Source organism: Ochotona curzoniae, unplaced genomic scaffold (genome assembly GCF_017591425.1).
Source record: "Ochotona curzoniae isolate NIBS_2020 unplaced genomic scaffold, NIBS_Ocur_1.0 scaffold_2683, whole genome shotgun sequence".
NCBI classification, from domain to species: Eukaryota; Metazoa; Chordata; class Mammalia; order Lagomorpha; family Ochotonidae; genus Ochotona; species Ochotona curzoniae.
The window spans coordinates 400,459-543,446 of NW_024467100.1; the positions used below are offsets into that span (position 1 = coordinate 400,459).

A 142,988-nucleotide genomic window follows, 5' to 3' on the forward strand; every position below is an offset into this window, starting at 1 on the left:
TTAGTGTGGAAACAGTGATATTACCCACTTTTACCCTGTAGCCCTTGACCCGTTGTACCCTAATAAACTAACATTAAAAAAAAAAAAGAAAAAAATGAATAAATATTGCTTTGTCGTCCCATCAAGCGGAGGTGCATCCCTTCCTTCAAAAATTATCTGTAAGAAGAGGGAGGGAGCAGCAAACCAGAGTAAATAGACAGAAGGAACTCCAAACCAAGGTAACCAAGAAGGAGCTGCAAGCCAGAAATAGAATATAGAAGAAATATCAAAACAGCATAAGTAGACAGAAGGAACTCCAAACCAGGACAAATAAGGAAAAGAAATCGCAGAACAGACAAAGTCTAGTGCAATTCTGCTCATTTAGGGAACAGCAGAGAAGATGACCATTCAGCCTTTCCTTTCGTATTTACCAGCGGCACTGGTTTTGGGGCATAGTGGGTTAATCCACTACCCAGATGGGCACCAGTTCAAGTTCTGACCATCTTTCTGCTAACGTGTGGGAGAGTAGTGGAAGATGGCTCAAATTCTTGGGTCCCTGTCGCTCATCTGGGAGACGCAAATGGAGTTCTAAGCTTATGATTTCAGTTTGGATCAGTCCAATGATTTTAGACTGGAGCAACCCCAGCCATCGTTGCCATCTAGGGCATGGACCAGTGGATGGAAGCTCTCTGTCTCAACTCCCCTGTTCTTTATTTCCTTTTCTCTCTTTGATTCTTCCTCTATAATCAATCTTTAAAAAACATTTACCCAGAGACAGCCCCCCAAATACCACATCTGTCAGTGCCTTCATTTTGAATATGTAGCTTCCAAAACTGTGACAAATACATGTTTGTCATTTAAACCACACAGTCTGTGATAATTTTTTTAGTTGTAGCCCTGCTGAACTCTATCCAGCATTCCATGCAGGATGGAGGGGGAGTCCCTTTTCTGGGGTAGCATCAGCTCAGATGCCTCCACTCCCACCAAAGGCTGAAGGCTTGTGAAAAGGAAAATTTAGGATAGAGGAATTTAATTTGCTTTTTTTGCCTTCTGTACTTTGCTTGCTCTTGCCTTCTGTACTTTGCTCGCTGAAAAGGACAATGGATAGCCAAACAAACATCTCATGATTTAGTTTAGAAAGAGCCTGGGAACCAGAGAGAGATAAGGGGCACCTGTGGCTGCATCCGGATTAGGTCATAAAAAAGTCTTGAGACAAGCATCTCAGGGAAGAAGTATGATAAGGAATTGAGGGCGCAGTGGAAAAGACCCTAATTGCATGGCAAGGCAAAGGTCTTTTATGGCTCCCTCCTGAGTGTGGTTTTAAGCCTTTAAAAAGAATGCTGAACAAAGGCTTGGGGTTGGTGTGTCTACCCTCCTGCGCCGCATGAGGTACTGGCCATAGCCCCAGTGCCCTGGTGATGGAATAAAGCCTCCTGCTTTTGCATCAAGTCTCGTCTTCATTGGTCATTGGGGAGACTCACTCTCTCGGAGAAGGACGGTAAGGTCGTCCCATTTGGGGGTGCCTTACAGCTTCAAGGCCACACCCGAGGAGATATCTCCTGAGGTCTTACTACCAGGAGGTAAGATACATCACAGCTTTCATTATCTAACCTGCCTGCTAGCTTTGCCCTTCAGACAACACCAACAACCCGTCACAGCAGGAGGCCATTGGGCTAGGAGGGCAGCATGTATACTCCAGAGCTAGAGCTCCTAGGGCCCCTCCTTGGCACCACCTCTAACTCACTGGTGTCCTTGGGCACAGTCAATTCTCCGTGCCACAACTCCTGCACCTCTAGAGTGAGGGTTGTCGTGAATGCCTACCTCACAGAATGGAGGGGAGAGCTGATGTAATGACAACTTGTCCTTGACACTTAGATGCTACTGCATCAGGTGCTAGCTTGTGTAGTGCTCCACTGTGTTTATTTACTTCCCAAACAGTGCGATGAGAGCCTGAGATCAATCAGTCTCCATTGCCAACTCAATGTAGTCTTCTTGTCTTCAGACAATACTGTGCTACTGAGCCATGACTGAGCCCAGGCGTCAGCCAATGCTCCCTCTTCGTATTGTGGCTATTCCCTGGGCTTAGCTGCCTCTGCTTGCCACACGCCGCATGCTTCGGCCTCAGCTCACCACTAGGTCACCAGCGCTTCTGGCCTGTAAGGATTGGGTTTTTGTTTATCTTGTTCTCACCTGAGAATGCTTGGACAAATCAAAACATGCCTAAACACATGCTGTTAAAGGTATGGTTCCTGAAATAAAGAAATTAATGAAAAGGATTATTGAAATGGAGGCCCTACCTGCTTTCTTCTTGCAAATAGTGTCTCATATGCAGTCTGTTTTTTGTAGCAGTGTCCCTTGGTATCCATGGGGGATTGGTTCCAGGACCTCCCACGGCCCTCAAACTCAGCGGATGCTCTAGCACTTTATGTAAAATGATGTTGGATTTGCATCTAATTGTGGTCGGTTGACTCCATGTACGTGAATGCCAACCTGTGGATGTGCAAGCCTGACCATGCGGTTGAGTTATTTACATTTATTACAGAAAAGTTATCTGCATACACACAATCACAGGGTCTAGTAGGTTATTTTATGTGGCCCTTCTGTAAGATTCACCAACCACTAGGGAAAGAATACTTCAGCCGAATATATAAAAAGGATTTAGATAGCCTTTATTCCAGGGAACCATGGTCATGGGTTTCCCTTCCCTGTGTAGCAGAAAGACAGACATGAAGGAAAGGGCTACAGAGGAAGAAGAACAAGGAAGCGAGGTGCAAGGGACTTTTAAACTCTCCCTGACATGGAAGTTGAAGTGGGGTCCACTTCGGCTCTTCATTGGTGGAGCCGGTGATTCCACTGCCTCAGGGGCCGGCCAGAATTCTGTCCTTCTGGGCTGCAGCCAGAGGTTGGTGTTGAAGCAAACTCCGCCCTCCTTCAGTTACAGGTCAACCATCACCTTCTAGAGAAAATGTCCTCATCTTGGAGTCCATACTGTGAGTGATTCTGGTTTTAAAATGAAGTTTCATTTTAGGACAGTTTCAGATTTGCAGGCAATTACAGAGATAAGCCAGAGAATTCTCATATACAACCCAGCCCAGTTTATTCCATCCGTGACTTCAGATGCTGGTGCGGCCATCACTGGTGAACCTGGTTTTATATGCTGTTACCACCAGGAGTCACATGCTAGTCAATGTTCTACTGAGTTGCCGCCAGTGTCTTTCTCTGTCACTACTCCCCTCCAGGACACTGTATGTTCTGCCTTGTCACTTCTCCCTCAATGTCTCTTGCCTCTGAGAGTGTCTCTATTTTATAAGAACTGAGGAGCTCTCAGTGGGCTGCTCAGGCCAAGCCATACTGCCCCTTGTGGCTGCAACTGTGCAGGGCTTGCTGCAAAGCATTTTTACAAGCTTCTGGAAGTGAAGGGAGAAATCACAAGAAACCAAATTAAGCCCCATGTCTCCCATGTCCCTGGTGGTGAGAGTGAACAGCCAGGAAGGGTAGGCAGATACTGCAGGCCGGGTACACACTGCGAAGCTTCCTGGTTTATACAGCAATGTCTTGCAAGCTGATGAGGCCAGATTTGGAGCATTTTCTTCTCCCTGTTCTTGCATGAGCCTTTCTTAAACCCTGAGAGGTACCTTCTTCCCACTGGCCCCTGCTTTCTTCTACAATTAGACGCTTGCCTTCCCATTTCTTGTTTTCTAGCCACTGCCTCACAACCTTGTATGTTCATGGCAGTCACAAATTTGGAGGGATGAAAATGAATACTCCGTCTTGCCCAGGGGCCAACGTCAACTGCTTTAGCCACACTCTCTGCTGGGCTCCTCTTCTCTCCTTCTTCAAAAAAATCTCTTTCTGTTCCTAATTTCCTCTCTCAATCTCAGTCTCTCTCTCTCTCTCTCTCTCTCTCTCTCTCCCCTTCATCCTGTAACTCTAGACTAGCAGACATTGGGGACAAAGGCTGTTGGAGGGGTGGAGGGGGAGGTCACTTTTAAGTCTGTCACCTCTGGTCTATTTTTTTTCATTTCCTAAATTACATTCCAAATGGGTAATTGCATTAGTCATCCCCAAATCCGGCTTGCCCTGTAAGGCCAGCCCTTGAGCCCAAACTCCCTCTCCCTCCCTTTTCCTGGAGCCAGAGTTTAGAACTCCTCCAGTATTCTAAGCTCCTCCAGTGTTCTAATCTGCACTCTTGGCTCAAGGTTGCCCCTTCTCACGGAGCAGGCATCCTGATTGGCCCTGAGGCTGCAAAGGCTTCTAAGATACAACCTTTCCCCTGCCACACCTTCTACCTTGTAGCCAGTTCAAGGCAGAGAGTTAACTGCTGCTGCTTTTGCCACCGCTGCTACTCAGAAGAATGAATCAGAGAAAGCTGATGGGAGGCCCTGCTGAGAGCGCAGCCAGGGCCCTGGGCTAAGAGGGGTTGGAATGTGCAACAGGATTTGTGAAAGCTAGTCTGCGTGTGAAATTGTGCACCAGTGACCTGAGCTGCAGCTCTGGTGATTAAAAAGCAACAACAGTGCTTGCCAACTTGGTCTACAAAGTTGGCATTTTCTCCAGAGCAGCTGTGCCCCCCCCCCCCGCCCCGTGTCCATTGCACAAGGTATGGGCAGTTTCCCTAGGGCTGTAGGCTGTATCTTCTTTATTGAGATACATGCTGTAGCCACCAGCTGCCCCTGCGGAGTTTCAGCCTCACTGAACCCTATTTCTGCGTTTTATCCTACAAACCCATAGCTGCCTCCCTCCCCATGACCCACAAACACTTCATTATGATTTTTAATTTTTCGAGAGACTGACAGGGAGAGGGAGGCAGAAACAGAGCAACTGTGCATCCTGCAAGTGCCTCCAATTGCCTATAATTGCAGGTGTTGAAACCAGGACCCTGGAACTCAATCCAGGTTTCCCACGTAGGCGCCAGGGACCTATGTAAGCCGTTACACGCCTCCCAGGTTCCACACTCACAGGAAACTACATTCAGGAGCTGGAATTAGGAATTGAACCCAGGCATTGCACTATAGGCTGTGGGTATCTAACTGTGCAACTCAGTCTTTCCACAAATCCCTAAGAAGGGTGTGTTTTTTGTCCATGGAGTTTGTTGTGGGATCCAAACAAATCTAGGATATATTAAGCAATCTTTATCAACCAAGTTTGGTAATGGCAGAGTCCACTAGAAAGTAGCAAATGACAAGTCCATGCGGAAATTCAGTCTGAATTGAAATCCTGAGAGGAACAAATATTCATTGTCATGAAATCCATCTGTAAAACTGAAGACGTACGTTTCAGCTTCCCCAGCAGTATAAATTATCCCAAGAGATGTGCCGTGAACAGCCGGGTCACACTTACAAAGTGGTAAACATTCACTTTGATCTGGCTTCTCTGTCCACATCCCATTATTGCTAGGCCTGCCCTCTCCTGGAACTGCTGAAAGTGCACAAAGCAGAAATACAGCAGGTCTTAGCATTCACTCTTCACTGCTAATCCAAGCAGTGAACAGCTGTTTGGATTCCTCACAGACAGATGTGAGCCATGTTTAGGGGCTACCTGTCCTCGGAGTCTGTCCACAGGAAACCACAGAGCAGGTGGGTACTGGGGAGACCAAGAGTTGAAGCATACGACTAGGAGAGCGAGCCCCTCTCTATGATGGCTCTTTATGGGGCTTTGCTATGGGAGTGGTTACATAGCAGTGCAATACCTCCCCCTCTCGGGTTCCCGGTGAGCCCCAGTTGACCATCAGGTGGGCAGAAAGGATTATGTAGGTGGGAGAGGTGTGGCTTCCAAGCTTGTGACGCTGAACTAGCTGCCTATGAACACAAAATATTTTTTTATGTTTAATATTTTAAGAAATCATGTGTTACATGTTTAAAAACAAACAAGAAGGGGCCCGGTGGCGTGACCTAGCAGCTAAAGTCCTCGCCTTGAACGAGCTGGGATCCCATATGGGAGCCGGTTCTAATCCTGGCAGCCCCACTTCCCATCCAGCTCCCTGCTTGTGGCCTGGGAAAGCAGTAGAGGACCCTGCACCCGTGTGGGAGACCTGGAAGAAGTTCCTGGATCCTGGCTTCGGATCGGCATAGCATTGGCCGTTGCGCTCACTTGGGGAGTGAATCTTTGGATGGAAGATCTTCCTCTCTGTCTCTCCTCCTCTCTGTATATCTGACTTTCCAATAAATAAATAAATCTTTTTAAAAAAAACAAACAAGAAGATAAATAGATGATTGACAGAAATAATTTTTTAAAAGTTACAGGAAACCTACCATTGTCAACTACCCACTGTGATCTAACAGCCTCAGAAATGTCTTTGAACGGTTCATTTGCTCTTCTGACACTGAGTGTCCCCTGTGTGCCAGGTGTGATGTCAGGTGCCGGGACAGTTGGGGGACAGGACACAATCCTGCTGTCAGGGATCCGTGTGGTAGAGGGAGATCGTTCTTTGAACAATCACAGGTGTGCAAAGCTACGGTGTGTATGTAACTGCAGTGTTAACAAACCCCTATGCAAGGACACAGAGGGACCAACGCTTTCAAAGTACCCTCCGCCACGGAGTTGACGTTTGTGCTAAACTGAGCAAATGGTGCATGCTGACATCTGCCAGGTACTGTGATTAAATTCCAGCACTAACCACTTGGAGACCGTGCAACCCACAAATTAAGGGCATCGTCCTTGAAAGACCACTCCAACTCCAGTTACAAGTCAGGTGGGCCAGACCATGTGCAACTTTTGAGTGACTCACTGCAATTTCAGGAGTTCTCGGGACTTCTTCTCGTGCTATGATTCGCTAGGATGGCTCAGAGAACTCGGAAAGTGTTCTATTTAAGATCACAGTTTTATAGAAAGGTCACAGATGGGGATCAGTCAAATGAAGTGCACACACACACACACACACACACACACACACACACACACAGGGCAAGATGGAAAGGAGTCCTGTGCACAGAGCCTCGGTGTGCTGTCCTTGTAGGCAGGCCACATCAGCCTCCCAGCTCGAGAAGCCAGGGAGCCCCACTGAGCTTCAGTATCTGGAGTTCTAACCGGGGCATAGCGGACAAAGGTGCTGGCCCCGTGATCAAACTCAGCCTCCATCTGCGACTCCTCCCCAGAAATGGAACTGCTCAAAGCCCCAGGCTTCAAATTACGCGGCTGGCCTTTCTGGTGACACACTCTGCTCCCATCCTAAAGTTAACCAGGGGCCTAGCAGGGGTCACCTCATAAGCACACTGATAGCAACAGCATCGTGATCCAAGGGGCTCATGAAGAACAAGAACACTTCTACTGCTGAGGAAGTCTCAAGGGTGTTGGAAGCTCTAGGTTAGTGACGTGGGAGGAAAAACCACTGCCTCCGACCAGGCTCTCTGGGACCACAGGGAACCACTGGCAGAAATCTTGAATACACCTAGGCGCCCTTAGAAAGTCAGTGTTATTAGCCCATCTTTTGAAAAACTCTTTGTTTCTCCATTTACTTCATTCACTTTCTCCTCCCTTTTCCCAAATGTTTCCCTTCATCTTTTCCTCAGTCGTCTTTTAGTTTCCTTCCAACTTATTATCAGCCTTCCTAAGCACCATGTTGGAATAAACTCTACCTTGTCCAGAAAATGGAAATTTTATTTTTAAAAGATGGGCGAGAGAAGTAGAAAGAGGAAATGTGTCTTAGGGAGAGACATAAGGTCTATCAGAGCCATTGTGTGACCACGACATAGGATGTGCTACTGGGAAGCCCGTTGTGGGCTCTGGGCCACCTGCAGAGCAACCCTCAACTCTGCAAACTGTGGGTGTGTCGCCCTGTCGCAGCCTCCCGCCGCTGGGGAGAATGGGGGGGCTGGACACAGGCTGGAGGGGCAGGGACCGTAGAAAGCTCATTCGGCTGTCAGCAGCCAAACTGAAAACTCCCCAGGATCTGCCAGAAAGATTTCCCGGTTCAGGAATTAGAAATCAGAATGCTTAGGCCCATGCGGCTACTTCTGTGCGTGAGGAAATGAAAGCTGCTTAGCTCATACACAGTTTCAGAAAACGCGTTCCATTTTACTGAACAAAATGAAAAGTCTCCCAACAACGGCGTGATTTCCACACCTGCTGCTTTTTTGCTTTATGTCAGAAGATACACAATGATTAAGCCTTTGGCCCGTGAAGAAATCAGGACTATGCCAACGTTCAGGTGTGAAGATTAGCACAACCAACTACACCGTGTTGTCCTATCTTTGGGCTCCCCTTCCAATCTTGCCTCCGTGAAGCAAAAACTGATGACGGTGCTAAAGGAGATCAAAGGAATTCACCAGAGGAGCAACCTGCTAAACACTGCAAGGAGGTGACAGGTGGACAAGTCAAAGCAGGCGCCCCCAACCATCACGTGGCTCTGTAGTCTGACTGGTATACCTAGAGCAGCAGTCCCGTTTTAGTTAGGATGACGGTACCATATCCTTGTAAAGGAGCCGAGGGCATGGCAGCCAGAGCTGTCAGTGAAGATCCACACTGCACTCACAGATACGCACAATCACACAGCGTGAGTTCCCTGTGGTCCACAAGGTAACCCCTAGTAGGTGATTCGCATCTTTGGGCAGAGCTGAGCAGCCTCTAATTCTCTTTTGTCTTAAGGGACTTTTTTTTGCCTAACACCCCTGGTCCCGGTCTGCAGTCTCCTGCTCCATGCAATTCCTCTCTATGCAATGAGGACTCAATGTCCCTCCCACAGGGCCTGTCCCCACCCCTTCCCCTACCCGCGCCCCCGCAGAGTCTTTCCCGACACCTGTCCATTTACATGTCAGCGGTAGTTCTCACTATGTTGCAACTTTTTATCATGTCACTTTCCCATCAGTTTCCCCCACCAGCTGTGGGCTCCCCCGGGTCAGCCTCTGCTCTCATTCATCTTTGTGATCTGGTCCACTTTGCGGGCGCTGAGTTGTTCAATGAATGGCTGAGCAGGGGCTGATTTTGGAAGAGGCTGTGTAGCCCTGCCTGGGTTTTGCTTCTGAACATCTCCCCATGCTTGCAGAGGCTTTTCCTCGAGGCAATGAATTCAACCTCGAAGACTCTCCTTGGTGCCAAGATTCATCCCACTCCCGACTCCATCACTATCTTCTCAGCTTTGTGCTTTCTCTGATGCAGCTAGCAGGTCCCAGCTTTGCACCTGTAGAGACGGCAGCCCCATCTCTGAATTTACTTAGCTGCAAATTGGTGGCTCCTACCCGGCGCGTGTAGAACTGGCTGTTAGAGTCGGAATGGTGCCTTGAAAGTCTGCATGTCACGCAGAAGGAAGAAAGAAGATGAAAGCATGAAGATTATGTAAAAAGGAAGTACCTGATCCATTCAGACATCAATTCATTGAGAAAATTGATTGTATAAATGCATGAAATACTAGCAGAGTCCCCATTATGCTGGCCAGTGTGGTGGCTGTAAAGGGTGTCACAGGGAATGTGGCACATGTGGTTGTAGGCCTCACAGTGTTTATGGTCTAGTGCCCCTTAGGAGGCTGGGTAACAGGCATGACCCTAGATGCGTAGCTGGAATGCCTAGCAGCATTCTCCCTGTTGCCATAGAGACCTCAGAGCGGTCTTTCAACAGCAAAGTTGTTTCTGCTTAGCCTGGAGTGTGGCCTTTTTGCAGTTGCAAACTGGTAGGCCCTGGGCCACTGGGGGTGGGGGGTGGGGAGGGAGAGAAACTGCTGACCCCTGGGGGCTTCAGGAGGAGGGTGGGGTGGTGGAGGAGGAGGAGGAGGAGGAGGAGGAAGCTGGCTTTGCCTGGGGCTGTGTAGCAGAGCTGCCATGAGGAAAATTATGAGGCAAATTAAACTTTAATTTGATTTTTATTTGGTTTCAGCCACCAGTAAAGGCACAGCAATTTTCCAAGGCCTGTCACTGGTTGGAGGAATGCTTTGAAAACATCTGGTTTATTAACAACAGCCAGACAAGAAAGCCCAGCATCTATTTGCTGAGAGGCCGCCTTCCAAGGCCCTGCAGGCACTTCCCTGCTTTTACCTGCCTTTCTCCCAACCCCACAGCTCCAGGGAGACCAGGCTACCTGCTTCACACCTGGCCCCTCCTGCCTTCTCAACCCTGGCACCCGAGAGGGAGACCAGCAAGATGGGCGTGGGACCAGAGCCAGAGCCAGAGAGAGAGAGGCCAGGCCAGGCCAGAGATATGCATGCCCCCTCATTCCACACTGTCTGGGGTGGTGTGGTCTTTTCTGGGTGCTCATGGCTAAGCAAGGTGTACAGAGACGGCTGGGCCCAGGAAAGAGATAGGAAAACATTTCTAGGTTGCACAGAACTCTGTTTTTCTGAAAGAATAGGAAAACTACAGACATTTTCTTATTCTTCCCAATTCGCTTCCCTTTTCCTGCTTAGCTTGAGACGTCGGTATTGTTTAGGAAGTAAAGTCAAAATGTTATCTTGATTTCCTAACAGAACTATCACATGATTTCCAAATTGGCTGCAGTTTAGGTACTAAAAAAATGCTGGTTTAAACTCTTTAAGACCCATCAGGGGTTACAAAATACTGTAGAGCCATGCAGTGGAGTACTCTTTGGCCAATAGGAGGATCCGGGTACATGGTTCACTGTGGGGTGAATCTTGCTCGCTCAGTGAAGAAAGCCAGTGCTAAAGGGACACTTCCTGTGTGCTTCCACTGAGGGGGGTTGTGCAAAACAAGCAAGCTCGCAGAGAGTAGGTGTTAAATGATGGCCACCGCCTGCCCACCCGCTGGTGGAATAATTTCGGCAAGTTGTTCAGAGTTGAGATGGAAGTTTCATTGGAAAATCCGCTCCTGGGCCCCCTTCGAGCAGAGGGGAAGGAAGAGAGAAGCAAAAAGGGTGTCTGAGATACGTGTGGAGGAGTTTTATACCTCTCTAGACACGTGGAAGGGCAAAGGGGCTGTGTCCCAACTATGTAAGGAATGTCCATTCAGGTGTGCCATTGGTCAACTGGAATCCCGCCAGGTCAGTGACGTAGCTGGCTCCTGTGGCCCCTCCTCCTGTTCCAGGCTGGAGCCTAGGAGATAGGTCCGGGCGGGGCAGATCAGCCCCGAGTCTCCAGTGCCCTGGGCAGCCATCAGTAGGTTATTTGTTGGTAGGGGCCGGGGAGAGAGAGGAATACTTGCTCTCAGCTTCAGGGGAGGAAGAGTTGATGAGAATGGGTCCTGGAATCAGCTGATGCTGATCATTACACAACCTTGGGAGTAGATGAAAAATAGTGAATGGTATACTTTCAATAGGCATATTTTGGACTGTGTGAGATATTTCAATAGCCCAATAACAAGAAAAAAAAAAAAAGAAAAGAAAAAAAAACTAACTAGGCCACCCCTGCAACTGAGTGTGATCCCAGGGTTTGGATCACATGGGGACTGAGTTCCAGACCCTCGGCAGCTGTGAAAGGGGTCTCAGATGTCTCCTCGTCCTCTGGGACAGGAAACATGAGTTTGACTCTGGATAAGTCTCGGTGACCCTGCACCGGATGCCTTAGAGAAGCAAATGAGTGTGCTGTGCCTTTCCTGCAGCCGTGAGCCATGTACACATGGACCAGCGCCGGTGCGGAGGGGGCGACTCACAGGTGTCCCTAGACACACGGCCGATGAGCTGTAAGGCCGCGCAAAGTGAGGACAGCCTTACCGACTCTCGAGAAAGTGAGTCTCCCCAATGATCAGCGAAGACGAGGCTTGATGCAAAAGCATGAGGTTTTATTAGGGTACCAGCACGCTGGGACGGAGGCCAGTTCCTCACGCAGGAGGGTGGCACATCCGTACCAAGTCGCTACATCACCTGTCTTTTGTAGGCCAAAATCACTTACACAGCATTTTGAAAAATAGCTTACGAATAGGTACAAATAGAATCATAAAACAATAAAGTTAGGGGTTGTTTTTTTCCTGACCATTACATCATAAGACTGCTGTTTCTTTTAGTTCTTTGTCACAATTTTCCTTGAGTTTGTTTTTTTTCAGACCGAGTTTACTTTTCTCAGACGTTTGGAGCCTCCTCCAAGAAGTCGGGGACTTTTCGGCTCCTCACTATTTTACCTTGATTCCTCCTGAGATACTTATCTCAGGGCCACTGTTGAATTTTGTATCCTGAATCCCAATTGAACCTAATCATTTACCAAAGACATCCTATTCAGCTATTCTCAGCAAGTAAGACAAGAAAAGTACAGAAGGCAAAGAAGAAAGTTAAATTTCTCTATTCTAAATCTTCCTTTTCAGAGCGTAGCAGGGGCTAGGGTGAGGGGAGGAGGTCTGAAGTAGGTCAGTTATAATCATGCGTCACAAGTGAGGGGTTAAATTGCCTCCTAAGATCATTAGCATACTGCAGAAAAGATCTTGGAAAAGAAATTGGGGAAACAAACCATTTAAATATCAATGTGAGATAAAATAATGAAAAGAGGGTGCTGCTCCAACCAGAGGTCAATTGGGAAAGGCAGTCTTTTTTTTTTTAAGGTTTATTTTATTTTTTATTGCAAAGTCAGATATATATAGAGGAGAAAAAACAGAGAGGAAGATCTTCTGCCGATTCACTCCCCAAGAGGCTGCAATGACTGGAGCCTCGCCGATCTGAAGCCAGGAGCCTCTTCCGGGTCTCCCACATGGGTGCAGGGTCCCAAGGCTTTGGGCCATCCTGCTTTCCCAGGCCACAAGCAGGGAGCTGGATGGGAAATGGGGTTGCTGGGATTAGAACTAGTGCACATATAGGATCCTGGCACATTCAAAGCGAGGACTTTAGCCGCTAGGCTACCGTGTTGGGCCCCAAGGCAGTGATTCTTTAAAAAGCTGAAAATGCTTTTCTCTGAAAGAGCATTGTGTAAATAAACATTTCAATCAATTTTTTCCTACTATTTTTCCCCCAAGCCTGTTTCTGTTTGTAATTATTTTTAGGGTTACATTCATGCTATAACTCAACATTATAACCCATTTCTTCAACTCGTGTTGTAAAGAATGTTTGTCCATGCCATTACACATTGACGTGATGTTAATAAGCAACATATCAATCCAGTAACTTGATTATGTGTGTTGTTAAAGGGGAGCAAGTCTGCATCAACAGTCATACAGAGTCACCACAGCTAGCAAAGATTCATTCATCGGGATGCTTAGATAATGAATTCTTGTTCGTAGAATAAACCCCTCCCTTAAAGCCATACAACTTTCTAGCCAGGAAGATAGGAAATACAATTAAAAGCTAAATATTGAAGAGGTAGAACTATCCCCTTCTTCTCACCAGTCTCTCAGTGACGATTTTCCTGAAAGGCCTCTCAGGATAAGGGCAGATCCAGGCGGGGTGGAAGGGGGCAGTTGAATTGTTGAAAGGGGTTGCTTTAAACATCTCATTGAAACAACAGTCTTGAAAGACAAGGTACCAGAGTGGAAAGGTTTTTCAAATTCCCAAAGCTGGCTTTGAACATCAAAACCAAAGCGGAAGGAAACTGGGCATAAAATTTATCCACTGAACATAGAATAGGCAGGAATGTGGGACAAAAGCGGCTGCCTCCGGAGACCTGTTCATTACCGAGATAAGGAGCTTACACCAACGTGTAAATCACTGTTACCGCAGTGCGCACTGTGCAGGTCTGTGCTCACTGGTGTGTGTGTGTGTGTGTGTGTGCGTGCTGTCACCATGCACGCTATGGGCACTGGGGGGGTGCATGTGTACGTGTGTGCGTATGTGTGTGTGTGTGCTGTCACCGTGCGCATTGTGCAGGTGTGTGGGCACTGGGGTGTGTGTGTGTGTGTGTGAAGACTAGGAAGCAACACATGTATGTATATCTGGCACAAATCAGCACTTACCTTGTTACAATCCAGCATGGATCTAAGTGATGATTTTTCATCTCAAAGTGGGAGGGAAAAGATTACTGGGAAGGGAGAAGCAATAGAGTAAGATAATGACTGAGCTTCCCTGCGGGGAGGTTGAGTCCTGAACCACTCTCCCCCCCCCCCCCCATTCTCAGCCCGGGTCTTCATCCTGTTGTCAGGTACAGGAAATATGGGATAGACACTTCTCTCTCTTTCTTATTTAAAGAGCCAAGAGCTTCTTCCAGTTGCTAACCTGGGTGTAGGGATTTAGAAAAGCACTTGGGCTACATTCTGTTGCTTTCCCAGGCATTTATCAGGGAGCTGGATCAGATGTGGAACAGCTAGGACTTGAACCAGCGCTCACACAGGATGCTGCCTTTGCCGTTGGTAGCTTTACCTGCTGTACCATCATGCCAGTCCCTGTTTAGAAACTTCAGATAGATTAAAGGGGAAGGCGTCTGAGATGAAGGTTGTGCTTTACTCTCCCTGGCCTTCCAGGGAGAGAACTGGACTTGTTCTGCAGCACCCCGCCCCCAGTCTTCTTCAGTACCCCAGTAATGGCGGCTGCAGCTGAACACATCACTTACAGACCACCACACAGGCTCCCAGCAGCTTTGAGTTAATGGTGCTTTGGTGGGGTTGAAGGAGAAATGCAAGTGGGCCCTGGAGGCCTTGGGTTGGGATGAAGGCACGGCAGAGTGATGGCCTGGTGTTTGGGGCCTTGGCAGCGCTGTGCACATGCACAAAGGTCACAAGGAGTCACGTGGTTGTGGGTTCCTGCAGATGGGAAGACAGCCACGGGGTCAAGGTAGCCATGTGTGCCTCTCTTTGTTATGGGCACTTAACTCCTCTGCTTACCACTCCTGCTCTGCCACCCCATCTTGTTAGGCACAGAATTTGAAACTGACCTGGCCATTCTGTTCACGGAATGGCACTAGAAGGAGTTGAAAGGGCAGAAATCAATATTCTACTACTGACAGACTGGTGGAAGTGAAAGTTCAGCTCTGGGAGAATAAAGACACAGTCCAGCACCCTCTAGGTTGTGATCCCATCAGTCAGACTGGGCTAGAATACGCTGCAGTATCAGATGTCTTGGATTATAATCCAGGCCCACACCTTATTTCCCCCGCTTCCTTGCTTCAGCATAGATGCCAATGCTGAGAGAGCTATGGGGGGGGTCTTCCCGCAGTGCCGAAAGGCTCCAGTGCAGAAGCAAACACATCTAACTTCTGCTTAGCTCATTGGCCTGAACCAGCCACGCTGCCTCATCAGGAAGCAGCCCAGGACACTGCTTTGCTCTGTGTCCAAAGGGATGACCTGGAAATATGTGAGGAACAGTACTGACAATTATCCAGGTGGCTGTACAATCCTTGCCCTTGGAGTGATTTGGGGATTAAGGGCAAAAATAAAACAAGACCAAGGCAACAAATCAAGGTAAATAGAGCATAGCCATTTACAGTAGAGTGCGCCTGGGGTTGGATTTTGACTCTGGCATTTGCAAAGGGTGGTATGAAGTTGGCTAGGTAGGAAACTTAAGCTCTTGGGCTTAGGGGTTCCCTAGAGTGGTACAAACATTACACAAACTTTCTGACACATGAAAGCGACACAGTGAAGAGCTATAGTTTTGCTCTCATCCTCATTTCCTTCTTCCTACTCCCCCCCCCCTTTTTTTTCCTTTTTTCTCCTCTCTTCCGATCACGTTCCTTTCTCTCCCTGGTTGGAGAATCCCCCCCCCACCCGAGAGGTGGGGACACCTTGAGTCCCCAACTCAGAGACGTGTTCAGATCCCTGTCCAATTACACCCTTTTCTCCTCAGGGGATGATGGGTTCAGGCCTGGGCAGCAAGAAGGCCTTCTGGAAGGCCTGCACTCTGCTCTGGGTGTATCCCCTGAGTGCAAGGGGTGGGATAGACTGGGAGTCTATCCTGGTGACCAGTGTTGAGAACCAGAACCTCAACACGAGGTTAGGTTTGATTAGGACACGAGGCTTCCGTTGTTACAGCTCAATGTTGTTACTTAGAGCCGGGCCCTAATGTTGTTACTTTTTTTTTTAAAGAAAGATTTATTTATTTTTATTGGAAAGGAAGATTTACAGAGAGAAGGAAATACAGAGAGGAAGATCTTCTGTCCACTGTTTCAGTCCCCAGCAGTTCTCTGAGCTGATCCAAAGCTAGGAGTCAGGAGCTTCTTCCAGGTCTCCCATGCGGATGCAATGTTCCAAGGCTTTGGGCCGTCCTTGACTGCTCTCCAGGTTACAAGCAGGGAGCTGGGAGGGAAGTGGGGCAGCCGTGATATAATCCGACACCTGTATGGGATTCTAGGTGTATAACATGAGGATTTAGCTACTGAGCCATTGGACTGGGCCCTGATTTAAAAATTTTTTTTTTAAGATTATTTATTTGAAAGGCAGAGTCCCAGGGGGAAGGGGAGATATAGAGGAAGAAAAAAAAGAGATCTTTCAACTATTGGTTCACTCTCCAAATGGCCACAACAGCCTGGACTGAGCCAGGTCCAAGGCAGGAGCTTGGAAGGAGTTCAAGCACTTGAGCCAACCTCCACTGCTTTTCCCAGGCACATTAACAGGGAGCTGCATCAGAAGTAGAGCAATCAGGACTCTAGCTGGTGCTTATATGGCATGGTGGTGGTATGGCAGACAGCATGTTAACCCACCACACCACAACGCCAACCCCAAGTGTGCGGATTTATTATAATGAAAACAGGCCTGTTATAGGAATCAGTTGGACCCTCTCTTGCTCTCTTTCCCCCCATTTGATGCCTTCCTTTTGAGTCTGATGAACCAAGGAGGCCGCCCTTCAACCTTGAACTTGCAGTCTTTAAAACCGTGGTTGTGTCAACTAAACTTCTTTTTTTGGAAGTTAGTGCTGCATCTTTTTGCTTTGTTTTTGTTTTTTGAGGGAGGTGGGCAAGTGGACTTATTTATCTATACACATGCCAGCTGTGACCTTATGTTTATAAACCGCCCAGTTTGTCCTAGCAGAATACTGCAGGACAAGAGGAACTCGCCCTCTTCCAGAGCCTCTGTGTGTGTGTATGTGTGTGTGTGAGAGAGAAACAAACTCCTGGTGACGAAGCACTTTGGTTTGAGCAACATGCCAGCCACTGTCTAAAAGTGGCCATCAAAGGTGACTACATTTGGCCGGAGGCAGAACCACGCTTCGTATAGTTGTGTAGGGAGGTTGCCTCGGCTTCAGGATGTTCGCTGCTCATCCCTCCTGCCCTGTGAAAGGAACTCGGCAAAGGGAGCTGTGACTCGCAGTGGGTTGCCCAGGTCACCCGTCCCCCAGGCGATCCCAGGAATAAAACAAAACAGAGACACGGAAAGTTTTCTTTTTTTTTCTTCTGTAGACCAATCCCTAGGACACATTCGACACAAGGAATAAAAAAGCGTCCTTCAAGGAAGGACAGCCTCAGAAATTGCATTCACTTTGAAAATTTAATTTTAAAACCTAGTGGCAGGATGGGGAAAAAAATCCTTTTGCTTACCTTAAAAAGCAGGAGGCGAGCTCAGCCATAAATAGATCTTCTCTTCGCTTAGTTTGAAGGCAGGGTGAGACAGAAAGGCACGTGGACTGACACATCGGGCAGGGAGAGTGCCGCAGGTGCTGAAATTAATGAGAGGCACCTGCAGAATGGGAATTTAGTCCCTCCTGTAGGATGCAGGCGCTCCAGAACGCTGTCTGAAAACGGCGTTGGAAAGGTGAGATCGTGGCCTGCTCTGAGCAACTCTGCATCTTGAAGCTGCCGCGTGGAGCCACGGTTTACTGCGATGAGTAACTATCAGGAGAGCAACACCAGGCCTGATCAGCAGCCTTGGGAATTGCCTGGGGCTGAGGGCAGAAAATGTGTGAGTGCCTGTGTGAATGTGTATACGTGTGTGTGGTGGTGGTGGGGGGTAGGGGTGCATGCATGCCATCGCTTACAGAAACATGACAAGATAGGAGAGAGGTTGAAAAGTCCTTGATACCTGAAACGGAACCTGGGACAGGCTGCACGCCACTGAGGTCTCATTGGAGGCACAGAAAAGTGAGTGGCATCTGGGAAGCTGTTTTCACTGAAGCTAAGCACAAGGTTGAGTATGACTGTCCTGGCTCCAATTAGGTCTGACAGCTTTGCTTACACCACCCAAAAGGTTTTGTTCACCTGTGACTTTATGGAGACAGCAGAACAACTTTAAAAAAAATTATCTATTTTTATTGCAAAGTCAGATATACAGAGTAAAGGACAGACAGAAAGGAAGATCTTCCATCTGCTGATTCACTCCCCAAGCAGCCACAATGGCTGAAGCTGAACCAATCTGAAGCTGGGAGTATGGAGCCTCTTCCAGGTCTCACATGCAGGTGCAGGGTCCCAAAGCTGTGGGCCGTCCTCCACTGCTTTCTCAGGCCACAAGCAGGAAGTTGGATGGGAAGAGGGACCACCAGAATTAGAACCTGTGCCCATATGAGTTCCTGGTGTGCTCAAGGGGAGGACCCTAGCCGCTAGGCAATGGCACTGGGCCCTGCAGAACAACTCATTTAAAGTGGCTGTAGCCATTTACTCGGACATGTGATGCTGTGGTAGTTTCGGGTGAGCCTAAGCCTCAAAGCAAACAAATGAGTGAGTTCATGTATCATAATGATGATTTAAAATCCCACCTGTGTGTGTGTGTGTGTCTACACACGTCTGTGTGTGATCGCGAAAGTCTCCATGCTCTTCAGAGGGGCTGGATGGCAGTTCTCACTCTCCCAGGGGCAGGACAGCACAGGGTAGCCAGGGGCCTGGCATCACCCTGGTGCTAACTCTCTTCTTGGATTGAGTGATTCTGCAGTGTTTCTTGGTGGCCTGCTGCACCTTGAGCTTGAACTTGTTCCAGTTCTGCATGGCAGTGGTCATGCTTGGTCTAGAGCCTGCACTGAATCCCTCCGGACTGTGAGCAGAGCTCCTTGGAGACAGGAGACAGCGCTGTAGGGCCCTCTGCGCTCTGTGAGGAAGATGAAGATACTCCTCGGATCCTCTGCCGTGCAGGGCATGCGCAGCCAGTGACGGCAGTGACACCTGCTGTGTGGTACCCAGAGGCCTTGGATTAGCACAGCTGGAGAACCATAGGAAGAGATCCAGCAGGAGAAGGCTGCCCTTGGCACGCACAGCAGTAGCTTGGCTGACAGCCCTGGTCACAGGCAGTTGAAGCGAATCACTTTGTGGTGTGTGTGTGTGTGTGTGTCCTCAGGTTGAAGCAATGCCTAATGTGACAGTACACACAGGTGAGTGGTAACTTTTTGGAAATGAAGTTTCTTTGTCCTCATGGAAGGCGTGGAGCTCTTATAATATCTCCCTAGGGTGCTAGGGGTGACTGGACTCGGTGGTGCTGACCCATACTCACGAAGTTCTTAAAATGTAGGCAAAAACAGCGGTGCCCAATAATGATTACACAGTGAGGTTCATATCCATCAGAGCAACCAGGTACTCATGAGCATTGTCCTACAACGGTCTCTGACAGAAAGCAACTGGGAAAGCTTATCGATCACCAGAAGCATCCTGGCATGGAATCTAAGCAAGAAATGATATGGCATTCACCTGTTGCCAGCCTGAAGCTGGTCTCCGCTATGGGGGTCTGTGAGTAAGTGCCAGGCAGAACTCAACCCGAATCAGAAGGGCTGTGCAAGTGCTGGCACCCCTCAAGCTTGCTTCTGGGCTCCTGTACACCCAGCTCCCCTCTGTCCAGCTAGTTATTTCTTGAGGGATGCATAGCAACTCTCTTAAAACCAGTGTATCCGCTCACTGAAAGGTAGTGTCATAGTGGATCAGCTTGCTGAAGGACCAACCGATATGGGTGTCGATTCACCGAAGGTTTCCTTCCGTGAGCTACTTTTGGAGTTTCTAACACGGCCTTCTGGATTGCTCCAATCATCTCTGAGCAATGTATTTGATTGTTGTTTCTGCTTTACTTAGCTCTCCCGCTAAGCCCTCCTAGGGCAGCTCATTCAAATGAGCTCCATGTGTCTCACCATCCAGTGCCTTGCTCTGCATTCACATCGATGGTTCTACATGTCAGCAGGTGAGCTGTCCCCTCCCTGTGACACTAGCCTGAGTGGCAGCCATATTCCTCTATTTGCTTATTGGCTCATTTCATGGGAAGGGATTTTTGCTAATTTCTACCCTTGTATATAATGTAACAATTGACATGCAAAGATTTGTTTGAAAAGCTGATGAGGTCAGACATGCAATCAAAGGCAAATCAGTATCAAACTGTGACTGTGGAGCAAAGTATTCTTTCATGGATGTAATAGCAAAATGAAACAAGTCTGAAACTTGAAATGTGCCGCTTACTTATCTGAGCTTACTCACAGAGCCGTGATTAAAAGCAACAGGAAAGAAGTGGAATAAAAACATTGGCGGAGAGCAATCTACCTTACTTGTTAATTTTTTTAAAATAAAATCTTGACACGGGAGATAAGCACCCTAGATAACGTTTGAAGAACACTTGGTTCTCTCTCCACTTAGACACAAAGTGCCAAGGATATTAGGATTTGAATACCAACGGGAATGCCGCTAGAGCAAACCAGCTTATTGTACAACTGCAGGAGTGAACAGTTCTAGGCATGGGTTACGTACCAGATTTGCCAGTTTGGGGTGCATTAATATTTCACCAAGCTAACTTTGCATTTGTTTGTATTGGCGAATTGACGATTGATTTGACTTTCGGTGGATTTTGACATATTGATTAAAGCAGCTTGGCTTAATTGCCATCATCAGTTCGGTGATTACATTTCCTAGCTTGCTTAGATAACTCAAGAGTGAGCCTGTAGATTCTATAGATTACTTGGAGGGCAAGCTTCCTTGGGCCATTTCAAACCCCAATTCAGGAGAGGGTCGTTACTGCTGGGGCCAGTTATGGAATTCTATCTGGGCACTTTTTAAAAAGATTTATTTTATTCTTATTGGAAAGTCAGATATACAGAGAGGAGGAGAGATAGAGAGGAAGATTTTCTGCCTGTTGATTCCAAGTGACTGGAACGATTGGAGTTGAGTTGATCCAAAGCCAGGAGTCAGGAGCCACTTCTGGGTCTCCCATGTGGGTGCAGGGTCTCAAGGCTTTGGGCTGTCCTTGACTGCTTTCCCAGGCCACAAGCAGGGAGCTGGATGGGAAGCGGGGCTTCCGAGATTAGAACTGGTGCCCATATGGGATCCCGGCGCTTGTGAGGCAAAGACTTTAGCCACTCAAGCTACTTCACCTGGCCCTGCCTGGGCATTTTTGTTTGCAACAGTGGCTGGAGGGTGCACTTAGGATCTTGAATAGGGACCAAGGATTTTGCTTCCTCAAATGCACAAAGTAATCCCCCACGAAAAGCATTCTGTGTTTCACATGCACTTTTGGAAGAAAAAAATCACAGTAGAAGTGTATGTTGGTAAAATCACTCGGGTGGTTAGCTGAACCCCGAAGACAATTGCTTTATAAATAATGAATTTTCCACATGCTTTTCATATATACTTGCTTTTCAAGGATTGTAATTATGTGGTGAATCAAAGGGGAGTATCATTTTGTTTTGATTGGAATTTGACCAAGAATTGTTCACAATATTGGAAATGCTCATTTCTGATAGTGATACTTCTTATGACATCAAGTCACTGATTGAACCATAATGATATCGAGACCAACTGGTGGGCCTGTTGCAATGGCTCAGTGGCTTGCATGTGCCAGGATCCCTTATGGGAACTGTGCATATCCTGGCTGCCCCACTTCCCATCCAGCTCTCTGCCTGTGTCCTGGGAAAGCAGTAGTGGATGGCCCAAAGCTTTGGGACTCTGTACCTACATAGGAGACCCAGGAGTGCTTCCTGGCTCCTGGTTCTGGATTGGGTCAGCTCTGGCCATTGTGGCCACTTGGGGAGTGAACCAGCAGGTGGAGATCTTTCTCTCTGTAAATCTGCCTTTCTGATGAAAATAAATAAATCCTTAAAAAAAAAAAAAAAGACAAATTTGGGGCCTGGCGCGGTAACCTAATGGCTAAAGTCCTCACCTTGCTCGCGCTTGCATCCCATATAGTCACTAGTTCTAATCCCAGTGGCCCCGCTTCACTTCTAGTTCCCTGCTTGTGGTGTGGGAAGGAAGTGGAGGACAGCCCAGAGCTTTGGAATCCTGTACCTGTGTGGGAGACCCAGAAGAGGCTCCTGGCTCCTGGTTTCGGATCAGCTCAGCTCCGGCCGTTGTGGCCGCTTGAGGAATGAATCAAGGGACAGAAGATCTTCCTCTCTGTCTCTCCTTCTTTCTGCCTATCTGACTTTCCAATAAAAAATGAATAGGTCTTACACAAGTCTTCTTTAGAAACACTTCCAAATTTATTTATTTGAAAGAGGGAAGGAAGGCAGCCAGTAAGAGTAACATGCAAGGGGAGAAGGGAGAGGGAGGGACAGATTGAGAGAGAGAGAGAGAGGCTGAGGTCTGCTAGTTTACTCCCTGAATGCCTGTGCTCGCTGGGGTGGGGTCAGACAGAAGCCAGGAACCCAGAACTCCATGTCTGTCTCCCATGTGGGTGGTAGGGACCCAAGTACTCGATCTGCTGAGTGCCAGGATGAATGTTAGCACGCAGTTACGCTGGCAGTGCAGCTGTCCGCTATGGGATGCAGGCGTCCCAAGGGACTCAGCTGCTGTGCCAAACCTTCTCCCCTCATCTCATCCCGGAGCGTCAAACAGAGGCTGGGAATCATTTCTTACGAAAGTGAAGGTTGTTCTGTGTGAAGGCTGGCAATCCTCGTCCTAAATTGTCTTTCTCCTTGCACTCCTCCATTTTCAGGTCCCAGTTCTCGTCATCTTGCTGCTTCCCTAATTGCTCTTGTAACCAAGCGTGCGGGATTTAGGCAAGAGCAGAGTGTGGGAACGGGCAAGAGACTCAAAACAGTTCCTAGGCTTGAACTTGCATTTCAGCAGCTTTGCAGGAAGTCTCATCCTGCAGTACAGTAACTCCGAGCAGGCCAGGGACCACAGGACAGGACGGCTGTCGCAGTGCTGGCCCGTCTTGATGGCTAAAGATTTATGCTGCAAGCTCCTCTTTTCCCACAACCTGGACACTGTCTGAACTTTTGCAGTAAAAACCCTGGCAGAGGGTCAGGTCTGGGGACCGGCCAAAAACACTGTTGGTGTGGGTTCCCTAGGGGACACCAGACAGGAAAAGTAGTGGGTGTGGGGCATGTGCTTGGTCAAGACATTGCCACATGCTGCTTTTTTTGTTGTTGTTGTTTGTTTGTTTTTGTTCTTTTGTTCTTTCTGGTTTTTTTTGAAGATCCATTTATAAGAAAGAGCTGAACGGGAAGTGGAACAGCAGGTACTTGAATTGGTGCCAACACAGGATGCTGGCATCACAGGCTTTATCTGTTATGCCACACTGCCAGCTCCCACAGGTCTGCTCCTGAAGCAGGCCACAGCCATGGGGAGGAGAAACACGCTGTTCCCCCCGTGGGGTCGTGACTGAGGCATAAAGGTGGGGTTTGTTGTAAGGCTAGAAAGTGAGAAATAAAATAAATAGTTATCTCTGTTGGAGGAATCAGAGGTCACTGCTATTCTCTTCCATCTCCTTTTCTGTATTTCACAGAAAATCATGAGTAAACAGAACCCCGTGGAGTCTTGCTCCAAGATCATACAGCTTCGTTGTGAACTCCACAGCTCGCATTGACAAGCTGTGATCTTGGACAAAACTCTTAGCCCGCCTAAGCGAATCACAGCATGGAGATAATCACGGATCCAACTGCATAGGGTAGGCTGGGGGCTAGTGAGCTAACACATCCAGCGCTGTTCCCTCAAAGGCAAAAATCATGACTGGGAGATTGTCACTCTGAAGCCACGCCTGGAAGAGCATCCAAGGTGGTCACCTTCTGTGTCACCTTGGTCCTCTTCTCTTGCCACTGACATTTGGTGCCACAGGCATTCTGGTCCATCATCCCCTGCCCTGAACAGGTAAGGAAATGGGATAAACCCAGCCCTTGGAAAAGCCCAGGAACTGGTGGGCAGAGAGGGGAGCTGGCCTGCGGGTAGATTTATGCACGAAAGAAATAACTAGTGTGGTGATCAGAGCCTTGGGCACATCTGTGCCTCTAGGAAGCTGGTCACCAGGCTCTTCTTAATTCTCCTTTTAGTCTTATCTGCCTCCTTTCTGTTTTCTTTCTCCTTCCTTTCTTTCTCCTTCTCTCTTTCTTTCTTTCTTTCTTGCTTTCTTTTTCTTTCTTTCTTTCTTTCACTCTTTCTTTCCTTATTAAACATTTTAAAATGTAGCTATCTTTTTTATTTGAAAGGCAGAATGAAGGAGAATTAGGGAAGGAAGAACTAACAGAGAGTGTGAGAAAGAGATAGTCACACTCTTTTGTTTGGGGGTTCACTGCCAGAATGTCTACAAGAGCCGGGACTGAGCAAGGCCAAAGCCCAAAGCCAGGAACGCCATGTAGGTGAAGGAATTAAAGAACTTGGGCCATCACCTGTTGCTTTCTGAGCTTATTAACAGGAACCTGGATGACTGAAATTTGAAGAGTCCCTGGATGACTGAAATTTGAAGAGTCCTTGGATAAGGGGTAAGGGGTCTCATGTAATGGCTTATCCAACTGTATCACAACATCCTCACCATCTCCTTGTTTTTTTCTGATGATGTCAAGGCTATATTCTGATATGGATTTTCCCCCTAATCTTTTGTCAACTAGCGACACAAATCTTAACTATCACTGCCAAATACATTTATCCTTAACCTTTGGTCCACTTTTGGAAATTATAGTCACCGTTGCATTAATGATTCTTTGTGTGTCCTTCCTTAAATCCAACCCAGGCCTGGACTGTTTACTGGACCACAGTCAAGTCCTGGTTCTTGTCCCAGTGTTGGCTCTCAGGGTTTGAGATGGCAGGACAGGAAATAGGCTTCACATTAGGAAAGTTGTCAGTGGCCGTATGGCCAACTCCTGAGGCTGGGAAACATGGATGTCAAGATCTCCGCACCGCAAGCTGCAAGGGTGTTGGTGAGTGAATGACAGTTTGGATTTGCATGGAAAATGCTGAAATACTTCCTGTCTTAACCATCCACGACTTTCCTATCCTTATAGCTCAAATCAACTAATTCCATTTCATCTTTCAAACTTTTTATAAAACTTTTTCTCTACCACTTTTTGTTAAGAAAATATAACTTAAGGGACCCATGTGATACCTCAATTGGCTAGTTGGTTTATCTTCCCCTTGCAAATACTGGGATCCCATGTAGGTCTTGGTTCATGTTGTGGTTGCGTCATGTCCTATCTAGCTTCCTGTTTTATGGTCTGGAAAAGCAGTGGAGGGTGACTCGATGCTGCACTTGAGTGGGAGGTCCAGAGGATGCTCCTGGCTCCTTGCTTCAGATTGGCTCAGCTCCAGCTGTTGGGGCCATTTGGAGAATGAACCAATGGATGGAAGATCTTTCTGCCTCTTCTTCTCTCTGTAAATCAGCCTTTCCAATAAAAATAAAAATAAATAATAAAAAAGGAAAATTCAAGAACCACTTTCCTCTACCACTTTCCTAAGTAGAAGCTTCTCTTCTCATATGTCATGTACCATAAAACCCAGAAATTCAATATTCTAATTTTCTGGGTACAGCAGTTTGCAGACCCTTATTTCTTACTAATTGAATTTGTGTGAGATGGTATAGGAATATCACACTTTTTATAATCATATTTTTCCTCTGTGAGGGGAGATATTCTTGCCTAGTGTCTTCTAGTATGTCCTGCCTTACACATAGGGGGTAAGGATATTCATTCAATTGCTAACAACAGGTCTCTGAAATCATGCTGGGTTAAAGAACATAAAAGTTGGTTTTTGTCTCATATAAGTAGAATTTGAATGTGAATAATTAAACGTTAATATGCCAGCTTTGTGGACTCACTGATGCTATCCTCTTAGACAAGATGCTTCAAAGTCACACAGGTTAGACCCTCCATCTTCTGCCTTTGAATTCTTCCTTTTTCTTTTTTCTTTAAGATTTCTTTTTATTGGAAAGGCAGAACTACAGAGACAGGGAGAAAGATCTTCCATCCACTGGTTCACATTGCAAATGGCCACAATGGCCAGAGCTGAGTTGATCAAAGTCAGGGACCAGGAGGAGCTCCCTGCTGGTCTCCCACATGAATGCAGGTGACCAAGGCTTTGGGCCATTCTCCAGTGCTTTTCCAGGCCACAAACAGGGAGTTAGGTGGGAAGTGGAGCAGCCAGGACATAAACTGGCATCCATTTGGGATCCTGGTGCTTGCAAAGGGAGAGGTCGCCAGCTGAGCCATCATGCCGACCTTGAATTCTTCATTCTGACAGGAGGAAAGAGGAAAAAGAAGAGCTAAAGGGAACTCCCAGCTGATTTCATATTGCTTTTTAGGGTTCCCTTGTCAAAGAATTGAATCTGTCGTAAGACATGATTAAGTTCAAACTTACCCAACTTGTTAAAGAGAAGCTGAGGGGCACAGCACCGTGGCCTAGCAGCTAAAGTCCTCGCCTTGAACGCGCCAGGATCCCATTTGGACGCTGGTTCTAATCCTAGCAGCTCCACTTCCCATCCAGCTCCCTGCCTGTGGCCTGGGAAAGCAGTCGAGGACGGCCCAAAGCCTTGGGACCCTGCACCCGTGTGGGAGACCTGGAAGAGGCTCCTGGCTTCGGATTGGCATAGCATCGGCCGTTGTGCTCACTTGGGGAGTGAATCATTGGGTGGAAGATCTTCCTCTCTGTATCTCCTCCTCTGTGTATCTGACTTTGTAATGAAAATAAAATAAATCTTTAAAAAAAAAAGAAGTTGAGAAATTCTTTTTCGTAGCTGTGCATAATATCCCACCTCTCCCCAAATCAGAACTGTGTTACTGGAGAGAAAGAGAGAGAATGAATATTGATTAGAAAATTAGCAACCTTAGTCATTACTATGGGAACAGGGCTAGATGATCCCATTGAAGCATGGAATCTCTGATGAATTTCCTAGGTCCTGTGGAATGACATTTTATTTGAGCTATGGAAAAGGTGAATGAATATGACTGTCCCGCCCAGGCAGCATCTTGCCTGTCCATTTCCCTTTGGAGGGAATGAAAAAACACTGATAAGGTCTTCGTAACATTCTTCTTCCCTTGCAGCTCCACACAGAACACAGCAAGGAGTAGCAATCCGCCCACACTGGTGTTATGCTCACGTGCTAGGAGTGGAGTGTTGCTAATCAGCTCTCCTGACGCTTCTTTTCTCGCGGACAACTGTAGCCACGAAAAGGGTAGGAAGACAGCAGAGGCTCGAGGAAAGTAGAGGAAGCCTTATTCCTACAAACCTTTCACTGCAGAGGCCAGACCATGGGGAGGGGAAAGGAGAACGGAAGAACATGGCAGTGGTTCTGGGAAGGTCCCGAGAAGCAAAGGTGCCAGGGAGCTCTGGCTTCCTGCAATAACCGGAAGGAACACTCCACGTGGTCCTTGGGGTTGAGTGCTGGAAGCTGCTCTAAGCTTCTGTTTATTCCATTGAGATGAATCTGAGATGACTGTTAGTAATCTAGATGAAGAAGGGGAGGTGATGGGGGAATCCCTCTACCTACAAAGCAGTCTCATGGAAAGTAATAATGATGATGATAAAAAGAAATCTAGATTATAAATCCTGGACCGTTTGACTCTGCACCAAAGAAGGGGTTCTATAAGGGTCCTTCTCCCTGTTCTTGAAGCAGTAGCAGCCCTGCCTTTGCCTCTGGTCTTAACAGCACAAATATTCCTGGCTGCTCTCTAGACGGCCAGTTTCTGCTTTCACGTCAGAATATTTTGGTGAATGCTTTTTGGGCAGTCTCTGAGGCTAAGATGAGATGAGCTGCAAGTTTCATGTTCCCACAGTTATAGGGAGCATCCTGATCAAGAATCACAATTCTACAGCAACTTGCAGAGCTGACTGCGTAAAGACATCTCTCCTGGGTCAATCAGCCCGCAGCCATCAACGGCAGCATCATCTGGGCATGGCGCGATAATCTAGTGACTAAATCCTCGCCTTGTAACCTCCGGGATCCCATACAGGTGCTGGTTCCTATCCCAGCTGCTCCACTTCCCATTCAGCTCCCGGCTTGTGGCCTTGGAAACCAGCAGAGGATGGCCCAAAACTTTGGGACCCTGCACCTGCGAGGGAGGCCTGAATGAGGTTCCTGGCTTCTGGCTTCAGATCAGTTCAGGTCAGCCCATTGTAGCCACTTGAGGAATGAACCAGGAGATGGAAGACCTTTCTCTCTGTTTCTCCTTCTCTCTGTAAATGTGACTTTCCAAAAAGAATAAATATTTTTTAAAAAGTAACATTATCTACTAATTTGTTTTTCAAACTGTACATAGATTTTATATCTCATTCTTTGCTATTGGTATATTTGAACTAATATTTTAAACTCAAATATATTCTGGAGAAATTGATCTTCCATTAAGTTGCAAAAAAAGTGTGACTTTGATATTTTTGCGTACTTTCAGGGTATATCCTATCCATCTTGAGTTTTTCCGGGTTTCTTTCTAAAATTGAGCGGTGACCACCTTGAATGGAATTAGACACTTCCCAAGATTATTTATAGCAACATGGACACTTGTACTGGTGGTACATTTTTTTTTGTAACTGTGTGTGTTTTTTAAAAGCATAATCTATATCCGTAACAGGTTTATTTGGAAAATAGATGATCTAATCTGGTTAGTTCTTGGGTCCTACATATCCCACTCTTCTGTGGTGATTGGCACAGTTTACTGTTGAAGGGTCAACTAGCAGCATTTATGGCTTTGCAGCAGCAGGCTGTACAGGCTGTTTCAAACTTGTATAACTGTGCCATTGTGGTGCGGAGGCAGCCATAGACAATGAATCCACGAGCTGGGTAAGAATAGACTCTGGTAAACTGTTCTTTATGACAATACGTGGTGGGGAGACAATTCCGGCATGGTGGCAGATTAAGAAAGCAACAGGAAGCTGTCTTCCCATGCAGACAGCAACTGTGCTAACAGAATCTGTCCCGTGGAAGGACTGTGGACATACAAGTTCACTTCCGTTACAGTCAGCTCTTAGCAGAGTGGGAGCTACCTCTTCCCACCCCACTTCCCAGCTTTTGGCAGGAGGGTGTGCATTTGCTCCTGGGGCAGATTGCAGGAGCCAGGGGGAAAGAAGAGGATCCACCAATACCCAGAATCTGTGTTCCTAGAATTGACTGCTGATCTCCATCACAGAGAAGCCAAATGCCCTAATCAGTGCGGCAGCACTCATTGTGGCAAGCCTCTCCCTCCTTAGCTAAATAGATTTTCAAAGGCTAGGTCCAGGGCCTACTTTTACTTTTGTTTATTTCATTTCATTTTTTTTTTTGTCTGTTTCTTCCTTTGGGAGACAGACATCAGAGATTCAGAAAAGAACTGAGAAAAATTAAGGTTATTAAATCAGGATAATTTTTGGCACAGAGACAGCCTAAAGCCATTTTAAAAATAAGCCAAATCCAGCAAACCCTAGGGAAGTGGAAAGTCTGATTTCCAGAGTCACCATGTGATTAGCTTCAGGTGCCCAGTTTTTCAACAAAAATGTTCACAGGAATGCAAAGAAAAAGGAAAATAGGATCCATCCGGGCTAGATACAATGGCTCAGTTGGCTAATTTTCCCCTTGCAAGCATCAAGATACCATATGGGTGCCGGTTCGTGTCCTTGCTGCCCCACTTCCCGTTCAGCTCCCTGTTTGTGGCCTGGGAAAGTGGTAGAGGATGGTCCAAAACCTTGTACTCACATGGTCACCTGTACTCACATGGGAGACCCAGAAGCTCCTGGCTCCTGGCTTCAGATTGACTCATTGTGGTCATTTGGGGGAGTGAATGAGTAGATGGAATAACTTTCTCTCTGTCCTTCTTTCTGTAAACCTACTTTTTCCAATTAAAAAAGAGAGAGAGGGAGAGAAAGTATGATCCATCCAAAGGAGAAAAAAGTATCTAACTCTTCTTGAAAACATCAGATGGCAGATCTATTAGGCAAAAATTGTGAAGCAATTGTCTTAACAGTGTGGAAATAATTAAAGGAATATGTGGATAAAATGATGTATAAAAGATGGAAATATCAATAATGAAACTGAAAATTTTAAGGGAATAAAAAGTTCTAGAGTTAGAGTGAACTGAAAAATTAACAGTAGAATTCAAAGGTAGATTTGAGCAGGTAGAAGAAAGAATTGGTGGTCTTGAAGATAGGATAGTAAGAAGTACCAAGAGTAAGGAAAAAGTTTGAAACAATTCCATGGATCCGAAGGGCTGTGTGGAGTGCCATTAAGTAAACTAGTACATGTGTTGTGGTACTTCCAGTAGGAAAGGAGAGAGTATTCGAAGAAATAAGACTGAAGATTTCCCAAACTTGATGAAAGACCTAATTACAAATATCCAAGAAGTTCAACAAATTCCAAGGAAGGTGAGCTCATACTTGCTCTAAGACACACACACACATGCGCACGCACACACATGCACACACATGCACACACGCACACACATGCACACATGCACACACGCACACACACATGCACACACATGCGCACGCACACACACGCACACAGGGCTGAATGATAGCGATATTACATCACTGTACTCACTTTCTAAATGGCTGCAGTGACGAGGCTTGGTGCAAAGCTGACACCAGAGTCCATAACTACATCTGGGTCTCCCATGTGGGTGGTAGTTTCAAGTACTTGGGTTATCCTCTGCTGCTTTCCTGGATGTTTAGGGGGGAGCTGGATTAGAAGTAGAGCAATAAAGACTCAAACTGGTTCTCCTGTATGGGATGCTGGCATCTTTGGTGGCTGCTGAGTTCCATGTACCATGCTATCATTCCCGAGAAGATACATTGTAATCAAACTTAAAAGATAAAGAGGTGAGCCTGAAAACTTTAAGATCTCTTGATATACAAAAGACCCTCATGAATATTATTAGCACAGGGCTCAGCATTGTGGCATTGGGAGGAACGTAGCTACCTGCAATGGCATTATTGCATTTGGGACTGGTACGTGTCCTAGCTGCTACACTTCCAGTCTGGCTAACTGCTAATGGCAGTAGAAGATGCCCTGAATGTGTGGGCCGTTGTGCCCAAACGAGAGACCTGTATAGGGCTCCTGGTTCCCCACTTTGGTTTGGCCCAGCAATAGCCATTGTGACTATCTGCAAGTGAACCAGTTGATGGAAGTACTCCTTTCCCCCCTTTCTCTTTGTAATTCTTTTAAAAAATGAATAAATTAAAAAGAGAAATTTTTAAAACAGATTTTTCATCAAAGGACAGTGGGGCACTGTATCCCAAGTGCTAAAAGAAAAAATTATCAGCCACAGATCCCATATCCAGGAAAGCTGTCTTTTAAGTTAGGGAGAAATGAATTTAATTCCAGACAAGCACAAGCTGAGCGAGTTTAGGGTCACTAAGTGTTCCAGGGAGCCCAGCAGGTTGAAGGAAGGGATGCTAGGGGATGAACTGAAGCTATGTAAAAAAATTGGGATCTTGACAGATGTCATTACAGGAGCAATTATAGATGCTCATTTTATAGCAACAACAGTTTGAAACTCCACTGTGTGTTTGCTACGTGATTTAAGACACTGATACATTGAAATGAGTCCCTGTACATTAGTGTAAACTGGATTTATAACTTCACAAGTCATTTGCTATGTAATTAAAGAGATTCATGTATTTGAATGAATTGTAAGTTTATGCTTTTGAGCCCACAATGCATGAAAGCACAATTAATTTTGTGAGCTCAATAGTCAAAGGAATGGAGATAGAGCCGTAGAAGAGCATGGAAGAGTTTGTGAAAGAGCTGTAAGAGTTTGCGCATGCTGTTGGAAGCAAGCTGGTAGAAATTCAAATTCTAGTGTTGCTACTCTTGGGTTTAAATGTAATCACCATGGCAAACACAACACGGCAGTTATAGAATACACAGGAAATAAAATGAGAAAAAGTTCTTGAAATGTTTTACTATAAAAAGTCAACTGAAAGAGCTGGCATTGTGGGATATATGATCAAGCCACTACCTGTGATGCTGGGTTCCCATACGGGTACCAGTTTGAGTCCCAGCTGCTGCATTTCCATTCCAGTTTCCTGCTAATGGTCCTGGGATGGGATGAAGGATGGTCCAAGTGCATGGGCACCTGGAGACCTGGGTGAAACTCCTAGCTCCCAGCTTTGGCCCGGTTTAGCAAACTGTTGTGGCAATTTGGGGAGTGAACCAGTGGATGGAAGATCTCATTCCCTGTCTCTCCCCTCTAACTCTGTAACTCTGCCATTCAAATAACTAAAATGAATCTTAAAAGAAAATCCAACAAATGAGAATAGGAAGTGAGGAACAAAAGAATGAGAAGTCATATGGAAAGTACAAAACAGACTGAACTCTCTTTTTGTTAGAAATTACTTTAAATATAAATGGATTAAATCCTCCAATCAAAAGACAAAGATGGACAGAGGGTTAAAAATATACATCCAAAAGTATGCTGTGTATACCACACACACTTTCAGTACACAGACACAAACAAATAGAAAAGATGTATCCAAACCAAATAGTGTAATTAAAACAGAGCAGAAGTAGCTACCTAGCTATCAAAGTAGATTTCAAGCCAATTTAAAGAGGCAGGTGGGGCATTGTGTATACTAATAAAATAGGAAGACACAGTAATTCCAAACCCACTTAATAGTAGGTCACCAAATTATATGCAGTAAAATCTGATATACATAAAGGGGAAAAAATACGGTTCTACCATCATAGTCTCAAAAATGACTGGAACAATGGACAAGTTAACTAGGGCTTCAGACACCCTCAATAACACAACATATCTACACATTTTTCTCAATTATACGTTGAATATACCTAAGTTAAATCACAAATGAAGTCAAAACATGATTTACACATTTAATGGAGATACTGCTCAGCCTTGAAAAGAAAAAAAAAAAAAGAATTCTAATGTATGGAGCAATGGGATCAACCTTGAGGGTCTGGTGCTAAGTGAAATAAGCACAGTTATAGAAAGACAGCGAGTGATTCCACTTACAAGAGGTACTTAGAGGAATCAAAATCCTAAAAACAGAAAGCAGAATGGTAGGAGGGGATAGTGGAGACACTGTTTATTGGGCTGGAGTTTCAGTTTAGCCCAGTAAACAGCTTGCTGGAATGGATGGTGGTGATGGTTGCAAAGCAGCATGAATATTTCTACTGTTACTTAACTGTACCATGCAATTCTACAAAGTTGTGTTTATAGTTTTTTGTTGTGTATATCTTGCTACAATAAAAAAAAAACTGGCGGAAGAAGAAGCTATTTAATTATTCTCAATAATTGCACTATTGTCACATCAAGTTTTTTTTTTAAAGATTTATTTATTTATTGGGAAGTCAGATATACAGAGAGGAGAGACAGAGAGGAAGATCTTCCGTCCGATGATTCACTCCCCAAGTGAGCGCAACGGCCAATGCTGTGCCAATCCAAAACCAGGATCCAGGAACTTCTTCCAGGTCTCCCACACGGGTGCAGGGTCCCAAAGCTTTGGGCCGTCCTCAACTGCTTTCCCAGGCCACAAGCAGGGAGATGGATGGGAAGTGGAGCAGCCAGGATTAGAACCGGCACGCACATGGGATCCCGGGCTTGTTCAAGGTGAGGACTTTAGCCACTAGGCCATACCGTCGGGCCCTTCACATCAAGTTTTAATGTAAGGGTGAGGAATATAAAGGAAACCATCATTATCCCTTGCTACTTTTCTGTAGTTTAAAAATATTTCAAAAGATGGGCCATAAGATGCCTTATGGTGCAGAGAATGGAGCCTAATGGGATGACCAGCTCTAAGCCTGGCTGTTCCGCTTTATATCCAGCTCTCTACTGATGCATCGGGACTGTCTTCACTCCCAAGTGCTTGGGACCCCTGCACCTGTGTGTGAGAGAGGATGGAGTCCCTGGCTCCAGCCTCAGCTTGACCCAGCACTGGGGAGTGAAGCAGCAGGTGGAAGATCTCTTTACTCTCTTGCCGTTTCTGTCTCTCCATCTTTCTCCACAACACTGCCTTTTAAAGGAATAAATCAAACCTTTTTTACAACTTCAAAAGCAAACTGTCAGTTTTCAACGACTTCTGGCAACTGGAAAACAAAAATACCTCAAAACGAAACACAGTGATCAGAATTTGGACCTGGTTTGTTGGTCTTTGAGCCATATCCTGTGGAAATAGTTACAAAAATTGGCTTCATATTCAGCTGCAAAAATACTGTTAATAAGTGATAGAATTGGAAATATAAGAATATTTGCTTCAATAATTCTTGGTTCAAAGGGAAAAGAAAAACTCCAAGGACAGACTGTTTAGAAAACCATGGTAATAAGAATAATAACTTCAAAACTGTGTTTAGAGTCCAGGTTATAAGTTATTGAACTTTCTACTGCTGGAGAAGAACATTATCTTCCATCCTCTGAGGACTCTGGAGATTTGGGGAGTAACACAAATCGAAGGGAGGGAAACAGATTCGGGAGGATTAATTTATTCCCAGATGAAATAATATGGAGTCTTAGCATGCAGGAAAATTTAGTGAAAATGAAGGAAAATCACAGACGTGACTGAGGCTAACGGAAAAAGTCCTGAACTTTAGCAAGCAAACAGGTGCAAGCCAGAAGGCAGAAGGAGACCTTGGAGAAGGGTTGGCCCTGGGGGGCAGGCTTCAAAAAGAGACCTGCCTATCAAACATTTGGACCTGGAAGACAGGTTGAGACAAGTACATGGGTTGGGCAGGTGTAGGGAAGAGAGTGTGAAGAGTAAGAAACAAGTTTGTGACAACGTTGTGGAAGCAAAGACATTTTTTAAAAAAAGATTTATTTATTTATTGGAAAGTCAGATATACAGAGAGGAGAAGAGACAGAAAGGAAGATCTTCAGTCCAATGATTCACTCCCCAAGTGAGCACAACGGCCAATGCTATGCCAATCCAAAGCCAGGATTCAGGAACTTCTTCCAGGTCTCCCACGCGGGTGCAGGGTCCCAAGGCTTTGGCCCGTCCTCGACTGCTTTCCCAGGCCACAAGCAGGGAGCTGGATGGGAAGTGGAGCTGCTGGGATTAGAACCGGCACGTCCATATGGGATCCCGGCGCATTCAAGGCGAGGACTTTAGCTGCTAGGCCATACCGTCGGGCCCAAAGCAAAGACATTTGTGAAGCCATCCTCACCCAGTGCGCTAGTGGACCATGATTTTTTTTTTTTCTGATACTAAAATTTGGCTTCTGACTTTTTTGGAGATCATTTTCTGATGATCTTTGGCATTCATTTTGCTTTTGATCATCCAGTAATATTTTGCTTTAGGCAATTTTCTTGTCACCAGCTTCTCATTGAACCTTGATCTATATTCCAGGTTATTTTTCAGTTGAGAAACTTTGAACATGGGCATGGAAATACAAGCATTTTATTTTTTAAAGGAAAATATAACAGGTTATAAAGAAACATAGTAAGTATCTGCTCATACATTTAAGATAATATTCCAATTTGTGTGTGTATATAAATATATGTGTATACATACAAACATATATCAAAAACATCACTGCTGGTTTCTGTGCAATGCGCTTTGCTTTATTTTTCAATTATGTGTATTTTTAATACTCTTGTGTCTCTCATAAAATATTATAGATTTACTTAAGGGAATGAGTCCAATGCTTTTCCACCAGCTTCTATGGACAATGGGACAACCTAAACTTGTGATAAAAGAATTATAAGAAAAACAGCCCTGTGCAGTAGCTCAGTGGCTAAAGTCCTCGCCTTGCATGTGCTAGGATTCCATGTGGGTGCCAGTTCTAAACCTGATGACCCCGCTTCCCATCCAGCTTCCTGCATGTGGCCTGGGAAAGCAGTTGAGGACAGCCCAAAGTTTTGGGACCCTGCACCCGCGTAGGAGACCTGGAAGAAGCTCCTGGCTTTGGATCAGCTCAGCTCAGCTTCAGCCATTGCTGTCATTTGGGGAGTGAAGCATTGGACAGAAGATCTTTCTCTCTATCTCTCTTCCTCTCTGTATATCTGATTTTGCAATAAAAATAAATCAATCTTTTAAAACTATAAGAAAGAAATGTAAACCTCAGATTACCTCTGGATATTTTAGCCAGATAAATGAAAGCAGGAATTATTGCAGGGAAAATATGAATGTATAAATTGTTACAAAATAAATACAAAGGAAAAATATGCTAAATGTTATAGTAATAACTTCAGCAACAAAACTAATTTTAGGAAATCAGAGAGAAGGAATTTATCAAGATAAAAGCAGACATTTATTAGAAGACAAATTATTTTAAAAATATATTGCTTTTTTTTGGTACAAATGTAAGAAAGCAGATGATCTAACCTCTAATCTAAAACAGAAGTGAAAATATTAGGAGTGAGAAAGAAGAATAAAGCCATAAATGCAAAGAAATTTTTAAATTTTCTAAGAGTATGCCCTGTGGAAAAAATTTGAAAACTTGCATATGGTAAATAATTTTCCAGGAAAAATATAAAAGAATTAGAATTATCCCAGAAAGATGTACAAAATAATAACAAACCAAAGCCTGCGGAAGACCCACTTTCAATGTTGCACAGAGCGTGCAGATCATCATGTATGTACAAGACGTGAACCCCATTATAAACTCTCTAGACGTAATGGACATCTCCAAAACCCCACAGCCAACCAGCCACACCACACCTTCTCCAGGGCACGTGGAGCACCTCTGGGTAGCTTATGCCAGGTCATTCGGCAAATATTAGTAAAGGTAACAGGATTAGAGTTAGGCAGAGGATATTCTGACCAAAGGGAATTAAAGTAGAAATCAATAATAGACAGACATTTGAGGGAATTAGGCAGCAGTTTTCTAAGTAACACGTAGGTGAAGAGGAGATCGCACGTGCAATGGGAAAACACTTTGGGATTGAGGAAAGTAGAAATATGGCATGTGTGCAAATGGCTTTCAGCAACATTACTTCCACATCAAAATAAACGGGAGCAAAGTAAATACAAAGCAAGTAGAATAATAAAGATCAGAACAGAAATGAATGAAATTGAATAAATCTACAAAAAGTTGATTCCTTGAAAAGATCAACAAGACTGATAAACTGACCAGAAAAAAAAATTGGAGAAGACAAAAGTTACTAAAACCAGATATGAAAAATAACACTATTAGCAACCTGACAAAAATTTAAAAAAAGTACAGGCAGGGAATACTACTAACAACTGTATGCCAATAAACTATATAATAGAAATGAAGTAGGAAAAATTTCAAAAGGCATAAACTGGCCTGGTGTGACAGCTCAACTGGGTAATCCTCCACCTCCAAGCACCAGCATCCTATATGGGTGCCGGTTCATGTCCTGGCTGCTCCACTTCCCAACAGCTCCCTGCTTGTGGACATGGAAAGCAATAATAGCCTTGGGACCTGCACCCACGTGGGAGACCTGGAAGAGGTTCCTGGTTCCTGGCTCCTGGCTTGGGATTGGCTTAGCCCTGGCCATGTGGTCATTTGGGAATGAACCAATGGATGTGAGAGCTTTATCTCGCTTCTTCACAAATCTGATCTGCTTTTCCAATTAAAAAAAAATTTTAAAGACACAATCTGCTGTCTGAAAAAGAAATAGAAATCTTAATTAGACCTATAAAAAGTAGAGTTTTAAGTAGAAATTTTAGCACTTTCTGCAAAGAAAAGCCCACATCCAGATGGTTCACTGTTGAATTCAAACATGTGTTTTGAAAGGCAGTAAAATCAATCCTCCACAAATTTATCCTGAAAGCCGAACAGGAAACAATGTGTTCTATCTTAGCCTAGGAGGCCAGGATTGCCCACATACTGCAACCAGAAAAAGGGTGGGCTGACATTTTGGCATTGTTAGATGACAGGCAGGAAGGACATTGGAGGCCAAGTGCCCAGTAGTGAGGGCCTGAAAGGTTTGTCTTGCTTTGTTGCAGCTGATGGGTGCTCTAAAGACAGCAGTCTCCTAAAAACTCTTGGCAAATCCTGGCTGGCCGCTAGGGTTTGATCAGCCTCACCATTGTTAGGATGAGCATACTAGCTGAGGTGAAGGTGTTTGACTGGCTAGAGTTGAGCTGATCTGAAGCCAGGAGTCAGGAGCTTCTTCCGGGTCTCGCACATGCAAGTGCAGAGTCCTGAGGCTTTGGGCCGTCCTCAACTGCTTTCTCAGGCCACAAGCAGGGAGCTGGATGGGAAGTGGAGCAGCCAGGACATGAACCAGCGCCCATATGGGATCCTGGCATGTGCAAGGTGAGAATTTAGCCAGTGAGCCACCACGCCACGGCCAGAGACTTTGTTCTTAATCTGTGCATATAGGCAGTAACATCATGAGAACTTATTCTGATGAACAGCTGGGTAGTACACAGCCATGCGATGTGTGTAACCAAACGATTGCTTTCAAAGTTGTTTATAAGAACTAGGAAACATAAGTGTCAAATGACAGAAATGGATAAAATGAATTATTCTCAGCCAAAAGGTTAATAATACAAAGGTACTGAAGACCATGCTGCAGTGAAAATAAACTAAAAATTCTGTATCAAATGATATGTAAAAAAATAAAATATATGCTTAGAAAGCTATAAACGGTGATTATCTCAGGTAAGTCTGATTACAGGCTGATTCTTTCTTTTCATGTTTTTTTGTATTTTCCATGTGTGCTTCTGCAAAAGTTTCTTTCTTGTTCGTGGAAGGGGGGAAAAGCCAGTTATGTTATTGAAAAATAGGTACTGGTCTCTGTCACCGCTGTTTGCGTTTACGTTCTACTGTAATTGCCTCTCTGACGGACTTGAATGTCAGCTGTATTTTTCCCTCTTGGAAACCGCCGCTGTTACAGGAAACCTTTCCACGGAGGCATTTTCTCATATCCTGAGCGTGTCTCGCAGACCCCAGCCATGAGCCTTGTTTGAACGGCAGTGACAGGGGCCCACAGAAGTTACCAATCTCCCCAACAGCCTTTAGCTGCCATCCCTGTCGTTCAGTAGCTGGGTTACTGATGGTCGGTAAGAGGAACAGATGTCTTCGCCGCATTGTGAAGCGAGCACCTCGGCTACAGAAGGGCATTAACTCGGGCCCCATTGTTCTTCTGTCTCCCTCAAAAACCCAGGACTATCAGATTCCAGCAACTTCATTAAGGCAGCTGACAGTGGCATTGCTAACACCGGCTGTTCTCACTTTACACGAAAGACTCGCCCTATGGCGAGCACCCACAAATCTAAGCGGGCGCGTCTGATACCTACAGCGAACTTGAAGCCAAACGAGAAAACGGTTCCAGAAAATAATGGATGCGCTCAGATCCAATATCTCTTCCCCAGAGGAAAACGAAAGAAACAGAAAATAACCACACACGTGACCAGGACATCCAACTGAGGCAATGTCAGTGCCGCAGACCATTCAATTAAGAGTTGCGTGCCCAGGGTTTATTGATGGTGGTAGTCCTTGATTTTGGTACCTGGGAACAGCAGATAAAATACATTAGCAGTCTCAGAAATGTCTATGGACTTCCAGAGTCCCATGCCATACCTACAGAGCACTTTCGTAACCAGGAGGCTGGATGGGAGGAGAGGGAGGGCGTATGCGCCAGAGACCACTGCTAAGCGCTGCCCTGCAGGCCAGGAGGGCAGAATCTGTTTCCTCCATCGTGAAATGGGTACAGAAACACTTCAAGGGGTTGTTGTGATTGAGAATTAGAAGAATGCAGAAAACATCAGACTGCCGCCCGCACACATTCCACAGGCGGTAACACTTAACATTTCTTGATAACACTGAGTCCAGAGTGGTCGGCCTGGAGAGAATCAAGCGGACTGATAAGCCCAAATGATTGGGTGCTGTAGATCCACAGGGCTTTTGTTTTTTTTTTTTTTAAGTGTGTAAAATAGCAGAATTTGTTTTTTTAATCATGAAGTTGGATCCCCGGGTATAACCAGTCTTAGGATATTCGTATGTTAACAGGAATCTTGAGTTCTGCTCTTCCACGTTGAAGTCCACATTCAGAATGCAACCAAGAGCACCTCTGGGGTGACAGACGTGTCTAGAAATGCTGAAGCTCTCCCTTTTCTTTTCTTTTTAAACATATTTATTTATTTGGAAAGCAGAGTTACACACACAGAGAGAACACACACACACACATACATACGCACACATACATACATGGAGGGAGAAAGGCAGAGAGGGAGAGTCATCCACGCACTGATTTACTTCCCAAATGGCCGCAATGGACAGGGCTGTGTCGGTCCAGAGCCAGGAGCCTGGAGCTCCACCCAGGTCTGCCATGTGGGTAAGCGGGGCCCAGGTACTCGGATCCTCTTCTGTTGGTGCAAACATGAAGTCATGGGAGCCCAGCTTCGCAGTCATGGTTTGTCCCATTCATCGCACTGTTGGCCTTCTAAAAACGATCTGAAAGCAACTCCGGATTTCACTGAAAGAGGGTAATTTTTAAAACTCACTCTAAGAAAACTGCTAGTATTCTACAAAGTTTCTGATGACTGGAAAGTGGTGGTAGAAGTTAAAAATCTGCAAAAATCATTATCCTGACTCAAAAGATTACATTTTAAAACTCATGTGATGTTGGGGCCAGCACTGCTGCACAGCATGCTGAATCTGTGCCTGTGGCACCTGCCAGCATCCCATATAAGCATCGGTTCGAGTCTCAACTGCTCCGTTTCTGATCCAGCTCCCTGCTAATTGCCTGGAAAAGCAGCAGATGGGCCAAGTGCTTGAACACCTACACCCGGATGGAAGACATGTATAAAACTTCTGGCTTCAGCCCAGCCCAGCTCTAGCTGTTGCGTTCCTTTGGGGAGTGAATCAGAAGATGGAAGTTTTTTTTTCTCTCCTTTTGTCTTTGTAACTCTGCCTTTCAGAAAAAGAATAAAACAAGACATACAGTATGATATTAGATATCCCTTACTTTTTAAATTAAAAAATGTTAAATGTATTGAGATATGGGGTCAAAGTAGTAAATGGATTCCCTTTTATGTTTCTCATTAGTGACTGACCTTGGGCAATTTGTCTAACTCCAGACTTGTTTTTTCAAGTATGAAATGGTTGGTTGAAAACACTTAACCATTGGTTGTTCAATGGTTATTAAAATTATGTAGACTCACAAAGGCTGGTGTTGTAGCTCAATGAGCTAAGCTGCCATCTGTAATACCAGCATCCCGTATTACCACTAATTCAATTCCTAGTTGTTCCACCTCCATTCTAGCTCCTTGCTAGTGTGCCTGGGAAAGTTGTGCAAAAAGATCTCTCTCTCTCATTCTGACTCTGCCATTCAAATACATAAATAAATAAATAGATAAATAAATAAATCTTTAAAATGTCACAGGGGATGAGACATAGTGACATTAGATAACCTAAAAATCCTTATGGTTTCTGGAAATTGGGGTGGAATATGACCAAAGAGATACTTTATGGAGAAATAGGGCAATTGCTTGGGCTACAAGCATTGCAGCTAAATCCTAGGCTCACTCTAGGGAGGAGTTTCTGAAACTCACTTATAGCTCTAGACTTACACAAACATAATGTTAGAGGAAAGTATAATTTGTGATGCTGCTTTACTCTGCACTTTTCTTGATCATTTCCCAACGTGATTGATAATGTCCCACTTGGACAGATGCACAAGTTAATGACATGTAATTGTCCTGGTAAGGCAGGTGATCGGCCTTGAAGTTCAGAGCACCTGAGTCTGAGTCCTGGCTGGCTCCTATTTCTGGCTTTGTGCTAGTCTGCATCCTGAGAGGCAGCAAATAATGGCCCAAGTATTGAGTTCCCGGCTTCAGCCTGACTCTGCAGGCACTTTGAGGGATGAAGCAGAGGTTAGGAGATTCTTGCTTTCTCTCTCTCTCCTTCTGAATTTGAAAATAAGTCCTGTATCCTTGCCTTCCAACGACAGTAAGCACTGCTGGTTTTGTCAGACATATTCCAGAGAACCGAGGTGCCCGGGGGGATCCTGATGGCTCACCCATTCGCATACATATCTCATTCATCTGGATAGACCTTGGTCTTAAGGATGTCTCACCGAGTATTGGGCCTGCAAGGTCAAGTTTCAAGTGTTAGGTCATCCTACTTATTATTATGAGGTGGTCAAATTATTTTATTAAAGCAGCAATAATTTAAAAATTTTTTCATCTTGTAATCATATAACAACAGTGTTTTCTGTGTGAAGTAAACATGCCACACAATCCATTTATTTTTACATCAGATAAAAAGCTTCGATCAACTTGGCTGAACTGCTGACACTTGAACTTGAAAGATTGCCGCTAGTAGAGAGCCACATGTTGAAAACACACTGTCTTGAAACTCACTGTGCCACGCACAGACGTGCAAACCAAAGGGGCTTAGAGCAAGAAAAGAAAAAGGGGGCAGGAGATCCTCTTCTTCATGTGCAGATGGTCCCCTCATTTGCCTTGCTATTCCTCTGACACAGTTTAGAAGCTCCTGGATCTTTTCGGATTCACACAGCCCAGTGCGATTTTTCAGGGTCCTTCGCTTTCCAAAGGGCCAGAGCTAATCCGCGGCACTGTTACCCCTCACTCACAGCCATTTTCACAGTAGCTGAGGCACTAACTCAAAGAAAGGAGTCTGATGTTTGGATTTCAGGCCAGGGTAGCCTCTGGGCTTGGAAGCACCCGTCTTGGTGAGAGAACACGGTAGACATGCATTTGAATTCCTCAGAGCAAGATGTTGTGTCTCAGTAACCCCTGCATTTCCAGCATCCAGAACAATCCCGGTCCTCCAGTAAGGATGCCACAAGAAGCGAATGAAACGAGTCGGCAGAGTCTCATGGTATTATTTATTCATCAGTGTGTTTTAGCCCCTGTCTAGGGAACAGGTCTGGTTTTAGACCTATCTGTTTAGTTTCGGCCTTGGCACAAGTAGGTTTTAGACCTATCTGTTTAGTTTCGGCCTTGGCACAAGTACTCATTCATCCCGACCTTGCCGGCATCAACTTTTCTCTTGATGAAGGGACTTGATGTGGATAAGTGATTTGCCCATTCTGTCTGTCTCTTTCTCACACACACACGCCAAAAACATATCCGGACACAGAACCCGTCTCCTGCTTCAGCCCAAGAAAACTGCACTGAACTCCACTGCAGCCTTCTGTCATTCCCCGGAAGCCTTTGTCATCACCGAGAGCTGTATCGCTGCCCCGCTAGCTCCCTGCAGCTTTCCAAAGAGAAAGCTGTCAGAAAGATGCACAAATATTGTGACTCCCTGGAATGCAAGCTTCTCTCCCAGGAGACGGGGAGACAGAATGTGCAGAGAAACCCGCGCACCTTTGAGCATCACGTCCTTTAAGCAAAGCTGCTATTTAACAGACCTCGCTAGGGGCTCTGGGCTTGCCATCCTCCCCGCACGCTCCCGCACTGCTCTGTGCAGTCAGGAGATGATGAGCACTGCGGGTAGAGGAAGGCCAGCTGGAGGAGGACCTCCTCCTCCCGAACAGCCCGTTGGGCAGCAGCCCTGCAGTCAGCCGCCAGATTTCTCTGCAATTGTAGTTTCAGTTTCTCTGAGGGCACAGGCTTCTATAAAGCATAAAATGTGGGAGGAAAAGCTGGCTTCCCGATGTATCATGTAATACAGAACACTTCTCCACCCCTTTCTTCATCCATTCAGACTGCTCTAGTGAAATTCCAGACTGGGTGATTCCAGCATTATGGACATTTGTTGCACACAGATTGGCAGGTTGGGAAACCTGGAACAAGGCCTTAGTATGGTGAGGGCTCGCGACTCCTCCATGGGACCTGCTGGCTGGGTCCCCAAGTGGCAGAAGAGACAAATAAGTCCGTCTGGCTCCTTTTTTAAGTACTCTCCCCTATTCATGAGGACCAAGCCTATGAGACGTAATCACCCCCAAAGGCCTTGGTTCCTAATACTGCTGAGTTAGGGTGTAGGTTTCAATCTATGAGTTTGTGGGGGGGACTCGAATGTTCAGACTGTTGCACCCCACTAGATCTCAGTGTTTCCATCTATAAAATGGGGGTATTAGACCTGCTTCAAAGAATTGGTGTTGGTCAGATTTGGACTGAATGGCAGCAGTCAACTTCCCAAAAGGAATTCTGAAGGGCATGGCTTTGGAACTCTGGGGGCCTCTCTGCTGTGCTCCTCCCGTGTACAGTCAGAGCTGGGCATGAGAAGCTCCTTGCTCCTTGTGCTGCCTTGCTGGTTGAGAAGCAGTAACAAGAAGGTGATCCATTTAAGCCACATGTGCACAGGGTCTAGTAAAGGGCATGTGTCAGGCTTGGTGTCGGCCTGCTGCCATTTGCCACAATGGCTTAGCTGCTCTGTGTTGCTTTGAGAAATGTGCCATCCTCCCACCCCCGGCAGCTCCTCCTTGTGCTATAGGCAGGCTGGCTGTGGTTGGCCTGGCACAGCGCAGGGCCATGACCTGTTAGTACTAGGATGCCCTTTGGAGCTGCTTTCCCTCCTCGACCCCTCCCCTGCACCCCAGCCTCTCTGCTCTGCCTTGGACAGTGTGGACATTCAGCAGGATGGGGCCACAGAGAAGCGCCAGCACAGAGCAGCCCTGTGGCATGGAGGAGAATGCTGTCAGTGCCGGTCACAGCCTGTGGGTGAAGCTGGGGCTGTTCTCCCATGCAGATGCTGAGCTGCTTGTCTCTGCCTTGGAGTATCCTGTGACGCCCTCTGATCTACCACACCTATCGCATCAGGATAAGAAAATCCAGACCAAAAACACTCCGCAAAATAATGCAGGAAGATAATTCAGAAACTAAACAGTAGCAAATTAACTTCGCTGGCCCCTAAATATGACTCGTCCTGAACTAATGAGATAATCAATAATTCCATACTTTCAAAAGGAGATTAATTTAAGTGGTAATAATAAGGTAGAAGAAGTAAGAGTTGGCTTACTGAACAATATTAGGTTCCAGGTATGGTTTTAAGCACCTGGCAGATGTTACCTGTCTTCGAAGGTTTGTGGGCTCTGAAATCAGATTGCTTCTACTTGAACATGGGGAAGCCAATACAGTCACAGATAATTCATTATTCCATCTCTCAAGCCTTAGTGTCTGCACTGTTTACCTGTGTAAACCTCTGTGTCCTCGGGTAAATACTGTCTACTCCAAGCCACGTCCTCAGGGTCACTATGTTGAAAGTAACAAACCCCATGCCGCCCCAGCCCCTGCCATAATTTTCCAATCACGGTCCTGCTCATTTCCTTTGGAGAGCTTAGCTGTCTTGAACTGCGCTCGCTATCTGGGTCAGACTCAGGACACAGCAATGAATCAGGACTACCCTGTGGATGTTACATTCTAGCAGGGAGAAGTAAACAGAGAGGACAGGCAGATAACAAAGAATGGTCTAAATGATTTGCTTTCCACCCATCTCTTAAAATTAGTTTCTTAAGGGCAAGTTCTGGTCTGTCTTGGTTTTTGCTGAACCAGCAGTCCTAAACATGTGTTTACGTATCATATGCTTCAAAAATGAGGACATAAATAAAGGATAGGAGTGTGGAGATGATAAATTGGATAATCACTGCTAACGCTCTTTGTATAGCACCTGCAGTGTGGTAAAAAGTGTAAATGGGGACCATTTTTCAATTAGGTTACAAAGCTGTACTCTTAACTACTTTACCATATTGTATCTACAACCATGGTAATTATAGTAGCAGTAACTATAATTACGTGTAACAATATACAATTCCTAAATTCTACTGCAAGTCCTGAACCAGTTATTAAAACCAGTGTCTTTCTGAATTATAGCTGCATAATAATCCTGAAAGGCAAACTTTTTTTTTTTTTTTAAGATTTATTTATTTTTATTGGAAAAGCAAATTTACAGAGAGGAGACAGAGAGGAAAAGATCTTCCATCTGTTGGTTTACTCCACAGATGGCTACAGAGCTGAGCTGGTCTGAAGTCAGGAACCAGGAGCCTCTTCCAGGTCACACACGTGGGTACAGGGTCCTAAGGCTTTGGGCTGTCCACCACTTTCCCAGGCCATAAGCAGGGAGCTGGATTGGAAGTAGAGTAGCTGAGACACAAACCAGTGCATCTGAAATGTCTACCGCAAGGTAGGCATTCTTATCCATAAGTTTTCCCACAAAACAGACTGTGCCAAGCATCAGAGATGAACAGGGCACTGTGCCAGTTCAGCGGAGGACACTTATGGGGTCAGGGTGAGTGGAAGAGGCCAAATAGAGGAGGAATGTGGAGGAATCTTGGAGGATGTGACAGGGTGCAGGGTGGGGAAGCCAAGGAGGAGGGGAAAGCTGAGGCACAGAACATAGGAGAGCAGTCCAAGTGGCATGTTGGGCAAGGGTGGCCAGCAGGCAGGGTGCATGGCAATATGACAGTGCTAAAAGGACAGGCGAAGGTGACCTCTGGATGCCAAGTGGAGGAGGAGGCAAGGATTCGTTTAGTAGGTAATGGGGAGTCATTGCTGCAGCTAACAGAGAAAGGAACTGGAATCATAAATTTAGGGAAGGTCAATTTGATCCTGGAATAAACAAAAGGGAAATGGGGACTGGTTAATAACAAGGCTATTGCTAACCCAGGTAGATGGAAGGTTAAAGAGGCCTGGTTTTGAGAGGTGGTGGGTGATATTAGCATGAAAGCAGCCAAGACAATGGGCAGAATTACCTGGCCTAGGTACAGAGGGCAGAGAAAGAAAGGCATCAGATGCAGCTGTGAAGCTTCAAGCCTCCATAGCGGGTGGATACACCTGCCTACTGTTGAGACCCAGGGAGTGCGACAGTCCTTAATTCAGCTTTTTCAAAAGCTTCTTCTCCTGAGGGACATCTCTAAGAACCTGTCTGCCTTCTATCACTTCAAGCAGCACAGTGTCCCGGTGCTAGCTGAGCTGACCTCGATGGAATTAAATCATTGATTGAGGTCCCTGTCTCTGTTGCTACTCAAGCTGACTCCAAGCGTTTACCTTCAGGAGCTTGGGGACACTCAGAGCGAAACCATGTGTCTCTGTTCCTTGCTCACTCAGGACCTGGGTGAGGGAAGGGATGGCAGTGGGATTGCCTGGCTTGCATTTGCTGCACTGCGTGCCCACCTGCTCACAGGTGCTACGAGGGTCACAGCGCCTGAAAATGACTGGGGATGTATTCGGGACCCGTAAAAGTAAGCTTTTATGAACTATTTTCATAAGCAAAATAGTTGGCTGGATCTACACTGAATTTGATGGATATTTGGGGAGATGGGATGGCTTAAAATGCTGGTTTTGTAAGAAATCCACTTGTGATTGTGTGTGTGTGTGTGTGTGTGTGTGTGTGTGTGTGTGTTGTGTGTAGCAGAGAACATTGCTTCTGAATAGCTCCTGAAACAGATCACAGACATGATGCAAAGGAACTGAAGCTGGCGGAAGACTTGGAGTAGTGTACACAACATGGATGATGTTTTTAATCAAGAAAAGTAGATGCTCCTAAGCACAGGTGTAGATTTGTACTGAAGACTCTTCCTGCAAGGACAGCTCTATGTAGTGGTGTTGGTGGGGGGTGGTATGATGGCTCAATGGTCTAATCCTCTGTCTGCAAGCACTCCATATGAGCACTGGTTCATGCCCTGGCTGCTTCACTTCCCATCCAGCCCCCTATTTATGACCTGGAAAAGTAGTAGAAGACGGCCCATAACCGTGGGACCCTACATCCACATAAGAGGCCTGGGGGGAGCTCCTGGCCCTTGGCTTCAGATCTAATGGGCTCAGTTGTGGCTGTTGCAGCCATTTGGAGAGTGAATCAGTGGATGAAAAATCTTTCTGTAAATCTGGGTTTCCAATAAAAGTAAATTATTCAAAATATTTTTTGAAAGGCAAAGCAAGAAAGAGAGACTTTCTGTTTGTTGGTTCACTCCCCAGTGCCCTAACAGCTGGGGCTGGATGAGGTGGAATTCAGTGTTAGTCTCCCGCGTGGGAAGCAGAGATCCAAGTAGCTGAGCCAACACTGGCTGTCTCTCAGAGCACACATTAACAGGAAGCTAGAACTGGGGGTGCAGCTGGGATTTGAGCTCAGGCACCCTGATACAGCATGTGGGTATCTCCTGTGGTGACACACAATACGCTGAACAACTGACCCTTCTGGTATTTTGAAAATTTTTTTTTCTTAGTATATAACTCACAAGTAGATGGAGGTCATAGAGTCGGATCTGTTTCTTCACTTTCTTTCTTGAAAAACAAGATGACTGATTCTCGTAGTAGGTGTTACGAACAGTCTTCCAGTTGGTAATTAATTCTTAAGAGCATGTTGACTTTGTGTTTAGTGTCTTCAGGCATTTGGGACCACATCAATGTGAAGGTGCTTAGAAATGGCCTGGCATGTCAACATGTTCACCTTGGTGTGGTGGTTCTCTGTATACCCCTCCAGACCCATCTTTTCCCCTTCTCTATACTAATTAAACCCTCCCGCCCACAGGCTTCTCGTTAGGTTGGGCCAGAGAAGTTCTTAGCATGAGACTGAACACCAGGAGGAGAGGTATGTGTGGGAATTTGTTTCTACCACTCAACCAGGCTGTTTAGAGGGATGGTGCTGGGACCCACACAGCATTCTCTGGGGGCAGCCTCCTTGCTGGGACCTGTGGGTCCTCAGTGGTGGCTATCTCTTACCCTGGCAGACACTCAGGCACTTTGCTATCTCCTCTTGGATCCCTTCCTCTGCAAATGCCATGTTGGATATGCCATCTGTTTCCTGTGGAGACTTTTACAGACACACACCTTCCAATGTCAGTGAGAGACTAAGGCTAAGACTGCACTCTATCATCCTCTGTGAGGCATAAGTCAAAAATACCTTCAAATCACAGGTACTTCTTCAAGTTCATCATAAACCAAACGCAATTTCTACTGATGTGGTTTTCCAAAATATACTCTGGAGGCCAGGAATGAGCTGAATTCAGAATCCTGAATTTAGGGGTTGATCCTTCCCTGAGTACAGGATCCAGACATAGCTGGTCTTGGAGACACCACAAGCAAACACGTTTCTCTAGACCGTGACTTTGACCTGGGTCTGGTTTCTTCCTCCAGTGAGCTGAATTGCTTCTTGGGCTTTTGGCTAAGATCCAGTGTAGTGAGCTGAGCTGAGCTCGTCTACCCGTGGCCGTGGGCCTATTATCACCCGCTAAACTAAGAGCTCAACTGAAAGCAGACTGAGTGAGTGGTCTTCTTTTCTGTGTTTCCCAAAGCTCACTCCCAGGGTTGGAGAAAGACCAGTGTGAGTCTTCAGACCAATATGCTTTAAATGGCCAACACTGCTTTAGTGGGTTTTGAGTGGGAACTGACTAGGGATGGTTTTAAATGAATTTCCTTGTCTAGCTCGACATAGGTAAGATCAAGTTACATATTCTGCTAGCTATGTTAAAAGGCAAGTACAGAGACCTGAGCTAGATGGCTCCTTGTGGATGGGTAGAGGGGTCCATTAAGGTCATTGCGGTTCTCTCCTAGGCAAGTGCTACCTTGACTGTATCTACATCACAAACATCCCTCCAGGTGTGATTTAAGAGAGGGAGCCTTGCACTTCCCAGGGAGTGAAGTGGGCTTAAACAGACCCTCTTACACGTTACTCCATAGTAACACGATTTTGTAAGGTGAGAGTTATTCACTGGGCATTGGAACCAGGAACTGAGGAGGGCTAAAGTGAGACAAACAAAAGAAAAAGGAAAGGGGCAAATGGGACAAAGCCAGCACCCCTCCTCCCCCCACAGCACTCTCTGTGTCAGTGGAGGAAGGGATGGGCACCAACAACTGAACTGTGGCCCACAGCGATAGGGGGCAAGACAGGCAGGTGCTTTGATCCTAGCTACGGGCAGTTCTGAGTTTTTGTCCAAGTCACCTTCTCCTCTGCCTTGGTATTTGTATCTTTGTGCTCACTGAAACGTGCGATGCTGAGACAATCTGCCTGGGAAGCTTGCTTTATTGCCACAGCCCCTGGAAACTCAGTTTTCAGAAGACCATGTGACTGTCCCTTGCCCTTTGTCCCATATCGGAGGCTTCCTGTCCCTGGTGAATCCCAGCATCACCAGCTGGGTGTCCTGAATAGACTTTTGTGTTTGGCTGAAGCATCCCCGGCCCCTGGGTGGCACGGGCCTGTTTTTAGGTCCTGAGAGGGGTGTAGCAGCTTGTCAATGGTAGAAGCAAGTCCACTCAGGGTTGCAGTCGTGTGCTCCAAGCGTAACTGCTGGCTTCAGCAACCCAACTTGTGTCCTGGCCAAGTGCTTTGGGAGCAAAGAACAGAGAGTTCTCAGCCAAGCCAGCACACACAGAATGAGCAAAGGGACCGTCTCAGGACTGCCATCTCCAAGGGCGACACAGCAAGCATGGCCTCAAACTCTGGAAATCCATCTCCTCCTTGTGTGTGAGGCTGTGTTTTTCTGCCATTTCAAGGGGATCCTCTCCCTCCTTTTCATCTTGCCACCCTCACCTCAGTAACACTCATTCTCTTTATTTCTATCTAGGTTCCTCTGTTTTTCTCCGGGTTTTTCCTGGTGGGATTGCCCACTGCATTGCATTGTAGACTAAATACTTGATCGTTACCATAGCAAGCAGACGATAATATGATCTGGTAGTATACGTTTTGAGGGAATAAACAGGATGGCTCGTGATGGTCCATTTGAATTTTGGGGAAGTAGGTTTCCCCTAATTTCCAAAAAGTTAAAAGTAAGCAGAATGAAGAAAAAAGATGGACAATATGCCGATTTATTGGAGATCCAAAGCATCCTAAAGCAGCCGCCAGAACTGAGTGTTAAAAGAAACAGCCACAACTGAGGGAGAGGTCAAATTTGGCCCAGGATAGATTTTTCTGGGTCTCATTAAAACCTCTACAAACAGAATTACCTCCTGTGTTCGTGGCCTTCCTGGAGTCTGACAAATCACGAGGCTTGTCTGCGCTCACCTCTTTTTCTGGGTGATGCACTCTCCCAGTGAAAGGAATTAAGCACCAAAGCGGAGATGACACAGTGGGGCCACGGCAAAGGTGCCAGGCGGTCCGGTGTTTCCACCTCTCATTGGTGGGCCCCTTGCCTCATCCCCGTACCACCCCCAGCACCCTTCTGCTTGGTGCCTTTCATTTGGTTCCAGTCCTCCGAGCAGACTTTTCCGCATCCCTTCAGGGTTGGTGACAGCTTGTGCGCCCGCCTCTTCCCCCCAAGCTCCATCTCTCCCGGGGTCCTCAGGGGTCCCCGGAGCGAGGCCGGGCTCAGTTCTCCCGCCTCCTCTGCAACTTTGTCTTGGTTTCTTCCTGCCGCCGTCTCCAAGCGGCAATAATGGCCTCATCGTCCATTTCTTCCTCTTCCTCCCTGTCGGTGCTTTTCCGATACTGAGACCGCCGCCCGGAGGCAAACTTCCCTTCCTCTCTGTTCTCTCTTCGCTCCTTCTCTCCCTCCTCGTCAGACCTCATGAAGCTCTGGGTAAATTTCCTTTTGGCCCCAAACTCGGAGAAATCCGATTTAGAGGACTCTTCCACGTCTTCCCAGTCTCCCCTGGGTCTGGCCCAGTTGGGGCGCAGCAGCTCCGGGGACTCATCGCCCTCGCAGGGCTCGGGGGTTCTGCGGAAGAAGTAGGGCTCTGGGCTCTCCTCTCGGGAGCTCGAGGTCTCGCTGAACGTGGACCTGGAGAACTTGTGCGTCTCCCTGCCCTCCTTGGTGGAGGAGGTGGAGAACCGCGAGGAGCTTCTCACTGAGCTGCCGTTGGCCTCATGGTAGGAGGAGGTGTCCTGCTCCTGGGACTGGGATTTGGAGAACTGGTAACTGGAGGACTTAGACTCGGTCTCACGGAACAGAGATGATCTGGTGTACTTGCCCCGGGAGCTGCCTGACCAGTCGCTCTGGGGAGGGGACTTGTCCTCTGTCCTGAGGCCGCTGAGCCACCTGTTGATGCTGCCATCCACCTCTCTGCCGGCTCTGCTGACCTCCTCTCTGTGATGGGAAGCAGCCAGGGAGGACGTGGTGTCCGTCTCGGGCTTTTGGGAGTTACTGCGGGAAAAGTTTCGGAAGCTCCCGATGGCACTATCTGTGTCCTCATCCCTGTCTCCCAGGCCATCGAGCTCATCATCCTCCTTGACCTTCTTCTTTTTGAAAAGGGAGCTGCGTTTGTTGTCGGAGGCTAGCTTCTCCATTTTGTACCCAGACATCTTTTCCCTCAGCTCCATTTGCATCTCCTTCTCCTTCCGGTCCAGCTCCTTTAGGTTCACATCATCAGCGAAGAGGCTGTAGATGGGCTTGCTGGTCCCCCTCACTCTTCCCCCAGGGCCCTCTGCCCTGGGGCCCCGTGCAGAGCTGGAGGACAGAACCGACTGTGTGTCGCAGCTGGCTGTGGCCTGGCTCTGGAGCGGGACACGGGCACCCAGGGAAGAGCTGCTCTGTCCACTGAGCATGGACACTTGGTCATCCCCCAGGCAGCCGGCCACTGGCGTTGCTTTCAAGCTGGCCACGGATGGCGAGCGGGACAGTAGCAGCATCTCATTTTGCTTCTGAGCGAGGGTCTCGCTCACCACATTGGCGATCCAGTTCTGGATACTGGCGATGGAAATAGTGTCTCCGGGCCCCAGCGGCAGGTTAGGCAGGGGTGTGGTGGGGTTGGAGGCCTGGGACAGGTGGGAGCGGAGGCTCTGTGCGCTGAGGACTGATGCTGTGTCGCCATCAGCGCTGACGGAGGGCGCTGCCGACCAGAAGGCGGACAGCGGGATGCTGCCGCTCGCTGCGGAGCTGTCTGCCTCCCAGCTGCCCAGGGACTGACTCTCCTCTAGCGTCTGCTTGCTTCTCTCCAGCAGCTCCAGCCTTCGTTGCCTCTTCTTGGCCAGGACTGAGTCCTCTCCCTTGCTGAGCGCCACCACCTCCTCCTTGTTCTCATTGCCTACCTGTTTCTGATGTTTCAGCTTCCAAGCCTGGTAGGCTGTGAGGTCCACATCAGACGGCTGCCTCGCCCCCTCTGCTTCCTGCGCTCCCTGTTCGCTGCTGCTGTCTCCCGCCTCCGAGTCTTTCTTGTGAAATCCAAATTGGATTCTCTTGATCTTCCATCTCTCCAGGGCGGTGAGCTTGTCCTTGTTTCTGCTGCAGAAATTATAGAAGGAGCTGGCCTCGGAGCACACGCTCTGCTCATCATCCTCCCGCATCCTGCTGCTGCTGCCTGCCTCCCAGTCGCTGGCACTCTGTTCCCTCCGGCTCCGGCGCTGGTAGCTGCGGGAAGCTTCCTGCTCGATTTCCTGCAGGCGCTCGTTCCACACATCCCAGGTGCTGTCGGTGGACACGGAGTCGGAGCGGCGCCTGGCACCTGTGCCCTGGCTGCTCCTCTGCAGCTGCTGCTTCAGCACGTGCAGGCTCTCGCTCGTGCTGCTCTCGCTCAGTGTGTGCCTGCGTCTTCTGCCTGCCTCGTTCTCCTCCTCCTCTTCCCTGTCCCACTGCTGCCTGTGCCCCTGTGCTTGGTACCTCTCATTCCGGCTCTGCCACTCCTGGATGACCCTCTCCACGTCCCCGTCCTCCCCATCCCCGTCCTGGGGCTGCTCCCCTCCCTGGCTTGCTCCCGGGCTCTGCCCCCTTTTCCAGGCGGCGTACAGCTTCTCTTCCTCCTCTTCGTCAATGAGGGTGGGCTGCTTGGAGGCCCGGCTGGCCTGGCCCAGGGAGGAGCCGCTCAGGACGCTGGTGAGGTCATCGTCCTCTTCCACCGTGAGGGTCTGCACTCGGGCCCCCAGCGTGCTCCCGGTGGCCTCACCCTCCTCAGCCACGTCCTCCTCGTCATGGTAGTCCTCGTCCCGCTCCTCCATCAGCTTCTCATTGAGCTCCCGCAGCTGCTTCAGGAAACCTTCGTTGGGACACACGGCCCGCTTCCTGCGCACAGTCAGCAGTGCGTCCAGGACGGCCATGTCGTGGAAGATCATCAGGTAGGCCACCACCAGCACGGCCGAGCGACTGATGCCCATCTCGCTGCTGACCAGGACCTTCCCTGGAAGTCCAAGACAAGAGAGATGATACAGCTGCAGGGCCTTCCTCAGAGAACTGGGGTCCACTAAGGCTTCCCCGTGGCCCCACACAGGGGCCAGCCAGGCAGGCTCCCCGTCCCCACCTGTGTATTAGGGCAGCGCCTTTCTACCGCTTTCCGCCCACGTGAGGGAGGAGCAAAGGCATGGATAATGTGGATGAGCCACGCAGGTGGAATGGCACTGCCAGGAGGCACCGGTCTTCCCTGGAATGTTCCCTTTGGACCCTCCTCCACGCTGTGCCACCAGTAACCAGCCTGATGCCTCCATGGTTGGGCGCTCATGGCTCATGTAAACACACAGACTCGCTCTGGCTTGGGCTAGTTGAATTTTGCAAATGATATTTTCAGGGACCGGCGTGGACCGTGCCACAGATGAAGCCTCTGTCTGCAATGCTATCATCCCACATGAGCACTAGATTGAGTCCTGACCCCTCCATTTCCAACCCAGCTCCCCGCTAACGCACATGGGAAAGCAAGGGAGGAGATCCCAAGGGCTTGAGCCCCTGCACCCAGTGGGACACCAGGAAGAAGCTCCTGGCTTCAGCCTGGCCCAGCCCTGGCTGTTGTGGCCATTTGGGGAGTGAATCAGCAGATGAAGGATCTCTCTTTCTCTCTCTCATTTCTCTCCCTCTCTCTTTTCAAACAAATAAGTCAAGTTCTAAAAGAATTTATTCAGATGTTAGAGCAAATAACAGACTTCTCTAATAGTCGCCTATTCTGACATTCTTGGGTCGAGAATGAAACTTCTGTCTGAATTAGACTTTTAATGAAGAATGAGACACTGATCACTGCCATATTCTTACATGTTTCTTTTGCTGGATGTTCTGTCTTACAATTATTATCCAAACATCTTTTTATGTTTCCTTACTATCCTAACCACTCTACTCAGACTCAAAATTTGAATGTCCGTTTCTTCCCAGAACAGATTGCATGCAGAGCGGAGCAACTTATCTCTGGTTTGGGCTGAGTCAGGGTCCAGCTGACCCTCACCACCTTTGTTCTGACCACTGACTCACTTGTGCCTTCAAGCTTGCAACATGGGTGGATCTGTCATACAAGAAATTACCTTGTATATCAACTGAAATCTACAAAACTTAAAAAAAAATACCATTAAGTCATGCTCATCTTGTAGCCTGCTTTAAACATGAGGACAATTTCACGAATTCCTGTGAGTAGTTGTGGTGGATGTGGCCTGATCTTGTCACCTGCAGTTGCATTTGCCACTCAGTACCTCAGTCATGTTCTTGCTTCTGCATCTTCAGAATTGTGACAAATGTGCCTCCCATGCCTTCATTCCAATTCCTGTTGAATATGCAAATTGGGGCCACAGGAGTCTGTCCATTGTTACCAATCTGCAAACCCTTGGCTAAATTGGGTAAGAGCTTTATCAAACAAAGGAGGTGGAGGTGGATGATGATGATGATGATGAAATGCTTGCATCGGTTATGGTCATGTCTTTGTCCCACAGTGGGTCAGACTGAGGCTTTAGGGGATGGGAGTGGGAGGGTGGGTGTGTGCAGAGCCCAAGAATGTAGAAAGGCATGACTGTCAGAGCTAGTAGCAGCCATGCCTGTTCCAGTACCTGAGTGGCCCACGTGGCCCCTCTCCTTAACCCCTTTCAGCTCCAGCTCAGGGCTCAGCTCTCTCTCCCCAGGGACCCCTCCTCTCTTTTATTCAGAGGGCCAGGCGACACAGACTGTTGTTAGGACCAAAGGCTCACTCTCCTAAAGATGGTGTCATTTGCCATAAGCACAACTTAGGCTTGGTCTGTAGTAACCTGGCTGGGGGTGCCATATTTTTTCCTTAAAGCCTGAAAGGGACCCTCATGGCAGCCTCAGGGACAAGGCAGAGGCTGGCTGGGGATTTTCTGTTTTCTCTGTTGAGCTCTGGGTTCACGCTGATGAATAGACTTTGTACAACTCTAGGGGACACTCCGCACACTGAAGTCAAAATATGCTTATTTGGTTATGATGAAAATTTCCAGTAGGGAAATAGTTTGAGGAAGGTGGTCTTTTCTGATTTGCAGGAGAGTAGCAGGGTTGATTGGTGGAAGGATCTATCACTGAGTTAAAAATCTGGATGCAGGGTGGGTATTTGGCATAGTAACTAACTTGTCACTTGTGAGAGCCACCTTCTTTCTTGGAATGCCTGATGCGAGATCCATTCAGCTCTATTTCTGATTCAGCCTCCTGCTTATGAGACACTCAAGATAGACTCCCTTAAAACACGGCAGATAAGCCCACGTGGCTTCTCCCCAGGGCAGTCCCCACAGCCTGGAGCCAGCAACCACCCTTACCCCGGTAGGTCAGCAGGGCCTCATCGAGGAACTCGGCAGCTTTCCGGAAGTGCTGGGAGATGTCCACCTCGGGGAAGTCATCCACTTCCACACCCAGGTACTGGATCTGCAGGCCAGTGTAGAATTCGGGGCCTGTGTAGACGCCGGTGCCATGGGCAGCATTCAGGATGTGCGTGATTCCCAGTCGTTTGAGCCTCCCCTTGTTCACAGCCACGCTCCTGAGGGCAGAAAGAGGGATATGTCGGCCAGAGTCACAACTGGAAGAGTGTGTTATCACTGCGACAGGAAGCCTGGGCGGGAGGGGACAGCCTGGCAAGGGCCTCACTGCAAATGTTCTCTTCAAAGGGGTCAGTGACAAGAGATAGAGAAGAGACAAGGGGCTAGGCAGTGCAAGTCAGGATGAAGAGAGTTAGGGGTAACTCGCTCTGCCACCAACCAGAGGAATGGGGCAAAAGGTTGTGTCCGCAGCAGTTGGACTCACTTCTCAGCTATGAAGACATTGGGCCAGACCTCATCCACCTCATTCCAGGGGGTCTCTCGGTGGTCCTGTACCAGGGCCCGCTGCAGGTCCATGACGCAGGGTGTGTTGTACAGGCTGGTGTCATCCATCTTGTCCCTGACGCGGTTGTACAGGTCCTCCACCAGCAGCTGCTCTGCAGACTCCAGCATGCCCTGGCATTCTGCATCTGCCTTCAGCCCCCGTGGCTTGAATTCTATGGAAGAACAGGTGGCACTCATAACAATGAATTGGGTACACCCCGGCCTTCCCTGTTTCTTGAGAGAAACTGCTCTTGGTCAGTTGGATCTGCCAGGAAGGACTGAATGGAGGTTCTGAGGCCCCACTGCACTGATCTGGACCCCTGTAATCAGTTTGAGCCATAGCCTCGCTTAGCTACTCTCTCTCATTTTTCTCTAAAGCTTTCTGATAATTTTAAACACATTTTGTTTATTTGAAAGGCAGAAACAGAGAGAGAGAGAGAGAGAGAGAGAGAGAGAGAGAGAGAGAATCTTACATTTGTTGATTCAGTCTCCAAATGCCCACAGTTGAAGCCAGGAGCCCAAAACTCAATGTGGGTCTCCTACATGAGTGGCCAGATCTAAGGACTGGAGCCATTGTTGGCTGCCTGCCGTGGTTCACTTTAGCAGAAAGCTGGAATCAGAAGCAGAGCCGGGGCCCACATCAAGTGTTCTGATATGTATGAATGCAGGCATCTCAAGTGGTACCTTCACTGCTGTGTGTAAAGCCCTGTTCCTGATTGTTGTTGCACTCAGGTTCTTACGTCCTAGGCATATGTCTGACTCATACTTCTCACTCTCACAGTGTCCAAAATGAAGTGGACACCCACCAGTATCTATCAAAGGAACACCTGGCACTCCTTCATAACAGACCTGCCTTGTCAGTCTGACTCCTTTATGCAGTGCAAAATAACCTTGGCAGAGTATGACCTTGAGCAGTCACTTAGGCAATACAGCCTTTACTTTGCTTAGTTATGTCTTCATTGTTTCCCTTCCACTGGTATGTAAGCTGCTGTGTCTGTGGCCTCCCTTACACAGGAGGCTGAAGCCTGCTCTGAGCTTCCATGCTATTCTCACGGCAGGACTCAGGACCTTTCCAACAACTGGTCAGGAAAGCTCACATATTCCAAATGAACTCAAATTTAACACAACTCAAATTCAACTCAAATTCAACTCAAATTCATCAGGGTAGACCTTTATTTTCTCCCAATACTATATTTGTTCAGGGGTTAAGACACAGTTTTGGATGTACCCCGAGAGCTTTGCCTCTGAGATTAGCTCCCTTGCAAGAGCCAGAGAGGCAGCAGACAAAGGTTCAGGTTCTTGAGTCCTGTCACCCACATGGGAGACTCAGATTGAGTTCCTGGCTCCTGGCTTTGGCTTGACCCAGTCCTGGCTGCCACAGGCATCTGGAGAGTGGACCAATGGATGGAAGATCTCTCTCTTTTCAAATAAATAAAAGCAACAAATTCTAAAAGTTTAATACATTTGTTCATAGTTTATTAAACATGGGAGGAAAAGGAAGATGTGTAAGAAGATGGACAAGAGTAGGTAGGGTAATTTTTTTTCCCCAGTAGCCAAGAAAAGACAGTGGAAAAAAAATATGAATTGCAAAGTGGGCACTGGCCAGGTCCTGCTGCTGGTACCATGTCTTTTCCTGATTGGCAGAGAGGCCTAGGAAAGCAGAGCCATACGTGGAGGACTGACTGGGCCCTGCCCTTCCTGGAGCCTTCTGGTAGGTGTCCAGTCCTGGTTTCTTCACTCCACTAAAGCTCTCCTGCTCTCTCGTCCTTCATCGCTGGTCTGAACCACAAGCTGAGAGGACCTTTATTCCCTGACCTCCATCTCAAAGACAGAAAGAGGGAAACCAGAGTACTGCTCTCCTTAAAAATAGGTGAGGTGGTTCTGCTTTCCCCGCCCCCCCTCCCCCATTCCCCAGGTTTTCTGCTCTGGCTCTCCCAGATCTCACCGAGCAAAAGTAAAAGCCCCTCCCTTTCCCTCATCTCGTTCTATAGCTTTCTTTTCATGCACAACATTTGAGCCGCCAGTGCTTTGCCACACAGTGCTACCTTCCTCAGCCATAGAAGCAGCAGGTGGCTCTCTGGATTTCTCCCCCTATCCGACCTCTCACCACCGCTAGGGGCCCCGACTTCACCCTCGGTCTCTTCCGAGTCTGCCTCCCACCCTGCCTTAGCTCCTCATGGTTTTCTCCCTGCCTGCCCTCTCTGAGGCGAGCCTGAGAGCCAAGGCTGTTGCTTTCTCCCTCTCGTTCCTGGCGATCCCGGTTGTGCTCTTTAATGTCACCCAATATATTTTCCTCTCTGTGCTGTAGGCAATGGCTTTGTGTCGCTCATAGCTCTTCAGTCACTAAGGTTAGTAAAACACAGGCTGATTGTCCCGGAGAAGGGGACAGTAGGAATGACCCAGAATTTTTTAAAACCTTTTTTTTTTAACCTAGATGTTGAATGTCGAAGACTTGAAAGTGATGCTTTCAAAGGGAGATAATTTTTTTTTTTTAAAGCAAAAGCTAGACTTGTTCTCCTCTGGAATTAAGCCTGGAGAGGCCAGAAGAGTGAAGTGTGAGTAGTGAGGGTGCATGATGGGACCTCCCAGGGCCAGGGCTGGGCCAGGAGCCATTCAGGGGAGCTGGGCCAGGGGAAGGGCCATGGCCTGTATCCAAGAACCTTGGGCTGGTGTAGCATAACACCATAGCCCCCAGACAGGGTGAAAGAAGGAAAAAATAAAACTGAAAACTAAAAGGCACAGGGGCCTTTGAGCATGTGGGGGCCTCCCAGGCTACCCAGAGCAGCCAGCAGCTGCAGATGGAATTCTGGTTCTCTGCGAGGTGCCTTGAGAACCGCCTTCCCTCCCTCCCTGGACCCCCTGCTAGGGACCCAGAGGATCGAGGGTCCAAGAGGAGTCTGGGGATGGCAGAATGGAATCCAAAGGCTAGCAGGATTCTGCTCTGTAAGCACGTTGCTTTGACCTAACCCATTCTGCCAGAAATATAAGAGGCCACCCAAGGACGAGGGAGGAGAGAGGAAGGAAGAAGTTGTGAGAGAGTCTTTGCTCAAAATTGAGTAGAAAAAAGAAAGTGCATTCATTCGGGGTGAGTCACCTTGAAGAAAATACAACATGGTGTCTGCTCTGGAATTTACTGCGGGGACATTAGCACCTCTCCACACCCTGACCCTTCTCTTCACATTTCAGCCTGAAGATCATCTGTGAATATGAGTGAAGTGCAGGTATTTTTGAGCAAAACTCCTTGGATGTAATAGAAATAGCCTAACTATTTATTAGGCTCCAAGGTCAATGTATGTATCATAAGACACACCAGGACATTTACACTTAACTTTTGAAAAAAAAAAGAAAGAAAGAAAGAGGAAAGAAAGGACAGATGGGAGGAAGGAAGGAAAGAAGGAAGGAAGAAAAGTTCTAAAGGCAAGTTGGAACTGCCACCTGACAATCAAACCAGGCAACTGGTCACCCAATCGCATCGTCATTTCCATCTTTACCCCACCAACGTGGATGAGATGGGTCTGGCAGAAATGCTTTCTCTGTTTGCACCTTCCAAAGGGCTCCTACCCAGGATTTCCAGGTGTTCACCGGTCCCCTCCCTGCTCCCGTGAAGTCTCTGATGGCATTACCTTCATTGATGATCTGCTTGGCAGCAACAGCTGACGAGAGGTGAATGGGCTCCATGAAAATGCTCTCTGTCTCCGCCTCGGAGCCCATGGAGTGCCTGTGAGCAGAGGACACGTGTGTGAGAGGACCTTGGGCAGTACCTGAAGAAAGGGCATTCTTCCTAGATGAGGAAGCATCGTCTGAGTTCAGCCTCAAGGGGAGAACATGGGAGATGAAGGGGAAACCTTCTTCGGTTTCAGGAACCTGGGGGTACAGGATGCTGGCTACGTGGAGGCACAGTTGCCCAACAATGTTGAGACCTGAGTTGCATCTATGAGTAGGAGTGGACATATAATGACACGGAACATTAGTTGTGGGTGGGACAGTGATTACCTGTGGTTGGGAGGACCCACCTCATGTGGCTTCAATCTGTTGGATCTCCTGTTGTCTAGTTCCCCTTCTTGTCTCTGGTTCCTCTCCTATGGGGTTTGTTCCTGTCCTCTGCTCGGGTTCTGCTGGACTGATGACCTGGGTAGTTTGCCATAGTCCTCTCGACTCCCCATGATATCCCTGCTTCTAAGGGAATGGGCTAACAAGGATGACCTGAATAGCAGTAAGTGAAATGCTGAAGATGTGCACAGAGGCACAGGCCCTGACTCTGAGCACCGAAGTCCAGGCCAGGCTGAGCCAGAAAGGCAAATGAAGTATTTTGGGTAAATGTCAAGGCCATTTCTACCCAAGGATTCTATGGCTCTGCCAAGGAGACTTGGAAAGTATGGGGAATTGGGGCAGAGACAAGGGATAGGATCACACACCAGTCCACTAGCAAACATGTCCTCAGTGGGCACCTGTTTTTTAAAGGTTAATTTTATTTTTATTGGAAAGTCAGATATACAGAGAGAAGGAGAGACAGAGAAGATTTTCTCTCCGATGATTCACTCCCCAAGCGGCTGCAATGGCTGGAGCTGAGCCAATTCAAAGCCAGGAGCCAGAAGCTTTTCCAGGTCTCCCACACAGACTGCAGGGTCCCAAGGCTTTGGGCCGTCCTTGACTGCTTTCCCAGGCCACAAGCAGGGAGCTGGATGGGAAGCGGGGTCACTGGGATTAGAACTGGTGCCATATGGGATCCTGGCACTGGCAAAGTGAGAACTTTAGCCATTAGGCTACTGCACTGGGCCCAATGGGCACTTCTTATTTAATGATGTTATGATGTTAGAGTGAGCTTTGAGTCTTTTTTTTTTTTTGGTCTTCATTTTCCTTTAGATTCAGAGGGGTTAAAAAAGTGGGGAGAGTTAATGAGCACCATCTACAAGTTCAATTCTGATAAAATCCTCATAAAATAGATGGTAGGGATTCATATTCCTGTTTTATACATGAGAAAGCTGTGGCTCTGAAATTGCTCAAGACAGCCAATAAATGGAAAGACTGTGTTGCAAACACAGCACAGTCCTGCTCTATGCCCCACCTCGTCTCCACTGCAACACACTGGTTCTGTTCAGATTGGAACAGAGATGTGAACATGGAGGGGGCAACCTCAGCTGGATGTTCAAGTTCGTGTAGATTCAGAGAAGTGCTGTAAAAGTCTGTGCTGAGAACAAGAACGCATAGATGGATGAATTGAGGTGAGCAGAAGTGAGTTGAGCTGAGTCCAGTTGGACAGAGATAGCTTGAGCTAAGTTGGCGATAAATTAGAATGGATTGATTGGAAAAAACAATTCTCTTACAGCAGGCATCCATATCAGAGTCCACCAGTGGGAGAGTGATGTGCTCAGAATCATCAAGGTCAAACACAAATGGACTTGCCAGAGAAGGAGTATCCCAGGACTCTCCCCAGGATGTGGCCATGCAGTCTAAAGCCTAGTGCAGCCTCCTCCTCCTCCCCCATGCTGAGGGGCACCCGAATGCACCTGTCACGGATCACTTCAGCTCCTACACCAAACACTCCTTGTGACCAGTAGATGCATTTTCAGGTAAGGGTGATGGGAGCACAGGGATAGACTAAGGATGAGGTTTGTGGGATATTATCCTGGGAGGCGAAGACTAGAGTAACCTTTAGAGCTCTCCCTGGCTAATGAAGAGCAAAGAAGACTAGAAACGGTAAGAGTAAGAGTAACTCTGTAACAGTATAGTCTAAGTGGTCTTATTTATTTACCCCTGTGACTCCAGTGTGTGAAACGTGAACAGTCAGGGTTTGGTGACCGAGTGGTACATAGACGGATGGGCGGATGGATGAGCAGGCGGCTGGCTTGGGTGCATGTACATACGATGCTGGATACTAGGCAAGGTGTCCACATACCACAGTATGGATTCAACCCAAGGATCTCTAAGGCCCCTCCTATTGCCCTCTCTCCAGCCCAGCTTGTACTAGGTTTTCTCAAACCTTGCCCACCCATCCTTACCACGATCACTTCTGCCCAGGGAGTTTGCAGAAGTCCCTGTCTGCAGCTTGGATGCTCAGTCTCTTCGTCCTCTTTCAGACCTTGGTTCAGCTGTTGCTTCTTTAGGGAAGTCTGCCCTGACCTTGTACTTTCTGACCCGACCACAAGAAGGGGCGTTTCAGAGGTGGACCCTTCAGCCTGTTAGGCCACACCTCCCCGTCCGAAGTCACTTGAAACAGAGTCAGGACACCCAGTCATGTCGTATCTACATTCCTGACTACCCTACACCCTAAGAGAAGTGAAGTAGAACTACTGTCTTTAGTCTTTAAGTCTAGCATAATTTGATACCAGGAACTGTGCTCATCTAAACGCTAAGAGGTGAGTTTGGTGCAGATGCTAAGGCATTCTTCTTGATAGTAGCACCAGAGGATCTGTGCTAGTGACTGACTCAAACACATCCACCGTGGATGGGAAAGAATACTATGCCCTCATGGGAGAGCCAGACCCTGCCTCAGGACCAGCTCCTGTCAACCCTGCACAGGGGGGCCTGAGCAGCACCAATCTTTGTTTTTCAGATAGCCATGTTTCATGGCACCAGAGCCAGAGCCTCCGAGATGATAGCTTTGTCCGTGTCAACAATATTTGTTAAAGGAGTTTGAGTTATTAATAATGAATGTTACATCACTATGAATAAAATATTAATCATATTATTTATTAAAGGTCAGTATTACGTGAAATGAGATTTGGGACGAAACTGAGCATGACAGTTCCAGACTGAGAAATTCTATATTGCTGTAGGGTCAGAAGGACATCTCCCCTCCCCCACGGCCCTGTGCTTCCCCGGCATGGTCAATTTTCTTTGTTCTTCTATGGGTCTCAGGCACTTGGCATCCAGAGAGGGTTTTTTTTTTTTTCCCCACCCCTGCAGTCTGTCTTCCCAGCTTACTGGCAGGTGCTGGCCAGAGCCCCAGGGGGTCTCCTCACCTAGCGGGTGTGCAGAAAGTCCCCACAAGAAATCCCAGCTAGTAGTGTGGCCCCCTGGGATCCTGATGGGGGAGCCCTTGGTCCTAGCGTTCTCTGGCAACAGTGCTGACTCCAAATCATGAGAATTTGATTCTAAGTGACAAAATGGGAACTGAGAAGCAGCCCTAAATACACTTACAACTCCCAGGCCATCCTTTTGCCAGGGGGAGGATTTGAAATGGAAATAAGAAAACAGAGATGACTGAGAAACTTTGGGGCGAGAAAGATTGAACTTTGGTTAATGAGCCAGCCAATTGGAGGAGCCGTGCGTGGAGATCCTGCGGGTCCCCATTTAAGGAGCTGGCAACCTCATAACTGAGAAAAGAGGCAGATGAAGAACAGATCGCTACATGCCCCAGCTCCTCCCCACTTTCTGGCCTTGGCTTCTGATGCTGAGCCCTGAGCACCAGAAACCCTCAGCTCACTCACACTCAGCATGCAATGCGCTACGCAGATTACGCACGAGTCAGCTCCACGCAGAGAAATGTCCACCAGTCAGGGAACAAGGTTTATTAAGCTAATAAAGAAAAGTGTGTGGTCGGACCTAAACAAGATCCTTGCTTTTCCCCAGAGAAGAAGTGCAGAGAGAGAGAGAGGGAAGGCAGGAGGCGGAGACCCGGACAACCGGCCCTGTTTATATTTGCAAGGTCAGGGAGATGGCAGTCCCGAGGCTTTGATTTACGACCATGTCTGAGCTCCAGCCGGCGCACCTGAGATGGGGCACACCGACAATCACGGCCTGATTAGAAAGCAGCCTGGGCTGACTGTTCAAGACAGACAGGCAGCGAAAAGAGAGGATCCAGGATCGATATGTACCTCATCACAGGATCAGGAAACAGCAGCTAAAAAGCCTTGAGGGTGAATTGGGAGAGAAACAATAACGGGGATTTGATGGGCTTCCTCACCGAATGCAGGAGACCAGGCAGCCTTCTTAAAATCTGTGCTTTTCAAAATTGCACACTGTGACCCATTAGTGCATCATAAAATCAATTCAATGGGTTTTGTCCAGCATCTTGGAGTGCAGGTGGGGGGTGGGGAACACCATCCATTGTAAGAATCGAGCTTTTTGAAAAATAACTGGTATGTGCGTATATAAACGTACTTCACAAAAAGGGAAAAATTGAGTTGAAAGCGAAGCTTATTTTTTTTTTGTAAAAATTTTTGAAATCCATGCATTCGAGGGATTTTCAAAAAGTTCATGAGAAATGTGCATTATGAAATTAACTGCATGAGTTTCAAATTTTTTTACACCAGAATGATTTGTACCTTTCCATTCCATTTCCATGCACTTGGTGAAGTCCCCCGGCACGTGTATACATGCTAAGTTGAGATGCAAATGCCATATCCTACTGCAGATTACAGCCTGCAAACTGTAAAAGCCACTGACTTAAACCGGTAATGGGATGGGATGGGGTCCCACCACCCAGACCCTCCACCACCCAGACCCTCCCCAAGCTCCTGCACAGCCCAGAAGGGACTGTCTTTTTTGATTCGGTTTTCCTGGAAAAGGCCTGGGTCTCGGAGCTCCCTCAATCACTTTGGAGATGACGTCCATACACAGGCCATGTTCAGGCATTCGGGATGGAGGGAAGTCAGGAAAATAAAGAAAATCGATTCTTAGCAAGCTGTCTCCAAAGGGCTTATTGAAAGAGCCGAGGTGGAGAAATCTTCAAGGAAAAAGCCATGTAGAAGAGAAAGGATAGAGAAGGGCCGTGTTGCCCCAGGAAACACGACAGGGACCTGCAGCATTTACACCTCCTGCCCCCAGCTCCTTCCCAGAGTCCAGGTGGGCACCCAGTCACTGTGGGAGGAAGATGGGAAGGGGCAGAGCTGTGGGGGACACCTGGCTAGAGGAACACCAACAACGCATGGCCTGAGGGATTTGGGTCTGAGATGGCAAAGCCAGAAATGAACCCTGCTTAAACAAGACATAAAGGGAAATGGAAGAGCATCAGGGAGAGGGCAATGAAGTCTTTGCTCCTCTATTTGGAAAGACCAGCTCAGAAGGAAGAGGGCAAGGCCCACTGACTTCGGTGGTATTCCTGTGGGTGATGGGGAGGGCTTAGGAGTGTTGGGGAGGCGAGACATCCTTGTTAAGCTGTCCCCTGCACAGCAGTTTTAAATTTTGGCATCAACTTGGGTATCACCTGGGGTGGCATGGCTCTCAGTCCAGGGGGATGGAGATGGAATCTCCGGCCCCAGGTCTTCTTCCTGAGACAGTGATTCACGGTGGCTTAGCTCATTCAGCAGAAGGTATGTGAAGTCAGTGCCTAGCTCAGGCCGAAGCGAAGAGGTGCCATTTCCATGCCCTGTGGGTTCCTATCCTGGGCTGAGCTTTATAGATGGGACTCCCTGCCAGGGCAGCAAGCCACCTTCAATGCCCATCCTGATTCCTGCTGGTTTGTCTGGAGCTCTGAGTAAACTTCTGCAAGACCCTGCCTCCATTCCGCAGGGAAGAGTGCAGCTCTGCCTGCCAGGTCAGGGACTGCAAGGGTGACCCTCCCCAAAGCTGTGTCTCCTAGAACCTAGGGAAATTCATCCTTACACTGCAGTTTTCATTAAGTCAAAGACTCAGAGCTGAGATCACTCTAAATGAGGGTGGGATTGAAAGCATCCTGGGAAGAGAAGACAGAGAAGAAGGTCAATTGAAGGAGGGGCTAGAGTTGGGGTTCTGTTGCTACAGGGAAAGAGACACCTGTAGCGGCAGAGATGAGAAGGTTAAGAAGGAGTTGTTCCCAGAGAGGAGGAAGTGCAGCCTACCCATTGCCTGGACTCCCAGCCTCTGGATTGTAAAACTCTGCAAGAGTTCCTTTATGTTGTTGTCAAGCCACCTAGTTTGTCGCAATTTGCTACAGTTGACCTAGGAGCTGGTGTAAGAACCGAGTTGGTAGTGAATACCTGGGTAAATGGAGACTCTAAGGTGGACTGTGTCAGCCAGGGGAGTCTGGAGAGAATTCACTGTGATCAGAGAGGCAAGATCGGCAGTAATACAGAACTGTTGAACTATCAAAACCACTTGAGCAGGACACTCACAGCATGCTCCTTCTTGGGGAATCCAGGGATGGTTGTGAAGCTGGGTGGTCTTCCCTTATCTCTCCCCTCCCCCCAGATACAGGAAGGAAAAAAGAGAATGTGAAAACAATGGTCTCACCCACTTTCCTCCAGTCCTTGACCCTTCATACCTTAATCAAATATGTAAAAAATAAGAAAAATAAAATGTATACAATTTTTAAAAAGTGTCCACAGCTGAGATATTTGATGACTGGGCACACGCTTAATTTTTTTTTAAAGGCCCAAACCATCAGCGAAACAGATAAAACAAAAAAGGATAGAACTTTAGATTCTTCACAAGTACTAGGAAGATAGTTCTGGGGCGGAAGATGGGGAAACCAGCCCCAAGCCATGATGCCCTGGAGCTCAGAACTCTGTGTTTGCTTACTGCAGAGTTGAGGGAACAGGCGTCTTAACTACTGCCGGGAACTCTGGTTCAATAAAAATTGGTTGACATTGTGAGTCCGTGAAAGGGAAGCACTTGATGTTTATCAAGTATTTGATTGTGTGTGTGTGTGTTTTGTTTCTGCCACTGGTGAAACTGGCATCGCAAGTTTGTGATTAAACCGTTGATTCTCCCGGCTGTTGGGGAAGTGGGAGGGCAGAGTGGACCTCAGCTTTGGTCTCCACTGCATCACCGAGGTTCATGTCTTACACGAGGCTGCCTCCCAGAAGAGGGGGAACCTTTTCCTGCATTACAAACACAACTTCATTTGAGATACAAGCAATATATAACCAGAAGATACTTAGAGAGTTTTTGGTAAGTTTTGACATTTGTCTACTTCTTTAAAACCATCACCTCAACCAAGAATGTGGGCTTATCCATCATCCCACAGCATTTCCTTCCTGCCCTGGGCTCCACGCAACTCCTGTTTTCTGTAACTATGGAAATCTGTCTCACTTTTCTAGAGTTTTATATAGGAATGGAATTTACATATTACACATTCTTTTTTGGCTGACTGCTTTTGGTCAGCAAGATTATTATTTTTGGGGCCAGGCACAGTGGCTTAGTTGCTAGGCCCTGTACCTGCGTAGGAGACCTGGAGAAGGCTCTGGGCTCCTGGCTTTGGATCAGCTCAGCTCTGGCTGTTGTGCCAACTTGGGCAGTGAACCAGCGGATGGAGGATCTCCCTCTCTGTCCCTCTTCCTTTCTATGTATCTGATTTTGCAATAAAAAAATAAATAAGTAAAAGAAAGAAAGAAAGAAAAGAAAGAAAGAAAGAAAGAAAGAAAGAAAGAAAGAAAGAAAGAAAGAAAGAAAGAGAGAAAGAAAGAAAGAGAGAAAGAAAGAAAGAAAGAAACTGGCAAGCCAGTTGTAAGATGGCTGTACCACTTTTCTTCCTACCAGCAACATCAGGTCATTTCAGCGACTTTACTCTATCGTCAGTATTTGGTGCTATCTTTTTAAGCTTAGACTTTATAATATTGATATATTAATGGTAACTCTTGGTGGTTTTAATTTGCATTTCCCTGATGACAAAAGGATTTTAAGCATCTTTTCAGGATGGAGCCTAGGGAGGCAGAGATGAGGTGTGTGGTCAACTTTAGTAGATACTGTGAACTAGCTTCAAATGGTTTCTACCAATTCTCGCTCTCACCAGCAATGAGTGAGAGTTCTGCCTGCTGCACACCTCATGTCGTATTTCCTATTATCTGTCTTTAATTTTATATATTCTGGTGAGTGTATGGTATTAATGAATTCTGAATTTAATCCAAATATCTGTTGCTTATTTTTCTGTTTTTATTTGACTGTCATTCTCCTGTGGCCAGAGAACATGATCGGTATGATTTCAAGCACTAAACATCTGTTTATAGATATGGGCTTTTAGTCTAGTGGTTAAACCATCAGTTGGGAAGCCCACTGCTGGGGTCCGTGTGATGGGTGTGGAAAACAGGAAGGTGTGAAGAGTATTGTTCCATTGCAGGCTGGGCCGCAAGGAACTTCCCGCTGTTTGGCAGGGCCCAGCGGACATCTCTACAACCACATGAATGCAGCTCCACCTCCCTTTGCAAGAGTTCTGTAATCTATTTAGGCATTGTCTGCCTCTGCGGAGTTACTGTTAAATATCAATAGCAGCTTAGAAGCTGTTATTGCTGCATCCTGTGGCAATATGCTAATCAAGGGTGTAGTGGAATCTATTCTTTCCCTCTTTCTTTGATCTTTCAGGTCCCTCCTGTGAAGTTCTTCCTTCCTTGACTATCTCAAGACCAAGCTGCAGAATGAGAATTGTGATAGGAATGTGTTACTGATCGATATGCACCATCTACTGAGAACTTTTTCCTAGCCATGGCGCCAGGTGGATAACATCCTAGCCTTAGGTGAAACGAATGGCAGTTATCTTTAGAAGCACCCACTTGACCATGATGTAAAAAGTCTGAGCCAGAGTTTGACTGATTTTGTATAAATAAAGCGGACAGCTTTTGTGCATCATCCATTATGATCAAGAATTCCTAGTGGTCCGTCTCTTTCTTTTCCTCTTTGCGCCTCATCCATGCACCCTTCGCGAGTTCCAAACTCAGCTGGAGCTGGCCTCCTGCAGCCCGCACCCTATATCAGCACGCCTAGGTTGGAGTCCAAGTTCCTGATTCCTGTTAATGCACACCCTGAGCAGTAGCAGGTGATGGGTTGAGGAACTGGGTTCCTGCCACCCACATGGGAGGCTGGGTTGTATTCCCAGCTCTGGCCCCCAGCCAGCATGGGGCAGCTGCAGGCATGTGGAGGGTGAACTGGCATTGGGAACTCTCACTGTCTATTTGTCTCTCTTCTTTTTCTCCTTGTTTCTCAGGGAGGAAAAAAAAAGTAGATAAATAAAATAGGAAAATGAGTAAATCATTTTAAAAGATCTATTTATTTATATTGGAAAGGCAGATTTATAGAGAGAAGAGATAGGGAGAAAGAGCTTTCATTTGCTGGTTCATGCCCCAAGTGGCTGCAATGGCCAGAACTGAGCTGATCCAAAACCAGGAGCCAGGAGCTTCCTCCAGGTCTCATATGTGGGTGCGGGGTCCCAAGATTTTGAGCTGATCTCAACTACCTTTCCAGGCTACAAGCAGGGAGCTGGATAGGAAGTGGAGCAGCTGGGACATGAACCGGCTCCCACATGGGATCCTGGCAGTTGCAAGGTGGGGAGTTAGCCTCTATGCTACCGTGCTGGGCCCAACAGGTTTGTTTTTATATGTTGGATCAATATATGACCTATTTTGGTGAATGTTACGTGTGCACATTGAGAGAGGAGTTAGACTGGGCAGTAGGCAGTTAGGGTATTCTGGGTCCCCAAGTCATTTTTATCTCAAATATAAAATCCCCCACCATGTCTTAGATTCACCAGAGCATGCCTCTTCCAAGAGACAAGGGTGACATTAACATATCAATTCCCCACCTGAAGCCTCAGCCCCATCCCGTCTCCGGCCATTGCCAAGGGGGAGGGCTTCAGACTGGCCTCTTTATCATTAGAAAGGGACCAAGGAACTTGGCCAGTGACACCTTTCTGGCCTTTTGTCCCAAGGCCAGGTACCATGGAAACCAGGAATTTTCTTTGTTTATGGAGCAACATCTTTCAGGGAAACCTTTAAAAGGTGCCTTCCCCACCATTAATACTGGTTCTTCTTTTCCTCCTGCCACTATGGCAGAGGGTAAGGGTCCTTCCTATTTCAAAGCCCCCTCCCGTCACTAGGACGGGAGTCTCTCTTCTCGGCTTTTCTAATAAATCTTGCTTTAAAACTAAACTGTGTCCGCACGAAAATTCTTCTTTCTTGCGAGACAAGAATTGAGGTTGCTGCCGTATTCGGGGTCAAAAGCCCTACAACAGCATGATCAGGCTGGACTGTTCATCCTGATGTTGGGGGTGTATGTCCTGCATATGCTAGTAGGTTGATTCTGCTTATTGCTTTATTCATTAAAGATTTATTAATTTTATTTAAAAGGCAAAGTTATAGACAGACAAAGAGCACAAGACAGAGAGCTCTTTTATTAGTCTACTGCGCAAACGTATGTGATGGTCAGAGCTAAGCAGGTCTGAAGCCAGGAGCCAGAAGCTTCATCCACGTCTCCCAAGTGGGTGAAGGAGCCAAATGCTTGGATCATCCTTCAAATGCTCCTCAGACACATTAGCAGGGAAATGGATCCGAAGTGGGGCATCTGGGGTACAAACCGGTGCCCACCTGTGATGGGTGCTTTATACCACAAAATGTTAATGTCATGACAAATAGCCAGGAAAATAGTGCATTGCAACTTCCCTATTTATTGGCCTTTATATATTCCTGTTTTCAAGGTGTATCTCTTGCAAACTGTATATAGGCTTTTAAAAACAATTGAATCTGACAGTTTTTGTCTTTAGGGTGTTTAATTTAGTTGCCTTTAATGCAACTACTTATACATATATAGGGAATAAATCTACCATTTCCTTCTTGTGTATTATGCTTTTTCTCTTCTTTCTTTCTGCTTTTGCATAGATTTTATTTTATTATTATTGCATCTTTCATTTTTAATGAAATATTCTGTTGTGAAATCTTCTAAAAATTGCACTATAGGGGCTGGTGTTGTGTGGTAGTGGGTTATGCTGCCATTGGTGATCCTGCCATTCCATGGCAAAATGCCAGTTCCTATCATAGCTGCTCCACTTCTGATCCAGCCTCCTGCTGGAACTACTGGACTTTCCACCCACAGTTACCACTTCAGTCAACGTTTCAAGGTAACTGCTATTAAAATGAGACAAGGAAGTAAAGAAATAAGTCAATATTGGAAGCTATGCCTAGGAAAGGACTTCAGATGCACTTATCAATACATGGAGTAACCTACATAGATCATAGATCAGCAACCTGTTGTGTCTCTACAGTCAGAGGGATGGACTAGAAGAGCTTGAGGGCTAGCACCATGGCAGGCAGGGTTAACTGTTTCCTGTAGCAATGGTCACCCTGCTCCATTTCCAGTCCAGCTCCCTACCAGTGTGCCTGGGGAAGCAGTGAAGGATGGCCCAAGTCCTTGGGCCCTGCACCCACGAGGGAGACTGGAAGAAGTACTTGGCTCTTTGCTTTGGTCTGGCCCAACCCTGGCGTTGCAGCCATTTGGGTGGGAATCAGTGGATGCAAGACCTCTCTTCCTCTCTATATGTATCTCCCTTTCTCTCTGTCTTTCAAATAAAAAAATTAAAAACAAACAAAAACAAACAACCCAAGGCTAGAGCCAGAGGTGGAAAGAACAGTAGATAAAGGAGTTCCTTCCAGAGTGGAGTCAAGGTTAGCTCTAGGAGGCCTCCCCAGGGCTGGCTCAGGCACGTTTGTTAGTGACATGACTGCTGAGCATCCCAATGCTCCTTTTACTAAACAAGAGCTTTTTTCTGCAGTTGTCCTGGCCAGACCATACAGGTTGCATTCAGGCCCAAGGGAGAAGGTGCATACCTGTTGAACCAACCATCTTACACTCTTGAACCATGCCTGCAGCAATTGGCACATCAGATTTTGAAGCAGTCTCACTTGGAAGGCTGCTAGTGTGTTCTAAGTGTGGGAACAAAGGCAACAGAGTGCACTGGCTGAGCCAAACTTACTGGCTCAGTGTGCTGGGCCCATGGGCCTTCCCACCTAGCCTCCCCTGTGAGAACGCAAGGCCTTGCTGCATTCCAGCCAATGTGATGTGAGAGGAAGTGAAATGGCTCTTTGCAAAATTGGTCCATAACACCTTTCTAGGAGACTCTCTATGCTCTTCCCCGATTTGACTGCACTCGGACAAGGCTCTAAAACAACAGATTCAGGAGCCAGAAGGAGCCACAGCACCAGAACCTCCACTCAGGTGCCTGCTGGGGAATGCGCCGAGCAAGGAAGAAGTGCCCACCGAAGTTGCTCGCAAAGCTGTCCCTTTGCATTTTTAATTTCTCCATCTTGACAGTGGTTCCAAGTGGGAACATAAATGAGGATTTTTGGTTCCTTTTATTTATTTATTTACTTGACTTTTAGTTGTTGTAATGAAAAATTTGAAAAGGCAAAAATCTCCAAACCCCATCTGGGTGAAGTGCTCTAGCCCTGGGCAGGATGACCCAGCTGTCTGGTTCTTGTCTGGCTATGGTGGGGAAGCGTGTTGAGCCAGCAAAATCCCAGAACACCCAGGAACAGGGCAGACAAGGCTCGTGGCAGACATTAAGTGGTGCAGTTAAATACGATTAATAGCTTGAGCTATTTTGGGGGGGGGGGGCTTCCTTCCCTTTTCACAGTCCAGGAGATGTGACCTCAATTATTTAAGTGAGTCTCCACACAAATCTGGCGACAGAGCCATCTATAAGTTGAAGTTAGGGCTTAACTCTCATCTATGGTGGGAGATAACAGACAGGCACCCTTCCCCGCCCCCTCTCACACAGCTTTGGCAGGCGATTAAGATGACGTGTCATTAGCGCCTCATGGTTTTTCTTACAGATTCATACAGATCTGCCATTCTTCAACATGGTCTACCCTTCATGGCTTTGAGGTCAAAGAAAGTTCTAGATTAGTTCTCACAAGGCTGAAAGGACCTTGCAGGGGGATAACTAGTGTTTCCCACCCCTCAGCACCCTGTCTTTGCCACGGGCATGCACGGTTCTTGGTTTGAGCAACACAACTGTATCACAAATGCGAAAATTATTTTCATCCAGGACCTGGCTCTATGGGCCTTCTCCTCCCCTCCTGATCTGTTCTGTTAGGTTCCACAGGCACCATCACTTTATCCAGCCGTAATCCCGGTGAGTTAAGCACCAACTGCACGTAGCCCTGCCAAGCTCCTGGTCCTCTTGGAGGTTCCGGTCCAGCTTGCCCTCCTCTGGAAACCTTTCTCTCAGCATGCCAAGTGCAGTTGTGCCCTAGCCTAGCTCTCCACACACCCTACTATCTCAAGTGCCTGCCAGGCCTCTTTGCAATCAGCTGTGGGCATGCCTTCTCCAAGGGCCTGATTTACAAGCTCAGGCAGCAGTGTCTGTGGTCTGTGGCTTGTGTGCGCTTAAGCGGGTGGCTGGGGCTCCCTGGGCACACCCTGCATCATGCGCCATCATGGTCATAGGAAGGGGGCGGGTAGCTCAGCGCTGCACACTTACTGGCTGGGAGAGGGGCTCCGCAGGTACCGGGCCTGCACCGCCCTGACGTCTGCTTCATCCTCCTCGCTTGGGACCACCTGCTCCTCCTCTGGGTCCCCCTGGGTCGCCATGGCAGCCTGTTGGCCTCTGTGAGGATGGAAGGAGGAGAAAGGCCATTAGGAAATTGTGTTCTAGAGGTTTTGTGGGGGAGGGGGTGTTTGGGGGGGTGATGTCATCTCTGAAGGTCACCACCTGCTAACCCCTGGTGGGTAAAGGCCCCAAGGGGAAAAAGACCCTGCTTAGCTGTTGTTCCTGGGATACCCAGAAGCTCAGCTTGGCCATGTGAGTAGGCCACTTTGGAGTCTCATTAATGAAGAATAACAAGCTGGCTCGCTCCACAGATCCCACAGAGAGGCTGAGATGGGCTGTTAAAATTGTAGGCTGCGCGTGACACACTCACACCACCCACACTCACTACCTACCTCATGCAAAAACCTTTTGTCTCTCCTGGGATGATACAGGTGGCCTCTTCTGAAAATTAATCCAAGGCCTTGGAGCTGAGGCCTTGGGCTCCAGTACTATCCCACAGCCTCTTAAAAAGGGACGTGAAGTCTCCCAGCAGGTGGTCCCAGACCTCCTGGCTGGTCCTTGCCCCTCAGACTGGAACTGCTGGGGGCCTTGATTCAGAAGTCCCAGCCCCCCACGATAGAAATAAGGTTCAGAATACGCTCACCACTGCCTGCTTGTCCGTCTGTCCGTCCCCACCAGCAGCTTAACTCGTCCCAGAGGAAATGAGCCTTTGGGAGACTAACCTCGCCCCTCCTACTGCTGCTTCTCTTGAGGGGCAGGACAGCTGTTAACAAGAAACCTTAGCCACCCTCTAAATTTAGCCTCTGGCCCCACAGGCTGGCAGTCCTCTGCGAGGAAGGAATGCAGGCTCAGGACCCAGAGAGAGCCAGTAGGCTGTACCCCCCCCCCCCCTCAGCTACGCTTAACTCTTTGCCTCCTGGCTAATTCTCCCCAAGCCAACTTAGCAGGTGGCCAGGACAACACAAAGGTTTTCTCTGGGCTCTCTCCAGCCCCTCCCACCTGGGGCTGTTCAAGTCCTCCCAGAAGACAGTGGGAATTGAAGGATCTGGAAGAATGAAAGAACTGCCCTCAGCCCCACGTCCACAGGGAGGCCCTAGAGAGACACCAGAGAGCGCCGTGGTGTGACTGAGGAGTGGCTGTGGTTGGGGACCAGGATAACATTTCTTTAAACAGACATCTCTGGACAGGAAGCCGGGCAGCTGTGGTCCTGTTCCATGCCCTACACCCCCGGCTGATACCCCCCCCCCCCAGGCGGGGATGATTGACAACCCTGGGTGATACAGAAATTCCATGAGCTTTATAAACTTCATATGAGCTATCACTGTGGTCAATGCAAACCCAAGTAATCCAATCATTCACCACTGTAATCCTACGGACTCTGTAATCACCCCCTTCATCCAGTCCTGTGCGCATCTGCTTGTCTACACACTCGAAAGTACCAGCTGATTGTCCACAACGCATCAGGCACCGTACATGACCGAAGTCAGTAAGACTCATAGCTTAAAATCGTCCATCTTCTTAGTTAGGTGGCACAATGCCCGGCACACAGTATCATTAGTAATCAGCCAAATGAATGAATGAGATCACAGTTTATTAGGAGGAATGAGACACAGATCTAAAATAACTCAAGCACAAGAGAGAATGGAGTTAGGGTCCTAAAGATGTCTGAGAGCTGTGTGAGTTTCAAAAAGGAGACAGCCCTGTGACCAAAGAACTCATAAAGAAAACAATGCTGACAAACGAGGGCCTTTAAAATATATATATATATATATATGCATTTTACGTATTTATATATATTTTATATATATATATGTATTTTTTAAGATTCCATTTATTGAAAAGGCAGAGTGACAGAGAGAGGGAGAAACATAGGGAGAGGGGGGTAAGAAAAAGATGGAGATTTTCCATCCAGCCTGGCCTGGACCAAGTTAAAATCCGGAGCCGGGAGCTTCAGCCTGGCATCCTCCATGGGTGGTAAGGGCCCAAGCACTTGGGCAGTCACCTGTTGTCTTTCTGGACACATTAACAGGGAGTTGGACTGGAAGGGGAACTGCTGGGGCCCAAAGCAGCCCTCTACTATGGGATGGCAGTGTCTCAGCAGTGACATTCCTCAGGGCCACAGTGCTGGCTCCTCTGCATGCAACAGCATGCTAGGAAGAAACTGTGTATGCATTCTACATTTTTTTTCAACAAAAGAAACTTATCTTTTAATTCCATTTTTTAACTTCCAACTAAGTTGGCTTAAAAAAAAAAGATTTATTTATTGGAAAGGTAGATTTATAGAGAGAACAAGAGAGAGAGAAAGTTCTTCCATCTTCCAGGCCACTCCCCAAATGGTTGCAATGGCCAGAGCTGAGCTGATCCGAAGCCAGGAACCAAGAGCTTCTTATAGGTCTCCCACGTGGGGACAGAATCCCAGGGCTTTGGGCCATCCTCTGCTGCTTTTCCAGGCCACAGGCAGGGAGCTGGATGGGAAGTGGAGCAGCTGGGACACGAACTGATGTCCACTTGGGATTCTGGCACTTACAGGTGGAAGATGAGCTTACTATGCTACTCCTTGGCTCCAACTAAACTGGTTTTTACACACAAGTCAAATTATAACAACCAACAGAGAAAGGAAAGAGATTACACAAGAGGATGCATAAACAAAGTTCTGGGTGGGAAAGGGTGAATTCTGGGTGGGAAAAGACAGATTTCTAGCTTGGTTGAGTCATAAATCACACATTCTTCAGAATTATTTTGGAAGGTAGACTACACTGAGAAACAAATGCTAGGACACCTTACAGGCTAATGTCAGGAGTTTAACTTCATTTATCAAGTCTTATAGAATCAATGCTAGGACCCCAACACACATTAAGGCTGTTTATTAGGAGGACTAACTTGGGAAAGGTATTGTTATATGTTGGGGATGAGAATTACAATATGTAATAAAAGAATCTAATAAACGTGACTGAATAAAATGTAATAAGCCCAGTAGCCACAGGGGATTGATAAAATAATTGATTGAGGAAATTCTGAAATTATAATGCAAAAAAAAAAAAAAAACTGGGAAAAAATTGCGGTACTTCTCAGATCCAAAAGTTGGTTTTTCTAATATATAAAGAGCTGCTAGAAATCAACAAGCTAAGGATCCACAACTTAATGAAAATATGAGTTAACAAACTGCCCAGACCTAGAAATATAGAAGATGATTTTGTTCTATGCATTGCCATAGAAAATTATCTGTGGGCTTTTGCTCAGTGAAAAGTAAAAATGAAATAAAACCTTGCTGTAGCACAGCCTGTGTGGCGTGCTCTCATTTATGATGTATTTATGTATCAATCTGTAGAGTATAAATGGAAGGCTGGCATTAGTGGTTGCTCCTGGAGTGTTATGTTCCTGACAGCATTGTTCTCTCAAGTTGGATGGTCAGGATCCCGGTCTGTCTGCAGGGAACAGAGGAAGTTTCAGGACAGCGCAACAGTCTAGGAGATGCGAGGCAGAGCAGTCACACTCTGCAAGATTATCGCCTTCATTTACCTGTGTCTACACTGCTTTCCCAGCAGATCCTACACCATGAGGGCAGGCCCCTCCTGCTCTCTGCCTGACTGTTTCTTTACTGTGGGGTGGGCTGGGTCCTGCAGGAGAAAAAGGGAGCAAAGGAACAGATCCTAAGGCGTGTTGCCCCTGCAAATGTGGGCACCACCCTTCTTTTACTACCCTAGAGCCCTGCCTCTGAGATCATTTCCCTTTTTATTACAAGGCAGCAATCCCTACCAGTTGCAGGTGAGGCCCACACCTTGGTGGGGAAGCCCGGGACTTTGGACACCTACTAAATAGAAGGAAGACAGGGAGGAGACAGGCTAGCAGAAAAGCCCGAGGAGCCTCTTCCTGGGCTTTCTGGGGGAGGAGGAGGAGCGTGCGCACCCAGCCCCACAGGTGAACTCACCTGCCAGTCTGCCTGAGGGGTGGGGCGTGTGGGCCAGGCTAGGCAGAGAGGGCAGGAAGAGAACTGCAGGCATCTGAGGTTGGGCCTGGCCAGGGGGCAGCTGGAGCTGGGAGCAGTCAGCCCAGCCCTGTGCAGTTCCTGCTAGTGCGTGCCGACGCGTGGGCGGTGGAGGGAGCAAGCATGGCGGGGAGGATGCGGCTTGTGCTGTGGATGCTCTGTACAGGTGAGTAGCCCCTCCCTGTCTGGGGTCCAGGGCAGGGTAGGACTCGGGGTCCAGGGCAAAGAGAGAGAGAGAGAGAGAGAGAGAGAGGCTCCTACAGTCACCTTGGTTTCCCAGTCATGTTCCCACTGGGCACAATCACACACTCCGTGGTTCAGGCAGCACTTCCCAGCCAGCGGCCCAGGCAGAAAATCAGTAAAACCCATTGCTGGTGTGAAGAATTCATAATTGTATGGGGCGAGGCCCAAGTAGGGGACAAGGCATTTGAAATTAGGATCATCCTGAAAATCCAGGACATGGGCTGGCTACTTTCACTCTCCGGGGTTTTAACCGTTGCCTAAACAGCAGTGCTTCTGTGAGCATCGCACACAGGGCCACTGGGGCAGAGAAGCAAGCCACCTGACCCAAAGCAAGAGAAGCTCTTCAGAAAACACTAGAAAATCCCTTTCCAAAGACTGACACCCCTTGGCCATTATGGAAACTCTGAGAAATGGGAAACCCTTCTGAGAGAAATCAAACAGTAGGGGGAAATCCAGAGCAGGTGCTAAACAGCCCCGTGGAGGCCCTTGGAGCCTCTGAGAGCAAGCCAAGTCTTGGCTTTACGGTGCCTGGGCCCAGGAAGGGAGTAGAATGGAGAGAAGCGATGGCGGGTGAGGGGGAAGCCGGGAAGCTCCTTAATACCTTTAGTTCTACGTGTTTGGCCTTTAGAAATTGCTGTGGGTTTCCGGGACACGACAATACTGAGGATGTAAGGAGCTAAAGCAGGAAACCCAGGCGCCCCTAGGAGGTCCTGGCTTGGAGCTTACCCTGTAACACACCCTGGTCAGCCGAGGTCCGCCTGGCCCGTAGCCTGTGGAGGGAGACCCAGGCCTAGGCTCTCTTTCCTGGCCCGTGTCTCAACACCCAACTCCGGGGCAGGCATTTGGCCTAGCAGTTAAGGCATCCCTGGACATGCACAAATCCTACCTCGGAGAGCCTGGGTTGGCATCTCACTCCACTTCTGATTCTGGCTTCCTGCTGATGCCTATTCCGGAGAGTTCAGAGAGTTGGGTCTCTGCCCCTATGTGGGCAACTTGCATTGAATTCTCAGCTTCTGGTTTGGGCCTCATTCAGTTTCAGCGAATGTGGGCATTTGCGGACATGAACCAGTCTATAGGAGATCTGTGTTTCTTTCTCTCTCTCTCGCTCCCTTCCTCCCACCTTTTCTCTTCCTCTTGCTCTGCTTTTCAAATAAAATTAAAAGAAATAAAGAAAAACAGAATTGAAAACTCGGGCCTTAGGACCCATAAGTGGCAGGCAGCCCCGTGCTGGGGTAGGGGTTGGCCGAAGGGTTGGGAGATGGGGCTAGGAAGGGCCAACTGGGCCAGCCTGGGACAGCAGCTGCCAGGAGGTTCCTGTGGCTCAGGGCAGAGGCCTCTCATCAGCCTACTCAGCCTGGCTGGTTCATTCCTTCATCCACTGTCTCTACCGAGCACATAGACATGGGGGTGCCACAGCAAGAGGGTCCCTGGAATAGCCACAGTCACAGGGAGCTCAGGCTGGGAGATTGCTTCAAGCCCCGAGGGAATCTGGCCCAAAGACAGTGGCCCTCTGCCGTTTCCACCACCGCAGATTCAGGGTCTGGCTGCAGCCCAGGCACAAATAAAAAGCTGTCATTTTGTCTTAGGAGACAAACTGGCAAAGAGCTGACCCAGCTCAGCATGGAAGGTGGCCTCTGCTCTGGGGTGGTCTGGTCCTTCCTGCAAAGAAGGGTGACCCCTGGGTGAACTTGGGGTGGCAGAACCAGTTTCTAGGCCTGTTTTCAGACAGTGTGCCTTGGGGCTGCGCCTGCTGCCGCCTCTGCCCCTCCCAGCCTGCCCATGACCTTCACTTCCTGCATACCTTACACTTGGGGAAAAATGGGTTAGAGCACAGAGTAGGGGAAGCCCGCCTGGGTGGCGGCCTCAAGGCATCATGACAAAGCCAGCGGGGGTTTGAAATAGCCATTGCACCTTCAGTGATCAAACCTGAGACCCACCAGGCACCCCTCCCCATCCTGCCTCAGTGTGACCACAGGGACACCACTTACTCCTTCACAGATGTGAGAAGCCCAGAGAGCAGCTAAGGAAATCCTGGAAAGTTTCCCAGAAGAGATGAAACTTGAACTGGGCTTTACAGGACCTACTGGCCTTTCCCTTTATCCACCCAGCTGTGCCCAGTGATTGTCAGGCAAGGAGACACTGGGCTGGGGACAACATGCCTAGGACTCCTCAGGCTTCAGGGTCGCAGAAACTATCATGTGAGGTCGTATGGAAGTGTCACAGGTTGCTATGCTGGGGAATTGAAAACCAGTCCGAAGGCCTATATCGCTGCATGCAGATGCTTTGCAGCAAGTCAACTGACACACGCCTGTGCACCTGTCTGCCTGGGAGGTGTTGCCCTCTTCCCTGCCCCCTTGAAATGCCTCTGCCGCCACAGGTGCATCAGGGGGCTGATGCCAGCCCCAGTCCACCCTTAGCTGACTGCAGTGTGGGCACATTGCTTCATCTTGCAAAACCTCAGTTTCCTAGTCTGTGAGATGTAGAGGGCAACTTTTATTGTACAAAATGCATGCTGTCTTTTACACAGGATGACACAGAGGCTGGCTGAATGCACGCAGGGTAAAACTCTCAGAACAGTGCTGGGCACACATGACACACTTGGTAACTGCCAGGTGTTCCTGCAGCTGTCACTCTCTGAGTGCGGGAGCGTGTAGGGGCCGAGGCTGTCACTGGACTTTGATGGATGAGGATTTGAGAGCTCTGATCTGGCAGGTACTTGCCAGGAAAGGGAGCCTGAGGTCACAGGGGATGAGCTCAAAGTTGCCCCCCTGCCAAAGTCACCATGTGCCAGGTTGCTCCCAAAGAAAATACTCCAATTTGTGCACAAGGCTCTCCTATTCTGGGGAATTTCTCAGTAGGCAGAGCCTGTGCAAGCTGTAATGTGATGCAGAGCATAGCAGCGTGCTCCGCAAGGATGGAGCCCAGCTCCGGGGGAAGCCCACTGAGGGCTCCGCCTGGGGCCACTGGTGGCATTCTCCTCCAAAACAAAGATCTCAGTACAGCCCCAGTTGCTCAGTCCGTGACGACTTTTTGATAGCAGCTATGTTAGGATTCTTCCCTGTTGTCTCATTAGAGGTATGGCACACCCCTTCTGCAGCACCATAGTCCTGTGGGCACGCACACGTATTGGGGGAGGTCTCTGGTGGTGTAGCCTATCAGAATGGCACATCACTCAAGTGTCTATGTTCTGTGCTGTGGCCCGGATCGTTTGCTGCAACTTTCCCGGCTCAGTCTTGAACACGTACATCTGATGAGGGTCAGATAAGGGAATGGTCTTCAGTCCACTCATCTGACCCCAAGATTACGGGACTCAGGCCAGAGCCAGGGTGATGTCACTCTGCCCATGCGCCCATACAACAGGCAACCTGGCCCTTGTCTGGGGTCTAAGCACCACCTGCTGGTGCCTAAGCACAGGTGAAAAATCGGTGCTGGAAAGGCTCTTATGTGCCGGAGGCGAAGCATGCTGTCTGTCCTATCAGAGACACCATCAGGATTCCGGAGACCCAGGCAGGCCCCAGCGCCAGAGGGCAGCGGATGTCGCCAAAGATCAGTGTGAGACAGGCATGTGTAAAGGGAGGGGCTGACAGCTGAGGGTGGCACCTGTTACCTCGGCCGCTCACACAGTCTGCTTCATAGTAAAAGGAGAGATGCTGGGTGTCCACCCCCTACACCTCCTGAATCATAGCCCACAGGGAGCAGGATCTGGGCTCCTCTGGCTTTGTTTTTTTTTAAGTGCCACCCACCTGATGCCTACATGCAAGCGGAGTTGTGAACTAAAGGGGTTAGGGTGGGGAAAAGGTGAATTTTCCTTTTTTTTTAAAAAAAGATTTATTTATTTTAATTGGAAAAACAGATTTACAGAGAGAAGGAGAGACAGAGCAAGATAGGTTTTCTGTTCACTGGTTCACTCTCCAAATGGCCCAAGAGCCAGAGCTGAAGCCAGGAGCCAGGAGCCTCCTCCAGGTTTCCTACATGAGTGCAGGGTCCCAAGGCTTTGGGGCCATCTTCTGCTGCTTTCGCAGGCCATAAGCAGGGAGCTGGATGGGAAGTGGAGTAGCTGGGACACAAACCGGTATCTATATGGGATGCTGGCACTGCAAGGCACTAGCACACCAGCCCTGGGTTGTGAGTTAAAGAATGGAGCTTGAGGAGACGGGCATTTCCTGAAGAGTCGCCCCTGGAACCCTGCACAGTTAGTCTGAGCGTTCCCATCCAGCCTCTGATGTGCTGATGACTCAGCAGGCAATGTTCTCACACTTGAGTGTGCACACCAAGTTCCTGGGGCGCTTTTTCAAGTGCAGGCTGATTTGGTGGGTCCCTGGTAGTTGGTGGTGGGCCCAGGAGCTGCCTCTTCAATGAGCTCCCACGTGTGCTGTGTGAGAAGCCTCTGGGGAGAACCTGGGGCTCAGGTGTGAACCTCAACTTTGCTCTGCCCTCTGGAGTCCCTTCCCAGGCCTGCCTGCTAACTCAGCACTCACACTGCTGTCCCTGTAGCTGGGCACCAGGGCACTTGGTACATCATCTGCTTGCGCTCCTGGCAGGATCCCACCTTGATGACTTGAGTAGTCGCTCCCACCTTCTGGAGACTGCTCCATTGGTTCCCGTGCTGCCTCCTCGTGTTGCTCCCTTCCTCCAGGGCTGGCTTTGGCCCTTGTCTCTGCCCTGTCGTGCAGCCTCAGAGCTCTGCGGGTCCAGGCCTGGCCTTGCTTCCAGCTCCATCCATCTATACCTGTCCACCCGCTGCTGATTCAACTTGATCTCTCTCTTTATCTACAGTCTCACAGGTCCCACGATTTTTGGATAGTTCAGAGCACTCCGGACACTCACACGGACAACGAGACTTGTGATCTTTGCCCCCTTGCCAGTGATCTCCCTCTAAAGAAACGGCACGTGTGCCACACAGGAAGGAAAGCCAGAAACTCAGCAGACATCTATTCCATCTGCTCCGTGCCCAGATGCGGTCACTAAGAGCAATAATGATCATTTCCTTTGCTCTCAGTCCTGCGGGTCAGCTGGGGCTTGGCAGGGACCACTTGCGCTTGCTCCATCAGCTGGGATGGCTTAATTGGGCCTGGATGGCGTGATTCCAAGATTGCATATTTGGTAGCTGCAAAGCTGGTGCTGACTCTGGTTGCTGTGTCTAAGTGCCTGTACCAAGTGCCCTGGTGCCCAGCTACAGCACCCCCTAGGGAAGCCCAGGCTTCCTCCCAGCGTGGTGGCCGGGGTCAAAGAGGCAACACCTAAGAAAGAAGCAGGTAGGTGCTGTCAGTGCTGCTTCTGCTATCCTCAGCTGGTGGAGCAATCTCAGGCCCCAACTCAAGGAGAAGGTATGACCCCTCCCTATTTACCAGAAGGGGCCCAGCAAGTGTGGGGACCACATGTTGAAATGGCCCTCTCTTGAGCTATTCCTTCTTCCTTTAGCAATTCAGGTCACCTATGCCTTGATGATCTCAGCTCTCCAATATCTGCTACATCTGCTCATTTTTCTCTCCTCTGCCTCTGGAGGTCATGGTCTCTCGGGTGTGGAAGCAGCCACATGGCTTGGTTCCTAGGGTTCCTCTGTGGGAGGGTTTGGGTAGGGAGTGACAGTAGGAGGCTAAAGATATCACCCTGGGGTATTGCACATCTTCCAGACACCCCTTGTTATTGTTGCCCCAGCTGGCCTGTTTCTTGATTCTAAAATATGTTTTACCTTCTCGCCACTGCACACTGCCCTTCTCTTGCCTAGCCCATCAGGCTCTTTTTTTCTGTGGACCTTCCCGGGACAACCTCTGCTTTTCCCATCCTCTGATATCACCTTTCACAAGCATGAGTAATGTTTGTTCACCACAATGGTTTATGTTTAAGACTCACCCAAGGGACTGGCCACTGTGGGACCAGGCACTGCCTCTTCTCCATGTGCCATTGTTTGCCCCAGAGCCTGGCACCAGGCTGGGGGCACATTTGCTGGCGGGCTGCTGGGGAGTGAGCCCTTGGCCTTGAGGAGCTGAGCAGGTGGCCAGTAGGCTTGACCCCACCTGGGTCTTCCTACCTAGTTTGCTTCTCCTGTTTCTTCAGACTGCCTGCTTCTCTCCAGTTCCACTCACCTGAGTTCACCTGGTCCTTCAGCCCTTCCCAGTGTGTGATAGACCTAGGGACTGCCTTGGGGAGGTTGCAGGACAGTCACAACCTGCACGCAGTGGGAGCTTTGAGCCGCCACTGGCTGTAGGGTTCAGTACGGAGACAGCGGGATCGAGGACGTGTAGGGCTTGGAGGTGAAGTGTGGTGTCTCCAGCACAGCCCCCAAAGGCAGCACTGACTGTCTGTCCTGCTCGTCTCCATCTCTGCCCCTAGCGCCAACCGCCCGCTCGGCCCCTGCTTCCTTCCTGACGTGCCCCCCACCTCTGCTCCTCAGGGACCTTTGGTCCACTTCCTCCTTTTCTTGCCTTGGTGAGTCAAGGATGCCATAAACACCTGGGCGGGCCGTGGGCGGAGCGTGGCGAGGACGCTTCGGTTAGCGCCATCACAAAGTTCACCGGGAGCTGACTGTGGGGCACCTGCCCGTCCTCCGTCCTCCGGGGCCTCTGGAGGACGGTGAGGTTCACAGTGAACCACGGTGGCCTCCTCCTGGCCTGAGCTCTCTCCTCCTGGTCTTACACCCAGGCTGAGGCCTTGTTCCTGCCGGCTTCTCCTTTATTTCCAGTGTATTCCCTTCCGAGAGCTCCTTCTTGAAGGCCTACGGCCCCAACCAAGACAACCGAGAGTATCTGTCGTGTGTGTGTGTGTGTGTGTGTGTGTGTGTGTGTGTGTGTGTGTGTGTGTGTGTGTGTGTTTTAATTTCGGCCCAATATGGTAGCCTAGTGGCTAAAACCTCGCCTTGCAGCTGTTGGGATTCCATATGCGTGCCAGTTCATGTCTTGGCTGCCCCACTTCCCATCCATCTCCCTGCTTGTGGCCTGGGAAAGCAGTCGAGGACAGCCCAAAGCCTTGGGACCCTGCACCCATGCGGGAGACCTGGAAGAAGCTCCTGGCTCCTGGCTTCAGATCAGCTCAGCTCTGGCTGTTGTGGTCACCTGGGGAGTGAACCAGAGAATGAAAGATCTTTCTCTGTTTCTCCTCTCTATAATTCTGACTTTTAAATTTTTTTTTCTTAAAATATTTCTTTACTTTTACTGTAAAGGCAGAGTTACAGAGAGCCCCCCCCCCGCCCCCGCACATACCTCCCATCTGCTGGTTCACTCCCCAAGTGGCCACAACAGCCAGAGCTGAGCTGATTCAAAGCCAGGAGTCAGGAGCTTCTTCCGGGTCTCCCACACGGGCACAGGGTCTCAAAGCTTTGGGCCGTCCTTGACTCCTTTCCCAGGCCATAAGCATGGAGCTGGAAGGGAAGTGGGGCCGGTGACCATATGGGATCCCAGCACTTTCAAGGTGAGGACTTTAACCACTATGCTATCACACCAGGCCCACCTTCTGGTTTTCACATGACCTTCTTCTCTTCCTCTGCTTCACACCCCAACCCCCCTCCCCGTTCCCCCTCTCCCCCTTCCCCGTGTGCATGCACACGCACGTGCACACACACCATGACACTTAATTAGTCCACAGGCTGACAATGACCTCTAACTCCTTCCTGGGCAGAGACTGGGCCAAAAGCCCTATTACAAGGACTTCTTAGCCCCCAGGCCTTGAGAGTGAAGCCTGTGGGTTCAACACAGAGTCATACTCGGAGGAGCTTGCTCTCTGGCGCGGGGAGGAGCCTGCACACACGAGAGGATGACAAGTGTGTGGGACATATGTGGGACATATGTGACCTGAGGGGTTCAGCAGAGGCAGCCAGCAGTACGGGCTGGGTCATCCCAGAGGGCTTCCGGGGTGGAGGGGGGGACCTGAGCAGGCCTGTGCTCCCTTCCCCAGCGCCTTGCTGCTCGGCCAGGACTTCAGCTGAAATTCGTTGAATTGATTGGAATTTTATGGCTTCCTAAACCTGTGTCCAACAACCATTTATTGAGCTCTAAACCAGCTCCCTTGCCGCCCTGGCCATCCTTCTTCTCCAGCTGCCAGATGGCCAGTCCGCAGGGGCTGTCCCCCACCCAGAGCTGCTGGGATTCAGGGTAGAGCATTCTGCCTGTGGGGACTGCTTGCTTCTCCCTGGGGACCCATGCTTTCTCACCAGCAAATGGGGAGGGGTGTGGAGCTGGGACCCTTCTGGCCTCCAGCGGCATCTCCATCTCCGTGGTTTCTCTGAGTGAATGGCTTTTCCTAAGTGGAGGCATGGCTACCCACTTCCCAAGGGTTCCCCTAATGTGCCCTGCCTGCCTCCAGCCGCCAGCTCCATCAAGCATTTCATTATCCTCCTCGGATGTATTACTTTCTATTACTTTCCATTGGGCTCTCCAGAGACAGTTTATTATCTTCTTAACAAACCTTAATTATTTACAAGCAATCATCGAGGCCTCAAGCTGGGGCTCCACACCCAGTTCCCCCAGGGAGGCCAAATGACCTTGTCTTTTCCATCTGGGGCCTCAGGTGGACTCAGCTTCCCTCCCCCTTAGGTTCCTCATTCCATTTGGGGGCAGTTTCTAGCAGCAGTCATTGAGATGTATTCTTTTGTATTTGCACTCCCACCGGGCTAATTTACTCCTTAATTGTCTGTGGTCGTGGGGATTATTGTAATTTGGCCTGAAGTTGGGGCCAGGGACTCAATCCTCTCTCAAATACAGGAGGTGGGGTCCTTGAACTGTCACCACTGCCTCCCGGGGTCCACATGAGCAGGAAGCTGGAGTCTGCAGCCCCCAGCATCTTAGCAGGAGTTTTAATCTCTATGCTAAATGCTGCCTGCGCACAGCAGGTGTTTACATTGGCCATCTTTGCCTATAAAGCACATGCAAGGGTTCTAGAGCTCACATTCGATCAGAAAGCTTACATTCTCTGCAGTGATTCATTCATTGGCTGCCAGAGAACACTTATCTGAGCACCTCCTAAGTGTTAGGCACTTTGTTGAGGCCTGGGCATTGGAAGAAAGCACAGTGTTATGGAAGAGAAAGCCAAGAATGCCTGTGGGGTGTGTTCTTCTGCGCCAAAGGCAGACGACACGCACCTGCTGTGAAGTCCCAAGACACTGTGTGTTGAAGTATCAACACTCCCCAGAACACTGAACTCAACAATAGGATCACCTTTGTTTTGCTGTTGAAGAATCTAAGGCACAGAGAAGGAAATGAGGTAGTTCAAAGTTACACAGTGAAGAATAGTAAGAAGTGGGGCACCGGCTGGGGTAGTTGGGCTCCAGGGTTTTTGTGCCTGGCTATGTTCTGTATTGCATAACAAAATCTCATGAAAAATGAGGACTCGGAGGCAAGTACTCACATGGAACAGGGGCTGTGAAGGGTGGAGTTGTGTCACTTCTGCTTGGGAGAGTTAGGACTGGTCTCTTTAGGACACAGCACATGCTCAAAATCTTGTCCACAAACTGCTGTAATGCTTGAAGGGTTTAGGATTCCTTCCTGGTAGATAAAATTACTCTTCTAACTGGAGGTTGGCACATCACACGTTATTGGGTAACACACGTTAGAACAAATTGGCTTCTCAGATGGTTCTGCCCTTTAAGCTCAGAGGAGCTCAGCCTTGAGCAGAAAGGAAAATAGCGAGGAAGGAAGGAAGGAAAGAAGCTTCTGCAGTGAGAGCAGGTGGAGGGTAGGAGATGAGAGCTGTACGTGCTCAAGCAGGGAGGACTCAAGTGGCTGTGGGGAGCAGGGTGTGTAACAGCGACCCACGCGAGGAAGCAGAGAGGGAGCGACTGGGAAGGTTCTAGAGACGAGCTCTCCATTTCTGTTTTCTGGTCGTGGATCAGATGCTCTGCCTGGTGCGCTGTCTCCTTCACTGAGTGCAGAGACCAAGATCTCAAGAAGGGGAACCAAGGAATCATAGGGTTGTTACCATAAGGCCTGTGAAAAGGAGTGTGAGGAGCCAGAGTTTTTTTTTTTAATTTTAATAATCTTAGTTGATTAGGGTACAAAGGGTCAAGGGCTACAGGGTAAAAGTGGGTAATACCATTGTTTCCACGCTAATATTATCATTTTCCCTGTATCTGGGGTCAGGGGAGTAACAAAGGGAAAAGCCCCACCCTACCTCCCACCCATCCCCGATCCCCAACAGGAGGCATGCTCTGAGGGTCCTGCTCAAACAGTTTTGATAGTTCATTAGTTCTGGATTGCTGCCAATCTCACCATCCCAACCGCAATGAAACCCATTCAGAGTCCACTGGCTGACAGTCTCTTGATGGTTGGGGTTCCAAGATCAGCAGTTTAGTTGGAGGGATCTCCAAAGAAACTTCATCTGAGATGATCCCAGATCTGATTCTTGAGTGAGTTTGCTAGTACAGACTCCAACACTGTCCGTTGCCCCAATCAGCTTATGCACATGCTGGTCGTTGCTATTGCTGGGTCCATTCTGCTTCCAGCCCTGTCTTCCTTGTGAACCAACGGGTGTTGTAGTCCAGCTCGATCCTACCCACTTCATACTTGGTCCTCATGCAAACCAGTTGGAGCTGCAGCCTAGTTGGGGTGACTCCCCATAACCCCTACCAGTTCTGCCCCCTACCCTGGTTCCCATGCTTGCCAGTATGTGCCGCAGGCAGGTGCCTTTCTGTCTAGCCAGTCCTGCCCCTATCTTGGTTTTCGTGCTGTCCAGTGATGGTGGTAACCCTGAGGGAGGTGCCCACTATTTCCCTACTAGGCCACACCTACTCCCAGATTATGCACTCTCCAGGTGGTTCTGGCATTTGACTTGACAGAACTAGCTCCCAGTGCCAGCCTCTGCCAGCTAATGCTGCGGCTAAGCCCAAACAACCCTCAACCACTCTAATTTTTGCTTGCACCAGTCGGAACAGTCAGCCCACCGTGACCCTTCCCTTATCTAGCTCACATGAGGCCCACAGGTGTTATAACCCTGCCTTGTCTGATCTGCTCCCATCCCAACTCACGCTTTCCAATGAAAGTAGTTGTCCAGCAGGGGAGCCCACGTTCCCCTGTTGGCTTTGCCTCCTCCCCCTGATTATCACATGTGCTGTTTGGGCGCTGCAACTACATCTGGTACGGCTCATCTCACCTTGGCATTACTTATTGTGTACCGGTATGTGTTGCAACCGAACCTGACTCAACCCACACTCTGTTCTGGTGCTCGGATTCACCAGTAGGTAATGTGAACAGGCTCAGCCTGGTCTGCCCCCAACCCATGCCATGTGTATGCCAGTGGGATAATTTCCATTGCCTGTTCTGAGTTGTTCCCTATTGTACTTCTTGCGCTTACCTGCAGGGACTGTGTCCTGCCAGAGAAGTTGCCCAAGCTCCTCCATTAGAACCTCTCCTAGTGCCAGGTTTTGCACATACCAGTGGGTCCATGAGCTAGCCCTACTCAGTTCACCTTCTTTCCTAGCAGGAACAGTGGCTTTTCCTGACTAGCCTTCAACCCAATCTGGTTTTCACTGTTTGGATGTTTCAACCCAGCCACGGCTCTTCCATACCCCCATACAGCTCACACATGCTTCAGTAAGGGCTGAGACCTAGCCTAGTCTATCACACATCTCTCCCCGGGAGGAGCCAGAGTTCTTAGGTGGAAAGGAGCAAGCCAGGGCTGCCCACAGCAGGTGCCCCTGGACAGTGAATGGACATTACTGAGTCCAGTGATATCAGAACAAACGGACATTGACTTGAACCAGGGGAAAGGCTGAGTTTGCTTACCGGGCAGTCCCAGAATGGCGAAGGGCCTCAAGTTTTCAGATAATAGTCAACGGCTCTTCTAGGATGACTGACCGGGGAGTATCCCAAGGGCCTCAGGGTCAACCCTATAAGGCTCAGGTTCCCAGTGACACGTGAAAGGGCCAGACTTCTCATTCTGACCTCTTCTCATTCATTGGCATCTATCTCTTCATTCACAGGTCTGCTCACGGGAAGTGATTTTAAGGCAGTTAGCAATGACCTCGTGTATCAATCTAGTCTTTAGTTCCAATTGTTAGCAATTACTGTTCCTCTTGGATGACTTGTCCATGACAATGCTATGTGATGGTCTCTTACTGTGAGCCCCCACCAAGGGTGTACCTCGGCAATGGGCTATGGCATGAGAAAGTAAAAGCACTGTAGGCTATAAAATATACAGAAGAAGAAATGTCATTTGTTGAGCATTGATTGTGAGTGAGGAGGCATTCTGAACAAAGTACACATTTTATGTTACTTAATCCTTACACGACCGTTTCTCAAGTGAGTGTTGGGTGGCACGGAAGGCTGATGCTAAGGTCATGCGTGGAGGAGTGCAGGACCTGGACTCCCAGCTGAAGCGCTGTAGCTGCAGGACTGAACCCTGTGTTCCTGGAGTGGTCATGGCGAAAGTGTGCCCCAGAGCTATAGTGGTTCAGAAATGGGAATCAAAGTATTGGAGGGAGGCTTCCAGGTCGGGGACAGTTAAGAGGGTTGGATTGGAGGAGTCATTGCTCTCATGGGGAGGGGCTGTCCAGGGACTTTCTGAATCCAGACAGTCTGATCTGTTCTATTTGTCACAGGATTATCCTAGGACGAGGCTGTGAGGTCCCTGAGGACACTAGGTGCTGGCCCACATCGGGGGTTGTTTCCATGCTGTTATTTTCTACATAGAGATCACATTGTTGTTTCTTCTGATGGCACATACTGGACATAAAGTTCAGGAAAGAGGACTTAGCTGAGTGTGTGAGTGTGGCATGCATCCATCAGCTCTGCCAGGGCCAGAGGACAGCCTTGCAGGCACCTATCTTACCTCCTGGAACAGAGCAGGAAGCTGACTCTATGCAGTAGGCATGGATGAAAAACTTGATCATCAATGTATGAGTTATGGACAGAGTTCAGGGGTACAATGTGGCCAATGAGCAAAACAGGAAATGGGTGCTAATGGGTGCCAAGACGAACACCACCACCTCTGAGCCCATGGGCGCAATGATCAGTTTGTCCTGAAGTTTCACAATGAGGAAAAGTAAGAAGGAGGGTGCCAGCCTAAGCAGTTTGACTCCAACATACCTACACACACACACACACACACACGCGGGGGGGGGGGGGGGATTGTTGGTCTATCAATTAGTGATTCACTCCCTAAATGGCTACAATGACTATGGCTGGGCCAAGTGATAGCCAAGAACTTGGAATTCCACTTAGAGCACCCGTATGAGTGCAGGGGCCCAAACATTCTAGTTATGTTCTGTTGCATTTCCATATACGTTAGTGGGGAAGTGGGGTGGAAGTAGAGTAGCCAAGACTCTAACTAGCATTTATGTGGGATGCCAGCATCACAAGTGGTGGCTGAATGTGCTGCCTGACAACCCTGGCCCCGATGAGAATATCTTCAGTGTGGGCAGGGATAGCCCACCCAGCTCTGCACCCTTCGTCATCAACAAGAATGGCTGGAGGATAGTGTACACACCCCTGTGTCTGCACGTCAGGGGGAGTCCCACATGCTCACCTCTGCCTTGGCTTCCTTACAGAGCATGCACTGGGTTTGCAGTTAGAAAATCTACAGAGAACCAGGCCCGGCACAGGCCCACCCAGATTCAAGGGCAGGGTACCTCCTGATGAGCTGTCATGTTGTGAGAGGAGGAGATGAGACATGCCAAAGAGGTCACCTCTTGTTCTCACCATTTTCTGTAAACTTACATGACAAAATTTCCTCTGAGAAAACTTTCTAGTTTTTGACCTTGATTTAATCTTATTCATTAGATTGTTTATTCACATGTAAGTTGCTTTGTGAATACATGTGAAATACATAAATAAGTTCTTGTCATTACAAAAAAAGAGATATTGAGTAAGAATATTCACTGAGAGCATTCTTATGTGCTATGCACTAAGAAAAATATTTACATGTGTTTTCTGCTTTTATATTCCCCCAAAGTTTGGAACGTATCAGGGCTGCCATCAGCCACTTTCTCATGCTTTCTCAGGCCATTAACAGGAAGCTGGATTGGAAGTGGAGGAGCAGCCAGGACAGGTGGAGTGTTGGTGGCACAGGTGGAAGGCAAACTTGTTTGCTTTGGCACTGGCCCCTAGGGCTTTTGTCTCACCCATGAGAAACTGAGGCTTAGAAACGTTCAAGTTCAAACAGCTGCTAAGAGGTAGGGCTCAAGTTCAAAGCCAGACTTCACCACCAAAGGCATGCAGCCTCCTCGTGATGCTGAATGAGGGAGATGAGGTGGACCGGTGTACCCATGCTCGCTTTGACGCTGGTCTGGTTGAGCAGATGGAGTGCCACAGCCTAGATCAATGTCTATTGTAGCAAGACCAGCTGTGGCTGGAGGAGCAAGTCTGTCCCTCAGAAATCCTGTGAGCAATGAGTATGAACCTCTATGCCATTTAACTTCTCCTCCTGCTCTTAACTTTGCAGTGTGGGTGATGGTCAAGGCCATCTCTGTGCAAACTCCAAAGGAAGTCATCCGGGCTGCCAGGGGCAAGAGCGTCACCCTTCCCTGCACCTATGAAACCACTTCCTCCACACGAGATGGGTTTATCCAATGGGATAAGCTTCTAAGAACTCATACGGTAAGGAGCCTTGAGAAGTTGGGGGTGTGATGGAAATTCATTATCACGCAACCATGACCTCTTAGAAGGCAGTCTGGCTGGCAGGCACTGTAAAATCTTTGAATAAATGTTAGCGAGAATAAACATGAGCATCTCTGCCAGATTGGGTAAGGAGGGAGCAGTGAATGCTGAATGCAGATGATTCCACATTTACTTCGACAAAGTCAGTGTATTTAAAATATCTTTTTGTTGGTCTTTCTCAAATGAACTATCTTGTGTAATTGGTCACTCCTGTGGCTTAGTCTCACTCTTAGGTAAAATTTTACTTTCACGGAGTGAATTATTTCCTGTGTTGGAGTATGCAAAGGAGCTTCGTTTTCCATTTCTATGTTTAAATAGATATTCTAACCCATGACTCAAAAATCAAAACATCATGAAAAGTATACATTGAGAAGTCCTGTTTCCACACCTGCTCCCACATCCTGCCTCAGCTACCTTGCTCGCATGCTGTAATATCTCTGTCTCCCTCCCCACCATGCGCCCATACCCGTGGCCAGGCATGTGTGAGCTGTATATGCACAGAGTGGGGACACACCACAGAGTTCACGAGGGTGGATATTTGATGGGGCATGGGATATTCACATCCCATATGGAGAGCCTGGATTCAAGTCTCAGCTCCACCCCTGATTCCATCTTGCTGCTACTGCTGCACATGCCGGGAGGCAGTGGTGATGGAGAAGCAACTGGGGCTCTGCCAAGCACAGAGACCTGGATTGGGTGCCTGGCTCCCTCCTTGACTGTTTTGGGCACTTGAGGCCTGAGCCAGTGGATGGAAGCTCTCTCTTTGTCTATCTCTTTTAAATAAAAAAAAATTTATACAATGAAATTAGAACTAAGTTAAGTTTGGTGCAAAACTATGGAGATTCATGCATTTTTTTTCTGAATGCACATTTCCCAAGACTTTCAAAGAGATCCTACACATATGAAGATGTGTGTTGGTTTGTCCTGCACCCCTACTGCTCTGCACTGGACTTTTTCCATCTTGAACTACCTTGGGTTCTTGCCATGCGTCAATATATTTATGTCTACCTCATAACCAAAAAACCTTCACATAAAGCGTCACACTTTAAAAAGGTACTATACATCATTGGTGGACATTTGATTTGTTTCCTGTATTTTGCGGCTGCAAATAATACTGTAATAAATATAAATATCCTTATGTGTATATTTATGCATATGTTTGCATTCATATATGTTAAAGATGAGTCTTCAAGGACAAAGAGTATGTGAATTGGAAATGTTGACTAAAAATGACAAACTGTCCTCACTCTGTGTCTCCTAATCCTCATTTTCATCAACAACTATGAGGGGGCCTATTTCTTCAAGGCAGATGGTCCTCAAGCAGTTTGGTATTTGCCAATTTGATAAGTGAAAAAAGTATCTCCTTAGTGGCATTGTTATTAGAAGTGGAGCGTCTACTCACACGTTTAACAATGAGGTCGCCTTTCTAAGCGCAAACATGCTTGACAGAACTCAACATCGGGTCCCCGGCCACTCAGAGGGAAAGGTGGCCTGAGACACCCAAATGCTGGAACAGCAGGACCCAGCAGCTGGATCCCAGCTGCATCCCAGCAGGATCCTCGGGAAGGACACCCCAGCAGGATCCCAGCAGGATCCTGGGGAAGGACACCCCAGCGGGCCCTCGTGGGCCATGGTCACATGGCCCATCCGCTCCCATGGTCCTTGGTGCAACCCTGGAAAGAAAGCCACTACCTTTGCTTGTGGGAACTGTCATTCATGTTCAACGATGAGGTCCCAGAAGCACAACTTTGTGAGTGCTGAGGTAGATACTCACTGTGGTGACAGATGGATCTCTTACATCAACAGAATGTGAGCTGGAGCAAGCTTGCTAAGAAAGGGATCAAATCTGCTTGCTGTGTTTCTCCTTCTGCCTGAAATATCCAACACAGTCCTCCCATCCAACCTGCATGGCTTCCAGCCCTTAGCCTTGCTAATTCTCAGCTATGTATTCATTTGTTTATTTATTTTCAGGATTCAGGGTAGTGGTCACCTCTCTTATGGAGCCTCTCTTGATTTCCCAGTCTGGAAATGACACCATTCTCTTGACATTCCATAGGCAACTGTAAGATTCTGTAATGTTTGGTTGGCCATTGCCACTTGTTGCTCTGAGTACAGAACTCATGACTGTTCGTCCGTGAGTGGTAGGAACCTGGTAGATACACCTAGATGACAGTAATAATGCTGATGACTCTTACAGTGTTGGGCAAGGCCCTAACAGTCTCACACATGGTTATTTACTGGCCCCTGGTGACACGAGGCAGCGGTGTTGGGCTCTGACTCAGTCCCTCTTACTCATACTTCAGCTCTGAGTCAGTCCTACCTACTCACATTTGCATCCGTGTTAGGAACCTCTCAGGCCCTCCCTGCCAGTCTTCACGAGACAGGTGCCATTATTGTTATTACCAGTTACATTTTGTGGGAGAGAAAACACAGTCACAGTGGGGTCAATTTTTCATTCAAGGTCAAGCAATGAGTCAGCATCAGAAGGGGAACTGGGGGTCCATCGTGGTGGCCTAGTGGCTTAAGTCCTCGCCTTGAACACGTCGGGATCCCATATGGGCACCGGCTCTAATGCTGGCAGCCCTGCTTCCCATCCAGCTCTCTGGTTGTGGCCTGGGAAAGCAGTTGAGGATGACCCAAAGGTCAGTTGAGGATGCACTCGTGTGGGAGACCTGGAAGAGGCTCCTGGCTCCTGGCTTTGGATTGCACAGCACCGGCCTCACCGTCACTTCAGGAGAGACTTAGTGGACGGAAGAACTTCCTCTCTGTCTCTCCTCCTCTCTCTATATATCTGACTTTGCAATTAAAAACATTTTTTTGTAAATAAAAATAAGAAGGTGAATTGGAATCCACAGGGGCCATTTGACTCATTGCTTGGAAGCCAAGGGCAACAGCTTAGTGTGATGCCTGGCTCGAGGCAACTGCTCAGTAACTATTGGTTGGCTGAGTTAGAAAGCATGAACAAGGGACAGGAATAGAATGGGTAAATAGATGCCAGAGGTTATTATGGCTGTTGGTCTTGCCACTTGAGGTAGCCCATTCCTTCACATGTGCTCCTATGGGAGAATGTCCATCTGGCCACCCTGCCGCAAGCCAGCCTTGTGATATTGTCACTGAGAGTGGATTAAAAGTGTTCATGGTGAGGGGACTCCACCGTGGGCACCGTCATTGAGCACTGCTGTCGAGGCAGCCCTGCAGTATGTGCTTCTGAGCTCTGGGAGTGGTGGCTGGGGTGGGGGGCTCAGGACAGCTCCATGGAGTGAAGAACCAATGGCATCTCTTCCTTCCTGTCCCAGGAAAAGGTGGTCATCTGGAACTTTGTGTACAAGAACTACGTCTTCGGGGAACTTTATGAGAACCGCGTCAATGTATCGGCCCAGGCCGAGCAGTCGGATGCCTCGGTCACCATCAATCAGCTCACCATGGATGACAATGGCACCTATGAGTGTTCTGTCTCTCTAATGTCAGATCAGACTGGCACCAGCAAGTCGCGTGCCTACCTCCTGGTCCTCGGTGAGTGTCTTCAGCTCTAGGACAACTCGTCCACAGGAGGGCTGGTGCCAGATGGGACCCAGACACATGCCCCAAGGAACGGCTGGACCCCTTCGCCGCCAGCAGGCAGTGCCCAAGGGCAGCGACGGTCAGAACGGAGCAGATCCTTAATCTGTGTTTTCTTGCTCCTGCATCAGCCGGTCTGCTCAGGCCAACCTCATTCAGGGGAAGGAGAGGGAAAACCCTGAGCCCTGTTGCAGGCTCCATTCTGGCATCCCTAGCCCCACGTGCACCAACCCCTGCCAGGCAGGGCATGTGTTCCCGGTGGTGAAGGTGGTCACCCAGGGGAACTGCCCTTGTCACTGTGCCTCACCCAGGCTCCCAACAGACACAACCCAGCCAGGCACTGTCTTGGAAATCTGTCCTCAGAAGATCTTGCACATCAAACATGCCAGAACCCAGTTTAGGGGAGGATTTGAAAGATTACCTATTTTCCTTTCTTTTTTCCCCCTATTACAATCAATTTTTATTTTTCCTAGTTAATATTTCTCAAATATGCATTTCTATCTTTATTTAACAAGACATTGTAAGTAATTCTTCTCTTGACATTTAATATCACATACAATAAGCCTCATAATGGTAATGTTATGTTTTTTACTTCCAAAAGTCTTGGAGACTTAAGAGTTCTGCTTCAGTGGTCTGCTTTCATAGCCTCCTCTTTCTAGAACACGAGGAACAAGGAAAGCCTGTCAGAAGCACCCAGTCCGTGTCTGATCAGAGCAGTGGGAGCCCCTGGGAGGTGGCCACAGGTCTGACCTAAACAGTGGGCCTTTTCGTTGTTGTTGCCATCTTTTCCCGTCTTCTTCTTCCCTTTACCCCACTTGGTAGGTTTTCCTTTTTATTATGTATGTTAAAATACTTCTCTTTATTGGAAAGGCATGCACACACACACACACACACACACACACACACACACACACACCATGCTGGTTCACTCCCCCACATACAACAAGGCACGGCTGCGCCAGGTCCAAGCCTGGAGTTCCGCCTGATCTCCCATGTGCGTGTCACCAGCCTGCTGCCCTCGGGTGAGCATGAGCAAGAAGCTGAGGACCCTGGCCTGGAACCCAGGTCCTCTGATGCAGGGGAGCAGGCATCCCCAGCAGCCGCGTACCCACTGTGCCAAGCACCCACTCCAGATGTTATTCTGAACCACAGAAGATGGTCGCCATACATCATGTTGAACAAAGCCATACCTACCAGCACTGTGGCAGAAATAATCAGGAGCTCCTTCTGCCCTCTGGCAGGCGTTCCTGCAGGCTTCTCTCATTGTGCTGTGGACAGACACACACAGCTGCCATACTGTTGTCTGTTCTTTCATTCCTCTTTCATAGCGTAAAGCTTGCTCTGTCATTTGCTTTTTCTTGAGCATGGCACACACATTTCTGGGGCTCAGCACCCTGAGAGCCGTGTTGGCTGCAGACTTCATACGGCACGGGTGTGCCAGGACGACTGTGTCCTGTGTGAGTCTGTACCCATTCTTTGTTGGCAACAGGACAGCAGTTCACGCCTCCCCCATCACTAGCACCACACAGGTGCTGGGGGTCCTTCATCTGTTGGTGGGGAGGGGAAATGTCTGCTCAGGCCCCACATAAGAATGGATACCCAGCCCCCCAGTCCCCATCAAGGCCCACCCAAGTGAAGCGGAAGCAGGAAGGAGGCAAGCTCAATGGAATCAACTCATTTAACCTTACATGATGATAAACCCAGTTTAAAAACAAAAACTTTTTTGCAAAAAGTTTCCCAAGAGGTTCTTGGCAGCGGGCTGCTTTTTAGGCAGAAGGGTTTGCGTTATGGGGGGCCTTCCCCGCCCCCCAGCCCGCTCAGCAGGAAGCCCCTGAACCCTGTTTTAGGGATACAGCCTGGACTAGGCAATGTCCGGAAGCCCCCAGGCCCTGGGAGCCGGTGCTGGATGCAGGCAGCAAACGGGATCGGCCTTCTCTGCGGCCTCTGGCGCCTCCTAACGTCAGCAACAGGACTGGCAGGCTTCCAAGAAGCCCGGGAACTCCTCCAGGGTTCCGGGGTGAGCGCTCAGGTTAGAGCCGCACTGGGCGTGGGAGCAAGGCATGGGGGCCACGCGAGGATCAAGGCCTCCAGGGTCTATGGGCTCCCACGCATACAGAAGGACTACTTGAACCAGATCTGATTGCAGGTCGTGTTGGCTCGTTTGTTTTTTGGAGAGGGGAAGGGGAAGAGAGGTGAAGACAGGAGATGAATGGGATGGAAAGATCCTGTCCGCAAAGGCCCAGGCTGCAGCTGAGTGCTGGGTACCCACCTGGGGAACACCGGCTCATGCACCTGAGCCGTTGGTGCTGCTCCCCCGTCCCTCGATCCATAGCCCTGGGCCTCTTAATTTGAGAGACAGCTCAGCTGGGAGTGGCAATAGGGAGTGTCTCTAATGCGCTCCACAGCCAGCCGGGTCACACCTGGCCGGGCACACCCTTGGCCATCTTACAGCTGCCAGGCTGGGCAGCTGTTTGCAGTTACTTCCGGATGAGGCAGGTGCTGGCATTCATGCTAGTATCCCTGCACTACAGAACCAGCAGTCCTGCAGGGGCAGGGGCGGGGGCAGGAGAGCCTTCCAAGGGGGCACAGAAGGAAGGAAATGAAGGGGACAGGCCCACCACCAGGGTTCCAAGAGGAGTGCCCTGCTGCCCTTCCCACCCTAAGGAAGCCCCCAGTTTCCGAGCCTTAACGCATGCAGATCCCTCTTTGGGGGTACTCTCTGACTCTCCCCACCCGTCCCCTGTTGGCCTCCCTCACAATTGCTCCCCTTCAGGCTGCCATCAGTGCTGGCTGGGGGGACCACAGCAGCAGTGTCACCTGCCTGGTCATCCTCCAGTCACTCATCATTTGTCCTCATTGGGTTCCATAGCTCACTCACCGTGTAGAGCCCTGTGGGGTCAGGGTCACAGCAGGGCAACCTGTGGCCTGCGGAGCTGGAAGTGCTGTCCTCTAGCCCTTGACGGGGTGATCCCCAAGGTTGAGGATCCCCGTTAAATGCCTCACAGGAGGCAATGGCCAAAGGGGCCCAGGTAGGATGCTGGAGAGAGCCCCGGGGTCAGGGGGCAGATGACATGGGCTCAGTGAGGACCTGTGGGCAGGTGGCCCCTCGCGTCCCAGGCTCCCTGTCCTCCTGGGAGGATCTTTACAATCTTGTGCTCTATGGACACACGGAGCCACCCGTGGGAAGGCTGCTGTGGTCACAGAGCCCTCCTGCTGACCCCGTGAGGGTGACGGGCCACATGGCAGTTGTTGGGTGTAAATACATTCTACGTGGTCTCACCACTCAGCTTTCCTCACTCCTCCCTTCCCCACAGTGCCACCTTCCAAGCCGGACTGTGGCATCGTCGGGGAGACTGTGATTGGGAACGACATCCAGCTGACCTGCGAATCCAAGGAGGGCTCCCCAGCGCCTCAGTACAGCTGGAAGAGCTACAATGTGCTGAACCAGGAGCGGCCACTGGACCCAGCCTCAGGTGATGCAATGTAGCAGCAGGTGGTAGGGGGGGACTCTCTGCCCCCAACAGCAAGGTGCAGGGGGATGGCTGAGGCAGCTGGGGGACACGGACACTGGGGCTGACCAGCCAGACCCTTGGTGATGCAGTTGCTGCTGTACTGCCTTGGGCCATCTCTCTGAGCAGCAGTTTCTCACAGTAACGTGTGCTTCCTGGGTTGTGAGCTCAGCCTCACTCAGGGGCGGGGCCCAGGGCTCTGCAACAGGCGGGCATGGAGCATCTCTCTGCCAGGGCTAGGGTGTCACGGTGCTGTCTGTCAGGTTTTTGTCCTAAAGCATATAATTGAGCTCTGTGGCTCCACCAAGGGCCAGGGAATTGCTCCATCTCAAATGGGACCGATCTCACCCCCACGCCACCCTGCTCTGGCACTGCCCATTCATACCCACACACCGCGAGGGGCCCATGTTCTATTAGGAGGAGATGTTAGGGTCAGGCAGATCACCAGGAGACAAAGTTTATACTGGGCTGCTTGGAATGTGACCTTTCAGTCAGGAAAAGTGGGAAGGAAATACCCCTGGTCATGCCCGGGGACCTAGTGGCCCAGGGAGTTCCCAGGGGAGCCTGGGCCCTGGTGCCTACGAGCTGCCCAGCCAGCAGCAGCAGCCAGCAGCAGCCAGCAGTAGCCAGCACTCCCCAAGATCAAGAACGGCCAGACCTCACAAAGATGCATAAGGGCTGGTTTCCAGCACGCCTTGCTGATCAGTGTGGCTGGAGAAAAGCAGGAAGTTAAAAATGAAGCCAGCATATGAACACATCTGTCCCTATCAGGGGAGAGTGTGAGCAGGGGAGGGTGTGTGAATATCCCTGCCCCGATCAGGTGCGTATGCGAGCAGGGGAGGGTGTGAGCAGTGAGGGAGGGTTAGTGCATCCGTGTGACCACAGCGTCCCTGCTGTGTTGGGGAGTTCGGGAATTGTACCCGTCCTTTAACTGGGATAAATGATGAGAACTCAGCAAAGCATTAGGCAAGCCCACCCAACTTCAAGTACAACAGGAGTATAGTGTGGCTTTCAGCAGGTTTCTGGTTTGCTTTTCAGATTTCTGCTTGGCCAGGGTTTACTTTGTATCTGGAGTTTGCATTGTGAGCCCATCTGGCAGTTCTCTGGCTAAGTGGCCTCCTCCCAGGCCTCGGGGGAGATGGCCTATCCCCTCCTGACAGGTGTATTGTACGTAACCCTCCAGCTGAGGACATAGAGGGGCACCCAAACCTGCAGTCCAGGAGGTAGTGGTGCCAGACCGTCATTTGATGCCCAGGGTTGTGGTCACACAGAAGATACCCTGGGGGTGCTCTGAGGAAGGGCCTTGGGCTGGCAATTTGGCATGATGGGTAAAGGCATGGCATGGGTCCGAGCCCTGGTTCTGTTGCTTGTTAGCTGAATAGCTTGACACACCATCATGAAATAACTGTCCGAGTAGGAAAGAGAGACGGACAGGGAAGGCTCTGCTGCCTCACTGTCTAGATGTCCACAGCAGCTACGGCTAGGGATGCAAGCCAGGCCTCCTAGCAGGTGGCAGGACTCCCCTGAATTGAGCCATCGTCCTTGCTTCTCAGACCCTGTGTTGGCCAGAGGCAGGAGTCAGGGGCTGGAGCTGGGAAGCACATCCCTATGGGATGCAGGTGTTGTTACTACTAGACTGAGCACCCACTCCCTGGGCAAATTCTTTAGTTGCTATGTTCTGTGCAGTGGGCACAATGCTCTGGTTTCCTTTTGCTAAATTGCAGTGCACAGTACATGTTTTTGTGAAGTACTGAGATGGGGGCTGGTATGTGGCAAGCACTCAGTAAATGCCAGGCATCATTGTCCTTGTGGATGGGTGTGCTTGGTGTGTCCAAGAGCACAGGAACTGTGACCATTTGGTGTGGCTGAGGCCGTGAAAAGGCAGGAAAAGGCAAGAAAAGCTGACCCTGGGCATGCTTGGGAGGGTGACAGTGCCCACCAGCCTCTAGTTTGTGTGACCCCTGAACCATGGGCACCTGCCAGGGGTCTCACGGTGGGGCACCCCAGTTCCAGCTCTGTTGCCACCATGGGACAGACATCTCTGGCTATTGGAAGCAAAACATAATTCCTCAGTGAATTGAAAGGGGAGAATCCTGAGGACAAGAAAATGAGGGTAATGGGAGATTTCCAGGTGGGCATCTGGCATAGCCGTTAGGTCAGCACTTTGGGCAATAGCATGTCATGTCACAGGGTCTGGGTGTGTGTTGTGGCTCTGCTTTTCATAGGAGGCAGCCAAATGATGGCCCAAAGGCTAGGGACCATGCAGTCCATGTAGGAGAACTTGATGGAAGTCCCAGCTTCTGGTTTCGGCCTGACCTAAGCCTGGCTCTTGAGAGCATCTGGGATGAAACCAGGGGATGTAGTACCTGGGGTGAACATTCAAAGCCCCGCACTCTCACCCTCTGTGCCCTAGGAAACCATCGGCATCTTCTCCTCAGGAGTGGGTTAGGGCAGGCCTATTTCCAAAACAGGCCTGACTCCAAAACAGCCATTGTGGGGTCCCCTGCTCAGCCTTCATCTGCAGGTGATATTTCCAAAACTGGGGTCAGTGGACTCCAGCCAGCAGTGACAAGAACACAGCCCGTGCAATCAGGAGTCCAAGGGCAGAGTCCTCTCAGTTTTTACGTGCTGGTCATTCAGGAGTTCCCTTGTCCCCCCGCATGGCCATCTGGAGAAGGGCATGGGTGCTTGGAAGAGGAGAAGCCATCTTACAAGGCTAACTCTAAACACACTTGGTGCCTCAGGCGCAGCCACTTGGGCTGTGCGTTACCCAAGGTTTTCTGGATATCAGAAAGGAGAGCCAAGCAGCTGGAGCCCATTCCCGGAAGGTTGGCAGGAATGGGAACGGTCCAGCCAAGCCCTTCAGAGCCCTAGGAGAGAGATGCTCTCTCTTCCAGCCTGTGGGTGAGGGGCAGATCCTGCCAACCGGGCATCTTAGCCTGGAGCCCAGAGAAGCCTGGAAACCCAGAGAAGCGTAGGGAGCTGATGATGGACTTGTGTGTCCCTTGTTTGACCATAAGGTGTCGCCACCACAGCAAGGATGTCTGTTCAGGCGGGCTGAGAACCAGAGCTGCTCCTTCCAGGGCAGAGGGGGAAGATGGTGCTGGCTCAGGGACTCGGTGCCTTTCCACCCTAAACCAGGCGCCGAGGGCCACACCGGGCTGGAATGATGGAGAGGTCCTTCCTGTGCCGACAGTGTGAGGTGTGCACCTGACACAGACAGCTTCACACCACAACAGTGGGAGTATGATGGGGGCCAGCTTTTACCCAAAGCATGTTCCTCTGAGATGCCTCTTAAAAATAACAAAAGCCAATCAGCTTGGCACGTGGGACTTTGCATACTGCCAGTCTCCACCAGGGTTTCCGTGCGCATCAGCAGGTGCATGGCTTGGAGAGCAGGGGCCCTTAGCAAACTCACTCCTCCCCGCCCTTGGCCGCAGCTAACTCGCTCTGGTGGCTGGAGTCTTTTCAGCACCAGACACAAAAATTTTGGGACAGAAGGTATGACTGGCAACAGGAACACACAGTCACGCCGTGAGTTCCAAGAGAAAAGCTTGAAGGCAGGAGTGTATTTGTGACACACTTGGAAGGAACCAACTCCACGCCCAACAGCTGATATTTCTAGGTGATGAGATTGTGGGTGGCTTTTAGTTCATTTGTTTTGTTAGGACGTTCCCTGGCTTTTAATTTACCTGACTGCCCTTTGGGATGAGCTTAAATACCATCTCCAGTTTGAACCATAATGATCCCTTTTCATTTAAAAAAAAAAAGATTTATTTATTTTTATCGGAAAGTCAGATGTACAGAGAGGAGGAGCAATAGAAAGACCTTCTGGCTCACTCCTCAAATGGCTGCAATGTGCAGAGCTGAGCTGATCTGAAGCCAGGAGCCCGGAGACTCTTCCGGCTCTCCACAGGAGTGCAGGGTCCCAGGGCTTTGCGCTGTCTTTGACTGCTTTCCCAGGCCACAAGCAGGGAGCTGGTTGGGACATGAACTAGTGCTCATATGGGGTCCCGGCACTTTAGCTACTAGATTACTGTGTCAGGTAACTACCCCCCTTTAAAAGGCTTATCTAGTTGTATTGAGATCTTTCCCCCCATTGGGACCTCCCCCTTCTGGCCCTGGGACAGGTGACCTCTCCCTTAAATAAACCTTGCTTTATACACTTAAAAAAACAGCTGAATGTTATTTGAGGGAGTTACAGAAAAAAGAGACACACACGGAGATCTTTCCATCCTTTGGTTCACAGCCATTTTCCACAATGGCAGGAGCCGGGGTCTCCCATATGGGTGGGCAGGTACCCAAGCACGTGGGCCAGCCTCTGCTGCTGTCCTGGGCCCTGGATCGGAAGTGGAGCAGCTGAGACATGAACCAGTGCCCACACGGGATATCGGTGCCACAAGCAGAGACTTAGCCTAGGACACGATGGCATTGCCCCCACTGATACCCTTGGAATCGCAACATTTCATGCTGGTATTTTTGAGAAATACCAAGAGGACAGGGACCCTCTTCGTCTTGTTTATAGCTGTGTGGGGCATAAGATGCTCTGGACTGACTGCAGTCATAGTTTTGCACTGTATCTAAATGTGAATAACCAGGAGCGAGCGTTTGCCCTTGTGGCAGAAATGGGAGTTTGTGGGTGCGCGTTCCCCACCGAGGACCTGGGATGGAGTGTCAGCTGCACACGTCAGCCTCCTGCCAGTGGTGACGGCTCAGGCGCTTGGCCCCACCACCATGTGGGAGACCTGACATGCCCAGCTCCCAGCTTCATCCTGACCCAGTCTCGGCTCCTGGGGGCATTTGGGGAGTGGAACCGTGGAAGAGAACTTTTTTTCTGTCTCTCAAATAAACTAATATTCTTATAGTAAGCATGCATAGCCTTTGCTATACAATATTTCTTTTCTTTTAAGATTTATTTATTTTTATTGGAAAGTCAGATTTATGGAGAGAAGCAGACAGAAAGATCTTTCATCTCCCAGTTCATTCCCCAAATGGGCACAATGACCAGAGCTGAGCCAATCTGAAGCCAGGAGCCGGCAGTTTCTTCTATGTTTCCCATGTGGGTGCAGAGTCCCAAGGCTTTGGGCATCCACTACTGTTTTCCCAGGCCACAGGCAGGGAGCTGGAAGGGAAGTGGGGCAGCTGGGACACGAACCGGAGCCCAAATGAGATCCTGGCATGTGCTAGGTGAGGATTAAGCCATTGAGCCACCGCGCCGTGCCCTATTCCGTGTTTCTGAGAAAGTTGTCAGTTGCTTCTCAGAGCTCTGACCCGAAGTGGGATTGTCCCAGCCTTGTCATTTCTGAACTGTATGACGCTGAGCAAGTCACTTCACTTCTCTGGAGCTGTAGCAACCTCTGTGGGTGGGTGATGGCGCTCGCTTTGCGCCTTCTGTATAAGACAGTGGGAAGGGCGAGAGGTCGTCCGCGCTAAGGACACGTGCAGCAGCAAGTGCAGAGCAGGGCAATCCACGCCAAGGTCGGTTTTGAAAGAGCAGACTGGAGGGGAGAGGCGGGGCTGCTCCCTGGCTCCGCCCACAGGATCCTGGGGAAAGGAGCGCACAGAAGGCTGCCCTGCCTGCCAGCGCCCCTTCCGTCCCTTCCGGAGCTGTGACATGCTGCTGAAGGAGCGTGGCCGCCTGGGGGCAGTCGGTTTCCTCTAAGTCTCCGACTCTTCTCCCCGATCAGTAGGCAGGCAGAGCACCCTAGACAGGGCACTGGACAGGACTGAGCACTGAGCACCCTCTCCCAGGGAGGACTGAGCAAGATCACAGGTGCTAGGGACAGGTGTTTCTGGAACCATCCTGACCTGCCCCTGGGGGCAGAAGGACCTGGTCTTTGCTGCTGCTGCCCACGGAGGCAGCTATGGCCCAGAGACCTGATGGTGTCTTGAAGGTGAAGGGTCTAGACTGACAGCTGGCCTTGTCCAGCCCCAACACCACACCTTCCCATGCCCCCCCACACGCCATACCACCCACTGTCACACAGTCACATTCATCACCCATAGTTACACACACCAAAAACATGTACATACTACTCACACATTCTTGCCACAAACCTGCACATACATGCATATATTTCAACCTTCCCCACACTCACATATATCACACACATCACACCATACATCTATACTCTACACATGCCAGGCACGGACACACCACACATTAATGTCAGAAGGACACACACGTAGAAATGCCACCCACACTCAGCACACCCCATGTATGCACAGGCACATACGTACACACACACACACACACACACACACACACACACACACACACACATTAAGCCCCCTCCACTCCCTCGGTCAATCAAACACAGAGCTCAGAACTTCTGATTTTTAAAGATTTCTTTCCCTAGCCTGGTGTGGTAGCCTAGCAGCTAAAGCCCTCAGCTTACATGTGTGTTGGGATCCCATATGGGCATCAGTTCTAATCCTGGCAGCCCTGCTTCCCATCCAGCTCCCTGCTTGTGACCCGAGAAAGCAGTATAGGACAGCACAAAGCCTTGGGACCCTGCACCCATGTGGAAGACCCAGAGGAGGCTCCTGGCTCCTGGTTTCGCATCAGCTCAGTTCCGGCCACTTCAGGAGTGAATCCGTGGACAGAAAATCTTCCCCTCTGTCTCTCCTCCTCTCTGTATATCTGACTTTCCAATATAAATAAATAAATCTTTTTAAAAAAGACTTCCTCCCCATGCGTCTGAGCTCAGAGAGTCCATCCTTAAAGTTCACAGAAATGGTGATCACTGTGTGGTCTGGTTAGAAAGCGTTTCCCTTTGCCCAGCTTGTGTCCTGAGCTCTGGGTGCCTGGGCAGGCATCTCCCGGACGCCTTGTCACTGCCCACGGGACAGACACGAGCCCTCCACGCTGCAGGTGCAGCAGCAGAGTTTGCTGGGGTTAAGCCACTGCCAAAGCCATCGAGCCTACCAACAGCCCAGGGTCTGGCTGTGTTCTCAGCACTTCGGGATGCTGCGTCCCAGCTGGCTTCAGGCCCTGTGGTCTCAGGGAGGCCACGGCCCCCGGGAGGCCGGGTGGCAGAGCTCCAGCCTCCCTGGAGTCCTTTCCTCTGCCAGCACTCTGCTGGGCGCCCTCCACTCACCCTGACCGTCCATCCTCCAGTCTCTGGCCAGACCGTGACCCTGAAGAACATCTCCACCGACACCTCGGGCTTCTACATCTGCACCTCCAGCAACGAGATGGGGCAGGAGTCCTGTAACATCACTGTGGCTGCCAGGCTTCGTAAGCACCCTCTGGGGCGACGGGTGTGGGGTGGGAGGAATTGTCTGCTGGGACTCCCCTACATTCGCTGCCATGGAGAAGAGCTGGGGATGCTCTTGGGAGCCACCTGTCTGCCAGGGACCTGGTGTCTCCTTACCCATACCCCCTTTGCTGCTGCACACATCCAATTCTGCTGACTCTGCAAGGAGCGCCTGGGGCTGGCCTTCTGGAGACTTCAGCCTGCCTGCCTTGAGGGCCGCAGAGTGAGCGTGGGGGAGGTGTGCAGAGACCCACCCCAGCCATCCTCATGGGTGGGTCACTGCACTGAGCTCGGGGAGCAGCTGGCGTCGGGGCTGGCAGGATGGACACCTGAGGACTTGCCTCAACGCCTGGGTGTCCTGCCTCCTTGTCCTCGTTCTGCCCTCATCCTAGGACATGTCCTCATGCCCTGTGTGGTCTTGATGCTGCTGCAAGGCCACATCTTCCCTGGGGAGTAGAGCCAGTCTTGGCTGCCCTGGTAATCAGCATTGTGGCAGTGTACAGTCCCTTGCAGCCTTGGTGTCTCCCTCTGGTGCCTGGTGGGATGGGTGTCAGGGGTGCCTTGGGCTTCCAAAGATGCAGCTGTTCCGTTCTCTTGCAGCTTCCATGAACGTGGCCCTGTACGCGGGCATTGCAGGGGGTGTGGTGGCGGCCTTCATCGTCCTTGGTATCATCATCTTCTGCTGCTGCTGCCGGCAGAAGGACAAGGTCGACGACAACGAGGACGCCCGGCCGTGAGTGTTGGGGCGGGCAGCCTGGTGGGAGGCGGGGACAGGTCCGAGCCTCTCACAGCTACTTGCCCCTGAAGGGCAGCTCCTATTTCCCTTACCCTCCTTATGTAGCAGAGGACGGAGTCATGCTGTGTGCACCGGTAGTCCTGGGCTCAGTCTTTGATCTCAGGGTGGGGCCAAGTGTGAGCTGGAGCCTCTCAACCCAGGAGGAGCACACACACACACCGCCCTTCAGCCCACTGTCCCATGATGGGCTCTGGGCCCAACTCCCTGGGGGAGCCGAGTGAGAGCCAAGCCTTCTTCCTTTCCTACCTCCCTGCAGGAACCGGGCAGCCTACCAGGAGCCACCAGAGCAACTGAAGGAGCTGTCCAGAGTGAGAGAGGAAGAGGAAGATGAGCAGGAGCGCACCGGGCGCCAGTCTCCCGACTCCCGTGACCGGTGATCCATGGCCGGCCCTGCAGCAGGTGGAATAAGAGCTCCAGTCCACTGCTCCCCGGCCTCCTCCTTTTTCTCTCATCCTCCCACCTGGACATCATGGGGGATGTGCCTTCTTCCTTGTCGGCTGCAGGGGGTAGGGTGCTGGGGGAACGCACTGGGCTGGGGTAGGGGACCCCTGCCCATGACTGACCCTGCTGACTGTGCCATCCTGGGAGGTGATGCCCCACTGCCACACCTAGCTCAGGGCCTGACCTTCACCTTGGACCAGGCTGCAGCCTCTACTTCTGCTGCAGCTGATAGGAGCTCTGGGGTGCGTAATGCTGAGTCCTAGGTGCACTTGCTAAGAATGCTCCCTGAGGCCAGCCAGGGTCAGGAGGGTGGGACCCAGCCCTGTTTACCTCCAGCATCCGGGGGCACCCAATGGAGGCTTTATACTCAATGCCTTTTTGCTGAGTGAAAGAATAAACACATACATGAAGGATCCTTTCTTACTTAGCCCGTGTAAGTAGACACTTGGTACCTGGAAACTTACACTGACCTAGCCCCCAGCCTCATGTTCCTCTGACACCTGCCCTACACATGCCAGACACTCCCAGCAGAGGCCACCTCCCCACCCCCAGGTCTGGCCACACGCGTTGTCACAGGGCTTTTACCTATCAGCATCCTATCTCTCCTTCAGGCCCATCCCAAGTCACAGTGACGTATAGAGCCCTTTTCTGATCTCCCTTGGTCATGGTGACATGAATCGTATGTCTCACAGCCCATCCTGGACCACCTGGCACAGTCATCTGAACAAATGTTGCTCGCTGTGCTAGAACGTGAGCTCTGAGACAGCTCTGGCTTTGCTTCTCCATTTCCTGGCAGCTCTAAATGGCTTGATGGGAACCCGCATGGGTCTCCCCGAGAGGGTTGTTGACACAGGATGACTCCCAGCCAAACCCCTTTCTTAGCAAGCTGAGGAGGAGTTGAGGCAGACAGCTCCAGGGCCCACTCCCACCTCCACAGTGCCCACGGCTCCTGCCTGTTCCACTTACCCGATGCCTCGCCATGCCCCTGGCAGCTCATCTGCCAGGGTGGGCTGTCCTCTTCACCTCTCACTGCCTCCCTCACACCGGCCACCATTTGCTCTGCTCCTGAGGGCTCTGACGTGTAAGTGCTGAGATCTGGCAGCTGATCTCGCCCAAATACAATTGACTCTTAAATAAATAAATGTTGTCATCTTTTCTTGGAGGATCATGAAAGTAGCTCCATAAATCTGCCCACTTGTGATTTTAAACAAATGCCTGGTTTTATATATTTTGTTAAATGCTTGGCTTCATTTGAAGTGCTTTCAGCAGTAAAATTATTGGTGGAAATTCTCATTTCCTTGTGATGTGGCATCTGTTCCGGGGAGAGTTTGTGTCTAGAGGGTATGCCCCTCCTTTCCATGGCTTTCTCTGCATCTCGGGAGGTAGACAGAGGTGGGATTGAGAATGCTGTAGTCCCACTGCTAGTGACCGTGATGGGGCAGGTGTTACCTCCAGAGGTCATGGGGGACAGCATTAAGCCCTGGCTGGTGGTGGACATGCATGCCAGGAGCCTGCACAGTCAGCAAGCCCACATGCCGCAGGGGAGATGATGGGGCTGCTCTTGCCAGTGCTGCCCCAGGGATGCCCTCCTGCCAGACGGAGGAGGAGGAGGGCTTCTGCTCTGGTGTTGGAGAAGATCTTGTATCATCCTCCCCATGGGAGCCTGGCTCCACAGTGGCTCTGGGCCTTGACTGTACTATGATGTGTTCAGGATCCTCCCCCGTGTCCCTTCTCGTGGTGCTGTGGTATCACCTGTCCCACCACCTGTCACAGGTAACCTCATAGCCTGGGTATAGGAGTGACTCTGTAAGACTCAGAAAGATGGGTACTGGTATGTGCTGGTGCTTGACGGAGGTTTGTCAGGTAAGTAATGTTTGGTGTCACTGTGCCTGCTCAAGGAAACCTCTGGCTCTCCAGACAATGAGGTGTCCTCCAGCTATCACAGTGCAAAACTCTACAGTCATATTTTTGGGATAGCTGCACCCCTTCCCCCATCTCAGGAACTGTGCCTCCTCCCTGCCCCGACCCTGGCTTGGATCTGACCTGACTTGTGTCTGCCTGCTATTGCTTAGAAAATAGTTTGGGTATTTCCCCCAGAGCCCATGTCTTAGCAACTTGGTGCCCAGTGTCCTGCATAGATGGTTAGTGGATTGCTGAATAAAGGATGGAGGATTGGTCCAATTGTGGCATCTGGGAGGAGGGCCTGGTGGATCGCTGGGGGCAGTTCTCACCAGAGGATTGCTTGTGGAAGCCGACTCAGCCTGGATCTTCTCTCCCTGCTCTCTGGCTCCTTGCGTGAACGACCCTTTGCACCCTCAGTCCTCACCAGGTGTCTAAAGCAGTGGTGCTGCCGGACCTCGGACTGTGAGTCTTCGACACTCTGAGGTCAACGAAATCTTCCTCCTTTCTGAGCAGTGTCTCCCAGGGATTCCACTGTGAGAGCCGCTCCCAGGACTCTGAGGGATCACTTTGCTGCTGGCTTATCGGAGAAAGTAAGGGGGAGGCAGGACACATGGCAGTAAGTCAAGAACTGACATTCTGTGTGCATCTACTAGGTGCCATGTGCGGGGCTGGTGCAGGGCGCCTGAAGGTTATTACTATACTACTGCTTAGGAGGAGCTGAAGTCCAATGGGGGAATGCAGTTACATGAGCTGGCAAGTGCGCTGCTGGAAGACAGGAACGGCCACCGTAGCTCAGCCAGAGAAAGCTCAGTAACGCTCCGGAGAGTGACGTGTGGGCTACACTGGAAGAGAAATGAGGAGTTTAAGCAGTGTGAAAGGGGCTGCGGCCACCACTTCTCCTGTCTTCCAGGGTGGATCTCTGTTACTTGGGCGTCAAGTCATAGTAGCAACTGGCGAGGTTGCAGTTTCCTGCTTATTTTGTCTCAATCCAGAAACTCAGCTGGAAGGTAATGCTTATAGGTTCCTAGACAGGTCAAGTTAGCCCACTAATCCAGGGATCCTTGCCCAGTTTGTGGTTTCCAGCTGACTGTTCAAAGATGGATGGTGCTGCTGCAAACTGATAGAAAGCTGTCTCTTAGACACTTACTAAGAACCTGACATGGTCTTCATGAAATCCTGGCTTACAGTTTCAATCATGAGCCATCTGGCAGTGCTGGCTGTGCATGCTGTCAGCTAAGGAAGGACCCTGGCTCCCCACAGAGGTCCTCACAAGGCAATGTTCAATTAGCCGCTCTTTGCATTGCCTTGTTCATGAAACAGGCTCACCGAGCCTGATGCAGTAACACATGTTCTGAACCAGCACTGTTCTAAACACTTCCTAGATAACATAATCCTCACAGCAGCTCTAGGAGATAAGCATGCTGATTAGTGCATGTAGGAACAAGCTGTTTAGGCCATCTGAATACATACAGTATGCCAGTTGACTGCTTACATCCATGAGTTGACCCATTGTTCTATGCACCTGACCCAGGCCCTCCTACCCCATGGCTGCATGGACAGAGAAGTTGGTAACCCACAATAGCAGTGTGTGAGGCCAGGAGTCCCCAGCCTCCACAGAGATGTTGGAAGATCCTCTGGTGTTGGCTCCATCACTGAGTGATCTGGGTCAGGGCTGTGGGCACCTGCAGAACTGACTCTAGGGGCAGCCTGGGCCTGGGCCTCTCTGGGAACACCTGCTGTTGGATGTGCTCCCTGAGTGTCTTAGCTCAGTCACTTTCCGTGAAGATGCGGCCCTGGTTTCTGTCTCTGATGGCCTGGTAAGTACTTCTCCAGCCCTGCACATCACCTCTTCCTTGTTATTTAGACGCTTTCTTTTGTTTCACTGTGACTTTCTCCTAGTTCCAATAGCTCTTCAAAGTCTGGGAACTGGTCTTTCCTCTCAACCAGATACTGCTTTGGTTTCATCTAGAATGTGTTCAATTTAAAGTTTATCTACAGGGGCTGACATTATGACTCAACAGGTTGATACTCCACCATCAAACACAAGTATTCCATATGAGTGCCAGCTCACGTTCCAGCTGTTCCAGTTCAAACCCAGCTTCCGGCTTATGGTCTGGGAAGGCAGTAGAGGATGACCCAAGTCCTTGGGACCCTGTTCCCACATAGGAGGTCTGGAATTGCCTCCTGGCTCCTGGTTTCAGATTGGCCATTTGAAGAGTGAACCAGCAGGTGGAGGAAAGATCTCTCTCTCCTTCTCTCTGTAAATCAACCTTTGAGATATAAATAAATAAATCTTCTTTAAAAAGTTTCTCTCTAAGAGGACATTCCAATTTTTTCATTTTAAAAAGAAACTTACTTGGCTGAAAGGCAGAGCAATACACATACAAAGAGAGAGAGAGTTCACCCCTTAAGTGCCCACAACAACCAGGGCTGGGCCAGTCAAAGCCAAGAGCCCAGAACTCAGTCTGCCTTTCCCACATGGTGGCAGGAATCCTCGGGCCATCTTCTGTGGCTTTCCCTGGAGCATTGGCAGAGAGTTGGATCAGAAGTGGAGCAGCTGAGGCTCAAACTGGTGCTCTGCTATGGGATACCAGTGTTGCAAGCAGCATCTGAACTTGCTATATCTACCGTTACCCCAATGATTTCCTGGTATTTGAGTGAATTACTCTCAATCCCCAAAAACCTAAACTGCTATGACATTGATTATCCAAGCTGTAGGCAACTGCCTGGGTTATCTTATACCTAGGCAAGTGTTCCACTGCTGGGAGAAAAGCAGCCAATAGCTGGCAGGCATTCTGGGCCTGGTTAATGCCAAATTTGTGTTAACTATACCAGTATGCCAGCACAGTCACTGTTGCTTCTTCTTCTTATTATTATTCTTTTAAAAGATGCATGGGGACAGCAGGAAATGCTGAGTTGGGATACACCACCCTAGTCCCTAAAAGAGGGGGCTGCAGGTTGCCTGGGGAAAGGGGCCTGGGGGCATATTGGAGTGAAAGTAGCTGAGTACACATTTGACAGGTGAGGATGGCTTCTGGAGTCTTCCATGGACAAAGCGACTGCACTTGCAGGTAGGTGAGGTAGGTGAAGTAGGTGAGGGAGCCGAGACAAAGTGGTGTAGGTAAGGGGAACTGGAAGGGATGTTTAAGTCAAGCCAAGGTACCTGCCCATGTGGAAGACCTGGGCTGCCCACTGGTGCTCGCAATAGCTGGAGCTGCGGGGCATGCCTGGTAAACATAGGCCACAAGTACCTGCCTATGAGTGTTAGACTAGGGAGTAGGCCATTTCAGGCCTGGTCACAGCACTCACCCACTTGTGGGCTCACTTCTGTGGGACTGTAGCACCTGCCAGTTTGCACAGAGAGCTGGGGGTTGGTTGTGACTGGCAGAGCCAGGCTGGACCAAACTCAGCTGACACAAACCCACCTGACCCTTGTAGGACCTGGGGAATGGGATAAGGCTGGGCAGGGTCAGGTTGCAGATCCTGCTGTCACATACAACAGCTAGGACAGGGTGTGGGTCACACCTGATTATGCTAGGGTGCAACACCCATTGGTGAAAGCTGAGACTGTAGGTGAGCCATGTCAGGTTCAAGCACCTGTTAGCACATGCACCTGGAGTTGGCAATGAGTCTTGTAGGGGAACTCTAGGGATTCCCCTGCTGGGCTACAGCTCCTACTGGTGTGTGAGAACCAGGGCTGTGGGTGGACAACGATGGGGAAGGCTGCAGCATCGATCGGTATGCATGTGGGCTGGTTCTGGGGGTGGGCCAGACTGGGTTGGGCTCTAGTACCTGCTGGCTCTCACTCACAAGAACCAGAATAGTTGTGGGACAACTGGGGCTAGGCCATGGCATTTGCCAGTTCACGTGAGAACCAGATCTTGGGGTAGGCCAGACTGGGCTAAGCTGTAGCATCCACCAGTGAGAGCCAGAATGGGTGCTGGCCAGCTATGCTAGGCCACACAGCACTTGCTGGCAAGAGCCAGAACTGGGTATGAATCAGGTCAGGCTGAACTGCAGTACTCCCTGGCAAGCATAAGATCCAGGGCTGGGAGCATGTCTGGCAGAAGAATTGTGGACACTCTTCTGCTAAGCTGTCCCTCCTGCTGGTGAACATAAGAACCAGGGCTAGGAGTGGACCAGGCTGGACCAGAGATAGGACTTGTCAACATACCTGAGGGCCTGGTCTGGGGCAGGTCAGGCCGAACTAAACCGCAGCACCCATGGGTGCACCCAAGAGCTGGACAGAATGAGGGCTGGGCATGTGCCAAACTGGGACTGGCAGTGAGTCCAGTGGTGATTACTGGGGTTTGTCCTGACGGGGCTGCTGGTATGTATGAGGAGTGGGTCTATGGCAGGTTGGCTGGGCTAGGCCATAGCACCTGTTGGTTTGCGTGAAGTATGGGGCTGGAGCAAAACTGACCAGGCAGCTCTATCCACCTGTATGTGGGCTGGCTGGTGCAGGTGACAGATTGAATCTGACTCTGTCGTACACAAGAGTCAAGTCTGAGGTCATCCCAGGCGAGATTTCTTGGAGGACACCCCAACTAGATTGCTGGATTCAGACCTCCACCACCCTGGAAGAACGGCAGGATGTATGGTCCAACCTTGGAGTGCATGTATCAGGACTGGGCCTCCTCAGTAGTTGATGCCTGTATGGTGGACAGCATGTCCAGATGTACATGGGGGCCATTATGGCCAACTAATCTAGGCCAGCAGAGGACACTGAGGGCTTCATCAGACGATGGAAAGCGGAATAGCTTGGAAAAATCTCCTGGCCAAGCTGGAAGCATGTTCCTGGGTCTATGGATGCACAAGGTAGACTTTGTCAACCAATAGTTAGTCCTTGGAAGGATTTTCTCAACTCTGGAGCAACAAAGCAAACAATTTCTCAGAACTATCAAAACCACCAAGCAACACCCTCGGAGCACTCTTCTCCACCGCAGGGTCTCTAAGGTGTCGTCAAAGGACCACCCCCATCCCTGGGTGCTGATGTAGTTAGCAAAGGAGCGGCCCCTGTCCCTTCCTCCTCTTGGACACAGGAGGAAAAAGAACTGAAAATTTTGTTCCACTCACCTTCCTTCCTACCTGAACCTCCCCACTCTACTTGGAGATCCACAAGAGCATGCATGCCTCTCAATGATGTAAACAATATGAAAATAAAATTTAAAAATTGACTGAAAATGTGTAGGATGGCTCAAAGAAGACAGTTTTCTTTCTCATACTCCTAACAGCTTTTGAGATGCCCAATCATACCATCTCCTTCACCTTCCCAGTTTCCTAATTTATACTCATAGCCTCTCTACATAACTTAACACAAAGCGACGTGAGTCAGTTCCTGAAAGCCACTTTGCACGCTCTGGGTGTTGAATGCCCTCTCTGTTCCTGCCCCGTGTGGTGTTAAAGGTTTAGTCCCCAAAGCCTTTAGTTAAGCATACTAACTGGATGGAGACTTAATGCAACTGTAATGTTTGGAGATGACTGGATTGGATCGGGCTGGATCATAAGAGAACACGTGGACACACAGCAATACTTACGCTGCTTGCTAGGCAATGCTCCGCACTGTCTCGGGGCTCTACCAGCAAGAACATCAGCAAGGCGATGGCCGAACAGTGGACAGCCTGACCTTGGGCTGAACTTGCAGAACTGTGAGCCCAAGTGAGCTTTCCTTTCATAAGCAGCCAGTATCACATAGTTCACCATTACTGCACACTTCGGGCACAAAAGAAAGGTTCTGGTGCCCAATATTCAGCTTGTATTTTAAGGCCATCGTATATTGCTTACTCTTTGTCTTCCATTCTAGAAACCTCTTCTTAAAACAATATGCTACTCCTGAATAAAAGACAGACTCCCAATGAAAGGAATATTTGACAATAAGATTCTGGACTTTCTATCATTGTCTACACCTATAATGTCAGGACACACTTAAATAGCAGATGATGGACTGTGACTGTTATTGAAAGACTACCCTATTGTAATAATACAGGGGAAATCAGCAGGGGGAGGGAGAATGGAAAGGATGGGAGGGAAAATTCCTGAGCTTTTGGAACCGCATCTTAAAAAATGAAAAAAATTACCAAGAGCCTATGAAACTGTGTCACATAATGAAATGTAATTAATAAAAAAATTATATATAGCAAAACAATGTGCTGAAAATGTCATCTCTTCCCACAGACTTGAAGGGGCAAGGAGGGAGAAGGGATTAACTCTTGCAGATCCAGCAATAGCTGAAGGCATGGAGGAGGGATGTTCAGTAGTGGCTGGAGCCCCAGAAAGACGCCACCACCAGGCAGCAGCTTCAAAGTGGGAGCGGGGAAGGGTGGAGCTCCAGGTTCTCCTTCCACTCTCCCATCCCGCTCTGCCTCCCACTGGCAGAGGCCAAGAAGAAGCTGCATCAGAGTGACCTGGGCTGCGGCCGCTGGAGTACAAAGCAGGGGAGAAAAAGCAGCAGAGAGGCAGGGACAAAGGGAAGGGTGGGAGGAAGAATGACAGCACACCTACAACCTCACCCACCACCAGGGGGTGCTCTAACATCAGGACTTTTCAACCACATCCCACCCCATCTGCTGCACCTGTTTCGAGGGGACAGGTGGATTCATTCCACCTCCTGTAAAAGCTAAAGCTCGTTCAGAAGTGATTCGGTCTAGGCTAAAAAAAAAAATAGAAACATTCACACCCTACTTTTCAGAGTATGAAGATTAAGTGTCATCCAATGCCTTTCCGGACCGAGAAATGGTGATTGGGTCCTGCCATTGTAAGAGGCTGGGAGAAGGAGGCGCCTGTGTGTACAGTGTGACCGCGCATGTGCCGTGTGATTCTCTAGTGTCCTCCCCCTCAAATGTTCCCTGTCGTAGTATTTTCTCGAAGCAATCTCAGACTTACCAGAAACTTGGACGCACAACATAGTCTTTTCCCTGAATCATTTGGCAATCAGTTGCCAGCAGAGTGCCTCATCACTCCTTCTAGAGTTTGAGATGTGTTTTGTCCCCATCCAAACTAAGACATTTCCCAAATACTTCCCTGGTCTAAGGATCCTCCCTTGCAGGATGGTAATGTAACCATCAAAAGCAAGAACTCACGGAAGGCATAGCGAGTTAAGCCACTGCCCACGATGCCAGCATCCCATCTGGGCACTGGTTCGAGTGCCAGTTGCTTCACTTCTGATCCAGCAGCTGACCCAGATGCAGGAGCCTCTGTACTCACACAGGAGGCCCCGCAGAAGTTTCTGGTTCCTGACTTCGGTCTAGGCCAGCTCTAGCTATTGTGGCCATTTGGGGAGTAAATCAACGGTTGAAAGAACTCTCTCACTGTGTCTTTCCCTCTCTCTCTGTAGTTCTAAGTTTTGAAATAAATAAGGACATCTCAAGAAAATATCAGGAATTCAGGACTGAAACAGTATAACCACCCTATCAAAGTTTCGCCAATTTTCCATAACGTCTGTGGGGTGCAAGAGTCCAGTTCAGAACCGCTGGTGACTACAGCTGTGTCATGTCCTTCAGCCTGGTGCCATTCTTAAGTCTCCCCTGGATCTTCATGACTTTGATGCGCCTGCTAACTAACAAATCAATCAACTACCTCAGCCATATTTTGGCCGTGAAAAAAGGAGCAAATGGAGACTCAGATGGATTATGTCAATCAGTGGATTCTTCAGCAACCTCATCGTGCTTGGAATGGCGAAATTGGCAGCAATTCATAAGTGTTGAACTATCAAAACCACTTGGGCAAGACCCTCAGCGCATGCCCCACATCAGGGACCTGGCATGGGTGGGAGAAGGGTGGGGCTTCTCCTGTTACCTCTCCCTGTACCCCAGATACAGGAAAAAAAAATGTGGAAATAATAGTCTTATCCACTTTCCTGTAGTCCTTGAACCTTTGTGTCCTAATTAACAATGTAAAGATTGTCAAAAATAAAGAAAAAAATAGTCAAAAAAAAAAAGAAAATTTTGAAACATTGTCTTTCCTTGTTGCGTTTTTACTAGCATATTGAGGACGCCATTCATCATTATGTTGTCAATTATTTATTCAAGAGAATCCATCAGAGAATTTTTTTCTCAGGTTTGCCATAGGAAGGCTTTTGCTATTGATATATAACAAATCTACCATAGGCACATATTTTTAACTTAAGGACATCATAAGCTAGATATAAACATGTTTAATGGCTGCTAGAATGCTCAAGTTCAAAGTTAATGACGCACATCAAGCAATTGCATGGACTTTTTGTCTTCACTTTGATTTTTGTCTTTTTATCTCTTACGTAATTGAGAAATTCACTTTAAACGCTTTTAAATGCCAGGTGGGATTGAGTAGCAATAAATGGAATAAACAAGGCAGCTGAAGGGAGTGACATCTGAGGGCCTGGAGCTCTGGAGAGAGCTGGGCTGATCATGGTCTTTGAGAGTTAAAGACATCCACAGGTGAACACAGCCAGGGTGGAGGACGCACTCCGGGTGAGGTGTGCAGGAGACAGGAGGCGCGACTGAACTCAGAGGCCACCTTTAACGACAGGTAGCGGGAGAGAATTCAGCAGAAGGGCTGGAAATGGGAGACCTGAAGCAAGGTTGGAGAAAAATTCTGTAAAGAAGCAATAAAATGTTAACATATTTTATGTATGCATGGATGTGTTTTTCCTTTTTTTAAATTTTTAAAAATTTTTTTAAAAAGATTTATTTTTATTATTTTTTTATTGGAAAGGCAGATATACAGAGAGGAGAGACAGAGAGGAAGATCTTTCGGCCGATGATTCACTCCCCAAGTGAGTGCAACGGCTGATGCTATGCCGATCCGAAGCCAGGAGCCTCTTCCGGGTCTCCCACGCGGGTGCAGGGTCCCAAAGCTTTGGGCCGTCCTCGACTGCTTTCCCAGGCCACAGGCAGGGAGCTGGAAAGGAAGTGGGGCTGCCAGGATTAGAACTGGCACCCATATGGGATCCCGGGGGAGCGTGGAAGGGGAGGACCTTAACCACTTGCGCCACCGTGCCGGGCCCTGTTTTTCCTTTTGAAAATTATATTCTATTTTTAATATTGTTCGCATAGTTGAAAAGGATGCACGCCCATGTGGGCCTCCGATTAAGGTGGGAGGGTTGAGGTATAGAGGGAGGAGGGCGGGATGAATGTTATTTTGTTTTTTTTTTCTCCTGTCTCCATAAGGTTAGAAAGGGAAGGGGCCGCTCCTTTCTGTCGAACTTTATCAGCACCTGGGTTTGGCAGACAATTCTTCAATGATGCCTTAGAGACCCCAGTGTACAGCAGAATGTTCCGGGGTTGTTACTTGATGGTTTCGATAGCTCTGACACATTGTTGGCTTCATTGCACCAGGGTTGAGGAAACAATCCCAAGGCCTGTTGGCTGACCAAGGCCACTTTAGTAGATCCGCAGACCCAGACAGCTGCTGCAAAGTTCAGCCAGGAGAGTGGTCCAAACCTGGTCTGCATTCCATTTCTTTGATGGCACTCCATGTCCTCTGCTGGCCTAGATGAGCTGGCTGTCATGTCCCCCCATGTGCGTCTGGGCATGCTGGACAGGCATCAGCAACTGAGGAGGCCCAGTGCTAACACATGCACTCCAAGGTCAGAGCACATAGAGTGATTCTCCCTGTGGCCAGGATTTGAATCCAGTGGTCTAGTTGGGGAGTCCCCCAAGAAACTTCCCCTGGAGTGACCTAAGATTTGACTCTTTTACTTGCACTAGCCAGTGTACGGTCAAGTTCTGTCACCTACATCAGTCAGTGTACACATCAGTGGATGCAACTGCTTGGTCAGTTCTACCCCCAGTCCCATCTCCCTTATGCAGTCTAGCAGGTGCTATGGTCTAGTCATGGTGACCCCCAATAACCCCACTAGGCCTGGACCTAGCCCCAGTTTTTGCATTTGCCATTATGTGCCGTGGCCTAGCCCGGTCCAACTCACATCCTGTTGACTCTCAGGTACACCCCTGGATGCTGCAGCCTGACTCACACTGATCCAGTCCACGTGTGTGCCGACAGATTCTGCTGCTTTGTCTAACCTGGCCCGCCCCTAGCCCTGGCTCTCATGTTCACTAGCAGGAACTGCAGTGTAGCAGGGAAGGGCCCACAGTTCCTGTACCAGACCCATTCCCAGCCCTAGGTCTTGTGCTTGCCAGGTAGTACTAGCCTGACATGCCTGTACCCAGTCCTGGCACTTGCCAAGGGAGTGTTGTGGCATAGTCTGGCCAGCCTGCATCCATTCTGGCTCTTGCACATACCAGCTTGTGCTGAGGCCTAGCCCAAGAATGGCCCTCCCCAACTCTTAACTCTCCCACTCACCAGTGGAAGCAGCAGCCAAGCAGGGGAAGTGCTAAAATTCCCTTACCAGTCCCAGTCTAACACATTCACCTAGCCCCCTCTCCTGTCTTGAAATTTGTTAACAGGTACAGTATCCTAGCTCAGCCTAACCCACTCCCAGCCCCAGCCCTCATGTGAACTGGTGGATATTGTAGCCCAGCCTGGCCCGCACCTTGTCCTGGTTCTTGTTCATGCCAGTGTGTGCTGCAGGCTGGCCAAGCCTGGGCTTCCCCATGACCTGACCCACATGTATAGTATCACCTCTTGCACTCAACAGCCCCAAGTGCCCTTACCAAGCCTGCTCATAGCCCTGGATCTCCCATGTGCTGGTAGGTGTTGCAGCCCAGCCTGACATGACCAGCACACAGTCCTGGTGCTCACTGGTGGGTATTGTGGCAAAGCCCAACTGGCCCACACCTGTTCTCTTTTTGGTGGCTGCTGGGGCCCAGCCCCACCTGGCCCACCCTCAGACCCAGCTCTTCTGTAACCTGGCAGGTGCCATGGCCTATCCTGGTCCATCCCATACCCGTTCTAGCTCTCACAAGTGCCATCAGATGCTGGGGCTAGCCCAGTCTGAAAGTCTGGCATATTCCCAAATGCAGTCTACATGCATACCAGTGGGTGCTACAGCCTTGCCCAGCTCGATCTATGCCCCCAATTTTGGCCCTTGTGCTCCCCAGTGGGAACTGCAGCCCAGTAAGAAAGTCCTTCAAGTTCCCAAACCAGGCCCAGGATTTCTTATGTGCCAGTGATTGCCATAACCCCGTTGAACACGGTCTGCCCTCAGTCCCAGACTTTTCATGTGCCAGTGTGTGCTGCGGTCTGGTTTGAGCCCAGCTTCCTGCTAACCTGGCGCCCCTGAGTATCAGGTGAGTTCTGTGGTCCAGCCTGGCTCTGCCTGTCACCAACCCTAGCTCTCTGCCCAAACCCTGTGGGTGCTGCAGTCCCACAGATGTGAGCTCACAAGTTCCCTACAGAATCTGCCCGGGACCTGGTTCTCTCACATTTTGGTAGATCCTGTGGCACAGCTTGATGTGGCCCACCCCTGTCCCAGCACTCTCAGGCAGGTGCTACTGCCTAGTTTAGCCAGGTCTGCCTCCTAGCTCCAGCTTTCGCATGCAGTGGCAGGCAGTGGGCAATGCCACCTAGCCCAGTCCAAGTCTTTCATGTGGGCAGGTGCCTTGCCCTGATCAGAGATGCCCTCTATTTTGCCCCGCTAAACCATGCTGTTTCAACTCCTTGGCCTACCTGCAAATACAGTGGCCTGGTCCATGGAAGATCGCAGAAGTCATTTCTCATCTGTCAAAAAATGCCTTCAGCAACCCCCACTCCACACGTCTCCAGACCCTCCCTGGGGAATCTGCACCCCTCTGCCTGAGGGGTAGGGTGGCATGACGTGGCCCAGAGTTCCCACCTTCAATATTCATCTTAAAAAAATAATAGTAAAGGAAAGAAATAAAGACAAAGGAATAAGCAACTATGTTAACTGGTATAGTTAACACAGATTTGGCATTAACCAAGCCCACAGTGTCCACCAGCTATGAGCTGCTTTCCTCCCAGCAGTGGAACACTTGCCTCAGTACACAGCAACCCAGGCAGATACCTACAGCTGGGAGATGTTGACATCTTTTAAAGAGACCATCCTGTTTCTTCTTTCATCCTGCTCCCCACAAAATCAGAGGAATTCCACAGTCAAAAGACTTAATTGAGTGAAGTTAATTTGGTGTGACAATCAGGCTGCCCGGCCAGCTTCCTGGGAGCCGGGCCCTTTAGTCTTCATGCACGTGTGGCCAAAGCAATGGCGGCAAGGCTCGGGTGCAACCAGGAGGAAGTGGGTCTCTTCAGGAAGACACCTGGACTCCTAATTAAGACTACTTTCATTCCTTCCCCTACTTAGCAATCAAAACCGTTCTGAGTTTTCCTTTGTGCATGCCGGAAAGGAGATGGGCTCACGGTGCCAGCGGGCAATTATTTACCACTGCTGGAAAGGCAGGCCAGGCTGCAGCTGTCTTGGCGTAGGAGCCCTGTGAGGTGGAATCAAAGTGTCTCATCTCAGGCCTTCAGGAAGAGGCATCAAACGCCTGCTGATACATTGCACAGTTCATTTAAAAAAATTTTTTTTAAGCTTTTTTTATTCTCGGGGTTTAGGCCTGCCAACAGGCCCCAAGGTCACCAAGGGTGAGACAACGGCGTCCCTCGGCCAAGGAACCACTGGAGACAAACTGGTGAGGAATGGCTGCTTTATTAGCCGCATGTTAATTTTTAAAGGGTAAGGAAGGGGCGGGTAGGAGGGTGTCTTCTGGCAGAGCCTCCGTCCACCAAAAACACTGCAATTGGCTTTATGTCGCGTCTAGCTCCCTTTACCTTCTGGCCATGTTCCACGTGTAACCCTTAACCTCCTAGCCTTGTCAGAGGTAACACTCCACGTGTAGGCAATTACCCACACTTGATGTGAAAGACAGAATGACAGACATACAAATCAGTCTCCCATCTGCCAGTTCACTCCCCAAATGGCCTTGTTTGCCCAGGCTGGGCCAGGCAAAACCCAGGAGCCAGAAGCATCCGGCAGGTCTCCTCTGTAAGGCTGGCAAAGGTCCAAGCACTTTTTAAAGGGCGAACATCACATCAGCAGGGAGCCAGATTGGAAGTGGAGAATTCAAAGCTCACTGGTACTCCTAAATGTGATGGGGGCTTTGCTTAACCTACAGTGCCATATTCCTAGCTGGATAGTTTTCTAGAAAATATGGTGTTGGTCCATGTCCCAATCTAAATACCTTGTGGTTGCTGTCTGCATGCTAGAGGTTGTCAAGGTTAGAAGACGGAGGAACCCCAGTCACCAGCTTAGGAAAGTAGCCCTGAATGGCCTCTCGGCTGAGTTCCCATTTCTCCTTATTGTATTGCAACAGAAGGCTGGGCCTTTCCTCTCTGAAAAGATGCCCAACCTCACCTCCACTTTCATCCTCAGGGTCTCCTGTCAGTCAGGCATTGTTGATTTTTTTTTTTTTTAAGATTTATTTATTTATTGGGAAGTCAGATATACAGAGAGGAGGAGAGACAGAGAGGAAGATCTTCCGTCTGATGATTCACTCCCCAAGTGAGCACAACGGCCAATGCTATGCCGGTCCGAAGCCAGGATCCAGGAACTTCTTCCAGGTCTCCCACATGGGTGTAGGATCCCAAGGCTTTGGGCCATCTTCGGCTGCTTTCCTAGGCCACAAGCAGGGAGCTGGATGGGAAGTGGGGTCACTGGGATTAAAACCAGCGAGGACTTCAGCTGCTAGGCCATGCCGCCGGGCTGACATTGTTGATTTCAACATCAGTAAATCTCATTAGACTGAACAACTTCAAGTTCAGGATATTGGAGTCCTTAGTCAAGGTTCATGCAGCTAGTTAGTGCCAGAGAGGGTCCAAACGGAGGCCCAGCTGCTTTAGCTCTGGGCTTTCGGATGATAGTTTTGCTTTGCTAATAAATACATTAATGTATTTGTTCTTCCCCCAGGAGCACCACCTGTGGTCAATAGCAGCTCAGAACAGCCTTCCTCCTTTGCCAACACGCTACTTCCATCTTTTCACTCCTGCTTTTCTCCATTGTTTCTCTTGTGAAATGAAGAACACCCTGCAGTGTCTTTGAATCCGTTCCACAACCCCGGAGAGCTGCGCGGCTTGGCCAGGGTACAGTCAAGCAGAAACAAGCACTTGAGTGTTCACTCAACAACTACCGCTCAGACCCTGTGACGAAGAATGGCTCTCTAGACCGGGGCAGGGGGCGCATTGCATGAGGGTGGCTGGCTCTCTAGACCGGGGCAGGGGGCGCGTTGCGTGAGGGTGGCATGGATGCTGCTTCTGCTTCCGTAGTTCTGCGAGGTTGATGCTGTGGAAACACGTCCTGGAAGGCCTGGAAACCGGAGAGTCTGCTTCTGTGTCTTTTGCTGTTTCCTGCTCTGGGCAGCATTTGCAGTTGAATTATTTCATAGAAAGTTAGTAATTTGAGACATAAGGAAACGCCTCATCAGAGATGTGAACAATATATAGAAAAAGAAGTGCAAATGACCCCTACCCTTTTACCTCGTGAAGGAAAGCTCAACATCACACACGTAGCTTATTCTATGACAACGATGTAGAACAATTTTACAGAGGGGAATGGCCCAACCCTTATATTATCATACAAATCGGTTTTTAAATACTTTTGTTCCCAAGAGAAATGAGGATTCCTTTAAAAAAAACAAAGATTCATTTTATTTTTATTGCAAAGTCAGATATATAGAAAGGAGGAGAGACAGAGAGGAAGATCTTCCATCTGATGATTCACTCCCTAAGTGGCCACAATGGTTTGTGCTGCACCAATCCAAAACCAGGAGCCAGCAACTTCCTCCAGGTCTCCCATGCGGGTGCAGGGTCCCAAGACTTTGCGCCATCCTGGACTGCTTTCCCAGGTCACAAGCAGGGAGCTGAATGAAGAGCACGCTGCCAGGATTAGAACCAGCGCCTATATGGAATCCTGGAGCATTCAAGGCGAGGACTTTAGCTACTAGGCCACCACGCCGAGCCAAAAAGAGGGTTCTTTGGAGAAATGGCTGAGCCCCAGCCTAGGACAGGAAATGTGGAATGGTAGCTACAACATGTTGTCATGTCAGAGTCAAGACGTTGTGAGAGAGTATTGGAATTGTGTCACTGGGACTCATAAATCCATCTAAGACATTTCCCACCAGCCAGAGGCAAGTTGAGCAATAATTCTTAGTGTAGTAGGCATAACTACTTTGAAAACACGTGTGTTATATAGTGATATTAAATTCGCTAGAGTCATCCACCGCTTCCGCTTTGGAAGATGTTGGGAACAACCACATCACTAGTTTGCAAACAGGCAAATGAAACATTGTGCTCTTCCTCAGTGATGAGGGGCACTGCAGCTAACATGAGGTGCAAATAGAGACTTCTCTTTGTAAAGGAGTTCTTCTGCGTTTAGTGAAACAGGCCAGTCGGTGTTCCCTGAGCTGTGACAGCTAGCACACAGAGTACAAGAACGTGCAATCGCTACGAGCAGGATTAGCATCCTGGGATTTAGTTACCTGTCTCTGCTCTTCAGGAATAGTAGACCTTTTTTTTTCCTTCTGCTTACTGTGTGTTGGTATCTTTACCTACTGGAGTGTTAAACTTATGATAATAAAATGAAATAAAAATTTGCCATTGTAAAGAGAGGGAGGAAATGGGGAAGAGAGGCAAAAAGGAGGGGATTGGGTGGAAGATATCACTGTGTTTCTAATTCTGTATTGTGGGAAACATGAAACTTACTAGTTTTGCATAAATAAATAAAATTAATAAAAATGGGCTTGGCGCATTGGCCTAGTAGCTATAGTCCTCGCCTTGAATGAGCCATATGGGCTCCGGTTCTAATCCCGGCAGCCCTGCTTCCACAAATCCAGCTCCCTGCTTGTGGCCTGGGAAAGCAGTCGAGGACGGCCCAAAGCCTTGGGACCCTGCACCCGTGTGGGAGACCCGGAAGAGGCTCCTGGCTTCGGATTGCCACAGATCGACGTAGCACCAGCTATTGCGGTCACTTGGGGAATGAGTCATCGGATGGAAGATCTTCCTCTCTGTCTCTCCTCCTTTCTGTATACCTGACTTTGCAATAAAAATAAATAAATCTTTTTAAAAACAATAAAAAATTTTCTGTTGGAAAATAAAACAAGAAAATGGGGAGTAATATAGAATATCCCTATTTTTCGAATACTAGTAGATTTGGGCAAGGTTCCTCATCTCCTAAAGAAAAAAAAAAACCATGATTTTTTCTTATTAGAAGTGCAACCACTACCTATAAAGCAAGCACTCAAGCAAAAAGCAAGTTGGAGCCAAAATGTGACCACGTGTGCAGATCTGCCGGTCACTTTGCAAGTGCCACAAGGGACAGATGGACATGGTACGTGACCCTTCAGAGCAGCCACGCAGCCGGCCAAAGCTGGGCCATGGGAACTACAGAGCTCATTTTCAAGAAAAAATATGTAATTTTCAGAAAATATGAGTGGGATCTATGGAATAAAAGAGACACAGCAAACACGTTAGAACGCATGGTGTTTATTTGTATCCCAATTATAAAGCGTCAAACGAAAAGCTAAAGCCCAACAAGTTCTGGGACAAGCAGGCAAAGTGGTATGGACCACCCAACATAATGGATTCTTAGTCAATTGACTTTGTGATGCTGATGCTGTCTTTTAGAGAAAGAAATCCTTCTCTTTTGAAGACACGAAATCCTTACAAATTAGAATGGCATGATGTTTGGGCTTTGCCTCAAAGACCTGGTGATTGGTACATGGGACGGGAGGGAGAGGAAATAGAACTGGTCATAGGTATTGATATTTGTTCATTTGGGGGAAGTGGATTCCTTAATATCCTTTCTATTTTTATAGATTTTTATGCCTGAAAATTTCTATAATAAAAAGTAAAACTAACAAAGAAAATGCAACAAAACCAACAGCTTTGTATAAAACTTAAAGGGGCCCCTGATTGCTGACTGCAAAAGAAGAAAAACAGATAACCTCCTGATTCCTTCAAGAAACATCATCAGTTTCTGCTGTGTGCCGGGTCAGGTAAAAATGGCCATGACCACGAGAGAAAGAAAGATGTCCTTTCCTTGTGGAACTTGCAGGGGGTGGTGGCAAACAGCAACCCTAAACAAAATGAACAAGTAGAACAAAGCTGGTCAGATACTTATTACTGCAATGCTGAGTAACGAGTCAGGCCAGGGATCTTGAGGACCTGGGGGAACTGCTGTCCTGAAAAAGAGGATGACGCCTGAGCTGACACGAGGAGAAGGTGAGGGTAGCTGTCTTCGGAAAGGTCCAGGCAGCAGGGTCAGCCAGTGCAAAAAGCCTGAGGCAGAAGTATGCTGGAAATGCTGAGGAACCCGGAGAGGAATGTGGCTGCAGTGCAGCAAGCAGGGGCGGGGGTAGGGGCAGGAGGCAAGGCTGGGGGCCTGCAGGGTCTTACAGACTCCAGAACAGACTTTCAACCTTCACCTGAATTAAAATGGAGCAAACCGTTTGAGGCTTTTGTTTGCTTCTTCTTTTTTTTTTTGTTTAAGATTTATTTATTTTAATTGGAATGTCAGATTTACAGAGGGAAGGAGAGATAGAGAGAAAGATCTTTCATCTGCTGGTTCACTCCCCAAGTGGCCACAATGGCCAGAGCTGAGCCAATCCTAAGTCAGGAGCCAGGAACTTCCTCCAGGTCTCCCACATGAGTGCAGGGTCCCAAGACTTTGCGCCATCCTGTACTGCTTTCCCAGGTCACAGGCAGGCAGCGGATGCGAAGTGATGCAGCCAGGACATGAACTGGCATCCATATAGAATACCACCACCGCAGGTAGGGGACTAGCTTGCCATGCCACCATGGCATTTTAATATTTTGAGGAAAAAAGATAATGGGAGATAATGAAAATGCAGGTAAGACCGAAGAACCACCAGTGAGACAGAGAGGAGACAACCAAGAGAATGTGGTATCCTAGAAGCGAGGGATGAAGCTGCTTCCATCATATCTAAGAAATGTAAATAAATGAGGACGAGGACTGAGCCTTGGGCCACTTGAGCAATGCAGGGCTCTCTGGTGACCTTGCTAAGAGGAGTTGCAGGTCAGTGACATGCCTAATGCTTCCTTAGGCTCAAGGAGAGGAGAGGAGAGGAATTGAGGCCAGGAAAGGATTGTTCTGAAAGTTGTCGCCGACCTGCAGCAGCACTGACGAGGCACACTCTTGAGGGCCTGGGAAAAGCCGTAACCACAACTGGACACCTTATCGCCCGAAGCAGCTGTGTTTATACCCTTCTCTCCACTGCCTTTTTCTCCGTCGGTCCTAGCTTTTCTCCCTGCTTTTCTAGCCCTCTGTTTTTCTCCCCATACCTCTCCTCATAGGCCTTATGGCTTTTGTACCCCTCCCTGCTGCTTTTCCCCATTCTTGTCCCCGTACTTTTCTTTCCGTAGGTCTTACTGCTTTTGTAACCCCTCTCTGCTTTTTCTCCAGCATGCCTTAGCTTTTCCACCCAAAGATCTTAGCTTTTCTTCTTCTCTCTGCTGCCCCGTTCCTCTCGCTCCACCCATCGCTCCCCTCCACGTCTTTCTCCTTCTCATCTGTCTTATAGCTTTTAGTGGCTGCTTTTATAACACTCTCCACCAATCACTTCTCCCCATGTGTCCACTTGGTGCTACCTGATAGGCCAGTAGCAATGACATAATCGCAGCGAGAGCATCGGCCTATCCCTGTGACTTGCTGTTTACCTGCTGGCAAGACCAACCCTGCCTCCTGGCCCTGGGTCAGCCACCATCCTGCGATGGCCTTTCCTATTCCTGGGAGCGGCTTCAGCACCCCACTCCCCACAGAAAGGAAACCAATGTGGAATACTGAGGGGGCACAAGGATATTGTTTGTGTATTTACTTAGAACAGATACACAACCTTTAAATTAATCATTTTATTCAAGAAGGAGAGAGATTGAAAGAGCAAGCAAGTAAGCCCTTATCTTCTAGTTCATTTCCCCAATGTCTGCAATCATTAGGATTGGACCTGGTCAGAGCTGGCAGCTGAGAGCTCAGTTCAGATTTCCCACGTGGGTAGCAGGAAGCCCATATTGAAGCCATCTTTGCTGCCTCTCCGGGTCTGCACTTTCAGGAAGCTAGCGTCAGGAGTCGGAGTCAGGGATCAAACCCAAACGTTCCAATATGGGACATGGGCATCCTGATGGCTAGGCCAATGCTCACCTTTGCTTTTTATGTTTAAAGTGAGAAATAAGAGCAAGCCTGCGCAGTGAAGGAACTGATTCAGTGAGAGGTGGGAGCATGAACGATACCGAAAAAAAAAAAAAATTGCTAGATCATGCTTTGAGAGAGTAAAAGGGATGAAATTCCAAGCACAGAAGTATGGCTGATCTCAAAGACAGTGCAGAAGGTCACCCATTCTAATGGTGGTGAGACAGGAATTTTCAAAGAGAAGCTAAGGACCCTCTCAGAACAGAGGGCAACATGGCCTAACCTCTAGCTCTTGTATGCATTCATAACCCTATAGTAGGCTTAGAGCTCTCAAGTACCCAGTTGGAATTTATGTAACCATGTAAGGGATGCAAAGAAACTAAAATTGTGTGTAAGGTAACACTTGCCTTGTTTGGGTATGAATCCATCAGGTCTTTTGCTAGTATAAATAAGTCCTGCTTCCTACTAAAGCCTCAGCGTTCCTTTTCTGTCCAAGTATCCTACAACAGTGGAGGGAGGCTGGAACGGGAACAGATGCTGGGGAGTGGGTAGGTGTGGTGGCAAGAGTTTGGAGAAGTCCTCTTCAAAAGACCCCATCTTGGCAAACAGCAAAGGTGGGAGTAGGGCTGGGAAGGAAGTAGGGGGACTTCATGGCGAGGAAAGAAAGTGTGAGATCACCGAGCAGATGAGGAAACTAGGAAGATGCAGCATGCCAGGTGGGAGAGGGCGTCGGAACCAGGGCAGATGGCAGCATTAAGAGCCCTCTTGGGGCAGGCGGCTGTGAATTCATAGGAGACTGGGCAACACGACTGTGTGGTCTTCTCTAACTACATCCAAGGAGTGCTGACCTCGAGTAGGCAGAGAGTTGGGTTTAACGAGGTCTTGGACTGTGCCTGACGATTAAAGTAGGGGAACAATGAGTGAAGGAGATGGGAATGGGTGTAAGGATGAGTTGATAACATTTGATTTTAAACATGATAAGGTCAAAGCCAAGTGTGGTAAGTGACTGTGGTGGGGGTGATGCTTATATCAATGGCCATTGACCCTAATGTGCAAAAGAATAACTTGAACTTGGGGTGCCAGAGGGCAGGAGTTAAGACATGGAGGTGGTGAGCACAGTATATAATGCTTGAAACAGAAGGCATGGAAGCTTGTGTTTTTGATACTGACAAAGACTAGATTATGACTAGGAAAGTGGTAATGGAGGTGGGATGAAGGACAAGTTCACTGAGGAGAGAGTCAGGGAACTGAGACATCAAAATTTGAAAAGATCATCTCCATGGAGACTGAAATCACCAAGAGCCATGGCAGACGTAGTATTGGAGAGTGTGACAGTGAGCCCCGAGTTAGAACCATCCAAGGATGAGTAGGCGTGATCTGAAGGGGCAGATGACAGCAACAACAGGGAATAATGGCTGGCATAACCTGTCAGTGGGACACTCAAGCCTGGAAGCTTTTAAGGGAGTAGGCAGAGGAGATGGTTATGTGAGCAGCAATGAGGAGCTGGGGCCACTGACTTCAGCTACAGTACTGGGACTAAGACAAAGTGGGATGGAGGGAGCCAGCCAGCGCAGAGAGGACTAAGGAGAATGAAGTTGAAAAGATGGTCCATAACAGAAGACATGCTCACCTTTAGGGTTAGGGCTCCAGAGGGCCCAGAGGTGATGCTTAATGCCATGGCAAGGACTGGGAAATGGTGCCAGACCCGTTCAAAGAGTCCAATGGAGGGGATGAGAAACAGAGTAGGAATGTGATGCCTGGAGCAGGTTAAGGCCGGACAGCATTCCTAGGAACAGAGAGTGTAAAAATTTGGTCATAAGCGTCCCAAGGCAGGGGTGAAGCCATCCAGAGATTGCATGTGTGTGAGTGATGTGGGCAGGGCCCACAGTGACACTCCTGCCAACTGGAGGTGAGGTGGTTGGGGAGAGCTCATCTTACCAGAGCAGAGACTCAGGGAGGCAAGGGCATCAGGGTGAGGCTGTCTCACCTAGAACTTACCTGATGCCAAGCAAGTGTTTCAGATCTTGTAATTCTGGCACTCGGGGAAACAAATCACATGTATACTGCTTTCCTACAGGATAAAAAATGGCAAGCATCCGCAAACAGGCAAAGATGAGATTACACTTGGCTAGAAAGGTAGGCCTGGCTGGTGGGAATGTTAGGCAGAAGGGTGAGTTTATACATGTTTAAATGTACTTCAAGAAAACTTGAACGAGTGTCCTAATATCCACATTTGGGTCATGTTCCCTTCTAACAAGTTTATTTTGTTGAAAAGAAGGTGCCAGAAAATCTGAGGAGTTCCAAAAGAGAGCTAACTGGGGAAAGTTGAGTCTAATGTTACCAGCTAAAACGAAGTGCTGGTCACTGTGCTTTGTAACCTGCTTCGGTGCTAACGTAGCTGTGCTCAACACCACGGGGTGCCAGCAGGAGACAGGAAATGCATATTATTTTTAGGTGTTAGTACAACTGATAGATGCTCCTGACCCCTCAGCTCCTGGGAAGCCATATTCACTAAATTACTATCCTTGTCTATCATTTCAAATGGTGAAATGGATTTTTCTAGACTCCTCACGCTGTGATGTGGTGGGTGAACAAAGTCCCAAGGTGGCACCCTACTGGGGCTGGGTTGAAATGGGTTTTAGTATTTTAAGTAAGGAAACAGCATTTCCATTCATAAAGACGTCCTCTTAACCGACAAACCATACAGAGCCCTTTGCCCTTGATATTCTAAAGTGTGAAATTCTCAAGCAACTCATTAACTCTGGCCTTCTCCATATCATCCAGTAGAAACTGCTTTAAAAAAGAAAATAGGATTTTAGCTTTAGAGAAAGAAATTTTATCTCACTAATATATCGGCTGAGCTACCTAAAAGTCTTTTCAAAAATTGCTTTTTAGTGGATCTCTGACCCATAGTATGAAAAAGCATGCATGGATTTTGAAGGTTTCTTTGCATCAAAATAAAATTCATTTGTCTGAAGAGGATGTACTCTGAGGCACTAGGCAGCATGAAGCATCAGTTTCAAAAGAGCTCTTAACCAGAGCAATGCGACTGTCAAATTTGGAGAAAAACATCAGATTTATGGTGACGGTTAGGTCAATGAATTGTTAAATCATTGGTGCTTAACACAAAATTTACAAGGACCATGACCAAGAGAAATCAGGAACTTACAAATGGATAACTTATTCTAAGAGGGGATGAGATGAGGAAGCCAGCCGCTGCAAATCATCCACATTAATTTGTAGAAAAAAATTAATTGTGTATGTGCCCTAATTGAAGAGGATGAGTGACTAACAGCAGAAACAAAATCCAGCAGACATCCCGGCGGGGCCAGCACACACAGTTCTGATGGAAAACCTGGAGTTGGGCAAACATTCTGCTTGCTGGGTGCCCAATGTTGTACCCACATCAGCTGCAGGCAAGAACAGAGCTTTCCGTGGATTTTCAAAGCAAGTGCGATCAAGATCTTAAAGCATCTCTTTACATGACTATAATAGGAGGCAAAATGTGGCTTTAGTTCTGAGGCAAAGCACAAAGACCTCACAGAGGGGTGAAAGGGGTCCAGTGGGTACCAAACTGCACCAGTCCACAGCTAACGTATTGGAACTAGTGTTTCAAGGATGTTTTAGGCATTTGGCTCGTCTTGCTGGTGAGCCAAACAGTGCTAACATTTGCTCATATTTTTTTAAATATTTATTTATTTTCACTGCAAAGTCAGACATACAGAGAGGAAGAGTGACAGAAAGATCTTCCATCTGCTAATTCGCTCCCCAAGTGACCAATGGCCGGTGCTATGCCGATCCAAAGGCAGGAGCCAGGAACTTCCTCCAGGTCTCCCATGTGGGTGCAGGGTCCCAAAGCTTTGGTCTGTCCTCGACTGCTTTCCCAGGCCACAAACAGGGAGCTTGATGCGAAGTGGAGCTGCTGGGAATAGAACTGGGATTTGAACCCATATGAGATCCCGGTACATTGAATGCGAAGACTTTAGCCACTAGGCCACTGTGCTGGGACCTTCTGTTTGCTTATAAGGAGAGAGTTCTAAGAAAGCCAGCCACTGAGGTGTTAGAGAAACATCTGGGACAGCTTCGTGGCCGCCACAAGGCTCTTGTTCATTCCTCCAGTCATGGGAAGTTCTGTGAGAGTTTTGATGGATATTCACTAGTCATTCACTTATAGTTCTAATTGGGCACCTTCTGACTTTCGTTTCTTCGTCTTACAGTGTCTTTAAAGGGCACGCGTTTTTTCTTGGGTTAATCCTGCAAGCGTGACCCTGTTCCACCTCGCAGTTCCTCAGGGGTGGGCGTGGCTGCACTCATCAGTCACAGCAGGGCCTTACACTCGAGGAGGGAGTTTATGTTGAGGAAAAAAGTTTCCATTTTATATTTTTATTACTTAACTCCACGAATCCGCTGAAGTCCCCTCATATATACTTCTTTCTTGTTCAACTTTCCAGACGCGCTCACCGTCTTGAATTCTGGGCACTTGTAATTTCCGGTTTGTATCTTGTCTTTTCGCATTCACTGCGGTTGCTTTTTTAATGAGTAGAAGGGTCTTAGATTCAAAGTAATCACATGTATTAGCGGTTTCTTTTATGAGCACAATCAACTCTTCTTGTATTATGTGCTTAAACAAATGCTTACAACATGAATGTCAGGAAAATATTCTTTTATATTTTTTCCCCCCCTAAAAGTTATACAGGTTTCCTTTTCACATTTAAATCCTCAAATGCTACGGAATTGTTTTCTGTGGCTAGGTTGGAGAAAGGGTCCAATTTCAATCTTTCTCCTTGTATTCACCAACGGTTCCCGGACAAGCTTTTGATTAGTCTCTTTGTTCGGAAATGTCACGTCTGTCACATTCCACAGTTCCCTAAACGCGTGGGTCTTTTCATCCTGCCTCACGGGTTGATTTGCCTGTGCTTACTACAATACCTCACAATCTTAATTATCGTTGTAAGCTTTATAATACATTGAAGACCTGGCAAGGCAAGCTTCCTCCCCCTTCACTATGTTATTTTCTATTGGAGAATCCTGGCTTTTCTTCATCTTAATTTCTCCTAGAATTAGCATTGTCGATTCTCACAGAAACAAGGTTGGTTGGCATTTAGATCAAAATTGCTTGAATCTACAGCCAGCACAGGGAGAAACGAAGTCTCCTTACCGGTAAGCCTATTTAGAAACATAAGAATTTCTACTTTTCAAGTTTTTAATAATGTTTTCCAGTAGGTTTGATCATTTTCTGCATATAGATCTTTTTTTAATATTCTTAATTTTCAAAAAATTTTAATGATGTTTACACTGTTGATCAGGGTGGGAAGGATCGAGGATTAGGGGAAAGTGGGTGTGATCACTGCTTCCAAGTTTTCCATTTCTTCTTCCTGTATCTGGGGGAATGGGGGGAGACAAGGGGAGCAGCCATAGCCAGCATCCCAACTGTCCCAGTACCTGGGGATGGGGAATGGCCACCTGATAACAACCCAGGGTCCCAATGTGGCACACGCTCTGAGAGTTCTGCCCAAGTGTTTTTGATAGTTCTGAAATGCTGTTGATCTCACCAATTGAGGGATGAGGGAACTCTTCCATTGTCCATTGGCTGACACAGTCTCCATTTGCCCCACTTTTTGCTATCATCGTTTGGCTAGGGTAGATGTCCAATATGTTCTGTCCTTCCTCTGCCATTGCCCCAGATGTCCTCTGTAGGCTCCAAAGTACTGCCATCTCCTTCTTGTGTATTGGGGCCTGCTGTCCACTGTTCCCTCTCCCCCATTGAAGAGGTCAAGCCCTCGTAGCACCTGACCCTAAGGACCCAGGCCTGGGGACCTGGGCCACACTGGACAGTCTACCCCCGGGGCTTACAGACCTGGCACCCACTGTACAGGTGGACTCAAAGACCTGGGCCAGGCAACCTGGGCCCCACCAGACTTCTGCCCCTAGGGTCCATGGACTTGGCACCCACTGTTCAGGCAGGACTAAGGATCCCCACCCCCTGGGGCTCATGAACACTGTACCCACCACACATGCAGGCCCGAGGCCCCGCCAGAGCACCCTTCCCCTGCCCCTGGGACTCACAGACCTGGCACCCACTATGCTCAGATTGGCATGGTTTGCCTCACCTGGTCATCCAGCAACAGGTGTTTCAACCTGGCTCTGTCTAGCCTTCCCCTCGTTCCAGCTCATGCTGGCGGATGCCACAGCCTAGCCCAGTCCAGCCAGCTCCCAGTCCCAGCCCTGGTGTGGACTAGTTGATGTTGCAGCCTGACCAGGCTTGTCTTGCATCCCATTCTGGTTCTCACATCTGCCAGTGGATGTTATAAACTGGCCCAGCCTGGCCCGCTCCTACACTTGACTCATATATGCCGGTGGGTACTGTAAGTTGGTTCTTATGCTCATCTACAGGGACTGAGTTCTGACAAAGGAGTTCCCCAAGCTCCTCTAGCAGATCTCCTCTCAGTGGCAGATCTCACGCACACCAGTGGATCCTTGGCCCAGCTTGACTTTGTCCACCTCTTGTCCTGGCAGGAACAGTATTCTGCCCTATTGGCCAACACTCTTTTTGGTCTTACTGTTGGGTGTTACAGCCCAGCTCCACCTGGTCCATGCCCAAACTCTGCTCTCAACATGGTTTAATGCGAGCCAAGACCCAGTCTAGCCATTCTACACCTACCCTCGCTCTCACAAGAACCAGTGGGTGCTGGAGTCTGGTCCAATCTGGGGCTCCCCAGACCCAGCCCACATTCATGTTGAGGGAGACTGCAGCCATTTCCAATCCAGCACGCTGCCCCCCATTCCTGCTCTCACACTCACTAGTGGGAACCCCAACCTAGTTGGAGCGTTCTCTTAGCTCCCCAACCAAGCCTGTCCCCAACCACGGTTCTTGCACGGGCCAGTGGCAACTGCAGTTGTACAGCGGTGAGCCCACATACCCACCCCCAACATTTTCTGCCCCACACCTGATTGTCTTGCGTGTTGGTGCTGGTGAGCGCTGTGATCTAGCCCTGCCAGGCAGGCCCCCAGCTCAAGCTTTAACGTGTGCCAGGGAGTGGTATTCAGTGATGATCACTGTTCCTCCACATGTGCTGGTTCTTAGGTCTGACCCTGAGCGGTCTTCCTGTTCCCCCTCCATCCCTTCGGTCTCAGCACCCTATCTCACTTGCAAGTTTAGTGGCCTGTGGAGGTCCCTCAGTAGTCTTTCCTCACCTGGACATGAACCCTCAGGTCCAGCCTCAGCCTCACTTGTGACATAACCCAGACTCCCTGTAAGCCCTCACACCCAAGTTCCCAGAGCACGCCGCTGCGTAGCTTGAGGGTGCATCTGAGCTGCCTGATCCGGAGTCGCCTCTGCTGTGGCTGCGTGTGCAGAGGCAAGAGCGCCCCATGCAGGCCCTATCCAGAGTCACCCACTGCCACTGTCGGGCACTCTGGGACGAGATGACACCGGACAGGTCTGATCCTGAGCTGCCTCTGCTGTGGCCAGGGCCATGAATGCAGAGAGATCTTACACCTTTTGGGCTCAGATTTTCTTCCCAGTCACCTCACAGCTTTTGTCATTATAAATACATTTTTTTTTCAAATATTTCCTATAGAAATTCATTTGACTTTTTGTATTGATCTTTTTTTAAAAGATTTATTTTTATTATTTTTTTATTGGAAAGGCGGATATACAGAGAGGAGAGACAGAGAGGAAGATCTTCCTCTTCCATCCGATGATTCACTCCCCAAGTGAGCACAACGGCCGATGCTGTGCCGATCCAAAGCCAGGAGCCTCTTCCGGGTCTCCCACGCGGGTGCAGGTTCCCAAAGCTTTGGGCTGTCCTCGACTGCTTTCCCAGGCCACAGGCAGGGAGCTGGAAGGGAAGCGGGGCTGCCGGGATTAGAACCGGCGCCCATATGGGATCCCGGGCGTGCAAGGTGAGGACCTTAACCACTGCGCCACCGCGCCGGGCCCTGTATTGATCTTATAGTCAGCTTTCTGATAGATATACATTGGCATTTCATTTTTATATAGCCCTGAGAGCCAGCTGTGTTATTTTACAGCAAAATGTCTCTAAATTATTTTCAATGTTTATATAGATAATATTTGTAGATACTGATAATCTTTGCCAATTTTCATTTATCATGCTGTAATCTTTTCTTGTTATATTGTAATTGCTACGGAAAAATTCCAGTTCAATGTTGAAGAGAAGCAGCAACAAAAGGCTTTTGGGGGGTATTATTTGTGATTTTAAAAGAAATGCTTTCAAAGTTTCTGCTTAAAGAAAAATATTTGCTGTTGAAGTTTTTCAGTTATCTTTGAGTAGGACAATGAAACTTCAGTATTTTTTTAAACCATGAATTGGTGTTGAATTTTATCGAATGTTTCTTTTTCCATCTATTCTAAAATAATGTGCTTTTCTTCTTTGGATCTGTTAATGTGATGGATAACAGGTTTTTTGAAATACTAAATCCCTCTTGCTCTCCTGAATAAACCTTATTCAATGCAGCTACTGCTATCCACTTCTTACACATTGGAATAATGCATGCATATGTTCCTCAAAAGTTTATAGGAGTTCACCTGTTCAACTATATGTTCCTGGCCTTTTATTCTGTATTTTATGCCATTGCTTCAGTTTCTCTGCTCAGGAAATCCAGGCTTTTTACTTCTTCTAGTAAGCCGTATTTTCTAGGACTTTCTTTTCTTTTTATTTCTTCTAGTAATTTGTATTTTCCAGGACTTTATTTTCAAATAATCTAAATTTTCAAATTTACTGATACGCACTATTCATAGTACTGCTTCTCTCCTTTAACTCCTGCTTATCTGGGCTTATCTCCTCTTACATTCATGATGTCTGTGCCTTCCTTATTTTTTTTTTTTTAACTTGGTTCATTTCATAAGAGTTTTAGTTTTCTTTCTTTCTTTTTTTAAAAAAGATTTTATTTATTTATTGGAAAGTCAGAGATACAGAGAGGAGGAGAGACAGAGAGGAAGATATTCCGTCCGATCATTCACTCCCCAAGTGAGCACAACAGCCGATGCTATGCCGATCCGAAGCCAGGAGCCAGGAACTTCTTCCAGGTCTCCCACGCGGGTGCAGGGTGCCAAAGCTTTGGGCCGTCCTCTACTGCTTTCCTGGGCCACAAGCAGGGAGCTGGATGGGAAGTGGAGCTGCTGGGATTAGAACCAGCGCCCATATGGGATCCCGGGGCATTCAAGGTGAGGACTTTTAGCTGCTAGGCCATGCCGCTGGGCCCTAGTTTTATTTCTTAAGAAGTGGTTTTCAAAGAGCCAACTTAAGCTTTCTTGAACCTCAGTACTGTATGTATCTTTTTATCTTTCACGGATGTTTATTACTTATTATCATTTTCCTATTTCTCTTGGGTTTATTTTTTGCTCTTTTATAAACTTATAATGTTGGATATTCAGCTGTTTAATTTTCAGCCTTTTTTCCTGTATCTTAAGCATTTTCTCAGTACTCCTAACATGTAGAATTTTCAGCACAATCACCTGCTATGCGTTATTTTTATTATCACTTAATCAGAAACAATTTTGGATTATGAGTTACAGATATATGGAGTTTAAATTTAAATAAATATATTAATGAGTTAATAGTACAGGAAGATCATGATTGTATGTTCATTTCTTGAGGTTTGGTAAGATTGGTTTCATGGTTTATTTCACTGTCATTTTTTTGATAAAGTTCCATGTATCTGAAGTGAATGTGATTAATACATTAATCATCCCATCAAGCTTGATAATTGAAAAAAATTTAAATATTCTACATATTTATAGTTTACTTATCAATACATTTGTGCTTACATTTTCAGCATGATAATAGATTTGTCTAGTTCTTATGTTCCATTACTTTTAATTTTGCATTTTTGAAATGAATTTATTAGGTATATAGAAGAAAAGTAATCTAATTAGTGAGGATATATATAGATATGTCTTAAAGTTTCAATTAGTTTATGCTTCTTGTTAATTAAATGTTTTTTTGTCCTAACTAATTTTTAACAGTAATAAAACTGACAGATTTGGTGAACTGGCACCTCTCTGGCATACACTGATTTTTAAATTTTTCATCATTCTATGCCAATTTGTCTTAGATTCAGACCTCATAAACAACCTATACTGGATTTCAAAAAGATCTGATCTGTCACAATCCTACCTAGCGATTCGTTCTATTTATATCGATTTGGAGTATTGTTATATTGCACTTGATTCTACCATTTTGTTTTATATTGCTTTCCCTGCCTTCCAGCCAGCCCTCTCCAAGCTTTTCTTTTTTTCTTCCTTCCTTCCTTCCTTCCTTTCTTCCTTCCTTCCTTCCTTCCTTCCTTCCTTCCTTCCTTCCTTCCTTCCTTCTTTCTTTCTTTCTTTCTTTCTTTCTTTCTTTCTTTCTTTCTTTCTTTCTTTCTTTCTTTCTTTCTTTCTTTCTTTCTTTCTTTCTTTCCTTCCTCTGTGTTTTCTTGCTTTTCTTTTTTTCCTTTCTTTCCTTTGTTCCTTCTTACTTGAAAGACAGGGTTACAGAGAAAGTAACAGACAACAGATAACAGAGAGAGAGCGAGTTTTCCACCTCCTGCTTCAACCCCCAATGGCCACAACAGCCAGGCTTAGGACAGGCTGGAGCCAGGAGCTTCTTTCAGGTCTCCCACGTGGGTGCAGGGGCCCAAGCACTTGTGCCGTCTTCTGCTGCTTTCCCAGGCACCTTAGTAGGGAGCTGGAGTGGAAGTGGAGCAGTCAGGACTTGAGCTGGTCCCCATATGAGATGCTAGCCATGCAGGTAGAATCTTTTTTTTTTTTTTTTAACAGTTTTGTAATTCCAACAAGTCATATGTTTTTTTTTTTTTTTTAAGACTTATTTATTTTCATTACAAAGTCAGACATACAGAGAGGAGGAGAGACAGAGAGGAAGGTCTTCCGTCCTATGATTCACTCCCCAAGTGACCGCAACGGCCTGTACTGCACCGATCCGAAGCTGGGAACCAGGAACCTCTTCCAGGTCTCCCACATGGGTGCAGGGTGCCAAGGCTTTGGGCCTTCATCGACTGCTTTCCCAGGCCACAAGCAGGAAGCTGGATGGGGAGTGGAGCTGCCGGGATTACAACCAGCACCCATATGGGATCCTGGGTGCATTCAAGGCGAGGACTTCAGCCACTAGGCCACACTGCCGGGCTCTATGCAGGTGGAATCTTTACCCACGCTGGCCTCTATGCTTTATTGTTATTATTATTTTCTCTCTGGCCCCCAGGAAAATGAGTTTAGTTTCTGCTGTTACTGATGATGCTTTCCTTATCCCAGTTGTTTTACTTCTAGAAGCTTGGGACTAATCATTTTACAACTGTTCTCTTACTGGTTAATTTTGTGCTACAGACTTGATTTAGTGAGATACAGTGTTAAAGAACACATTAATCTCTTAGTGAAAAATTTAGGGACTTAGAATAGATCTTCGTTTCGATGAACTCCCTCTCTGGCTTACTTGTTATTGCATAAGGATACTTTAACAAGTTCATGGAAAATGCACTTGAAAGATAACTTCATGGACAAAGGTGATCCCTGAAAGTATAGTTTTCATTGGTTTTTGAAGTCAGTATGGGTACCAATTTTTCTTTAAAATGTGAGTTGTAGAGGTAGGCTTTCTATCTGTTGCTTCACTTCCAGGGTGCTGCAACGACTTGAGTTGAGCATACCTGGAACCAGAAGCTTCTTCCAACTCATGCAGGTGCAACAGCTCAGGCAGCACCATGCCAGCACGGTAGCCACACCTGGGAACTTGTGCTTGGTTTCCCAACAGGTTCAAGGAGAGCAAGATACCACTGGAGCCATAGGTTTAATGTGTGATGGTGACTTTAGGAGAGAATATTTAGTCAAGTGGCTAAGACACAGCCCATGCTGGAGTTCTTGGGTTCTGTCCTGGCTCTTGGTTCCAGCTTCATGTCAATGCAGGCCTATGGAGGTGGGGGCTGTGGCTGAAGTCACTGGATTTCTGCCTCCCGGGTAGAAGACCCTGATTGATGGCAACCCTTGCTCTGGTCCCACCTGGCCCCAGGTTGTACGGGTGTTTAGAGAGTGAATCAGCAGAAGAGGGCTTGCTTTATTTTTGTTTTGTTTTGTTTTTAAGACAACTTTGTTTTGTTGCAAACAGTTTGAAATCCATGCATTGTTTTTGTAATGCACATTTCCACAATCTGTTGAAGATCTCTTACATGCATAGATTGTTTAACTTTTTGTACAAAGTAAATTTATTTATAAATTCTAGTCTCCATAAACTTTTTGAAGTAGTCTTTTCTTAAGATTTTTTTTTTCATTTTAATTGGAAATACAGATTTACAGAGAGGAGAGACAGAAATATCTTTCCACTGGTTCACTCCCCAAATGGCAGCAATGGCCAGAGCTAAGCTGATCTGAAGCCAGGAGTCAGGAGCTTCTTCTGGGTGTTCCATGTGGGTGCAGGTCCCAAGGCTTTGCACCATGTTCCCCTGCTTTCCCTGGCTACAAGCACGGAGCTGGATTGAAAGTGCAGCAGCTGGGAAACTAACTGGCACCCAAATGGAATCCTAGAGCTTGCAGGAGGATGAGCCATCGCACCAGGCCCTTAAGTGTCTTATGTAGCCAGTATTTTGTTTCTTATAGCTTCACAAATAAAATACTATGGTTATTATAATTTTATACAATAATGTTTGCTTTTATATACATGTTAGCCATTTGACATACTTATCCTATCACCGTGTGTCTCTGGGATGCGTCATATCTTTCTGGGATAATACTCTCTGGGAAAGCCTTCTGAGCAAGCCTGTTGGTGGCTTCAAACTCTTTTTTTTTTTTAATTGTTATTAACATTGTATTATGTGATACAGTTTTATAGGCACTGGGGATTCCCCCCACCCCTCCCATACCCCTCCCCCCATAGTGGATTCCTCCACCTTGCTGCATAACCACAGTTCAAGTTCAGTTGAGATTCCTTCATTGCAAGCATATACCTAGCATAAAGTCCAGCGTCTTATTGTCCAGATAAGTTCAGTGGCCTCTTGGGGAGACCGGCTTCAAACTCTTGGTCTTTCTTTAGACATATACACATCTACACATAATTTGATCCTCTTGTTTCAGACATATTCTAAGTGGGTGCACTGTTCTAGTTTGAGAATTGTTCTTTCCTGTTGTTTCAAAACACTACTCACATCTTTTGGCTGTCATTCCTGCTAGTCACCCAGGTGGTAGCCTAGTGGCTAAAGTCCTTGCCCTGCATGCACCGGGATCTGATATGAGCCTTGATGCATGTTCTGGCTACTCCTCTTCCCTTCCAGCTCCCTGCTTGTGGCCTGGGAAAGCAGCAGAGGATGGCCCAAAGCCTTGGGACCCTGCACCCGCGTGGCAGACCCAGAAGAAGCTCCTGGCTCGTGGCTTCGGATCAGCTCAGCTCTGGCTGTGATGGTCAATTTGGGAGTGAATCAGCAGATGGAACATCTTTCTCTCTGTCCTTCTTTCTATAAATCCGACTTTCCAATAAAAATAAATAAATCTTTAAAAAAAAAGTTGGGAACTTTAAAGGGTTGTTTTGGTATACTAGAATTTTCCCTTTAAAATGTCTGCTTTTATAGTATGTATCCTGATAATTTATGTTTTCATCTTAGAATCTTCAGCCATTGTCTCTTTTTTTTTTTAAAGATTTATTTTTATTATTTTTTCATTGGAAAGGCGGATATACAGAGAGGAGAGACAGAGAGGAAGATCTTCTGTCCGATGATTCACTCCCCAAGTGAGCGCAACGGGCCGATATACTATGCCGATCCGAAGCCAGGAGCCGCCTCAGGGTCTCCTACGCGGGTGCAGGTTCCCAAAGCTTTGGGCCGTCCTCGACTGCTTTCCCGGGCCACAGGCAGGGAGCTGGAAGGGAAGCGGGGCTGCCAGGATTAGAACTGGCACCCATATGGGATCCCGGGGGAGCAAGGTGAGGACCTTTAACCACTTGCGCCACCGCGCCGGGCCCAGCCATTGTCTCTTTATTGCCTTTTGTCTATTTCTCTTGAGGGGGAGGTTGGTGTGAAGCATTCCAAATAGACAGACAAATGTTGACCTTCTCATTGTTTTTTTGAAA

General features: G+C 48.5%; 2 protein-coding genes across 2 annotated transcripts; one reads left to right on the plus strand and one right to left on the minus strand.

Moving 5' to 3' along the window:
* Positions 1 to 50,796: 50,796 nt before the first annotated feature.
* STYXL2 (serine/threonine/tyrosine interacting like 2) lies at positions 50,797 to 73,667 on the minus strand. The gene is made up of 5 exons (XM_041003381.1): positions 73,552 to 73,667; positions 60,071 to 60,165; positions 56,389 to 56,620; positions 55,908 to 56,125; positions 50,797 to 53,575 (listed from the first exon to the last, which is right to left on the minus strand). The coding sequence occupies exons 1-5, from the start codon at positions 73,659 to 73,661 to the stop codon at positions 50,835 to 50,837; spliced, it is 3,396 nt and encodes a 1,131-aa protein (XP_040859315.1). The 5' UTR covers positions 73,662 to 73,667; the 3' UTR covers positions 50,797 to 50,834.
* Positions 73,668 to 77,719: 4,052 nt separating this feature from the next.
* Positions 77,720 to 107,929, plus strand: GPA33 (glycoprotein A33). Its single transcript, XM_041003402.1, has 7 exons — positions 77,720 to 77,771; positions 92,216 to 92,370; positions 95,727 to 95,943; positions 99,303 to 99,466; positions 106,629 to 106,737; positions 107,357 to 107,489; positions 107,809 to 107,929. The coding sequence occupies exons 1-7, from the start codon at positions 77,729 to 77,731 to the stop codon at positions 107,927 to 107,929; spliced, it is 942 nt and encodes a 313-aa protein (XP_040859336.1). The 5' UTR covers positions 77,720 to 77,728.
* The last annotated feature ends 35,059 nt before the right edge of the window (positions 107,930 to 142,988 follow it).

Bases quoted from the DNA above. Each gene is read 5' to 3' on its own strand.
- STYXL2 (XM_041003381.1), bottom strand. From the start codon at position 73,661: ATGGCGACCCAGGGGGACCCAGAGGAGGAGCAGGTGGTCCCAAGCGAG. The intron at 56,126-56,388 runs GTGAGTCCAACT...TTCTGCCCTCAG, and splicing joins AATGTCTTCATAGCTGAGAA to GAGCGTGGCTGTGAACAAGG. The intron at 53,576-55,907 runs GTAAGGGTGGTT...TTGGACTTCCAG, and splicing joins GGCCCTGCTGACCTACCGGG to GGAAGGTCCTGGTCAGCAGC.
- GPA33 (XM_041003402.1), top strand. From the start codon at position 77,729: ATGGCGGGGAGGATGCGGCTTGTGCTGTGGATGCTCTGTACAG. The intron at 77,772-92,215 runs GTGAGTAGCCCC...TTAACTTTGCAG, and splicing joins GCTGTGGATGCTCTGTACAG to TGTGGGTGATGGTCAAGGCC. The intron at 106,738-107,356 runs GTAAGCACCCTC...GTTCTCTTGCAG, and splicing joins CACTGTGGCTGCCAGGCTTC to CTTCCATGAACGTGGCCCTG.